General features: G+C 31.9%; 6 protein-coding genes and 1 long non-coding RNA gene across 11 annotated transcripts; 4 read left to right on the top strand and 3 right to left on the bottom strand.

Moving 5' to 3' along the window:
* Positions 1 to 13,170: 13,170 nt before the first annotated feature.
* LOC142227448 (uncharacterized) lies at positions 13,171 to 20,992 on the top strand. The gene is made up of 3 exons (XM_075298017.1): positions 13,171 to 13,755; positions 13,817 to 13,945; positions 17,214 to 20,992. The coding sequence occupies exon 3, from the start codon at positions 17,498 to 17,500 to the stop codon at positions 20,705 to 20,707; it is 3,210 nt and encodes a 1,069-aa protein (XP_075154132.1). The 5' UTR covers positions 13,171 to 13,755; positions 13,817 to 13,945; positions 17,214 to 17,497; the 3' UTR covers positions 20,708 to 20,992.
* A 10,829-nt stretch (positions 20,993 to 31,821) lies between these two features.
* On the top strand, positions 31,822 to 69,113 carry LOC142227447 (DNA-binding protein D-ETS-6-like). Its single transcript, XM_075298016.1, has 3 exons — positions 31,822 to 33,156; positions 63,498 to 63,735; positions 67,896 to 69,113. Exons 1-3 carry the CDS (start codon positions 32,415 to 32,417, stop codon positions 68,410 to 68,412), a joined length of 1,497 nt encoding a protein of 498 aa, XP_075154131.1. The 5' UTR covers positions 31,822 to 32,414; the 3' UTR covers positions 68,413 to 69,113.
* Positions 69,114 to 69,623: 510 nt separating this feature from the next.
* Positions 69,624 to 81,225, bottom strand: LOC142227446 (neuronal acetylcholine receptor subunit alpha-2-like). The gene is made up of 4 exons (XM_075298015.1): positions 81,016 to 81,225; positions 80,088 to 80,284; positions 79,382 to 80,000; positions 69,624 to 70,104 (listed from the first exon to the last, which is right to left on the bottom strand). The coding sequence occupies exons 1-4, from the start codon at positions 81,098 to 81,100 to the stop codon at positions 69,701 to 69,703; spliced, it is 1,305 nt and encodes a 434-aa protein (XP_075154130.1). The 5' UTR covers positions 81,101 to 81,225; the 3' UTR covers positions 69,624 to 69,700.
* A 10,933-nt stretch (positions 81,226 to 92,158) lies between these two features.
* Positions 92,159 to 106,288, top strand: LOC142227445 (acetylcholine receptor subunit alpha-L1-like). Of its 2 annotated transcripts, none has more exons than XM_075298014.1 (4): positions 92,159 to 92,318; positions 92,401 to 92,585; positions 102,973 to 103,627; positions 105,851 to 106,288. In XM_075298014.1, exons 1-4 carry the CDS (start codon positions 92,246 to 92,248, stop codon positions 106,213 to 106,215), a joined length of 1,278 nt encoding a protein of 425 aa, XP_075154129.1. In that variant the 5' UTR covers positions 92,159 to 92,245; the 3' UTR covers positions 106,216 to 106,288. The 2 variants fall into 2 exon arrangements, with proteins under 2 accessions (XP_075154129.1, XP_075154128.1); XM_075298013.1 differs by having other exon boundaries at positions 92,170 to 92,318; positions 92,398 to 92,585.
* An 8,575-nt stretch (positions 106,289 to 114,863) lies between these two features.
* LOC142227444 (cytochrome c) lies at positions 114,864 to 117,761 on the bottom strand. 2 transcript variants are annotated; one of them, XM_075298011.1, is made up of 2 exons: positions 117,616 to 117,761; positions 114,864 to 115,520 (listed from the first exon to the last, which is right to left on the bottom strand). In XM_075298011.1, the coding sequence occupies exon 2, from the start codon at positions 115,487 to 115,489 to the stop codon at positions 115,163 to 115,165; it is 327 nt and encodes a 108-aa protein (XP_075154126.1). In that variant the 5' UTR covers positions 115,490 to 115,520; positions 117,616 to 117,761; the 3' UTR covers positions 114,864 to 115,162. The 2 variants fall into 2 exon arrangements, with proteins under 2 accessions (XP_075154126.1, XP_075154127.1); XM_075298012.1 differs by having other exon boundaries at positions 114,864 to 115,517; positions 117,616 to 117,727.
* Positions 117,762 to 120,489: 2,728 nt separating this feature from the next.
* Positions 120,490 to 121,907, bottom strand: LOC142227443 (uncharacterized). Its single transcript, XR_012719836.1, has 2 exons — positions 121,287 to 121,907; positions 120,490 to 121,223 (listed from the first exon to the last, which is right to left on the bottom strand). It is a non-coding gene; the product is annotated as an uncharacterized LOC142227443 (long non-coding RNA).
* A 1,836-nt stretch (positions 121,908 to 123,743) lies between these two features.
* LOC142227442 (uncharacterized) lies at positions 123,744 to 126,439 on the top strand. 3 transcript variants are annotated; one of them, XM_075298009.1, is made up of 2 exons: positions 123,744 to 123,995; positions 125,999 to 126,439. In XM_075298009.1, the coding sequence occupies exon 2, from the start codon at positions 126,061 to 126,063 to the stop codon at positions 126,229 to 126,231; it is 171 nt and encodes a 56-aa protein (XP_075154124.1). In that variant the 5' UTR covers positions 123,744 to 123,995; positions 125,999 to 126,060; the 3' UTR covers positions 126,232 to 126,439. The 3 variants fall into 3 exon arrangements, with proteins under 3 accessions (XP_075154124.1, XP_075154125.1, XP_075154123.1); XM_075298010.1 differs by lacking the exon at positions 123,744 to 123,995 and adding an exon at positions 125,656 to 125,674; XM_075298008.1 differs by lacking the exon at positions 123,744 to 123,995 and adding an exon at positions 125,727 to 125,754.
* The last annotated feature ends 803 nt before the right edge of the window (positions 126,440 to 127,242 follow it).

Here is a 127,242-nt window from a genome sequence, read left to right as displayed (position 1 = left end):
AACTACATCATTTGGGACAGTTTTTGATTTGTATTCCGACATTAATTTTCCCCATAAAATATTGGGCGTTTTGACCGCCTATTTTTTGAGACATATGACCGCGATAAGGGAGGATATAAATCCCAAACCAAAGGAGGTCATAACGCCCAAAAATCATTTTGGGCGATATGTCCGTTAGGAGATGTGCCCGGTCGCCACAGCGCGTGATTTTGATTTTTTTTTTTAATTCATTTTATTTCATATTTTAAATTTACAATATGTACATTTTGAGGTCTCAGCGCCTTAAGGCTTTAAAGAGGCCAAACCATGGCAACTATAACTAATATTCAACGATTTAATAAAAATAAATTCTATATAATTTACATAATATTTGAATTACAATAGCATTGTCAAATTATCTAATAAATATGACTTTAGTTCATTTTTAAATGAAGATATAATATAAATGTTTTTTAATCTGCCTGGCAAGTTATTGTATTCAGTAGGACCGGCAAATGATATTCTTTGCTTGGTTAGATCTATCCGACAACATGCTACATTCAAATTACTGGATTGTCTAGTTACTCTCCCTGTTCTGGTAAAATTTTGATTAAATTGTAACGATCTTGTGTTTAATTTATGTACAGATTTGAACATATATAACAATAACTGCCCAATAAACACAAACGTTTGAAAAATGCTAAATTTCAACAATTTTTCAAACATTTTTCAAAGGATTAGGGTAATATTCAAGTTGAGAAATTGTTGAGAAAATCGCGTTCTCAACAAAAAAAAAAAAAAACAGAAATTCAACACATTAGCAATAATATCTCAAGTGTTATCCTCGAATTGAAATGCATCGCTACTCAATAATTTGTCAAACAATTTTCGATGCGAGTAAAATTCAAAATTAACATCGTTGCAAATACTTTTCAACCTAAATTTGTATGAATGATATCCAATGCCAAAATTCTATGAATTTTGTATAATTTATTCATTTTCATCAAAATAAAATATATAATAATACACTACACTACATAATACACTACAATACCAATTGATAAATAATAATCTTATTACACATATCAACAAATAAGAACAAAAAAAAAAACAAACAAAAAAACACTTTTGCATTGATAATTCGATTTCTTTTCTTTTGGTGTCATAAAACAGCATTAAAATTTATTAACATGCGGGCAATTTGAAATTAGGAACGTACTGGACCGCGTGTTAGAATTGATTTCCAGCAGAAGGAATTCACAAAATATCCGTTTTAAACTGATAATAGCATATGAATTAAACTGACGATGTGATGCACATTTTCATCCAGAAGTTGTTGATTTCAACAATTTGTTGTTTTTAACAATTTTAATTGGTTGCACTTGTAATGTTTCTGGAAACTTTTTCTTGTCGATAAGCCACTCATTTTTCATTGGTCAGCTTCTTAATGTTTGCAAGAATGTAGCATCCACAGATTTTAGTTTTCTGCAAAGAGATTTAAATTTAGTGACTTCTCTAAAGTGTTGATTAATGTAGTGTAGTGTATTATTATATATTTTATTTTGATGAAAATGAATAAATTATACAAAATTCATAGAATTTTGGCATTGGATATCATTCATAGAAATTTAGGTTGAAAAGTATTTGCAACGATGTTAATTTTGAATTTTACTCGCATCGAAAATTGTTTGACAAATTATTGAGTAGCGATGCATTTCAATTTGAGGATAACACTTGAGATATTATTGCTAATGTGTTGAATTTCACTTTTATGATTTTTCAGCACGTCTGGATATTTCCTATTTTCTATCATTTCATTGAAGATTTTTGCCAATATTTCACCAACCAATTCCTTTCTCATACAAATCATTCTCACTGTTATGTTGTCATAACCGGAACTTTTGTTCATGTTTAGAGCTTCGATAAATGCAAAAAAAAATTTTGAAATTTGTGAATTTTTTACAAGAAAAGAAAACGCCATAAGTCCCACGTAGTAAACTGCTGTACTAATGTACCAAACATATTTACGTCATCATCTTGGTAATATTGAATGCCATTTTTTAGATCATGAATCGATTTAACAAAATATTCACTTAAGGTTATAGCTTCCTCTACATCATCACTAATTGATCTTCCATTTTCATTAAAAAGTTCCAACGTTTGAGTTTTCTGTCTCCCCAACTCATTATTTAAAAACCGCCATGATCGTCTTGCATCTGTGCCACAAAATCCTAAAGTTTGCTGGTAGTAATCATCCATCAGTTGTTTATTACATAACATGATTATTTTGCTTATTCTTTTCAGTTGCTCATTCAAACTATAATCAGTTCTTTTTCTTCTTCTCTTTTTTAATAAATTTTGCTTAAGACATATCAAGTTATATAAAGCTTCATTAATCCAAGGGCCATTTTCATTCATATTTATTCGTTTCGTGGATGTTTCGGTACTGCGACTTGCAGCAGTTGATAGTAACTGAACAAGTTCTTGACATATATCAGGAGAAGGAGTCCGATTAAGTAATGAAGATAAAGTAGGATCTATAAGTTGACCAAATTTCGTATAATTTATTTTCGCTTGATATTCCGTAAGATATTCATTCTTATCCGAATGTAATGTCACATCACATCACAAAAAACAAAATTATGATCAGAGAGTGTGTTTTCAACACTGCAAACCAAAAATTTCGAAGGGTTGTTGCTGAAAACCCAATCTATACATGTTCCACTGAATGGTCTGGTTACACGTTCATGACAAGAGTGCAAGTTATAATCGCACAAAAAAAGTGTATCGTAAATTTAAGAAAATTTTTACAATAATTTAGTACAAGAATTTTCCAGAATTTTAGTTCATTTTTCGTATCTTCAACGAAAATTAACTACTCGAAAGGAAATTTTACGAATTCTAAGTAGCAATCGTTTAGTTCATGGCCTACAAAATACTATGGAAATTTCCTTAAAAATTTCTTAACTGGTAGTTAAAAATTCGTTTGTCATGCTATAGAACTACTTGTGAAATGTAAAGGTGGGTATTAAGTTCGAGATTAGCCGCTAAAATCGTAATTTTTTCACTAAAGTGACAACAAAATCAGTAAAAAATGTCATTAAATTATACATATTTGTTGCAGATTTCATTATAACTTGAATATTTGGAATAGCCCAAAGCAAATTTTCACAAAGTTTGTATTCCTTAAAACGGATTACTAAAGAAAAGTAATCGTGAACAAATGATTTTAGCAGCAAAACTCGAACTTAATACCCACCTTAAAGTACTTTCTAAATAATAAGTGCAATTTACTATAAGTTTTTTTGTACACCAAGAAAAAAGTGCCTTCAAAACTAAAGGAAAAAATGTTCATCAATTTAATTTAGCCAATTTATTTCCATTAAGTTAAATTTTTGTTTAAAATGATAAAATTTACTTGCTTCAGTAAAAAATCCTAAACTTCAAGCAGTTAGGAATAGTTCATTAACTGGAATAAGGCATGAAATTTTACTAATACTGTTTTCTTCGCTGGGTATAAGAATTTACTACTGAACAAGAAAATTTTATTCACTGACAACAAAGCATTCGTAAAAATAAACAAAATATGAACTAAAACCAAGTTTCCTCAAATTTAGTAAAATTTCTTACAAAATGATAATTCTGACTTCCTTTATTATAGAAAGCTTATCATACATATGAATAACACTAGGCATAGAAAAATATTTTAGTTCATTCGTACTAAGAAGTATTCAATCCTTTCAAAACTTAAGGAAACGTACTTGTTAGAATATAGGAAATTTTCCTATATCTCTTTTGTCTACCTTTAATCGATACCTGTAATCGATATGTTTGCGCGTGGGTTGTTTTTTAGTAGGAATCGCGTTGTTATGGCGTACGGAGGGATTGTTAAAAAATAATATAGTAAAATAATATAATAAATAACAAATAAAATATATAAAATATTTGTTATTTTAAATTAGTGAGAAAAATGTTCGTTTTTTGAAAATTGGTTTATAAAAAAAGAAAACACCAGCAGTATAACAACCCCTTCATTCGAGTTCATTTTGGAATCTTCAATTATCAGGTAATATTCAGTGACGCTAACCTTTTGTGAAAAAATTGGTTTAGGAATTTTTGTTTATATTTGTAGGTATTGAAATTGTAAAAGGTGGACAAACTTGCTAGGCAGCAACTTTTTCAAAGTGAAAGGTACTAGAAGAAGAAAAAAAATGTGTTTTAATATTTCAAGGTCAGTCGATGCTGTTGGTTCTAAATAAATATATTTAATATATTAATAAAGCATGTCTTTTATTTAAGAAAAAACTGCACCCAAAGAAATTTGTTGGTAGGGACAGCAGAAAAGTCTACTAAAACAGCAGAAAGTCTGCTGAAAAAGGGACAGCAGTCATTGTTTGCTGAAATAGCAAACATTTCCTGCTATTTTTGAAGCTCGATTACACTAAAACATGTTTTATTTTGGCTAAAACAAATAAAAATGTCAACTTAGGAGCTATCCCAACATAATTAACACCATATTTTATGAATATCTATAGTATTTGACCAAAAATCTGAACATTTATCGAATTGAGGCATAACAGCAAACAAAATGTTTGCTGATCGTATTTAGGAGCTTGTAAGTATATTACAGTGCAAAAATATACAAAAAAACTTTTGGTTCTTAAATAGGCTTTGGGGAAAATTGTATAACCTAAAAATATTATAAATTGTTGTTCATTTCGCCCTGAAGTACAAAAACATAACAGCAGACATCGACTGCTGTTTTTAGCAGACTTTTTTCTATGAGTGTGCCTATATAAATAAATAAAACTGTATTTAAAAACGAAGGTAAGCAGTTCTAAATTTGAAGTAAAATGTTTACCACAAATATGTAAGATTTGTCCAAATGAATGAAAAAAGTTCAATAAAATAATTCCACACACAGAAAACAGTTTGGTTGGAATTCCATTATAGCAGTAAAAAGTTCGTTCTTCCAACCCATTTTCATTTGGGTCACCAAAAAATCAGTATTTGCAATAAGTATACTTTTCCCTAGAACGATTGAAAGTGCTTCGGACGGAAAGATAGTTTCTAGTCAGAGTACATGGTTGTGTCAACCAACACTATTGGTCTACAATAAAAAAATACTCCAATGATTATCACAACTGGCATGAAGTAGTTAATCAAACCATTATTCAGTAATGAACACCAACTGTTTTGGCTAAAACAAATAAAAATGTCAACTTAGGAGCTATCCCAACATAATTAACACAATATTTTATGAATATCTATAGTATTTGACCAAAAATCTGAACATTTATCGAATTGAGGCATAACAGCAAACAAAATGTTTGCTGATCGTATTTAGGAGCTTGTAAGTATATTACAGTGCAAAAATATACAAAAAAAACTTTTGGTTCTTAAATAGGCTTTGGGGAAAATTGTGTAACCTAAAAATATTATAAATTGTTGTTCATTTCGCCCTGAAGTACAAAAACATAACAGCAGACATCGACTGCTGTTTTTAACAGACTTTTTTCTATGAGTGTGCCTATATAAATAAATAAAACTGTATTTAAAAACGAAGGTAAGCAGTTCTAAATTTGAAGTAAAATGTTTACCAAAAATATGTAAGATTTGTCCAAATGAATGAAAAAAGTTCAATAAAATCATTCCATATATGAATTCAATTCAGTTAATTTTTTTCATTCTTTAGTATAGTTGTACATAAATATAGGAAAATGTTAACTAATATATGGAATACATTCTAATTAATTTCTAAGAAAATCACATCGTTCAGACAAATAAAAATGTCTTTGGCGCTATACGAAGTTCAACTTTCTTCACAATGAGTTCATTTTAACTTAAAGAAGGGGTCACTTTTTTGTGGGTGTATGAGAAAATATTTTTTTTTACGAAAAATGAACTTGAAAGTGGATAGCAATTTCTTTCTGACAATTGCTATAGTTAATAATTGTTGGTAGAAAATTACCCAATGAAATATTTTTAGAGAAGTTCACCACTGTGGTATCACAATGGACTGAATAGTCTAAGTGAGCTTGATACATCGGGCTGCCACATAACCTAACCTAACCTAACCTAATGTAATATTTTTAATGTAAATACAAATATTTAATTTCAGAATAACCCCTTAAAAATTTGGAAAAAAATTTTTGTACTCCTTTGCTTGTAATTTAATAGTGAATTGGCAAGGATTCCTTAATTTCTTTCAACCAGAATATTTGTTTTTTTATGCATATTATTATTTTTTCCATTAGATTTTTTAGAAAGCTATTTAATAATTTTATTTAATGTAAAAAATAAATATTTAATTTCAGAGTAATCCAAATAAATTTTATATTTCCCCTCAGCGTACAATTTAATAGAGAATTGGTAAGTTTTATACACTCATAGAAAAAAGTCTGCTGAAAACAGCAGTCGATGTCTGCTGTTATATTTTTGTACTTCAGGGCCTAATGAACAACAATTTATAAAATTTTTAGGTCATAAATTTTTCCCCAAAGCATATTTAAGAACCAAAAGTAGTTTTTGGTATATTTTTGCAATGTAATATATTTACAAGCTCCTAAATACTATCAGCAAACATTTAGTTTGCTGTTATAGGTCAATTCGATAAATATTCAGATTTTTGGTCAAATACTATAGATATTCATAAAATATTGTTTTAATTATGTTAGGATAGCTCCTAAGTTGACATTTTTATTTGATTCGGCCAAAATAAAACATGTTTTGGTGTAATCGAGCTTAAAAAATAGCAGGAAATGTTTGCTATTTCAGCAAACAGTGTCTGCTGTCCCTTTTTCAGCAGACTTTTCTGCTGTCCCTACACGCTCACAAAAAATCGCTTCTGTAACATATACTCCCAAACATATTTTGCTTCAAGCATATACATTTTTGGGTATTGCCCAAACATTTATATGTTTGATCTCTTCCAATATATAATATGTTTGAAAGCATATTGGTCTAAACAATATATGTTTGGGTAGTCTAAGTTCCAAACATTTTGTATTTTTGCATCCAAATTCAATAATGTTGTCTTCCAAAAAACAATATGTTATTATGTGAACATATAATATGTTTGGAAGCATTTTGCACCCAAAAATATTATATGCTTAAAAAAAATTCTCCAAACAATATTGTGCTCAAAATTTTATTTATTTATTTATATATTTACAATCATAATGAACTATGAAAATAAACAGGTAATATAGCTGCTAACAACATAGGTTTTCGACCTGAATGCTCAAAATTTTGTTTCTGCCAAATTGTATATTGCCCGACATCTTTCTCACTTCCACGAGATTTTTTAGTTCTTAGCACCTTTTTCTGTAATACAAACATTGTAGAAGAAATTATTCAATTTTATGATTTTTTTTTATTTTAATTTTACCTTTTGCCGGACGGGGATTCGAACAGCGGACCACACAGTTTGTAAGGATCAAAGAAGTAGCTGATCAATTGCCCAAGGAAAAATAAAATGTTAATTTTGTAATAACAAGCAACAACCACCAACTTAATTCAATATCGCTCCCTGTTAAATAGCGCTCCAAGCTACTAAACACATATATGTTTATAGGCTATTTCTAAATTAATATATGTTTGCATCCAAGCATATTATATTTACAAACATTTTATGTCCCAAACATAATATGTTCTAACATATTAACATATATGTCCCAAACATGTTATGCTAGTTTATGAACATTATATGCTTGCACTCAAAAATATTGTGTTTAAAAATGTGTGTTCCAAACATATAATGTTTATAGCCAAACATATGAAAAACAGTCTTTTTCATCCGTGTACTAACAAATTTCTTTGGGTGTATTAAAACTTTGGCTTTCTGTCAACTAGAATATTTATTATATCCTTCAAATCGATAACAACACAGTTTTATGAGTTTATATAGAATACTTCATTATTTCTCTAATTGTTTCAGGTACAAATGTTATGAAATACGTTTTCCAAAGAAAAGTTGAATTCCTTACACCATTTGATAAAATTCCCCCAAATATGGTAAGTTACAAGCTAAAATGAAGAATTAAAAAATTATATTTCATTACATGGTGTTAATTTTTTACAATTTTCATTATTGCTTCCATTTTTTCCAGCAATATATGTGAAAAAAGTACCTACGATGAATAAAAAAGGATAAGTCAAAATGTCCAAACAGCGAGTTCAAATGAACTAATCTTCTGTTCCACGTGGTCATAATTTTTATTCACAAAAAACATTGTATTAAGAACTTTCATCATAAGTTTTTATAATAAAGTACTTTTGCTTAAAGAAACGATTTGTTGTTCCTTTAATTATTTAATTTCTCTGTACTGTGGAATGATTGATTTAAAAATAGTTTAGTCATCGACATTTTAAAGAGACTGTTAAGCAATTTTTATTATCGGGTTTGCAAAAAATAAGCAAGTAAACCAAAATAATACTTACTTTTTAACTTGGTAGGGGTATATAAATCTTATGGTGTTGTAAAAAATGAACTAAAAAACAATGTTATAGATGAACTAAAATTTAAGAGAATTATAAACTAGACAAGTTGAAAAAAAATCTTAAGGGCTAAATCATGGTCAATATTACTACACTTTAGTTCATTTTGCAATGGAAAAGGGTTCACTGTTTTTACAGTGCGTACATCAGATTTTCCAACAAAATTAGTGACCGATTAGGTACCAACAAGTCAACGTTAATATCACCAACAACCAAAATATTACTAGATCTAAATTCCTTCAAGGCCGACTCCAACTGAGCAATAAAATTACTGACAACGCATCGTTGTGATCTATATTAGAGGTGTGCACGTGAGTAATATTTTGCTCACGCTCACGCACACTCACGACGGAGAAATCTTATTCACGCATGATATTTTTTGGTAGGACTCACGCTCACGAAAAGAAAATTTGTACTCACGCACACTCAATCTTTTAAATGTCATGACTCACGAATAATGAAAAAAAAATGAATTCAAATCGTACACTGTTAGAAAAATATGTTTTTCATATGTTCCGATATAAACAAAATGTGTTTCGGGCACAATTTTTAAACACAATATATTTAAGTGCAAACATGTAATGTTCCTAAACTAACACTAAATGTTTGGGACACATATGTTAATATGTTACAATATATTATGTTTGGGGCATGAATGTTTTATAAAAATAATGTGTGTGAATGTAAACATATATAAATTTACAAATTTCGAGTAAACATATATATGTTGTGATATTTTATTCAGAGAGCGACAGAGAGAGTATAGAGAAAGAAATAGAGATGGAAACCGGGAGGGATGACGAAATATATCAACATAACACAGCGAGAGAATGAAAAGATAGCAATTTCTGTGAAACCGCTTGTATGTTGTTTCGGAAAACTGTTTTATGATAAGGCCAAAAATTTGATATGCTTAAGTCTAAATATTATTTAATTTGAGTATTAGAATTAGTATTCGGAGTAAAGAGAATAGACATTCGGAACCAAGAGAATGGACATTTGAAAAAAAAAACAACATGTGTTTTCGCCTTGAGAGCAGCATTTTATGTATGTGTGGACATGTGTTTTGTTTATCATTTTGGCATTATGGGTACAATTTTTTTCTTGGTTCGTTAAAAGAAATCGGAACATATGCTAACCACTGCTCCACGTGGCCAACAAATGTATGTTTCTGTTAAATAATGTTATGTTTGCATGGGCTCGTAACATTATAAAACCTACCCTCATAGAAAAAAGTCTGCTAAAAACAGCAGTCGATGTCTGCTGTTATATTTTTGTACTTCAGGGCGTAATGAACAACAATTTATAAAATTTTTAGGTTACAAACTTTTCCCCAAAACCTATTTAAGAACCAAAAGTAGTTTTTGGTATATTTTTGCACTGTAATATACTTAGAAGCTCCTAAATACGATCAGCAAACATTTTGTTTGCTGTTATGCCTTAGTTCGATTCAGATTTTTGGTCAAATGCTATAGATATTCATAAATTATTGTGTTAATTATGTTAGGATAGCTCCTAAGTTGACATTTTTATTAATTTTAGCCAAAATAAAACATGTTTTAGTGTAACCGAGCTTCAAAAATAGCAGGAAATGTTTGCTATTTCAGCAAACAGTGACTGCTGTCCCTTTTTCAGCAGACTTTTCTGCTGTCCCTACTAACAAATTTGTTTGGGTGTACAAAAGCCTACGGCTGCTTTTTTTACCAGCGTACATACATAATTCATTGCGAACGTTGCCACATTTAACAAAAAAACGAGTTTTATTCCGCCACAAGAAAAATACTTTAAAGATATATGTATTTGTTTATATGTTTCGATTAATTTTTAACATAATTTGGGTTGCCACAGCAATTTATTGCAAATAACATACACAAGATGTGTGTGGCAGGCACATTAAAATATATCCTTGACGACAAGACCATTATTTACTTTAGACGGGGCAATAGGGGATATAAGCTCATCCAAAAGCTACAAAAGAGAGCAATATAAAGCTTTGCTATTACTATAGTTGCTGGCATAGTTGCATTATAAGTAGTGAGACAGTTTTATTTATATAAAAAGGGTGAGTTGTAATGAATGATAATTCTATTGGTATTTTTCGCAAGCATAGTGTTTGAATACACATTTTTTATGTTGAGAGTAAAATTGTTAGTAGTTACAAAGAAATTTTTTAGTAGACACAACAAAACAAATGATACCAAAATACCGAAAAATATTTTTTTTTTGTATTCCTGGACTCTAATATCATTGAAAGCAAACATTTTATTTGCTGTTATGGTGTTGCTGTTATGATGTTTACTGACCAGATTTCTCTAAATTCCCAGAAAAAAAACAATTGAGTGAAGTTAGAGTTACATTAACTGACTGGAAAATGAGTGTCCAAATCACTCTAATTTAAGAATAGGAAATTTGTACCTAAAATAATTAGAGTTGATTTTATTATATTTTCGGATTCGGAATAGACTAGAAAATAAGAACATGGTCAGTCATGTTCTTATTGTCTTTTGGTTAAGGAAATGTTTCGTATAAGAATAACGTTTATAAGAAACAAACTGATAAAAGAAAAATTTTAGAATCACGCTAGATGAAAATCCTATTAAAAATATAACTGCTATACGAAAATTTGGTTATGAACGGAAACTATTCAATTTCTACAAACTTTTCGTAACAAGTGAACAAGCAAGAGGAGGACACTACAAGTAAGTCAAGCTTAAATATTCTATATCCTGCTGGTCAATTAACGAATTAGTAGCTTGAACAAGTGAAATTAAGTACTTTTAGAAAAGTTGTACTTTTTTAATTTTTTTTTTGTTATAATAAAACTGCTAAACATATTGATATTTCTAACTCGTTCATTAGACAGAACTATTAATTAGTAAGAAGAATTCCTGGATGTACACTCTCTTCATTTCCTAGAAACATATATCGCAAGATATAGAAAGGATCAAATAATTTACTATGTTCCAGTTTTGCATTAATAGACTTATATATATTAATAATACAGGTCAAAAACCTTTGTTGTTAGCACCTAATAAATAAATATTAATAATACCAAACGGCAAACCATCTGCAATTTTGTAATATCAGGTTTGCTGCTAAAAAGTTTGTAGTTGCTAAAATATATCTGCTGGTGAAATGTGAACATTTAATTACTGTTGTTTCATGCTGGATGACATTTCAAAAAAAAGTATGTATATGCACATTCTTACACAAGTTCACATTTAAGAATTTGTATTTTCTTTGATTAACTAAATATAATAAAATATGCATATATATGCTTTAGTTTTAGTAAATTAATTTGAAAAACAAAGTATTTGTTAATTTTCAAGAAGATTTTTTTAGTCTGGTTTATAAACAACATGTTTAGTTAAAAGACCCAAGGGTATGTAAACTTATCTACACTCATAGAAAAAAGTCTGCTAAAAACAGCAGTCGATGTCTGCTGTTATATTTTTGTAATTCAGGGCCTAATGAACAACAATTTATAAAATTTGTAGGTTATAAATTTTTCACCAAAGCATATTTAAGAACAAAAAGTAGTTTTTGGTATATTTTTGCACAGCTCCTAAATACGATCAGCAAACATTTTGTTTGCTGTTTTGTCTCAATTCGATAAATATTCAGATTTTTGTCAAATAGTATAGATATTCATAAAATATTGTTTTAATTATGTTAGGATAGCTCCTAAGTTGACATGTTTATTTGTTTTAGCCAAAATAAAACAAGTTATAGTGTAATCGAGCTTAAAAACTTGAAGGAAATGTTTGCTATTTCAGCAGACTTTATGCTGTCATGGCAGGATTATTTTCCACATATCCAGATATTTGGAAAATGGTTCTGGAAAATCGTTTGACACTCATTTTGGTCAAATATTTGCCTAGTGTGACCATAGCCTTATGCTATGGTCACACTGGGCAAATATTTGACAGAAATCGAAAAAGAATCCGTCGCCACAGCCAAACCAGCAAACATTTTGGGCTCATATTGGATATATAACATCATGGTAGGGATATTTTACAAAAACCGTATCCAGATATTTGGAAAATGGTTCTGGAAAAATGTTTGACACTCATTTTGGTCAAATATTTGCATAGTGTGACCCTAGCCTTAGACTGGTATCATCTAAAAATTCGCAAAATATTGTAGTTGGATATTCATGAACAATCCTCTACTTCATCTGTTAAGTTTACTGAATAAAACTTTCCCTGTTCTTTTGGTCGAAACATCAATAGAAAACTTGTAATAGAACGGCTTTCTTGCTCCTGAAACAACTAACTTTTCTGTTTTTATTACCACATTTTTCTATTGAGTGTATCAAGAATTAAGCATTTCGCTTTCCAGAACAATAAATCCCTAACCTAAAGCAGAATTTTGCAATAATTGTTTATTCACGCTAAAAGTAGTAAACTTTTCGTTTAAAGACGAAAAAGTAATGAAGTTTGAAAACGTTGTATTGTTTTCTTGCGTATGACTTATGCTCCACACTACAACTATTCGCCGGTTAGCATACATCCCAAAATTTAACACCCTTCACATTTGGTGTATGCTGTATACATCAATGAATGCCAAAAGCACCACTAAAATGTTCGTCGAAAGAGAGAATTTCTCCTCTGCTCCCACTCCCTTTACTGCAACTACGTAAAAAATCATCCACCTTTTGTGAAAGCCATAACAAAACTTTACTGAACACTTGAAAATCGTCGCACTGGACTCGTACGCCTTCAACTACGTGCTCGCGTGTTGTAGAAGAAGAAAAAAACCAAAAATAATAATACATAGAAAAAAGATATTTTAAAAGCATGATAAAATTAATTGTAAATCATGCCACTTAAAGGAGAAATCAAAAAATAAAACTAAGTTTCAATCAACTACTGACTTCTGCAGAAGTTGAACGGCATCATATTTTTGCAAGGAAAGTGCTCGGTTCTAATGCAGCAGTGTGATAAAAATTCAACAAATATATTTTATTACAACTACTATATAAATGAAATAATATCAACATACAAACTTGCCCATATACATTCTACTAGACATGGACAAATAGTACATACACTACGAACATTGGAAAAAGTTTCCTAGTTGCCGCAATGTCTGTTCTGGAGGACAACTGAAAATAAGTAAACTTTAAACTCGAATGTTACATAAATGAGTTCCATTCCTCTATTGCTGATGCCTTTATCGGAGGTGTGACATATTTTTTTGAGTTTGTGCGAAGGAATAAAACGAAAAATAATACATCCGTAACTATAGCACACAAATAGTTCTACCAATCCAAATGTATGCATACATGCATCCCTTTTAACGAACCCAATAACATTATTTTCTCGTTTATTAACAGAAGACAAAATATTGATTTTTATTCGCACACAGTACGGGAACTGAATTTGGAAACAAACTCCTAGCTGTTGCATATTCGTCATTTGTCCATTCGGGATTTGGAATAGCTTTATGCACCGTTCATATTAAGGTAATCTATTCTTAAGTGCATGTTCATAGTATTATAGTGTTTGTGTCAAAATGTACAGTGGTTAGCAAAAATGTTGGACAAGGCTCGACTGATTGTAATGGGTCTGTACTCAAAAATATTACACAATTATACATAAAATACGACAAATTATAAAAACATATCTCAGAAAAATTAACAAAATGGTCTATGTACAGTGAAACCTTTCAGTAGTGAACACTCATAATCGCCTTAATTCAACTCAACATTTGAGAGGAGAAAGGTTTCACTGTAATGAATTTTATTGTATCTGCACGCAGAAAAGGAATATGATAACTAGAACAAAGTTTTATGTTTGGCGAGAAAACTATACTTTTGCCGCAAAAATTGAAGTTTTTTTTCGCCATACAAACCAAACATGTATGGCGAAAAAAATCCATTTTTGCGGCAAAAGTACAGTTTTCTCGCCAAACATAAAATGGTTGTCGAAAACAGATACATCATGTCCGAGAAAGTAAAAAGTTACATGTTCACGGTCCAAATATAACGTTTTACTATAGGATGTGCTTATACTCCTACGGGTGTAGGAAATATAGAGTTATATTTAGCATAGATATGAATTTCAAGACTGTATTTACATCCAGAGAAGGAAAATGATAGCCCCAAATATGTTGCGAGTGTAAACAGTTATCTTTGGAGGGTGAACGTGGAAAATGTTTGTCGCAAACATGTTATTTTCTCGTTGTTATTTACTACCATGTTATTTACTACCAATTATATTCATGCCTTTATTCGCAAGTGCATGCTCGTAGTATTATAGTGTTTGTGATAAAATGTACAGTGTTCAGCAAACAATTTTGGACAGCGCTCGACTGATTATAATAGGTCTGTTCTCGAAGAGTATTACAAAATTATACATAAAATACGACAAATTATAAATACATATTTCAGAAAAATTAACAATTGATTGTCGCAGCCATGTTATTTGGTTGGAAATTATGTATATGATTTCGGTAAGCATGTTTGTGTCAGTTTGCTCTTGAAACATGTTTGGGGTGATCATATCCTCTACGTATATGTTCTCAATACTACCATGGATATTCATGCCGTTATCTTGAAGAAATTTGGACTTGTAATGCCCAATGGAGTGGTAGTTTTCGGTAAATATTGTACAGAAAGTGTCCACATTTCGAACATAATTGACTCGTATTTTTTAATTTTTTATAAAAATTGGAGCTGAGTGTTTTGGATTAATACGTTGATTTATATTTTGGGAATTTTCTCTAATTCTCGTCCAAAAATAACATTATGCTCTAGAAACATGTTTGAGATGATCATGTTCCTTCTCTGCGCGCGTACTTAAACGATGAAAAATCCTTATCACAAAATGATATATATATATATATATATACACACAGAGAACAATTTGGTTGGAAATCGGTTCTGATATTGAAAATTCTACATTTAGAATTATATATTAGGTGTGTCAACCTATTTTCTTTAATGTAATCATCTTTTCATGCTTACTATCATTTGGCAATCATTTCAATAGAATTTCGTTTGTGATACAAGACAAATGGTTGAAGCAACAAAATCTATATACACACAGAAAACAAATTTGTTGTGTCAACCAATTCTTTTGCCAACCAAATTATTCGGTCCCATCTACTACCAGAATATAACTGACAAAATTTGTCAAAGCAACCAACTGTTGTCTCGCACAACAGTATCTCAAATTGTTTCGATAACTAAAATTTGGGCACATTATAAGTCTAATTGGTAATCCCAACCAATAAGATTTTATTCGTTTGTTGAAACAACTATTTATTATTTTCGGACAACCAATGCTTGAGAAATTAAAGAAACCATTTGGTGAATTAATTTTAGTCTGTATTTAATTAAATTATTAATTAATAATTAAAAACTGAATGGAAATGATGCAGATGCTGCTGATGCTCCACTCACAATTACCCGATCGTGACTCACGCATAGACCTTGACATGTTGTTATGTCTTTGCACCAGAATCTTTCTTCAGTTCTGATCGATTTTAGGTTCGATGGCGAGGTAGCCAATCTATATATTTACCATTCACATCCTCGGAAATCGTCACATTTGTTAAAATATCTCTAGTTGGGAAGAACGTAAGTGAGTGAGTGGTATTAATTTCATTTGATGATTATGTTACTCACTAATTAAGAATGCAGCTACCGAATTAATAAGAATATATACCTAATTCACAGCAAGTCTTTATGGCCAGAATTTCTCTAATATTGGGTACTCGACATGAAAAATTTGAATTGTATTGAAATTTTGAGAATTTAGAGTTTATAATTAATGAAATCAAACAACAACTTATTTGTTGTCATATTTATGTAGTCCATAGTAACAAATTCCTTTATAACTATAAAATTTGTTAACACAACCAACTTATTGGCTAGGCGGACTTTCAATTCGGTTTTGTGACACATTGGCAAAACAAATCAGTTATCACAACAGGGTGGAATAAATTGAAATGGTTAGTTACTTCAATGTATAAATAACGACCAATATTTGGTCGTGTGTACCAACTTTTGGTCACACCACCGTTATATTGATTATATAAACTATCAAACAAGAGAAATAACTAACAATTATTCCACACAATTAAAAATTGTGGGTCTCGACTATCAAACTGTTGTCGTAATCGAATTCCAACCAATCATTTCTCTGGGTGTATTTTGAAGCATTTGTTTCGAATTCTGTTGGCAGAATTCTGTTCGAATTCTGTTCGGTTATCACAACCAATCTGTATTCTCTGTATATATATATATATATATATATATATATATATATATATATATATATATATATATATATATATATATATATATATATATATATATATATATATATATATATATATATATATATATATATATATATATATATATATATATATATATATCATTTCTCTGGGTGTATTTTCTCTGGGTGTATTTTGAAGCATTTGTTTCGAATTCTGTTGGCAGAATTCTGTTCGAATTCTGTTCGGTTATCACAACCAATCTGTATTCTCTGTATATATATATATATATATATATATATATATATATATATATATATATATATATATATATATATATATATATATATATATATATATATATATATATATATATATATATATATATATATATATATATATATATATATATATATATATATATATATATATATATATATATAGAAAAAACGTTATATAAATTTATAAACATATAAATATCAATTAACTTATTCAACGTGTCATTCTAGGAAAACGCTAGCTGAGCTGTGCTGGGTAACTAATGACATTGCCCACTACCACCATTTGGACAAATTTCTACTACGGAGCCTGCGACATACAACTTGTGTAATACAATAACAAATCTATAAATTTGTTATGATTGCCCCATGCATGAATCCGAACTTCAACGATATTCCCTTCTCACCATACGATGCATGGCACATACTATTACCCCGTTTGGAAACATTTTTATTTAGTTTTTTAATGCCTTGTTTATTCGCAACATCAAAGCAAATGATTAACTATAAGCAACATGCTCCCGGACCGCTATCGACGTATAGAAACTGAAGCAGCTGTGAATGAATGCGAGACAAAATTTTTGCAAGAAATTTCTGCAAAGCCACCAATTTCAGCGACGACTGAAGTCTTTAACGATAACAATGAGACTAATGGTTCGCCCCAACACTCCAGCGATGGAGACAACATTATTACAATCACAACAACGAGTATAAATAACTACGTTAAAAATCCAGATTTGCATAGAGAGCTGACGAAAACTCCAAGCCAGAGGACGAACCAAATTACATCAGCACATACAACGCCACTCAATTTATTTAATAAAAAGATTGCTGCAAATAGTGAACACGGAGATCCGTCCTCGTTGGATAAAATAAGTAGTAGAGCAAACGGCGAAGTGTTGACTACAGCACCTGCAGGGAATAGATGGAATATTTCACACTTGATATCGTTCCAGGATAATGTAGCAGTTGTCCACCACCGTAAAGGACGTAGGTTGCATGGACTACAGACTCCATTACATCCACTGCAGTTGTTTGGATGGTCGGTACTTTTACTGTTTGGCTTAGCCGCTTACTGGATCCTAGTTCCGTCCTTTGCCGCAGAGATACAAGGTCCATTGTATGGTTTGTTTACTGGATTGTATATTGTGCATGTTGTATCACATTTGACAGCGTTACTAATAGATCCAGCGGACCGCGAACTTCGTCGCATACATCGAACAGACCGTATAGTTCCGGAATTTGATCGTTCTAAACACGCACACGTTATTGAAAACGGCCGATGCCATTTATGCAATATCAAGACATCCTCCGCGCGTACTAAACACTGCTCGGTTTGCAATAAATGTATTGGTAAATTCGATCATCACTGTAAGTGGTTAAATCATTGTATTGGGTCTCGAAATTATGTAGCCTTCCTGATGTGCGTCGTAAGTGCTGTTTGTGCGGCCCTTGTTATTTTGGTAGCGGTGATAGCGCAAATTTCTTTTTATTTTTTGCGACCAGAATGGCTTAGCTACTGGTATGAGAGAGATCCGAAATCGAGTGATAAAGATAGGGGAATTGATGCTTTCGATGCCAATTTCACACATGCAGCTGGCAGTCAGACTGATATATCGACAAATATTACTGATATAATCTTTGATGAAATAGGGTCTTTGAACAAATCTATTCTAAGTCCTGCATTACAAAACCTGACAACATTTGTGGGTGATCAATATAATGAAACTCTTAGCAAGGGTAATGTATCAATGGGCCCATTGGATAGCGATGACGAGGGAATAAATTCTCTCTTGGGAACAAATTCAACTGGATCCCTGGAATCGTCGGTGGTATCATTTGCTGGTATAGCAGTAAGTCAGCAAATATTTTTGGTTTTGCTTGGATGCCTGGGATTATTAGCAGCAATAACTGCTGGACTACTACTACACTTGTGTTTCTTTCACATCTACATTTCATTTTTAGGCTTGACCACATATGAATATATACGAAACCATCGACTTGCGCAGGAAGCGAAAGCTAAACATGCGGTCAAGTTAGGCGAGGAATCGCAAACTAACAACCCCGTTGAAACTCCGTCCAAAAAGACTAAAGATTGTGGCAAATTTTACTTGTGTTCCACGCTGGTGCATCCAAATGATCTGGGATCTGAAGGATCTAAGCAGAACATGTCCCGCACATTAGAAGATAACACAAATTTTAGTTTACATTGCTGTGCCAATTCAAGGGAGTACCATCAGACTGCGTTAAATACATACTATATGTGCTCCTTGTTAGAAGAAAAAAATATAAGACCCCCTCTCACAATTGCACACATCTCTTCGGACGTTTCTGGCGAAACAGGGGCGTCTGATCGTAGCAACATTTCCAGATCATTCCACTGTTGCTCTTCATTTAAGGCTTCCACATCGCAGAGGCGGGTAAGTGCTGCGACTTCGAAAGCCACTCTTGTGACAAATCTTGAGAATCTGGCAGCAATGAACAATCGTGGTCGTGGATATGTCCAATACACCGAGCAGTGTACCTTCTGTACATTTCAGTTGCGCAGTCCTATAGCCGTTAAAAGAGACGTTAAGCTTACTACCAACAAAAGTTTATCGTTGAATTTTCATAGAACTATTAATCCGAACCAATTTTCTCGAAATGGATCCGCAAAGTCGCAGACATCAACTAACCAGAAAAGATGTTGTATGCAAACCATTTCGAAACATCAACGTTGGCGACGAAAATGGAATTGCTGTTCTGCAGTTCCTGATAGTCCAGATATTCCTAATGATATTGCAGCAGATTTGACAATGGGGCTTAATCGGGAAATTGCTACTAAACTTGATTGCAAAACTCCTGAGTTGAGTGGAAAGCCTACAAGAGAAGATCTGACAAATTGGAAAAAGAAGTTTGGATCGGCGAAAGTAGAGGAAAAACATTCACAAAGGCATTTGCATATCGCGAGAACATGGCCGGTTTTGCGATTTCGTCACGTGATGAGAGCTCTAAACCGCTACAGGCGGCCACGATGCAGGCAAGCTCATTCAAATGATATTCACGAATTGCATTTGAAGCAAAATCAAGTGAGGCCAATATCCATACATATGGACACAAATAGTTCCAGTATTAGCGATTCCGATAGTAGCTCCACTTATCCACCACCATCTGAGACTACTTCGTCATCCACCATTTCCGCGAATCAAACTAGCTACAATGATTGTTTGTACAGTGGTCCAGCAACGTACAAAACATCCTTGCTGCCCACATCTATAATACGAGATGACTCTTCTTTGACCTATAGCACAACACCTGTCGGGCTGATACTGCCACCAGCATTACCTCCTCCTACTAGAAGAAAGATACCGAATAATCCCGATCTGGAGGAGCTGGTAGAAACTCTAACGTTTGCTTCGTACAGTACAGCCACCACGCCAAATTCCTCATACTCACCCGTCCAACGATTACCTTCAACTAACGGAGTCTATCGACGTCACAGACGTAAACACTTTCTTCTTACCAGATCACCCACTCTTTCACCCATACATGAGTCCGGACTTTCGAATCCAACATCACCTCAACCTTGCCGACATGCAATAACGCAATGCTCAGCTGCAACTCTCGTGGCAAACAACATTTGCGGAGTTGGAGCATCAAGGGGAACGATGGGAAACAATTCATCGAACAGTTCTGCTAACAGTGACAATGCATCAGGAACATCCAGCAGCAGTAATTCGGGATAGAATTAGTATTTAACCAAATAAATAAGCTGCAACTCTCGTGACAGGCAACATTTACAAAGTGAAGCATCAAGAGGAATGATAGGAAACAATGCATACAGCATTTCTGCAATGCATCAAGAACATCCAGCAGCAGTAATTCAGGCTAGATTTAGTATTTAACCAAATAAATAAGTAGTTTAACATATTTTGCAGTTTTTTCTGCAATTATGTGTACATAGATACGTAATTTCTTTTCATTATAGTCCTGAAATTCAAATAAAATTTATTTTTGTCAATCGACCATAATTTTGTTACATACAATCTTAATAGTTGATGTAAAGAGTTTTTTGTGGTATAGATGTTTTGTTTTACTCAATGGAAAATAGTATCAAAACTATTAAGCAATTGATATGAGCACTGATGTGCTCATGTGAGGTACCTCACTGTGAGTCAAAAGTACTTATATTTAATTTATATCATTCGAAGATATGAGCAATTACTTTTTTGAACGTATGTAATTAAATAAAAACACCACTTTTCACTTTCTTCTAAAGTTTGCTTGAAAAACTTGAAAATAATTAATCAAAAATTTTCATAAAGAAAAAAAGAATGAACTCTTCAAATTTACCAGAGGTTTGGAATTTAAAAAATCTATTTTTTATTCTTTAAAATCCGTTGAGTTACACTTTGAAACCTAGCAATTTTACGATTTGTTACTCACTATATCATTAATTACAATTTATACAGACTATTTCCTATGCACAAACACAGTAGCGTGCAAAACCAAGCACATGGTCTGTACTTCTTAGCTGAAATACCTGTAAAAATATAACCACCCAACCAAATTCAATTTTTTTTTTTGGGTAGTTGTAATACTTCTGGACATACTTCTAATAAGATTTTGTATAAAATTAAATGTTGTTGCCTTATTTCGGGCAAATTTACCGCAACCTTTGGTGGGTAGCCGTCTTTTCAGAATTGATCACGAATTTTCGATATAATTGAGGTAGAGGGATTGTGCTAACTAGGGAATATTGCTGGCATAACAATTCTGTAATATTTTTATTTGCGCTAGAATTTGCCGGAACCTTTGGTGGGTAGCCGTCTTTTCAGAATTGATCTCGAATTTTCGATGTAATTGAGGTAGGGGGATTGTGCTAACTAGGGAATATTGCTGGCATAGCAATTCTATAATATTATAAATTTGCCAATTATGTTAACTTTCATTATTATTTGTATACCCTGTGCATATGTTTGCAACACCCGGAAGGAGACAATATAGAAACATAGTGTCTTTGGCAATTATCCTCAGGGCGGCCACTTGAGTCGATCTAGCCATGCCCGTCTGTCTGTGAACAAATTTGTGTTCACACTTGAAATTTTGCACAGAGAGTAGAATTAACATTCTTACTATACATGATAAATTTGGTTGAAATCGGTTTAGAGTTAGATATAGCTTCCAATTTACATTCATATGTCCACAGAAGTCAAAATTGTATTCTGATTTACTTGAAACTTTGCAGAGGGAGTAGAATTAACATCCTAGATATCCAATTCCAATTTTGATTGAAATCGGTTCATTCGTATGACCGATTTACATTCATATGACAACAAAGACCAAATTTCAACTTCGGTTTTCGTAATACTTTGCACAGGAATATTTAGATATAGCTCACATATATATGTTTTTCCGATTTGGGCAAAAATACCCACATTTTTCTAGTAAAATTACCACTTCTAAGTCGAAAACTTGAAATAATGTCTTTTCCTATACTTCTAAAACATACACTGAAAAAACAGTGAACCCACCAGGAAGATGTGCATATGTTTGCAACACCCGCACGGATGAAAAATACTGTTTTCATATGTTTGGCTATAAACATTATATGTTTGGAACACAAATTTTTAAACACAATATTTTTGAGTGCAAGCATATAATGTTCATAAACTAGCATAACATGTTTGGGACATATATGTTAATATGTTAGAACATATTATGTTTGGGACATAAAATATTTGTAAATATAATATGCTTGGATGCAAACATATATTAGTTTAGAAATAGCCTATAAACATATATGTGTTTAGTAGCTTGGAGCGCTATTTAATAGGGAGCGATATTGAATTAAGTTGATGGTTGTTGCTTGTTATTACAAAATTCACATTTTATTTTTCCTTGGGCAATTGATCAGCTACTTCTTTGATCCTTACAAACTGTGTGGTCCGCTGTTCGAATCCCCGTCCGGCAAAAGGTAAAATTAAAATAAAAAAAATCATAAAATTGAATAATTTCTTCTACAATGTTTGTATTACACACCCTCACAAAAAATCGCTTCTGTAACATATACTCCCAAACATATTTTGCTTCAAGCATATACATTTTTGGGTATTGCCCAAACATTTATATGTTTGATCTCTACCAATATATAATATGTTTGAAAGCATATTGGTCTAAACAATATATGTTTGGGTAGTCTAAGCTCCAAACATTTTGTATTTTTGCATCCAAATTCAATAATGTTGTCTTCCAAAAAACAATATGTTATTATGTGACCATATAATATGTTTGGAAGCATTTTGCACCCAAAAATATTATATGCTTAAAAAAAATTCTCCCAAACAATATTGTGCTCAAAATTTTATATATTTATTTATATATCTACAATCATAATGAATTATGAAAATAAACATGTAATATAGGTGCTAACAACATAGGTTTTCGACCTGAATGCTCAAAATTTTGTTTCTGCCCAAGTGTATATTCCCCGACATCTTTCTCACTTCCACGAGATTTTTTAGTTCTTAGCACTTTTTTCTGTAATACAAACATTGTAGAAGAAATTATTCAATTTTATGATTTTTTTATTTTAATTTTACCATTTTCCGGACGGGGATTCGAACAGCGGACCACACAGTTTGTAAGGATCAAAGAAGTAGCTGATCAATTGCCCAAGGAAAAATAAAATGTTAATTTTGTAATAACAAGCAACAACCACCAACTTAATTCAATATCGCTCCCTGTTAAATAGCGCTCCAAGCTAATAAACACATATATGTTTATAGGCTATTTCTAAATTAATATATGTTTGCATCCAAGCATATTATATTTACAAACATTTTATGTCCCAAACATAATATGTTCTAACATATTAACATATATGTCCCAAACATGTTATGCTAGTTTATGAACATTATATGCTTGCACTCAAAAATATTGTGTTTAAAAATGTGTGTTCCAAACATATAATGTTTATAGCCAAACATATGAAAAACAGTCTTTTTCATCCGTGCAGAAAAAGGTGCTAAGAACTAAAAAATCTCGTGGAAGTGAGAAAGATGTCGGGGGATATACAATTTGGCAGAAACAAAATTTTGAGCATTCAGGTCGAAAACCTATGTTGTTAGCACCTATATTACCTGTTTATTTTCATAATTCATTATGATTGTAAATATATAAATAAATAAATAAAATTTTGAGCACAATATTGTTTGGGAGAATTTTTTTAAGCATATAATATTTTTGGGTGCAAAATGCTTCCAAACATATTATATGGTCACATAATAACATATTGTTTTTTGGAAGACAACATTATTGAATTTGGATGCAAAAATACAAAATGTTTGGAACTTAGACTACCCAAGCATATATTGTTTAGACCAATATGCTTTCAAACATATTATATATTGGTAGAGATCAAACATATAAATGTTTAGGCAATACCCAAAAATGTATATGCTTGAAGCAAAATATGTTTGGGAGTATATGTTACAGAAGCGATTTTTTGTAAGGGTGCGGAAGGAGACGATATAGACACATAGTGTCTTTGGCATTAATCCTCAGGGCGGGCACTTGAGTCGATCTAGCCATGCCCGTCTGTCTGTGAACACATTTGTGTTCACACTTGAAATTTTGCACAGAGAGTAGAATTAACATTCTTACTATAAAAGGTGATACGGACAAAATTTGGTCAAGGGAAAACGCGTGTAAATCGGTGAAATCGTTTATTTAAAAAATCAAATTAAATTTCTTTTTCAAGTTCAATTAGTATAAAATTCAGGAAAAATATTCAGTTAGGCTTTCGCTTTTCTAAATCCGAATTGCCGGGCCTCATGCTTGACACCTGCCATCAGATTTTGTACAGCCACCTTGTCCACCTTCTTCGCCGCAGAAAGCCAGTTTGCCTTGAACTGCTGCTCGTCCTTAGCAGTTTTTTGGTCTTCTTTAGGTTCCGCTTGACAATAGCCCAGTATTTCTCAATTGGGCGGGGCTCTGGCGTGTTGGGAGGGTTCTTGTCCTTGGGAACCACCTGCACGTTGTTGGCGGCGTACTACTCCATGGCCTTTTTACCGTAATGGCAAGATGCCAAATCCGGCCAAAACAGTACGGAACAACCGTGTTTCTTCAGGAAAGGCAGCAGACGTTTATTCAAACACTCTTTCACGTAAAATTCTTGGTTGACAGTCCCGGAAGCTATGAAAATGCTGCTTTTCAAGCCACAGGTACAGATGGCTTGTCAAACCAGATATTTCTTTGCGAACTTTGACAGTTTTATGTGCTTGAAAATATCTGCTACCTTTCTCCTTCCTTTTGCCGTATAAAACTCCTGTCCCGGAACCTGCTTGTAGTCGGCTTTGACGTAGGTTCCGTCGTCCATTACCACGCAGTCAAACTTCGTCAGCATCGCCGTGTACAGCCTCCGGGATCGCGCTTTGGCCGTCGTATTTTGTTTATCATCGCGATTTGGAGTCACTACCTTCTTGTAAGTCGATAGTCCGGCCCGTTTTTTGGCTCGATGCACGGTTGTAGACGATACACTCAACTTATTTGCGGCATCTCGGAGAGAGAGGTTAGGGTTTCGCTTGAAACTACCGGCAACTCCCTTTGTCGTCTCAGCGGCTTCCGGTTTTCGATTTCCCCCCGATCCAGACTTCCTGGCTGTCGACCAGCGTTGCCAGAATTGTTTCACCAAAAACCGCTAGATTTGCCCAAAAAAATAGCTAAAAAAAGCTAAAAATGCTAAAAAAAAAAATAGCTAGAAAAAAAGCTAAATTTTTTTGTATCAAAAGTCACATTTTTGATTGAAATTTAACAAACTTAAAGGCTTTATTTCACTTACAATGCATATTATTTTCATTTTAATTCCACTTCTGTGAGACTGTAACAATATCTAAGGCATATTAGCTCTGTTTGCGTATTCGATACATTTTGATTACTATCACAAAGTCCTTCGTTTTGTGGGAGCTACCTTCCCAACACCTCTATTTTATTTACTTGTTATTTTAATATATTAAATGATCTAAGCATGCTTTGGATTTGGTAAAAAAATGATTTGTCATTTTTTTAAATAAAATTTTAGTTTGGTTTTGAAATTGTGAAAAATTCGAAATACATTACTTTTATTTAAATTGTAGAAAATACCTATAGTTTACATTTCCCAGTAAAAACATTTTCCTTTTCTTCATGAGCTATCAAAGTTCTTTAAAAACGTGCTAACGCCAACTTAAATTTCCAAATTCAGACACGACTTCAAGTAGAAATTATTGTATATATACGTTTTTAAAATAAAGTGTTGAAAAACATCTTCTATTTTTGAACGCTATTTTGGTTTGTGGTTAAGATGCAAAAACTCCTCACATTTAAAGACTATTTCATTAATTCTACCTTCTTTCATGAAAACATACCCATTTTTAAGTTGAATCACTTAATTATAAGGACAAAACGACTTTATCGTCTTTTGGACAAGGAAAACAGTTTATATAAAAGAAATTCACAAGTGCTATTATAACCAAAATTTGCGTTCGTATTTTAAGGAGACGACACTATTTTTTCAGTGCACAAAGCTATTCACATCTACTATTTTAATTTAGTAATATCGTAATAACTTTAGAATATTATAATAACATAAAAAGGATAAACGAATCAAATGATAATATTCCCAATAATTTACTGGCAGTTTATCTAACAAATTTGTATGGTAATAGTAGATTTTTGTAGCAAATACAAGGTGTATTTGCTACAAAAATGCCCGCATAATGGCTGGACTCATTATTAATGCTTCAACTGAGCTTTGAAATGTGTGGAAACCCTTATACTTGCAGCAAGGCTTATGGTGTTTTCTTTTCTGAAAAAAGTGCTTTGCCGTCATTTTGTCTGTACAGAATGCGCATTTTTAAAATGTTACCAGCAACCTAAAAAAATGCTATCATTTCAGCGGGCAGAAAAGAATTCAAAGAAGGAAACAGGGCAATCGCAGCACTCTCGTTTGTTGGCAGTGCTGAAAATGCCCGTAATTTGCCTCTATGCGTGGCACTATTTTCACAACAGAATTCGAAGCCTTTTCGCACTTTTGCCTGTTTTTTTTTTTTAAAGAACCTAAAAAGTACATTTTCCGGCCAAAATGCAAAAAAGTGCGCATTTTTCATAAGAAAAGAAAACGCCATTAGATAAAAACGCCGATTTATCCATATTTCAATAGAAGCATGTCGAAAATAAAAAAGCCAAAAATAGCTAAAAGGGTCATGAAAAAAAGCCAGAAAAAAAGCTAAAAGCTAACTGCATTTTTTTCCCGCTAAACGTCTTCAAAAAAAGCCAAATCTAGCGGGAAAAAAGCTAAATTGGCAACGCTGCTGTCGACAAACGTTCCCCAAACACTTTAATTACATTTGTAACGATTGATTTGGCAACTTTTAGCGATTTTGCCAGCTTTGCTTGCGATTAGCTCGGATTTTCGCGATGCGCGAGCAAAATTTTGATACGCTGCTCTTCTTGCTTGGACGGCATTTTGACAACTGAAGAGTGAATTCCAAAATCAAAATAGGAGCAACATTCTACACACACACACCTTCAAAATGAGGGGTGTTCGGGTTGTTTAAATGTATCGCCCTTTACATGATAAATTTGGTTGAAATCGGTTCAGAGTTAGATATAGCTTCCATACATATATTTTGACCAATTTACATTCATATGTCCACAGAAGTCAAAATTGTTTTCTGATTTACTTGAAACTTTGCAGAGCGAGTAGAATTAACATCCTGGATATCCAATGCCAATTTTGATTGAAATCGGTTCATTCATATGACCGATTTACATTCATATGACAACAGAGACCAAATTTCAACTTAGATTTTCGTAATTTTTTTAATTCGTAATTTTTCAACTTCGATTTTCGTAATTTTAACTATACAGTATTACAAACGCTGGCATCACGCCGATGTCATTAAAATAAGTAAATATTTTTCGACAAATTCAAGAAAATTTATTAGACATAATTAAGTTTTTTCACTTGCTAAAGAAAAATTTGTAGTTTGAAGGAAAAAATTGCAGTTCAAAATTGCAAGAATGTCTTTAGTGACATACGAAGTTCATGATGAACGCATTTGTAGTAAAATTTGCAAATGTAAAAAAATACAGAACTATTTTGTGGAAGACACGAAGTTAGTTAATCTTTATGCTTCATTTGTGTATATTTTTTTCCTCGGTTTTAGTTAATTTAACTAACGTACGCAAAAAATTATTAGAGTAAAGGAAAAATTCTCCAAACATAATAATTCCATGAACTAAAATAAAGATAAATTGGCTTTAGTGAAATAGAGAGTTCGCCTTTTTTTGAGTGTATCTATTGACCGATAAATCATAAATCCACTTTTGCGCTGTGTTTTTAACCCCAGGTAATTAGCCGACTTAAATTTAAAGTCTAGAGATTTTGTAGAGGTCTAACAAAATTTTGTCCAAATCGGCTCCGATTTAAATATATGTATGTATATTGGAACATAACCCTTCAACAAATTTGATAAATGGAGATGGTATCGAAAATATATATCTACAAAGTGGTGCAGGGTATATTATAGTCGGGCCCGCTCGACTTTAGACTTTCCTTACTTGTTTTTTAATGAATTCGCACAGCAGTTTTGTTAGAATTTCGTAACGAGTATAATGCAAAAAGAAAAATTGAGTTTAGTTGGTATTATTTTTGTAGGCACATCAACTCAAAAGTAGAAAACATGTGCTCGGCAAACGGATGAACAACCAGGTCTTGATTCACTGATTCTAGAAAACCAATGTTAATTTTTAATTTTTCAGCTTTTTTTCTTCATATGTTATCAAATTCTTTTAAAAACGTGATAACGACAACTTAAATTTCCAAATTCAGACTCGACTTCCAGTAGAAATTATGCCATGTTTCAAGTAAAAATATCTTTAAAATAGTGTTGAAAAATATGTCCTATTTTTGAACACTCTTTTGCTTTGTAGTCAAGATGCAAAAAGACAACAAATTTAAATATAATTTCATTAATTTTAAAGTATTTTTCTGAATTATTAAAGTCAAGTTGACCTTAGTCCAAACAAATTTTCTTTCATGTTATGATACCCATAAACGATGAGTCTCAGACTGGTCCTTCTTGACGTTACATACAAATGCACAAATTTATTTTACCCTGTACCAGAGTAGTGGAAAAGAATATACAATGGTTCGATTCAGTTCATCTTCTAGAAAACAACGAATAATCTCCATAATGTTGAGTTTTTTTATCCTGCACTACAGTAGTAAAAGAGAATATACAATGGTTCGATTCAGTTCATCTTCTAGAAAACAACGAATAATCTCCATCAATGGAAGTTTCAATCATACCGTTTATTGATCGATTTAAGAAGTCAATTGATTTTTTACGTAATTTTTTTTGTTTCAAGAATATGAAATTTTTGAGTTTACTCTTGGGAAAAAAATTTATTTTCGACCTTTCAAAATGTTGAGTTTTGAACTTTTTATTATTAGACTTTGCACAAAATTTCGAAAGGTTAACAAATCACTTTTTCAAAATTTAAAATAGTCGAGAATTGGCTTTTTTTCAAATCTAAAACGCACGGCGTTTTTATTTAGATAATAACTTTGGATCTTGTCTGCTTTACGCATCGGGTTATGCTCATAAATCACCCTAATAAAATAGCAATATAATTTGATGGCAAATTTAGTTAAAATTTACTTTGTTTCTAAAACTCATCCCTTTCTCAATTAAAAGTTGACTTACCGATCTCTTCGTTGAAAAGAGTTTAAAACGAAGAAAGTTGGTACTAAATGGTGTGTACAGGTGAGCAGACAAAAACGAAATTTAACATGGAAATATGTGATTTATTTTCACAGTGACCTTTCCCTAATAATTCATTTGAAAGAAAATAGACTTTTTTAATGATTGGACCATTCCCAATCAATTTATAATAAAATTTGGCAAACAACGTTATAATTTCGTTCTGCTTTTACAAATTTAGTTTCGATGTTAGCGGCTAAACTCGAACTTAAACCCACCTTTAAAATCTTAAATACAGTTGAACGTAAGCCTCAATTGATTAAAATAATCTGCTTTAAAATTATTTTTAAAATATAATATAAAGCAATTTCCATTTCGAAAATCGAGCATTTAAAAATATCAAAGAAATAAAAAAAATATTTTTGTTGTCTCATGTTTCGCGGAGTAGAGAATACGAATCACAAACGTATACCATTGCCATAGCAAAGTTTACCAAACAATCGTGCATGGGTGAAATCGAGAAGAAAACGTTAAATTCTCATTTTAAAAAGATTTAAAACCACTCACGCTCATTTCTATGAATAAACAAAACAAACATTTAGTTAAAATAGTGGGGAATCCACGATGAGTCATAATGCATCTACATCACGTCATAAAGTCATAACCGAATTTGTCTGTCTTGACGTATTCAACTGTATTGCCAGTCTCTCTTATTTTTACCTATATATACCGAGAGAATAAAAACACAAGAGGACGTAAATTTCTCTTCTACAAAAACAACAAATGTCAACCGTATAGATGTCGCACAATGCCTGCAGCGTTGGTATTACCGACGTTGCGGTCGAAGCGCTGTTCTGATAAATTGTTTATAAAGGCATCGGCAGTTATAATTTCAAATTGTCTACCAAAAAAATTTAATAGAATGAGAAGATTTATATAAAAGAACATTTGTTATTACAAAGTAGGTTCTAAATCCCATTTTCCTTACGTTTCGTAAAGCCGGCAGAGAACTGAGCTTGGTGACGCCGACGCCAACTGTATGATATTTGAGAGAAGCGCCGACAAAAACTTCATGCTATTAGAGAAGTTTTCCTCATGCCGCAGTTTCGCTTCACAGTTTCGTCCTCTTGTATTTTTATTCTCTGATATATATTTGAGCTCTGACCAATGTTGCCAATGAACTATTTCACAATCAAAGAAGATTTTAGCAATTTTACCTTCGAATACAATGGTCGATTTGAATCGACTTTGTTCGGGATTTTCTAAATATTGTAAGTAATAAAAACCTACAGCACAAAAAACCTATAGTACATATTGATGTATGAAGTCTGCAAATTGTATGGAAACTTTTATAAAATTCTGGTTTTAATAAATCGGAACGCTTCATTATGCTGGTGGTTAGCTCCACAATTTTATGAAACATAAAACTAAATTGATCGGCATTGGTTATTGTAACCAATTGAATGGTTATGGGAATTCCTATTTGATTTTGTGAACTTTTTACAGTTGTGTTGGATATAAAATGTAAGAAATAATCAAAACATTGTTCTTGTAACAAAAAGTATGTTACTGTCGTTATCTCCTTATTTTAATGATCGAATTGCAACCAACCATTCCTCCGGGTGAACCTTTAGGCAGGTGCCATTTTTGGTTTTCACAGAATAAAACATTTTTGAACAATTAATTTAAAAATCTGAATTATTTAATTGAGGTGTATATTCTTTTCCTTACAGCTAATAAGATTTTTGGTTCTGGAGCGAAAACCTTATTTCGTCTTTTTGGATCAATTAATTTCAATGTGATAGAACTTTTCCGTCCAAGTTTCGTCACGTTTTTATAAAAATGGAATTTATGTATACTTTTCCACTTTTAACTTAACGTTTTGGGGTACAAACGAACAATTGGGGTACAAACCCCAATGGAAATATAACGATAAAAAATTAAAACATGGCAGCCCTCAAATAGCTTTTTGGCGCACTCTCTGTCTTTGTCATTATTTTTTACGTAGTCTCTGCATTAGAGAGCAAGCGATCATTGTAAACACAATCCCATCAATTCATTCATAAATCGGCTACTCACCATTCATTCTTTGTTCATTCATGGTTTCCGACAAGGTGGTGGAATTTCGAGATTATTTACTCATTGATCGTTTGGGTGAGCAGTTGGACGCGTTGTTGATCGCTATACTCGAGATTTTCACATATTTTCAAATTGATAGACAACAGTTTAAATGGAAATTATTAAATATCAATAAATTAACAATTAATAATATTATTAAATTAAATTAATGAAATAGTGAACAAAGAAAAACATATCTTGCTCACACGTACACTTAGCCGAACAACGCGATTGGCCGGCCGGTTCCGCGAGACCAATGATTCATACAAGCCTGATGAAGATATAAGTGTACGTAGTAAATCAGTTCGTGGAATCCCCATATACGTTTACGTGAATCATAATTCCGTGGTGCATTAGCAGTCGGTGCCTTTCGAATTAAAATGAAAATTGTGTGTTTTTGAATGTGTGCGTCCTAGCGATCTAAAGAAGTGTCGTATATTTCAAAGATATTTGGCGCCATAATCAGTGACGTTAATTTTGATATTTTTGTGGTTTTTCCTAGAAAAGGTCCCCTAAATTCCAATAACTCGACCGGTATAAAGAAGGACAAAGATTGGGCCGTTGTGTTTCCTTTTGATTTGTATAAATGGCTATCATTTGTTATCCTTATGCAAATGAAACAGTTATTTTAACGAAATTCTCACAAGAGCTTTTGCATAGACCATTCGTTAAACTAATTGGTGAAAGACCGATGCATGAGAACTCGCATGATCTGCATGCGGAAGAAAGTGTTAAAAATGAAGATAAGTGTAGTTTAGGTGCTGGCGCTTGTGAATTAGAAGAACGGCGGTCAAAACTAAGTTTCGTGGAAAAGAGTAGAAGTGTAAGCCGCAGATCCACAATCAACGAATATGATGATTGCAGTTCATCGTCGAATAACAATAGTACCTACACCGACAGAACGGATAGCTCCACAGCCAGCAGTGATAACTGTAGTAATTCCAGTTTGAACCAATTCCCCAGAAAACAGAATGGAAATAAGGAAACCCCGACCCTATCGATCGTTTCAACGAAGGAGACTAAAATTAGGGGAAATACACCTAACCCCCCATCACCGGTGGAGGTCCCAGTTGATCCCCGTGTTTGGAACTCGGATCATATAGCTGGTTGGGTAAGGTGGATGACAAAGCAGTTTAGAATCGAACCTGAACCGGACATCTCCAGATTCCCTACAAGTGGTGCGGAGCTATGTACAATGAGCAGAGCAGAATTTTGGGTTTGTGCTGGCTCCCGTGAAGGCGGAAAACTTTTTGCTAAACATTTTGCTTTGACGCTGCACCATGCGACCGGAAGGGAAACTAGTCCAATGTTAACTGATAATGAGCCAAGTGAGTTATTACAATAAAATATCACAAACAATCGTAATGCAAATCTGTTGTAGGAAAAACTAACACTAAAAAACACTACACTCAAAAAAAGTTTACTGGAATCTAAAGATTTTGACCTTCCCTTAAGGATTTCGGTATTGATTCCGATCCAAAGATGCGGCTTCTTTAAAATAAAGAAATTTTTAGCGACCTATCTGGTTTAAATATAGGGCCAATAAAATTAAAATTAGGATACAGATCTCATTTATCAAATTTTCATTATCTTTTATTTAAAGATTTAAAGCTATGTAGCTCTCCAGTAATGTTGGTAACATTTCTGACATTTCATTGGGAAGTTGTTCTAAAGGCACAACTTTACATTCTATAATGTCCTTCCAAAGATGTTCTTTCTTTTAAATACACAGGTAGTTGTTTTAATTAAATTTTTTATAAGTCGCTTTTCTCATATTCTTAATGGATAATTTTAACTTCATTTGTTTCAAATAGGTTAAAAACGGAGTAAGAATAAATTACTAATTGAAAATATCCAAACATTTCAGTCAAGGGTTAGAATGCATTAAAAATTATAAAAAATATTTATTTGACAGTTTTTTTAAACACTGAATTCGGAACACATCTTAAAAAGTGATGTAAATTCAGTGCAATAACTCTTCAAATGGTGGACATCCGTCCTATGACAAGCCCATGTTAAATTCATCGCTTCTGCGCCAATTTTGCACCTTTTCCGGATCCAAAAAGAACATTTTATCTATTTTTGGCAACGCTTACTGGGTGTCTTTAAAACACATATGCTATTTTTGCTTTGCATATAAGACGCATTTCTCTGATATAAAGTCGTTTGTCTTGTCCAAAACTCTATAAACTTTTCAATGAAGTGGTCCTGTCCTTATAATTAAGTGATTCGAATTCAAAAATGGTATATTTATATGAAAGAAGATTTTGTTTAAATAAGGTCAAATAGGCTTTAGTAACTCTGAACTGTTTTTCACAATTAATAAAATTTTCTTTAACTTTATTGTCTTTTGGCATCTTGACTACAAAGCAACAGAAAGCTTTTTCAGTGTCAAGTTTTTTCTCAGGAGTATAAGAGAATACGAGGGCAGTTCGGAAACTTCTTAGCCTAGCACAAAAAGCGCGGTATAAACAGAAAAAAGTTAAGTGTTTTGGAAACTTCCATCTCTGTTATGAACACATGTCAAATTTTGTTTCAACTCCTTCACATAGAAACAGGTGTTCAAAAAGGACGCATCCGCAATTTTTTTACAATGGAAAAATTAGAAATGCGTGCTGTCATTAAATATTCACATAAAAAAGGTTTATCGGGACAAGAAATTCATAATGATATGGTGAATGTGTTAGGTGGAAGTGCTCCTTCATATGCAACTGTAAAAAATTGGGTTGCTGAATTTAAACGTGGTCGTACAAGCATTGGAGATGAACCACGTAGTGGACGTCCAAAAACAGCAACAACAACAGAAATTGTAGCTAAAGTGCATGATATGGTATTAAATGATTGACGAATAAAAGTGCGTGAAATTGCTAATATTATGGGCGTCTCAAATGATCGAGTCCATTTAATTTTGCATGAAGAACTACAGATGAAAAAGCTTTCTGCAAGCTTTTTTTGTTAACAGTCGATCAAAAACGTATAAGAATGAACATTTCTTAAGCTTGTTTGGATCGTTTTAAGCGAAATAAAATTGATTTTAAGCGTCGTTTCATAACTGTTGATGAGGCATGGATCCACCACTATACTCCAGAGACAAAAGAACAATCCAAACAATGGACTGAAGCTGGAGGAAGTGTCCCAAAGAAGGCAAAATCAATTCAATCGGCTGGTCAGGTTATGGCAACTGTTTTTTTTTTTGAGATTTCAAAGGTATTTTATTGATTGACTATCTGCAAAAGGGCAAAACAATAAATTCAGAGTACTATTGCAACCTTTTGGATCAATTAAATGTACAAATTCGAGAAAAACGTCCTGGTTTACAACACAAAAAAATCATTTTTCATCAAGACAACGCACCAGCGCACAAGAGTGTTTTAACAATGGCTAAAATCAACGAATTAAAGTACGAGTTGCTTGACCACCCACCTTATTCTCCTGATTTAGCTCCCAGTGACTTTTACTTGTTCTCAAATCTAAAAAAATTCCTTGGCAAGAGTTTTACCTCAAATGAAGATGCAATTACAGTTGTAAACCACTATTTTGAAGACCTTGAGGAAAACTATTTTAATCAAGGGATAGAATTGCTAATTGAAAAATAAAAATATTTTTGAAAAACTAACTATTCTCTTTCATTGATAGGCTAAGAAGTTTCCGAATCGCCCTCGTACTTGTCTTTATTAGGATATAGTAGATTATATGCGTGGAATATGTATGTATGTAAACCACCTTAAAAAATCGCCTCAAACATATTTTCAGAACGCACGTAAATTTTTGGATACTGACATTGTTTCGTCAGTGGTATTTGGTATTTGTTTTATGTTAATATATAATATTTTTGGGAGTGCTTTGGGACTAACATATGTTTGTCGACATCCAGAAGAAACATGGTTGTCACGATCATATTCGAAGAAATAATATGATAGAAGCTAATTTTGCGGCAACTATGTAACATTTTCACCTGCTACTATGTTGGTTCTGTGAACATAGTTCTTAGAAAAATGTAATTGTCCTCATCTAAAATCTTTTTATATTGGTATTCGTTACAAATGTTTTTCTCCCAGTTAAAATAACATGATCACAACCCCAAAAAAAAAAAAATATCTTTATGAAAATACGTACACCCAGAAAAAAGTGTCTTCGAAACTAAAGGAAAAAATGTTCATCAATTTAGTTTAGCCATTTTATTTTCATTCAGTTAAATTTTTGTGTGAAATAATAAAATTTACTTGTTTCAGTAAAAAATCTTAAACTGAAAGCAGTTAGGAATAGTTCATTAACTAGAACAAGGCATGGAATTTTACTAATACTGTTTTCTTCGCTGGGTATAAGAATTTTCTACTGAAGAAGAAAAGTTTGTTCACTGATAACAAAGCATTCGTTAAAATAAACAAAAACCGAACTAAAACCAAGTTTCCTCAAATTTAGTAAAATTTCTTATAAAATGATAATTCTGACTTCCTTTATTATAGAATGCTTATCATACATACGAATAACACTTGGCATAGAAAAATATTTTAGTTCATTCGTACTAAGAAGTATTCAATCCTTTCAAAACTTCAGGAAACGCACTTGTTAGAATATAGGAAAATTTCCTACATTTCTTTTATCTACCTGTAATCGATACCTGTCATCGATGTAATCGATATGTTTCCGCGTGGGTTGTTTTTTTAGTTGGAATCGCGTTGTTATACGGAGAGATAATTACAAAATAATATAGAAAAAAAAAATATCAGTGATGCTAACCTTTTGTGAAAAAATTGGTTTAGGATTTTTTTGTTAATATTTGTAGGTATTGAAATTGTAAAATGTGGACAAAATTGCTAGGCAGCAACTTATTCAAAGTGAAAGGTACTAGAAGAAGAAAAAAATGTGTTTTAAAATTTCAAGGCCAGTCGATGCTGTTGATTCTAAATAAATATATTAATAAAATATGTCTTTTATTAAAGAAAAAATTTCTTATATAAATACATAAAATTGTATTTAAAAACGAATGTAAGCAGTTCTAATTTTGAAGCAAAAGGTTTACCACAAATATGTAAGATTTGTCCAAATGAATGAAAAAAGTTCAATAAAATCATTCCATATATGACTTCAATTCAGTTAAATTTTTTCATTCTCTCGTATAGTGGTACATAAATATAGGAAAATGTTAACTAATGTATGGAATGCATTCTACCTAATTTCTACGAAAATCATATCGTTCAAAAAACTAAAAATGTCTTTGGCGCTATACGAAGTTCAACTTTCTTTACAATGAGTTCATTTTAACTTAAAGAAGGGGTCACTTTTTTCTGGGTGTAGCCGATAAAAAAAATTTTCCCTGCAAAAAATTGAAGGGTTAGGTAAATGATTTTCCTGACCATGTAATGGTCTCAAATTCTGTGTTTTAAATGATAGAATATGTGTGCGTCATTTGACAACAACCCAGCAAAAAAATTTGGAAGTTCTTCCAAAGGCACAACTTTAAAAGCCCTTCGGGAAGATGCACTCCCAATGATGTTCTTTATTTTAACTCCCCAGGAAGTTCTTTTAATTCAATTTTTTATAACTTGGTTTTTTCATACTTTTAATGGGTAATTTTAACTTTTTTGTTTCAAATAGGTTAAAAACAGAGTAAGAATTCATAAAATGGTACAAATCATTTAAATTTTGTCGAAAAAAAATGCTAAATCCAATCTGAAAAAATTGTGATTTTTTGAAAATATTTGAGTTCAAACCTTTCTCAAATTCTATGATTTAAATGATAGAATATGTGTGCGTCATTTGACAACAACCCAGCAAAAAAATTTGGAAGTTCTTACAAAGGCACAACTTTAAAAGCACTTCGGGAAGATGCACTCCCAATGATGTTCTTTATTTTAACTCCCCAGGAAGTTCTTTTAATTCAATTTTTTATAACTTGGTTTTTTCATACTTTTAATGGGTAATTTTAACTTTTTTGTTTCAAATAGGTTAAAAACAGAGTAAGAATTCATAAAATGGTACAAATCATTTAAATTTTGTCGAAAAAAAATGCTAAATCCAATCTGAAAAAATTGTGATTTTTTGAAAATATCAGAGTTCAAACCTTTCCGACAAGCGTTAGAATCCATTAAAAATTATATAAAATTATAAAAATTATTTATTTGACAAAATATCGCAGAATTTTTTAATTTACATCCAAAACATTGAATTCGGATAACACCTAAAGAAGTGATGCAAATTCAGTGCAACGGCTGTTGAACTGGAGGACTTCCGTCCTATGACAAGCCCATGTTAAATTCATCGCTTCTGCGTCAATTTTGCACCACTTCCGGATCCAAAAAGAACATTTTCATTACTTTTTTGGCGACGCTTTTTTGCTGGGCATTTAAATGGTTTTTTGCCAGCATACATTTTGCTCGGGTAGAAAATTCTTTTAATAAGGACACAATACACGTTTTTCTACTTCCCTGTCAACATTTCAAAGTTCCATTTCATCCTCATCGCTACCATAGACTCGTAAATGACACTGCTACAATCGGCAACTGTGATGAGGAAGCGAATCAACAGGCACAAAATTTATATGATGGTATTTTGCCATCACTATTCTTACAAGAGCCGTTTTATATTTTGTGAAAGGCCAAGCGCAACTAGCTTATTATAATTTATTTAAATAAAAAGGAAAATGAAGGGCTGAAAATATAGTTATTACGCCTAAAATTGTGAAAGGTATATTTGGTGAACAATTTGCGAATTTCAAAATAGAGTTAAGTGATAGTTTTTCAAATATTTTCCAGACACGCTGCCTCAAGAATAATCACTGATAGATACTGGAGCATCAGCCGAGTACAACAGCATTGCAACTTCTAAATCAACATAAATCCCTTTTAAGGCATTATATTCAATGTGTTTTTATTCGTATAACCCCCATTTTCTTGAAGCTCCGTTAGAGTCCCGTTAACTAACGAACTTTTATACCGCATTATGAACATAGCTGTCATCTTGCCTATATATTCCATATGCCAGTTAGGAACATAACTTCCGAAATTTTTAAAAGTTAACCGAAGAGAAGATATTTGCAATTTAGTTTTTGCTAACTGGGAGTTAAAGCCTAACGAACCTACAAGAAATGGCCGTAAATGTTACATCTGAAATAATTTATAAATTTTTATTCAAAGTAATAAACATCTAAACAATCGTATTCTACTTGACCACAATTATTCTTTTACAACTATCTCAAAATTCACTTTTTCCAATAGATTGAAGGGGCTCTTATTCGGGTCATTCTAAATTTATCTAAAAGGGCACCTAAAAATTGCACTCATGCCCTGCTTTTTTGTAATAACTTGGAGTGGTACAACATCTCAATAGTGACGGCACTTTTCCGACGAGTTTTGGATATCGTATAAGACTGTTTTCGACGTGGTGGGGATTCTCAGAAGCGCCGTGAAATACAAAAAATGTTGGCAGGGTTATAGTGTTTTGTCTCAATGAATCCTGATCGTATACTGACTAAAAAACAACACAACTGAAGTTAAATATTATTTTTCTTCCGTCTCGATTTGCTCTGACGCCACAATAAGAAAAAAATGCATGCCTTCATAAACATGAAATTCTGCTCTCAAGCCGTCGTGTACACTCATTGCCTATACCTTTATCTATCTAGCTCATAGATGGTCTGTATCAAACTTTTTTAGGTTTGTGACTGTCAACGTCGGAAAAAGTCGTAACTGTAGAATAAGTAACAAAAGTCGTAAACTCAAAATACATCAGTTTTTATATGAAAAATCTGTAAACACAGAAAGACGCTCCTTCGAAAACTTCACACAATATAAAATTTTTTATAAATTGTCCTTTGGGGTCTTAAGCAGGGCTGTGGAGCCGGAGTCGGAGTCTTGGAGTCGGAGTCTGAAGATTTTGCTGGAGTCGGAGTCGGAGTCGTAAAAATTTTGCTCGACTCCGACTCCGGCTAAACCAAATTTTTTAAAACACTTCACATTTTTGTAACTAAGCAAGTTTTTACGCAAATTAGATTCCATTGCGTTATTCATTCGATCAATGTACAGCATGATTAAAGCCAATTACGGCTATCTTTTTATGTTTCCTAGAATGTTAGACTAGCAGATGGGCTGTATCGATCCATTTTAATGCTCATATCAATCGAACAATCGAAATTATTTTTTTTTTATTTTATTTTAAGGCCATATACATATGTGGAATATTGAAGGGGCTCTTATTCGGGTCATTCTAAATTTATCTAAAAGGGCACCTAAAAATTGCACTCATGCCCTGCTTTTTTGTAATAACTTGGAGTGGTACAACATCTCAGTAGTGACGGCACTTTTCCGACGAGTTTTGGATATCGTATAAGACTGTTTTCGACGTGGTGGGGATTCTCAGAAGCGCCGTGAAATACAAAAAATGTTGGCAGGGTTATAGTGTTTTGTCTCAATGAATCCTGATCGTATACTGACTAAAAAACAACACAACTGAAGTTAAATATTATTTTTCTTCCGTCTCGATTTGCTCTGACGCCACAATAAGAAAAAAATGCATGCCTACATAAACATGAAATTCTGCTCTCAAGCCGTCGTGTACACTCATTGCCTATACCTTTATCTATCTAGCTCATAGATGGTCTGTATCAAACTTTTTTAGGTTTGTGACTGTCAACGTCGGAAAAAGTCGTAACTGTAGAATAAGTAACAAAAGTCGTAAACTCAAAATACATCAGTTTTTATATGAAAAATCTGTAAACACAGAAAGACGCTCCTTCAAAAACTTCACACAATATAAAATTTTTTATAAATTGTCCTTTGGGGTCTTAAGCAGGGCTGTGGAGCCGGAGTCTTGGAGTCGGAGTCTGAAGATTTTGCTGGAGTCGGAGTCGTAAAAATTTTGCTCGACTCCGACTCCGGCTAAACCAAATTTTTTAAAACACTTCACATTTTTGTAACTAAGCAAGTTTTTACGCAAATTAGATTCCATTGCGTTATTCATTCGATCAATGTACAGCATGATTAAAGCCAATTACGGCTATCTTTTTATGTTTCCTAGAATGTTAGACTAGCAGATGGGCTGTATCGATCCATTTTAATGCTCATATCAAATCGAACAATAAAATAAAAAAAAATTATTTTTTTTTTATTTTATTTTAAGGCCATATACATATGTGGAATATTTACAGAAAAAATTTTCAAAGTTTTTTTTATAGAAAATTTTGTCAAAATGTTATTTCTATAAAAAGTTTTGTCAAAATTTTATTTCTATAGCAAAATTTTGTCAAAATTTTATTTCTATAAAAAATTTATTCAAAATTTTATTACTATAGAAATATTTTTTCCAATAGAAATTTAGTTAAAATTTTATTTCTATAGAAAATTGAGTCAAAATTTTGTTTCTATAGAATATTTTGCAAAATTTTATTTCTATAGAAAATTTTGGAAAATTTTGTTTGTTACACAAACATTTTTTCAAAATTTTATTTCTATTGATAATTTTATTTCTATAAAAATTTAAGTCAAAATTTTATTTCTATAGAAAATTTTGCCAAAATTTTATAGTAATAGATTTTTGTATTAAAAAATTTGGTCAAAATTTTATTTCTATATCAAATTTAGTCAAAATTTTATTTCTATAGAAAATTTAGTCATCATTTTGTTTCTATAGAATATTTTGCAAAATTTTATTTCTATAGAAAATTTTGCAAAATTTTCTTTGCTACACAATTTTTTTTAATTGTATTTCTATTGATAATTTTTTCAAACTTGTATTTCTATAAAAAATTTGCCAAATTTTATTTCTATAAAAATTTTATTCAAAATTTTATTTCTATATATTTGGTCAAAATTTGATTTCTATAGAAAATTTTACCAAAATTTTATTTCTATAGAAAATTTAGTCAAAATTTTGTTTCTGCAGAAAATAAAATTTTGCAACATTTTTTCCAAAATTGTATGCTCACAGATACTCACTGCTAAGTCGAAAGAAATGACTCAAATTTTCAAATTTTTCAATGAATGAATCATAAATGAATTTTTGCGAAATTGTCTAAACAATTATAAATATTTCCCAAATATTGCCCGAGATTTTGTAGAAGTCTGATTTGAGATTTTATCAAAATGTAGATCTAAATACAAAGTTGTGCAGAGTATATTATAATCGGCCCGCCTGACTTTAGACTTTCCTTGCATTTTTTGTTAAAATTGTGTTACGTCCTATAACGTTAGATTTAAATGTTAAGTACATAGATTTTGTGGAAGTATATACAATTTTGTCTAACTCGATTCAGATTCAAATTCATGCATATGGGAATATAAACCTTTATATAGCTCGCAACAAATTTAAAGGATTTGAGATAGTATCAATAATTTTGGTCCACAAATACATATACTGTTGGTATCTTCTCATATTATGATGGGTTTTATATCATTATTTTATTTATTAAACATTGCCCTAAATTTGAAATATAGAGTTCAATTGGCATCTAATGTGCAATTAAGACCTTTTTTGCACACATAAATAAATACGATACTTTATATCGATCCACTTACGGTACCCCCACAATAGAACTACAAATTAGTGGTATTAAAATTAGATTTAGTTATATTACTCGGAGTCGACTCCGGAGTCGGAGTCGAGCTGATGAAAAATGCTGGAGTCGGAGTCGAGCAAAATTGGCTCGACTCCACAGCCCTGGTCTTAAGTCCACAGAAATGTTCAAATACTTTAACTTATTTTTCTTCCGTCTCGATTTGCTCTGACGCCACAATAAGAAAAAAATGCATGCCTACATAAACACGAAATTCTGCTCTCAAGCCGTCGTGTACACATATTGCCTATACCTTTATCTACACTGTTAGAAAAATATGTTTTTCATATGTTTCGATATAAACAAAATGTGTTTCGGGCACAATTTTTAAACACAATATATTTAAGTGCAAACATGTAATGTTCTCAAACTAACACTAAATGTTTGGAACACATATGTTTATATGTTAGAATATATTATGTTTGGGGCATGCATGTTTCATAAAAATTATATGTGTGAATGTAAACATATATAAATTTACAAATTTCGAGTAAACATATATATGTTGTGATATTTTATTCAGAGATCGACAGAGAGAGAGAGAGAGAGAGTATAGAGAAAGAAATAGAGATAAAAACCGGGAGGGTTGACGAGAGATATCAAATTAACACAGCGAGAGAATCGAAAGAGAGCAATTTCTGTGAAACCGCTTATATGTTGTTTCGGAAACTGCTTTATGATAAGGCCAAAAATGTTATACGCTTAAGTCTAAATATTATTTAATTTAAGTCTAAATATTATTTAATTTGTGTATATTATAAAATTATTTATGTATGTTTATACTCGACCCCACGTTCTTCCTTTGTTAGAGTTTTTGAATTCCTTCCAAAATATCAAACTTTTATACCAAAATCAGTTTTTTATTACAAAATTGTTATTTTTGCAATAAAAAAATAATATTTTATCCAAAAGCTCAGTCCATTTCGTTTATATCAAGCATTGTTTCTGACTGTAAATCTTTAATAACCCACATTTCGAAGTTTCATTATAAAAATTTAATATAGTATAAATATAAATGTGTAAATTAAAAAAAAAAAACAATTGGTGTTTGGTCGGAGCAGGGATTGAACCCACGACCCTTTGCATGTACGGCAGACATGCTAACCACTGCTCCACGTTGCCAACACATGTATGTTTCTGTTAAATAATGTTATGTTTGCATGGGCTCGTGGGCGCTGCAAACTATGCTATATAAATGTAACTTATAACGATAATTGTCTTCTGGTGACTATAACAGCTACGTAGCTCAGTGGTAGTGTGTTGGCTTACAAACTGTATGGTCCTCGGTTCGATTTTCCGTCCAGGCGAAAGGTAAAATTTAAAAAAATTATAAAATTGAATAATTTCTTCAACATTATTTGTATTACAGAAAAAGGTGCCAAGAACTAAAAAATTTCGTGGAAGTGAAAATTATGTTAGGGAATGAGCACAATCTTCTTTGTGGAAAATTCTTCCAAGCATATAATATTTTTGGGCTCAAAATGCTTCCTAACATATAATATTTTCTCATATAACAAACATATTAATGTTTCGGCAGTATCCAATAATATATGTGCTTCCTGCAAACTATGTTTGGAACATATGTTAGAGAGGCGATTTTTTTTGAGGGTGTATCTACCTCAGAGATGGTCTGTATCAAACTTTTTTAGGTTTGTGACTGTCACAAAGTTGTAAACGCCGGAAAAAGTCGTAACTGTAGAAAAAGTAACAAAAGTCGTAAACTCAAAATACATCAGTCGCTCCAGCGAATTCGATGATATCCAAGATGATGATATGCGCGAAGAAGTGTCAATCCTCAGGAATGTTCATAATTTTCGGTTTTAGTCCCCACATTTTTCCTACAAAGCTACTGTAGATTTTTTCGCTCTTTCTTCAATATTAAGCTTAAAGTTCGGCCTCCTGTCCAATATAACCCCAAGGTATATTGCACACTCAACAACGGGAATATAAAAACCACCTAAGGGAATGGGCTGGTTTAACCATTGGACACTTTTCACAAATTTCTGCAAAAACTGACAGCGAAGGAAAACTTCTACTTCAGTCCTTCATAAGTAAACTGCTGTTTAGAGGAAATTTTATACAAACGCTTTTTGACTTATTAGAGCCAATTTCCATAGTAATTGCAAATTGTCATTCGCTGATGCAACACAAGCTCGGGGAACCAAAGTAAATTAAACAAGTAAGGAAAGTCTAAAGTCGGGCGGGCCGACTATATTATACCCTGCACCACTTTGTAGATCTAAATTTTCGATACCATATCACATCCGTCAAATGTGTTGGGTGTTATATATAAAGGTTTGTCCCAAATACATACATTTAAATATCACTCGATTTGGACAGAATTTGATAGACTTTTACAAAATCTATAGACTCAAAATTTAAGTTGGTTAATGCACTAGGGTGGAACACAATTTTAGTAAAAAATATGGGAAACATTTAAATCTGAAGCAATTTTAAGGAAACTTCGCAAAAGTTTATTTATGATTTATCGCTCGATATATATGTATTAGAAGTTTAGGAAAATTAGAGTCATTTTTACAACTTTTCGACTAAGCAGTGGCGATTTAACAAGGAAAATTTTGGTATTTTGACCATTTTTGTCGAAATCAGAAAAACAGATATATGGGAGCTATATCTAAATCTGAACCGATATCAACCAAATTTTGCACGCATAGTTACAATGCTAATTCTACTCCCTATGCAAAATTTCAACTAAATCTGAGCAAAAAATTGGCCTCTGTGGGCAAATGAGTGTAAATCGGGCGAAAGCTATATATGGGAGCTATATCTAAATCTGAACCGATTTGGCTGATATTTTGCAAGTTTTTCGAGTCTCATAAAATATTCGGATGTACACCCTCACAAAAAATCGCTTCTGTAACATATACTCCCAAACATATTTTGCTTCAAGCATATACATTTTTGGGTATTGCCCAAACATTTATATATTTGATCTCTTCCAATATATAATATGTTTGAAAGCATATTGGTCTAAACAATATATGTTTGGGTAGTCTAAGTTCCAAACATTTTATATTTTTGCATCCAAATTCAATAATGTTGTCTTCCAAAAAGCAATATGTTATTATGTGAACATATAATATGTTTGGAAGCATTTTGCACCCAAAAATATTATATGCTTAAAAAAAATTCTCCCAAACAATATTGTGCTCAAAATTTTATTTATTTATTTATATATTTACAATCATAATGAATTATGAAAATAAACAGGTAATATAGGTGCTAACAACATAGGTTTTCGACCTGAATGCTCAAAATTTTGTTTCTGCCTAATTGTATATTCCCCCACATCTTTCTCACTTCCACGAGATTTTTTAGTTCTTAGCACCTCTTTCTGTAATACAAACATTGTAGAAGAAATTATTCAATTTTATGATTTTTATTTTATTTTAATTTTACCTTTTGCCGGACGGGGATTCGAACAGCGGACCACACAGTTTGTAAGGATCAAAGAAGTAGCTGATCAATTGCCCAAGGAAAAATAAAATGTTAATTTTGTAATAAAAAGCAACAACCACCAACTTAATTCACTCAAAATATTGTGTTTAAAAATTTGTGTTCCAAACATATAATGTTTATAGCCAAACATATGAAAAATAGTCTTTTTCATCCGTGTACGGAATTTGAGGAAGATCGGTTGATATACACGTCAATTATGACCAGATCGGTGAAAAATATATATGGCAGCTATATCTAAATCTGAACCGATTTTTTCCAAAATCAATAAGGATCGTCTTTGAACCGAAACAGGACCCTATACCAAATTTTAGGACAATCGGACTAAAACTGCGATCTGTACTTTGTACACAAAAATACATCAACAGACAGACGGACAGACAGACAGACGGACAGACAGACAGACGGACAGACGGACATCGCTAAATCGACTCAGAATTTAATTCTAAGCCGATCCATATACTAAAAGGTTGGTCTATGATTACTCCTTCTTGGCGTTACATACAAATGCACAAATTTATTATACACTGTACCACAGTTGTGGTGAAGGGTATAAAAAATGTTCATCATTTTAGGGTTTCGTCAGTAGGTTTACGAATTTTGACATACGTATTATACCGTCGCAAATGTATGTGGCAAAAGTCACAGTTTTGACGGGCAATCCCTGATCTAGCTCTCTCTCTCTCTGTCTACGTAACATATCACAACAAAAGTAAAATTATATTTTTACATATTTTTTTTTACCGTAACATATGAAAAACATACATTTCTATCCGTGTGACAATAGTGGTAACCATATGTTTGATCGAAGCTGTTGTTAATTAATTTACTTATGTGTTAGACCCACTCTTTGATCACTACACACATCAAAATAATTATTTCCGTCAAAACGAAATTTTAGAACGATTTGTTTTTCGCTGTAAGGAAGTTTGTTTGGAAGAACACAATTTTGGTGAAAGGACTAACTAACTAAGTAATAAAAACGATACTATGTAGGATTTATTCCTATAGAGTAAGAATTAAACAATGGTACAAATTATTAAATTTTTGTCAAAAAACAAATGCAATTTGCATTGTACAAACATTGCGAATTTAAAAAAAAATTTAAAGTCAAACGTTTCCGACAAGCGTTAGAATGCATAAAAATTATTTACTTAGCAAAATATAAAAATGTTGTTGTTTTTATTGCAGCGTAAAACCATACATTGACTAAACTACAAGTGTAGCTTAACCAACAGAGGAAAAGAATGTTTGTCAAATTTATTTGGGCAAAGCCCTATAGACTGCAAGATGGTTGGATGGACGCACGTTTCGGAATTACCACATTCCTCATCAGCATCCTCTACTTGCAGCAAAACTATCAACCAATTATCAGAATAAATTCAGGCAGTTCATTAAACCCAACAATGAACCACACTTGAACCTCCCGAAAAAAGGTTTTGTATGATAGCCGGCTTATGCCGAAATAAATTCAAAACAAACATATCTCTTTTCCTATGCCACTGTCAAATCATTGATTTGAATTCAGTTGGCTGTGTTTATTTTGAGCGTACTTCCTCTTCTTTTTCAATTCTTTTTGTTTTGTTATTGTTGTTAAGCTGCAATAAAAACAACAACAATGCTTAAAGAACAAAACCAACAATAACAAAACAAAAAGAATGGAAAAATATAAAAATTTAATAAAATTTTTACAATGAAATTAATTTTTTGTTTACGTTTTGCTTTTATGTATATCAATAGAAACGTTTTAATAAAACTATTTAATAAAAATGTTAAACGTAAAAAAAATGCATATGATTTCAAGAAATCAAAAAACGAATACTTTTGTGAGTCACCGTAAATTATTTATTTAGCAAAATATCACAAAAATTATTTATTTAGCAAAATATCAAAAAATTATTAAAATTAATACAATGAAATTAATTTCTTGTTTACGTTTTGTTTTTATGTATGTTCATAGAAACGTTTTAATAAAATTATTTAATAAAAATGTTAAACGTTTTACAAAAAAATGCATTGATTTCAATAAATCAAAAAACGAATACTTTTGTGAGTCACCGTAAATTATTTATTTAGCAAAATATCACAAAAATTTTTAATTCACAAAAAATGCATTGATTTCAAAAAATCAAAAAACGAATACTTTTGTGAGTCACCGTAAATTATTTATTTAGCAAAATATCACAAAAATTTTTAATTCACATCCAAAGCACTGAATTCGAATTACATCTTAAGAAGTGATGCAAACTCAGTGCAACGGCTGTAGAAATGGTGGACATCCGTCCTATGACAATCCCATGTCAAATTCATCGCTTTCGCCCCAATTTTACACCACTTCCGGATCCAAAAAGAACATTTTCCTTGCTTTTTGGCGACGCTTTTTTTTGCAGGAAAAGGCTTTGGAGAATATAGGGATGTGAAAATAACTTGAGTTTTTTTTCCTTGGCGGTCGCGGTATTTATTTGGACAAACGTTTGATATATTTGAATTTAGAGTAAATGGGAATTTCTAGTTTCCATTGTAACTGTCAAACTAAAACATCTAAAATCGGTGTGAACGGTGAAATATTTTGGAAAAACGAGGCAGTTTCATAATAAAATGTAATGTAGTAGTATATATATATATATATATATATATATATATATATATATATATATATATATATATATATATATATATATATATATATATATATATATATATATATATATATATATATATATATATATATATATATATATATATATATATATATATATATATATATATATATATATATATATATATATATATATATATATATATAAAACTTTCGGTCGAAGCAGGGATTAAACCTACGACCCTTGGTATGCAAGGCGGGCATGCTAACCATTGAAAGATAAAATTTGAAAAAATTATGAAATAGAATAATTTTGTGATAGTCTTCCTCAATTTGTAAAAGACATCAACATCCTAAGTCAATGTTAAGAAACTTTACTTAAAGAAAACAATCCAGAAATGGACCGAGTTACCATTTCTTATAAACGAAGCACCAAAGACAACTTTTGGAAACGGAAATAGTAGAATTTTACTTATATTTAAAAATTTTCTCAAAAGTTCGAAAGGATGTCCTATATTACATACTACTATTACTAAATAAAATAGCAGAAAAGAACAGCGCTTGATATGTGTGTTTAATAAAATTTTTTTCTTTTATTGCTAAACTAAAAATTTTGTAATTATGTTTTTGGGTTAAAGGTTTGGACTTTTCGAAGAAATTCGGAGGATATCTGGAAAAAACTGTAACAAAAGATCAACGTTTACGACTTCCGTTTCCCATCGTTAAATTTTTTAGCTTTAACAGTTTACGTTTTTAATAAAACTTCAAATTAATTTGAAACCATAGTATGAACTATATGAAAAATTTTTTGGTTATTTTTAGATCTGTTCTAAAATGGGCTTTCAAGGTCTCTCAATATGCAAATAAAAAGACTTTATTTCATATTTACATCCGACGTTTCGTTGGTGATTTCCAACTTCTTCTGGGATGAATTTTTTATTGAAATATTTAGTTTTTTGTCATATTTTTTAAAATTAATTTTAAATTGTAAAAAGTAACGGCACAGGAACACCACGACATTAAACAAATATTTAAAATAATTTCAAAAATAATTACAAAACTAAATTAAAATATCACAGATGTTTTTCCTTATGACTACGATCATAGAAGATTGGACGTAAAATACTTAGTTATTGGAAGTTATAAGTTTATTTCTGCAAAATAGTATCATTCACAAACTTTTGTTGCAACATAGCTCTTTGCGATTCTATCGGAATGTTCAACACGCCCTCGCCATTACATACCACTCTCAGAACTTCCCACTCTTTCTACATACCTTTGAGGAGACGAAACAAGAGATAAATGCGCAGAGTCATTGTATGACGTGCTTAGTGACCCCTGCTGATTGCTAGTGATTTCATTGTTTGCCAACAGAATTCAATGATTCCAATGTGTCCTCGGAAAGAAGCTGTAGCAGACGTCAGAGGATTATTGTGATTTTTATTAGATGCCACATCCTGTGAGAAATTATCATATTTACATCGTTTATTACAGTTCATCACTTGAGCCATCTCGTGGCCCCACCCTGCTCCTTGTCGCCCATTGCTTCAATGAATTGTGCCTCATTGTGACCTTCCTTGCAGAGAGGTGAGTTGTCGTCACCGCGCAGTCATTTGCTGGAATTCGTTGTTTACGTTTCGGCTTACTTGTGTGTGGATGAATCCATTTTTAATGTTATTAACTTGAACACCTCTCAAATTATATTGCCCTGAAGTCATTGTTTTTCTCTATTTATTTTTTGTGGATCATAGAGAGATTAGCTTTAAGCACACATTATCTTCCTATCCATGCTGATAAACGGTATTTCGACACTCGAAACTGCATTGTTTCCTTTTTGAGCGTTAGTATTCATCCATCCGAATGTACCAAAGTAAAAGGAAAGTTTCCCTTTCTTATCATTTAATGAGTTGTGGGTTGAAAGGAAAAGGGTGCCGAAATGAAGAGTAAGATGTGATATATTTCACCTTTATCGGAATTCGGAAATCAATGAAAACATTTACAGAGGCTTTAGGAGGCAGTAGTACTTGACCACATAGTTCGTATTGTTTGCAAGTGGATTCACTTACCAATTCCCAAAAGTCCTATTTATATCAAAGGGGCATTCGAAGATTTCAATCGACGTTATAAATATAAAGATACAATCAAACAGGTCAATTTAGTATGACTGTGTGTGTGCGTTCGTTCGTTCATACATGTGATTACAATAAGTCTGTTCAGTTGAATGATTCAGTGGTGGGAGAGACTATTTTTATTTTCGATAGCTCATTTTGCGCTACCACCAGTCTAATTAATAACTTTATATAAAGTTTATACAAAGAAATCAAGTAATAAAAGTGACATAAAGCTTATTTTTGAATGTACTAAAAAATTGGGTAGCCCAACAAGTCTTTTTGTATTTCTAATTAAAGATCAACAGACTTTTTATATACATATATAATGGCCTCTATTGAGTCAAATATGTACCATTTTGGTCCACCAGTTTTTGACATTTTTCCGCTAAAGGCGTTATTCCATCAGTGTAAAACTTTATTTAGGGGAGTTCTGCATTGACCAAAAAATGGTAATGTTACAGTGCCAGGTCAGGGCTATATACTGGATGTATCAAAATTTCACAGCCAAACTCTGCCACACAAAATGTTGTTTTTCTGATTCAATCACGAAATTAATATATTAAGCCAAATTACCCCAATCTATTACAGAATTAATAGCATTAAGAAATATGTTTATTAAAAAATGAATTAATTTCTTCGGCACTTTAAAATAATTTTTTATTGATTCAATTAAACATTTATTTGATTTTGATCGCAAAAATCAATTATGTTATTTCAATAATTGAGGCAAGAGTTCATATGATTTAGCACATGTATTTTCAAATTATAATTATAGTTTTCTTTGGATTTGAGAAAAAAATTAATTTTAACTAACGAATAGTATATCTACTCTGAAAAAAAGCATGATCGGTTCCAAAGTTTTTGTCTTTACACTAATAATTATAGTATTGATTCCGAGCCAAAGAAGGTGAGAATTCAAGTAAGGATACTTTTAAGACACAATTCTCTTTTAAATTAGGGTTTTGTATAATTAGCGTTTTGATGAAAAAATACTGCAGATTTGTAGACAATTTCATTAATTTAAAATTAAATTTTTCTGAATTATTAAAGTCAAGTTGGCTTTAGCCCAAAAAAAATTATTTCACATTTTTAAGTTGAATCGATCAATTATAAGGACAATACGACTTCATTGAAAAATGTATCGACTTTTGGACAAGGAAAATACTTAATATTAGAGAAATGTGTCTTCTATGCAAAGTCAAGTTGGCTTTAGCCCAAAAAAAATTATTTCACATTTTTAAGTTGAATCGATCAATTATAAGGACAATACGACTTCATTGAAAAATGTATCGACTTTTGGACAAGGAAAATACGTAATATTAGAGAAATGTGTCTTCTATGCAAAGAAAATTCGCATTCGTATTTTAATGACAAGAAATCTTTGGCCTCACGACAATATTTTTTCAGTGTATATAAAACACTAATAATTGTAGTATTGATTCCGAGCCAAAGAAGGTGAGAATTCAAGTAAGGATACTTTTAAGACACAATTCTCTTTTAAATTAGGGTTTCGTATAATTAGCGTTTTGATAAAAAATACTACAAATTTGTAGACAATTTCATTAATTTAAAATTAAAATTTTCTGAATTATTAAAGTCAAGTGGCTTTAGCCCAAAAAAAATTATTTCACATTTTTAAGTTGAATCGATCAATTATAAGGACAATACGACTTCATTAAAAAATGTATCGACTTTTGGACAAGGAAAATACTTAATATTAGAGAAATGTGTCTTCTATGCAAAGTCAAGTTGGCTTTAGCCCAAAAAAAAATTATTTCACATTTTTAAGTTGAATCGATCAATTATAAGGACAATACGACTTCATTGAAAAATGTATCGACTTTTGGACAAGGAAAATACGTAATATTAGAGAAATGTGTCTTCTATGCAAAGAAAATTCGCATTCGTATTTTAATGACAAGAAATCTTTGGCCTCACGACAATATTTTTTCAGTGTATATAAAACACTAATAATTGTAGTATTGATTCCGAGCCAAAGAAGGTGAGAATTCAAGTAAGGATACTTTTAAGACACAATTCTCTTTTAAATTAGGGTTTCGTATAATTAGCGTTTTGATAAAAAATACTACAAATTTGTAGACAATTTCATTAATTTAAAATTAAAATTTTCTGAATTATTAAAGTCAAGTGGCTTTAGCCCAAAAAAAATTATTTCACATTTTTAAGTCGAATCGATCAATTATAAGGACAATACGACTTCATTGAAGAATGTATCGACTTTTGGACAAGGAAAATACTTAATATTAGAGAAATGTGTCTTCTATGCAAAGAAAATTCGCATTCGTATTTTAATGACAAGAAATCTTTGGCCTCACGACAATATTTTTTCAGTGTATATAAAACTAATTATTTCCGAGTAAAATTAGGCTTAATTAAAAACTAATTGATTTTTCGGCACTTTAAAATAATATGTTCATTGATTCAATTAACAATTTATTTGAGTTTGATCGTACAACTCAATCATTTCAATAATTGAGGCCAGAGTTCAGATGATTTAAAACATATATTTTCCAATTATAATTAAAGTTGGGATCTTCTTTGGATTTGAGAAAAAAATTTAATGAAACAATGAATAGTGTATCTTTATAAAAACTTGAACAGTGTATCTTTAACGGCAGTTTCAACATGAAGGCAAGACAGATATTTTGATTTTATGTCTAAATATGAAGAAAATGGAATGGACCATATCATGCACATTGGCTACAATTTCTGTTATTGTTGCTGTTTTTGACTTCCACTACGTGGTTCATCTTCAATGCTTGTACGACCACGTTTAAATTCAGCAACCCAATTTTTTTCTGTTGCATATGAAGGAGCACTTTCACCTAACACATTCACCATACCATTATGAATTTCTTGTTCCGATAAACCTTTTTTATGTAAATATTTAATGACAGCACGCATTTCTAATTTTTTCATTGTAAAAAAAATTCAGATGCGTCTTTTTTGAACACCTGTTTCCAAAGATAATTGAGTATAACAAGATTAAGCATTGTGCTCTTATAAAGAAAAAACAAATGTCAAGGTGTAGAGGGCTATGAGAAAAAATTGTTTTATTTGTCAATTTTTTCCAAAGCAGCTCTGCCCAGGAATAAATTCAAAACGCCAATATTCACATAAAACCATAATGAATATTCGCTTTAAAATACACATACGTTTTATTTTAATTTTCTACAATCGTTTTGGTATTGCTTTTGTGGGTTTTTATTCAGAAATTTATGAAAAACACAAATGTTATGATATTTTCCGACGCAAACGGCAGTACATTTGAGAGACACGTCGACGCAAACTTTATGATATTTTGTTGGCAGAGTCCTCTGGTGCTTCAGTTTTGCTATGACATGACTGCATCTTCTTCTCAATTATCTTTGTGTTTCTATATGGAGGAGTTGCCAGATCGAAACAAAATTTAACATGTGTTCATAACAGAGATGGATTTTTCCAAAACACTTAACTTTTTTCTGTTTACACGGCGCTTTTTGTGCTAGGCTAAGAAGTTTCCGAACAGTCCTCGTAGTAGTTCATTCTTACTACGTTTGGGAATCGTACGAAAATGGTGATTTGTTTTAGTTCATATTGAATTTATGTGTACGGTTATTGAACTTTATACTCACGTTTAGTTCATGAAAATTTGAGACATACTTAAAAAAAGTAAGATTTCATTAAGCTGTAGAAAATTTCGATAAAAATAATAAAATTTAACTACAAGTAAATAATTTTTTTCCAATAAAAATAAGTTAAATTTAGCGTTAGTTTAACTACGGAAAATTTTTTTGTGAACAAATTTAATGATACAAAACCTGCTCAACCAGAAATGACGCTGCGCCTCCTCGTGGTGCCCCCCCATTTGGGAAGCTCTGGTCTATGTAGTATATTTTTATAAGAGCAATGATGATTGTTATAAAATATTTAGTTGAGGGTGTAGTGGTAAATAAATGAGAAATAGGTTCTGTGCATTTTACTAAATCGGCATTTAAAAAAACCTCGTGGATTTGAGAAAGATGTGAGGGAAAATGGAATTAGCAAGAAAACAATGGTTTATATATATATATATATATATATATATATATATATATATATATATATATATATATATATATATATATATATATATATATATATATATATATATATATATATATATATAAACCATTGTTTTCTTGCTAATTCCATTTTCCCTCACATCTTTCTCAAATCCACGAGGTTTTTTAAAATGCAAAAAAATTAGCAAGAAAACAATGGTTTATATATATATATATATATATATATATATATATATATATATATATATATATATATATATATATATATATATATATATATATATATATATATATATATATATATATATATATATATATATATATATATATATATATATATATATATATATATATATATATATATATATATATATATATATATATATATATATATATATAAACCATTGTTTTCTTGCTAATTCCATTTTCCCTCACATCTTTCTCAAATCCACGAGGTTTTTTAAAATGCCGATTTAGTAAAATGCACAGAACCTATTTCTCATTTATATATATATATATATATATATATATATATATATATATATAAATCTATTGAACCGTTCAGAGTACTTTTAACCTTTAGTTTAAACTTGAGGTAACAAAATTAATTAGTGCTTCCAATATCTAAAATATTTGTTTCTTAGGTTTGCTGGTCTCTTACATTAGTTCAACATAAAAAAGCAAAAACTTATTGATACAGTGGCATTTTATACATTAATTTTATTTGCCATTGATTCGTTGTCCTTCCGTTGTGGCACTGTGTGGGTTGTGGGAGGTATTTTGATATTCTTTGTGTGTTTTCTCTTTGCGACAAGAAAAGGTTGATAAAGGTTGGCACGGATTAGTGTCTTGGTTGCTTCCATTCATTTATTTACCACCCATTGATTTCAGCTGGAATATACTCTGGAGTTTTGTCTACGCATCAGCATTCAGGCCCAGAAATTGTGGTGCACGCTTTAGTTGCGATAAGGCACTCAAAAGTGACGGACGTAGAAAAATAAATAATAACCCGGAAACGGAAAACATCTCAACTTAAATCGTTAGCTCTAGTGATTTTATTAATAATATAGTTATTATATATAAAGAATACTTTGATCGAAATTTGATTTGTGAAGTTTTCATACGTTTATATCATGAGCGTGAGTGTTGACGTGGGCGTTATGTGGCGCCTTTCTGAAGATTTTAATAGACGTTTCGGAGTTCGAATGCAGCCTCCGCATCCACCACATCATCACCATACCCACTACCATGGGCATGGAACACATCATCACCATCCAACAGCATCGACAAGATCAGTTTTATTTAATGGTTGGTTGCATCCAATATTTGGTGTGCAGTGATGTCATTTTTTTATCAAATTTCCTTTGGTTGTAATTGAACAATAATGGTAATGGGTTATTTATACCCACTTAAAACAAAAGTTAACCCACTGTGAAATAAAATTTAGGTTTATTTTAGAAAATGTATAATGTATAAAAATAGACTTAAGATCTGTTAAAATATCTTAGCGCTATACGAAGTTCAAGGTTAATACAGTTTTGGGTGAAACGTACTCATTTTAGACATTTATAAAAAACTCGAATTTGCTAAAATAGTGTGTTTTGTTCTTACTTCACATCATAATATTAAACAAAAATAATTAAAGTAAGAATTCCTCGAAGAGGGGAAAATGTAACTAGAATCAATTAATTCCCTTAAGTAAAGAAAAATTGGCCTTAGCATTTTTTGAGAAATAATAGTATGTGTATCCTGTTTCCGTGTTCAAGTATACAAAACACTGAACTTATTTCGTAGAAGGTTTAGAGTTAATATTACTAACGGTGAAAACGCAAAATAAAAATTCTTCTTTAAAATAAGTAGCTACAGCGGGATATTTAGGCGCGACCGGCCATTTTATACATTGGTCCTTCACCATTCTCCATGCCAATGTTTACTTTGTTATCACGAAATCTATTACCATAAGGTGAGTACTATGTTCGTTTTCCACGCCGAAACCCAGCTTATTTCCACGGTTACTTTTCCAAACCGCCTTCAAATATATTTTCGCACTTCTTTTGGCATTTTTGTGTGTTTGATGAAAAAACCAAACATGGCATATTGTTTAGATAATTGTGGCTCCACCCAAATAAAAGTAAACCCCTCATGAATGAAGATGTAAGAAGTACAATTCTGGTATCGGTCGGTATGGGTGATATATACAAAATTTACCGTTATCAACAAAAACACAAACAAACGTCTACATGAACGAAAAATACTGTTTTACATATGTTTCGGTGTAAAAATTATATGGTTTGAAATAAATTTTTTAGCACATTATTGTAAGTGCAAGCATATGATGTTCATAAACTAGTATAATATGTTGTGCTCAAAAATAATTAAAAAGGTAAGGGAAAAGTATTAGTTCTTTGAACTTAATATAAAGAATTTTTAAACAAAGTTATACGTGTCCTCCTCTGAGCTGCAAAGAGCACATTAATAATAAAGTTAAGGGAATAATGTATATAGCAGAGTACTATCTTTGAGATGAAAAATTTTCCCGACCAATTTGGTGACTATAACCCTCCCGTTTGAAAATGGGCTATTAACCACAAAAGGACTACATTTATTGAAAAAAATGCGTATTAACTACCTTAACTTAATATTAATAAATGCTAGAGAAAAAATAGGATTGAATTGAATGGGTTAAAAATTTTGATATTAAGTTTAATTTTAATAAAAACATAAAAATTGTTTTCACACTGAAAAAACAGAAAACCACCCATGAAAAAAAATTGTTAATTTTAGAAAATTTTAGCTAATCGGTATTACAAACGCTGAAATCACAAAAATAAGTACATATTTTTCACTTGTTAAAGAAATTTTTTTAGTTTGAAGGAAAAACTTGGAGTTCAAAATCGTCTTTAGTGTCATACGAAGTTCAAGATGGGCGCATTTGTAATAAATGTACAAATTTGAAGAAATAATGAACTATTTTGTGAGAAGTACGAATTTATTAAATTTGTATGCTTCATTTGTGCATAATATTTTCCGGTTTTTAGTTAATTTAACTAACGTACACAAAAGATTATTAGAGTTGTGGTGACCGTTAGCTACTGGAGAATAATTCACTTTTCAAATGTTTCTATTTTTCACATCTAGTTGCCATAGTTTTTCATATTTAATTTTTAATTTAAATTTTTTAATTTTTAATTTTTTCATTTTTTACTTGCAGTAGGTATGGAAATTTTTTTTGCATTATATCGATTTTTTGAATTTCACTGGAAAGAAAATAATTTTTGTTTAATCAAGTTAGCTTTGATTTCTGTATTCTTTTACATATTAGTATGTGTAAACTAGAAAATTTTTCATTCGTGTTCTTATACTGAAAATAAACATTTAACTTTGAGTTTTTTTTATAAAAAAATTAATTGTCATGTGTTTTAATTGAAATATTTTCTACTAACCACTACAGACATATAGGTTCGGTTAAAGTGACAGCCCGATTAAGTTTCAGGCTCACTTAGACTATTCAGTCCATTGTGATACCATAAAAATAAAACACTTTTGTTATGGTATATAAAAAACATTTTGTCTTCCGTGTATGGTCATTGTTTCTATGGATGTAAAATGGTGAAAAATCGCTTTTATTTACATCAGAGGCCATATATTTAACGAATTTTACTTTTCCATAACGAATTTTACTTTTCCATGCTACATTTACGCAGAGAAGAAACATGACTTTCACAATCATATTCGAAGAACAAAATAATATGATAGGAGCTATTTTTGCGACGACCATGTAACATTTTCACCAGCAACCATGTTGGCTCAGTGAACATGGTTCTAAAAAAAATAAAATTGTCCTCATCTAAAATGTTATTATATTGATTGAATTTTGTTTCCATTAAAAGACAATGGTCACGATCTAACATGTTATGGTATTCGTCAAAATGTTTTTCTTCCAGTTAAAAGAACATGGTCACAACCTAAAATGTTTTGATCTTTGTGAACAAATTTTGTTCGTCGTCCAAAAAAGGACGCCACTTGAGAAAAGAAAACACAAAATTAACTTTATTTATTTGTTTTTATTTATTTATAAACTAATTCATTGTGTATTTGTATTTATAATGTCGTGCAAGAAAACATCAGATATTTTTACACACTCTATTTTGGTTCAATTTCAACAATAAGTAATCATTCCATATTTACTTCGTGCCCATCAAATGTACCAACGCAGACATCATGTAACTGCAAATAAAAATAAATTATACCATATATCAAAATGAAGAACAAAGAACAGGTACATTTTTTTCAATTACACTTTCCTTTTTTGTGTTCACATAAAACCACGTGCCACTTCTGAATAAATCAATTAACACAAAACCCAGTAATTCCGTATTCTCCGTCCATTCCAAGAAACGATCAACACTGACGCGCAAAATTAAAATCGTGCACGAAAAGAAAAAAAAGTTTGGAAAACGTATACCGAAAACGTTTTTCTTTTGTTAGAGTTTTTTGAATTGCTTCGAAAAGTGTACACTTTTATCAACAAAAAAATTCGTTTGTTACAAAATTTTTATTTTTTCAATAAAAAAAGTTATTTTTGAACCATCAACACAGTCCATTTCGTTTATATCAAACACTGTTCTTTCTGACTTTAGGTCTTTAATAAGACACGTTTTACAGTTCATAGTAAACATTTAATATAGTAGAATGTAATGTTGAACAGTTTTCGGAATCTTCCGACCATATCTGGAATATATGTAAAAAAAACAACAACTTTGGTCGAAGCAGGGATCGGGCCCACAACCCTTGGCATGCAAGTCGGACGTAGCAACCACTGCTCTACGGTGCCCAACTAAATGTATTTTTATGTTAAATAAACTTTGTTTAATCGGCTCGTGGGCGCCGCAAGCTATGCTATATAAAAATTACTTATATGGGTAATTGTCTATTGATGACAATTGGCTTACAAATTGCATGGTCCGCGGTTCGATTCTCCGTCCAGGCGAAAGGTAAAAAATATAAATTTATTAAATCGTATAATTTCTTCTACATTGTTTGTATTACAGAAAAAGGTGCTAAGAACTAAAAAACTTCGTTGAAGTGTGAAAAATGTGAGGGAAAATGCAATTAGCCAGAAAAATTTTGTTTGAGTTAGTCTTTATGAAATTGTTTTTACATCTTGGAAAAGAATAAACGTTTATCACAAAAAGTACATACTTTTCTTCTAAATACACTTCCTTTCAACGACAAGCAAATGAGAAACGAACTTTGTTTGTCTAAAATTTCGTTTGGGAGAAAAGAATTATTTTTTTGCGTGTGTGTACCTGCTCAATGTTTTTATAAAATTCTTTTCGCTGCAAAAAAATAAAAAATTAAATGGTCACAAAAACAATGTACATGGTCTTTATGGCCATATAAGGGTTCTAGCCATGTATATATTTTTTTCTCTGCAAAAAAGTAAAAAAATTGAATGATCAGGTACATGATTTTCCCGACCATGTAATGGTCTCAAATTCTATAATTTAAATAATAGAACATGTTTGCGGCATTTGAGAACCATTTAAATGCTTATTGCCAACATATGTTTTTCTCCGCTCGAAAAATACATGGTTTTCGCGACATGCTCTAGATAAGCATTAAATGGACGCGGCAACCATGCCCAAACATGTTTTTTCTGTGCGTGTTAGGTTCTATAAAACCTTTCTTTAATAGCATAAGTTTTCAAGCACATCGGGGGTATAATGGGGGTAATTAGATTAGATGCATAGCTACACCCTCAAAAAAATCGCTTCTGTAACATATTCCCCAAACACATTCTGCTTCAAGAATATATATTTTCAGGATTGATTGTACAAATAATAAGAAAAATAAGAAAAAAAGATAAAGATGGCGATATAGATACATAACGAAAGACATGTATATATACATGTTTAATAACAACAAATAAAAGTGTAGATTTCTGAGTAAACGTTCGTGATTGCTTAACGACTTACATAGTTTGTATATAAATAAATATTTTGTATATAAACTCTGTAATATTCAAATTCTGTAGTCTTTGATGCCCGCCAGCTGTTTGTATGATAGTGGTTTCAGGTTCTTTCTATGTGAAATTCGATTTAAAGAAGCAAAAAAATACTAACTAACGAAAAAAATTTACCGTCCAATTTGAATATCAATATATCACTTAACATCAGCAATCTCAAACAAATCAATTTAAATACACAGCTCACAAGAAATAAAATCGGGAGATCTGTTTACATTAAAATATGGAACTATGAGAACCGTATTGCGGCATATATCTTTGTTGACTAAAATAACCTTCCAAGATTTCAAATTTACCATTCGCATGGGACCAAATAGTTAAATTCGGACATCGGGCCATATAGAGGCTATAATCGGCAGAGCGTTTTATGTATATTTCTTTATGGATCCCAAATAACTCTAAATTCAAAAACTTACAATGCGTATGAAAATTGAAGGGTGGACATTTTGGCAAAACCAAGCTAAAACCCAAGAAGCCAAATCGGAAGAGCCGTTCGAACTTTACAGGCTTGTCTAAATTTTAGGACGATTGAGAGCGGTAGCGGCAATTCTAAAAAAGCCCAAGAAACCAAATAGGAAGAGCCGTTTATATGTGGTGCTATATCACGAAATTTTCCGGTATGACCCATCTTCGAACTTTACTGCTTTTTCTGTCAATTTGTGTTTTATCAAAGAACAAAGAAAAAAGAAATGAAAACAAAATTAAAGGCAAATGAAAAATCACTCATTTGCAGACGAAAAAGTGCCATTTACGATGTGCAGACAAACTACCGCGTTGTGCAATTGACTTATTTGTAGATTAATTCTCGTTATCCAAAAAGAAATTGAGTCACTAGACTGCGCAATTGAGTGCCGTGACTGCGCACGAAAAAAAAAAACAAAGTGATTGTGACTGGACATGAGACGTCTATACATATCATGGTCTATATTGAGACGTCTATACTACATTTCTTGGTGTATGAAACGATATTGACTGATGTTTTGGCTAAGAACTTACGACAAATCAATAAACCAAGAGTTGTAGGCTTCGCGCAAACGACGCATTACACTCAAATGGTATTCCTTATTGCTGTGTGGATTTTTGTCTAAAATTTTAATTAACCTTTTTATTATTTATATTACCAAAGCTTTTGTAGTTACCATATTATGGATATGACCCACACCCAGAAAAAAGTGCCTTCGAAACTAAAGGAAAAAATGTTTATCAATTTAGTTTAGCCATTTTATTTCAATTAAGTGAAATAATAAAAAAATTTGTGTGAAATAATAAAATTTACTTGTTTCAGTAAAAAAAATCCTAAAAAGCAGATAGGAATAGTTCATTAATTAGAATAAGGCATGGCATTTTACTAATACTGTTTTCTTCGCTGGGTATAAGAATTTACTACTGAACAAGAAAATTTTATTCACTGATAATAATGCATTCGTAAAAATAAACAAAAACCGAACTAAACCCAAGTTTGCTCAAATTTAGTAAAATTTCTAATAAAACGATAATACTGACTTCCTTTGTTATAGAAAGCTTATTATACATACGAATAACACTTGGCATAGAAAAATATTTTAGTTCATTCGTACTAAGAAGTATTCAATCCTTTCAAAAACTTAAGGAAACGCACTTGTTAGAATATAGGAAATGTTCCTATATTTCTTTTATCTACCTGTAATCGATACCTGTCACCGATGTAATCGATATGTTTGCGCGTGGCTTGTTTTTTTTAGTTGGAATCGCGTTGTTATCGTATACGGAGAGACTGTTAAAAAATAATATAATAAATAACAAATAAAATATTTGTTATTTTAAATTAGTGAGAAAATTTTTCGTTTTTTCAAAATTATTGAAGATAAATAACAAACAGTAAGTCTATCAATGTTCGTGATGGTGTATAAAGAAAGAAAACAGCAACAAAATAACAACCCCTTCATTCGTCTTCAGTTTGGAATCTTCAATTATCAGGTAACATTCATACAGTGACGCTAACCTTTTGTGAAAAAATTGGTTTATAATTTTTTATATTTGTAGGTATTGAAATTGTAAAAGGAGGACAAAATCGTTACGCAGCATCTTATTAAAAGTGAAACGAACAAGAAGAAGAAAAGCATTACGTTTTACAGTTGGTAACTTTACATGGAAATTGGAAATAGTGGAATAATAAACTGATATATCAAGGCCAGTCGATGCTGTTAATCCTTATTTAATATATTAATAAAACATGTCTTTTATTGAAGAAAAATGCCTATATAAATAAATAAAACTGTATTTAAAAACGAAGGTAAGCAGTTCTAATTTTTAAGTAAAAAGTTTACCACAAATATGTAAGATTTGTCCAAATGAATGAAAAATGTTCAATAAAATCATATATGAATTCAATTGAGTTAAATTTTTCATTCTGTAGTATAGTGGTACATAAATATAGGAAAATGTTAACTAATATATAGAATGCATTCTACCTAATTTCTACGAAAATCACATCGTTCAAACAAATAAAAATGTCTTTGGCGCTATACGAAGTTCAACTTTCTTCACAATGAGTTCATTTTAACTTAAAGAAGTGGTCACTTTTTTCTGGGTGCATATTTTATTTGTTTATCTAATCATTTATCTAATAATATCATTTATTATTTGTTTATCTAAGAATTGTATTTTGAATTTGCTATAAATATTTAATTCTGAAGTGTGGGTACTTAATATTCGTAAAAATATTTTATTCACTACATATTTTGGATCAAGAATTTCCTTTGCTCTTCGCACATTGACATACAGTGTTGATCAAATTTACCTTTTATTATGAAATGAATTAAAATTTATGCCGGTTTCTTTGTTTGTTTGTCTGCCTTCCAGATCCATATCAACTTTTAAATGCTGCTTCACACCGATTGGTTGTTCAGGGTTCGGGGCAGATTCAGTTGTGGCAATTTTTGCTTGAATTGCTCGCCGATTCGTCCAAAAGCAACTGCATACTGTGGGAGGGAACCAATGGCGAATTCAAGTTAGTGGACCCCGATATGGTAGCAAAATTGTGGGGAGAGCGAAAGGCAAAGCCAAACATGAACTACGACAAACTGAGCAGAGCTTTACGGTAAGTAGAAAAAAACGCACAAACTTCAATATACCCGCATGGGAATGGAAGCCTTAACATACATGGAAATACAAACATATATAGGTAGGCCATGTAAATGGGAATGGAAAGAAAAAAAAAAACAAGTATATAAATAGCTACACATATCACTGAGTAAAAATAACACTTGCGCAGTGACAGCTAAATAGCTTTTGAATTGTCTCTTCAAGTGTTACCAGATTGGTTCGAACTCACACATAAGATAAAAAGTCACCACCCAAGAAAAAGCGAGGAACATGAAAAAGGGACCAACATTCTTGATTGATTTTTCGATTTTCAAAAAATATAGGATAATCGTATTCTGAGATAAAATATCATTTCTCTATTTTTGACATTGTTAAAGAGTTGTGATTTGCCTACGCGACCTTTGTCTCATTTTCGGATTGTTGCGTTGCTTTGGAAGATATACACTGGAATATCTTTTGAAAGAAGAAAAACTAAAACAAAAATGCTTGTTTCACTAACGGCCATTTTCATGTAGCTCCGTTAGGTTTTAACTGCCAGTTAACAGAAAATAAATTGCAAATATCTTCTGTCCAGTTAACTTTAACTGAAAAATTTTCGTCAGTTAAGATCCTAACTGGCATATGGAATATATATGCAAGATGACAGCTTCGTCCATAATACGGTTTAAAAGTTGGTTAGTAAACGGAACATTAACGGAGCTTTATGAAAATGGGGGTAATTGTACTTTTTATTTTGTCAATATAATTCAATTGTAATTCAATATTTAAATAATAGGAAAATATTAGTGTAATTTTATTATTTAATTTGTGCAATTTGAAAAAATTGTTCGCTCCGACCTGGAGTTGAACTTGGTTATATTGCAACCATAACAGAACGGCATAACACACTCAACCACAGGCTCCATTGAAGAAAATGGCATAACATTCTGTTTTTATACCCTTCACCACTAGTGTGGTACAGTCGGATTAGCGAAGTCCAGCTCACAGTTTAAGTGCGATCGTCCTCAAATTTAGCAGAGGGTCTTTTTTCGGCTCAAAGACGATCCCTATTGATTTTGAACAAATCGGTCCAGATTTAGATATAACTGCCATATATATTTTTAATAGAGGTGTGCACGTGAGTAATATTTTACTCACGCTCACGCTCACGCACTCTCACGACGGAGAAATCTTATTCACGCACACTCACGCACGATATTTTTTGGTAGGACTCACGCTCACGTACGCTCACGAAAAGAAAATTTGTACTCACGCACGAAAATCTTTTAAATGTCGTGACTCACGAAAAACCTAGTGACTCTCGAATAATTTTATGAGTAATTTACCTATAGAACCTGATTGAAAACATGAGTATGATTAAAATAGAGAGCGTTATAAAACTCTTTACACCTAGGGTATCACTAAAATTATAAATGAATTCAACTCCTAAGCATTTTATGTTCGTACGCGGAATTATTGGAATATTGAAAACATGAGTATGATTAAAATCGAGAGCGTTATAAAACTCTTTACACCTAGGGTGTCACTAAAATTATAAATGAATTCAACTCCTAAGCATTTTATGTTCGTACGCGGAATTATTTTCGTGAGTGTGTTTTTCCGAAATTCGTTACTCACGCACACTCACGAAGATATTATTTTCGTGACTCACGCTCACGCACGACATTTGTTTGGTTAATCACGCTCACGCACACTCACGCCGTTGCCGTCAGCGTGAATCACGACTCACGCGTGAGTCACGACAATTTCGTGTCACGTGCACACCTCTAATTTGTAACCGATCTGGTGATAGATGACGTATTGATTAACCGATCTTCTTCCAATTTCGTTTATTCGAATGTTTTGTGAGTCTCGTAAATTTTGCAGAATATCAGTCAAATCGATTCAGATTAAGATAACATATAGATCCCATATATAGCTTTCGTCCGATTTACGCTCTTATGACCCCGAGTTACGTGAAATTTGGCACAGAGAGTAGAAGCAACATTATAAATAAGTGTACCAAATTTGGTTGAAATCGGTTCAGTTTTAGATAAATATATCTTTCGTCCGATTTACATTCATATGACCACTGTAGGTCTAAATTTCACTCCAAAATAGTGCACAGAGAATGTAAGTAACATTTTTACTACGCATGCCAAATTTAGTGGAAATTCCTTCAGATTTAGATATAGCAGTTATATATAACTTTCGTCCGATACGCACTTATATGGCCCTAGAGGCCAAAATTTCAATACAAAAACTCGCCAAAATGATTAAAATTTACCTATACTCTTATTCGTATGTATTGGCCGATAAATCATAAATGCAGATTTACGGAACCTTATGCAATTTAAATATTTCCAATATTTATTTTTTATTAACATTGAGGTCCGTCCGGGTCATTAACCAATTTAAAATTTTAGTCTAGAAATTTTGTGAAAGTTTGTAAAAAATTTATATAGCTTCCAACGAATTTGAATGTGTTAAGATGGCATCAAAAATGTTGGTATATATAGTGGTGAAGGGTATAATACAGTCGGCCCCGCCCGACTTTCCTTACTTGTTTAATATTAGGAATAACAAAAACAAAGAACGCGTGTTCAAATCTCACCACAATATTCTGGGTAATCCACTTTATGAAAATTACATATTCTCCGTTCTGTTCTGTTTTCATTATTAACTTCAATTATACTTTAAAATTAAAAAGTTTACGTGGCTGAAAATAGCATCGTTCTAAACAATTTTTACAATTTGTGAACACAGAAGCATATAATTCTTACAACGAACGTCCAAACACGATATTTTTGGGAAAGCTACTCTAAAAATAGAAATAGTACTTGCCGCGGAAAACTATATTTTTACGACATTTAAAACAAACATTTTATGTATTCATTAAAATTAAACTTCAAAATTGGGTAGTTTTTTAATCTACTCGAATTAGAAATTATTATTTCCAATTTAGTGGTTGTCGTTGTCACCAATACTTTTCATTTAATTGTTTAATTGGCACAGAAAACTATTATTTTTCATTTCGAAGATAATACACTACAATATGCATTATTCACCTATTGTATAATGCAAACTTTATACCAGCCAATAAAAATGAAATTAAGTACAAAATTATTCGTTAATAAAAATTCATATTTATTTGTATTTCTAAATACGATAAATTTTGAATGTAATTAAAATGGTGTTATGTTACATGCTAACAAAAAATTGTTCACTCCTAACTAAATTTTTGTGTTGGTTGTAAAATGATTGTTTAGAATTTAAATAGAATGTGTTTTTGAATGGTTATCGTAAACTTTATGAATCGATGGGAATATATATATATATATATATATATATATATATATATATATATATATATATATATATATATATATATATATATATATATATATATATATATACAAAATTTGTATTGCAATACAAAAAATTATATTTGATCCATAAACTCATATATATATATATATATATATATATATATATATATATATATATATATATATATATATATATATATATATATATATATATATATATATATATATACAAAATTTGTATTGCAATACAAAAAATTATATTTGATCCATAAACTCAGTCCATTTCGTTCATATCAATCACTGTTCTTTTCTGACAGTAAATCTTTAATAACCCACATTTCGAAGTTTCATTGTAAAAATTTTATATAGTAAGATGTAATGTCGAAAAGTGACATTGTCGGAGCACGACCCTCTGCTTGCAAGGTGGTCATGCTACCCATTGCTCCACGTGGCCAACTAATATATGTTTCTGTTAAACAATGTTATGTTTGCATCGGCTCGTGGGCGCCGCAAACTATGCTATATAAATATTACATAACTTATAACGACAACACTAGTTTACACTGAATGTATTTTGATCTGCTGAATTCGAAAAAAAATGTTTACATTTTTTTATGGAACAGTTTTTGAGATATCCCGTTATTTTTAGTTTTTCGCTCTTTTTTCACTAAACAAATTATATCTCGAGTTAGAAGTGTCCGATTATATCGTTGTTGGTACTTAAATGAAAGGTATTAAGATAACGAATAATCGTGTATAATTGAATGTTTGGGCAATACCCAAACATTTACTTTCGATTTTTTTGAGGTTGTTTTAATTAAATAATATTTTTCTCTTTTACTTGCAGTTATTATTATGATAAAAATATTATGACAAAGGTGCATGGAAAACGATATGCTTACAAATTCGACTTCCATGGACTTATGGTTGCATGTCAAACACAAGCACAAGGGTGTGATCCTGCCACAAGTATAAGCATGATAAACCCTTACAAAGTTCCTCATCACCAGCATCATCCCTCCTATCCGCCGCAGCACCACAGTCTAAGCCACTCATCGAGTGCTCTTTCCGAGCACACAAATCCGTCGTCATCGGCATCGAGTTTAGGTTTCCTTACGCCAACAACAGTCTCATCACCTATGGCTGCACCAGAAGCAATACCATCAATCGACGTGCCCACCCAGCTCACTGGGCCTCCTCATGTTGGTACTATGATATCGACAAGCGCCACAACGGAAACCCCAACGACTACAGCTACTTCATCCGCCACAACAACAACATTGCCAAATAGTACTAGAAATTCCTACTGGCCATATAGTGGCCCCAGTTTTGAGACAAGACCCCAACCTGATGCATTCAATTAAAGGATACAACCCCATTCATATGTTATCCCATGTCAACTTCATAACTCAAGATTGGGACGAAAGAAAAGAGAAAACATGAAGCAAACAGGCCATTCATTTGATGTCCGAAATTTCATATCATGTACTCTAAAACCTTTGGTTGCACCACCCGTGGCGCGATGAGATTACCGTTATTATTGGGTTTTTGGGCACTTATTATGTGTGATAAAATTATAATTTATTAATTAATTTTAAGGTATTAGGTCCTTCTGCAATTTGTACCCTCGTTATTAGGACTGCATAAGTTCGTATGTCGGTATGTGTGTGGTTTGAAGTTATTTAAGGGTATGGTCACCTAGGCAAATATTTGCCCAAAAATGAGTGTCAAACTTTTTTTGGAGCACTTTCGAAATATATGGATACCGGTTTTGGAAAATACGCCCATTGTGATGTAATATATCCAATATGAGCTTAAAATATTTACCTGTGGCGACGAATTCTTTTTTTATTTCTATCAAATATTTGCCCAGTGTGACGATACCATAAGTAATTTGAGATGTTATGGAAACTTTGTCATCGAATTAAGTCTAATTAAGAAATAGTAATTTTCCATTGAAATTAAAAGGAATTTACTAACTATGCTGTCGAAGATAAACTGTATTTATAAAAAAAAAAATGACTCCGTTCATACTCCGAAAATAAAGTTTACCTAAATTCACAAATTTTGTTTTGTTATGGGTTTAGTGTGTATGTGTTTTTTTTTTTTGTTTTAAATATTTTTTGGATTCAAATAATACTATGTTCTAAGCAAACCTCAACTTTAAAATTTTCGTCCACAGTTTTCTATTAACATTTTGCCTCATTTAAAAGTTGACTCACCTAACTTCAGGATACATTTCTTGCAAGTATAAAATCTTTATGCTTACTAAAATTTTTTGTTCAGTATTTAAAGATAAAATTTGATATCAATCAATCGTTGGGTGTTCGAACCGACATCTAGTGAAATTATCGTAGACGCTAAATTGTGGTGTAAAACTTCATTTACTTTTGTAAAGTTGATCTTCTTTCTATACCAGCGTCAGTTCAGAGGGCACTTTCATTGTTCAGGGAAATTGAGACATCAGGAGTCCTCCCTGATACCAAAAAGTTCCCGCATAATAAAATACAAACAACGTTTACCCAAATCCATGGCATGTATCGTAATAATAAACTAAGTTGCATTACAAAATATGTTAGTTTTTACAATTGTCATTTATTAGCAAAAATCATCATATAGGTAATTTCAAATAATTATCGTCTGCACCATAGTTTATACGGAATATACGATTGCTAGGATGGAAAACATTAAACAGTAGACTAAAAACCATATTCGATCGAACGCTGTTGCTAAAAGTACCCAGTCGAACTGGAGGGATCTCATTGAGGGCGATGTTGGTGTATTCAGCATTGTGGGATCTGTAAAGGCTTCAACATGCTCCGGATTTTCGTAACCATGTTCACCCAGTTCCTTTGTACCATTGTTTAATAGTGAATGGGGCTCCGCCTCCAAAGCAAATTGACTTAAAAGAAGAAAGTGTCCCACATTACCATTAAGAAGCTTTTTCAGGAATTCGGGCACACGTTGCTTATGTTTTGCTGTTGACAGGTAAAGAACTATAACCGAAATTATGGTGGATAAACTGATTAGTAGCAAGCTGGAGCTGTAAAATAAAACTTAATATTCCAAAGTTAGTTAGTTTAAATCAAGAAATTAATAGGTAATAAAAATAGAAATATGGGGTACATATGCACACTGACGAAAAAGAATGTTTTCCATATGTTTTGGAGTTTGGAATTCGAATATTTAACACATTATTTTAAGAGAAAGCATATAATGCTCATAAACTATTATAAAAAGTTTGGGTGGGGTGGGGAGCCACCGTGGTGCAATGGTTAGCATGCCCGCCTTGCATACACAAGGTCGTGGGTTCGATTCCTGCTACGACCGAACACCAAAAAGTTTTTCGGCGGTGGATTATCCCACCTCAGTAATGCTGGTGACATTTCTGAGGGTTTCAAAGCTTCTCTAAGTGGTTTCGCTGGAATGTGGAACGCCGTTCGGACTCGGCTATAAAAAGGAGGTCCCTTGCCATTGAGCTTAACATGGAATCGGGCAGCACTCAGTGATAAGAGAGAAGTTCACCACTGTGGTATCACAATGGACTGAATAGTCTAAGTGAGCCTGATACATCGGGCTGCCACATAACCTAACCTAACCTTGGGACATATGAACAGACCCGTCTTTCCCACAGGGCACTCTGGGCATGTGTCCAGGGCCCCGCGATAAATAAGGGCCCCCTAGCTCCTGCCAGATTGGTGAATTTTATTATGAAGATATTAATGAGAAAGAGTTAGAAATGGATTGTTTGCATTTAACAGAATACTTGAAAATTGTGGACAGTGAAAATGAGGGAACTAATTCTCTTGAAAGAAAACAACATTGACGACACATTTGCAAATGTAGAAATCGCAAAGAGAATTTTTTTAAGTATTATGGTTACTAACCGCAGTGGGGAGAGTTCCTTCTCCAAACTAAAAAGAATTAAAAATGAATCGAGAAGTACAATGCTTCAAGAGAGATTAAGATTAGGGGGATCGCTTATGTCCATGAAATCCCAGCAAAAACAGCGTCGCCCAAAAAGTAGTGGATCCGGAAGTGATGAAAAATTGGCACATGGGCTTGTCATAGGACTGATGTCCACCATTTCCACAGCCGTTTCACTGCGTTTGCTTCACTTCTTAAGGTGTGATCTGAATTCAGTGTTTTGGATGTAAATTAAAAAATGTGATAATTTGTCAAAAAAAAAACAATTTTTTTATAATTTTTTATGATTTTTAATGCATTCTAACCTTTGTTCGAAACTTTTGACCTCAAATATTTCCAAAAAGAAAGGAGAAAGCTTCGCGATGCCATCAATCCACTTGAGTTGCCTGAGGCTTTGTAACCACATACTTGTACATGAAGCGGTTTTTACTTAGTTAATGCTTTCTTTTTGAAGGTGTCATAAATACTATAGCGTAAATAAGACGGCCTTCAAATATCTGTTGGACGTGTTAGCAGTCCATATTCCTCCTCAACGCAAGACATTTGGGTTATTCCCATTAGTACAATTAGTGCTGCTCTACGCACCTAAGTACCTATATTAATTGCAAAGCTTTTATTTTCAAATTTAAAAGAATTTTTAAAGTATGTACAGATCTGTGACCATCGGTATCCCGATGCATGACACTACTCTTTTCTTTTTATACCCTGCGCCACACTGTGGAACAGGGTATTATAAGTTAGTGCATATGTTTGCAACACCCAAAAGGAGATGAGATAGACACATGGTGTCTTTGGCAAATATGCTCAGGATGGGCTCCTGAGTCGATATAGCCATGTCCGTCTGTCCGTGAACACATTTTTGTAATCAAAGTCTAGGTCGCCGTTTTAGTCCAATCGACTTAAAATTTGGCACAAGTATGTGTTTTGGCTCAGAATAGAACCCTATTGATTTTGGAAGAAATCGGTTCAGATTTAGATATAGCTCCCATATATATATATTTCGCCCAATATGGACTTATATGGCCCCAGAAGCCAGAGTTTTACCTTAATGTGCTTAAAATTTTGCACAAGAAGAACAATTAGTACTATAATCAAGTGTCAAATTTTATTGAAATCGGTTCAGATTTAGATATAGCTCCCATATATATCGTTCGCCCGATTTACACTCACATGACCACAGAGGTCAATTTTTTGCACCGATTTAGTTGAAATTTTGCACAGGGAGTAGAATTAGCATTGTAGCTATGCGTGCCAAATTTGGTTGAAATCGGTTCAGATTTAGATATATCTCCCATATATAGCTTTCGCCCGATTTACACTTATATGACCACAGAGGCCAATTTTTAACTCCGATTTAGTTGAAATTTTGCACAGGGAGTGGAATTAGCATTGTAGCTATGCTTGCCAAATTTGGTTGAAATCGGTTCAGATTTAGATATAGCTCCCATATATATGTTTTTCTGATTTCGACAAAAATGGTCAAAATACCAAAATTTTCCTTGTAAAATCGCCACTGCTTAGTCGAAAAGTTTTAAAAATTACTCTAATTTTCGTAAACTTCTAATACATATATATCGAGCGATAAATCATAAATAAACTTTTGCGAAGTTTCTTTAAAATTGCTTCAGATTTAAATGTTTCCCATATTTATATCCAGCTCCACACTGTGGAACAGAAGCCAGAGTTTTACCTTAATGTGCTTAAAATTTTGCACAAGAAGAACAATTAGTACTATAATCAAGTGTCAAATTTTATTGAAATCGGTTCAGATTTAGATATAGCTCCCATATATATCGTTCGCCCGATTTACACTCACATGACCACAGAGGTCAATTTTTTGCTCCGATTTAGTTGAAATTTTGCACAGGGAGTAGAATTAGCATTGTAGCTATGCGTGCCAAATTTGGTTGAAATCGGTTCAGATTTAGATATATCTCCCATATATAGCTTTCGCCCGATTTACACTTATATGACCACAGAGGCCAATTTTTAACTCCGATTTAGTTGAAATTTTGCACAGGGAGTGGAATTAGCATTGTAGCTATGCTTGCCAAATTTGGTTGAAATCGGTTCAGATTTAGATATAGCTCCCATATATATGTTTTTCTGATTTCGACAAAAATGGTCAAAATACCAAAATTTTCCTTGTAAAATCGCCACTGCTTAGTCGAAAAGTTTTAAAAATTACTCTAATTTTCGTAAACTTCTAATACATATATATCGAGCGATAAATCATAAATAAACTTTTGCGAAGTTTCTTTAAAATTGCTTCAGATTTAAATGTTTCCCATATTTATATCCAGCTCCACACTGTGGAACAGAAGCCAGAGTTTTACCTTAATGTGCTTAAAATTTTGCACAAGAAGAACAATTAGTACTATAATCAAGTGTCAAATTTTATTGAAATCGGTTCAGATTTAGATATAGCTCCCATATATATCGTTCGCCCGATTTACACTCACATGACCACAGAGGTCAATTTTTTGCTCCGATTTAGTTGAAATTTTGCACAGGGAGTAGAATTAGCATTGTAGCTATGCGTGCCAAATTTGGTTGAAATCGGTTCAGATTTAGATATATCTCCCATATATAGCTTTCGCCCGATTTACACTTATATGACCACAGAGGCCAATTTTTAACTCCGATTTAGTTGAAATTTTGCACAGGGAGTGGAATTAGCATTGTAGCTATGCTTGCCAAATTTGGTTGAAATCGGTTCAGATTTAGATATAGCTCCCATATATATGTTTTTCTGATTTCGACAAAAATGGTCAAAATACCAAAATTTTCCTTGTAAATCGCCACTGCTTAGTCGAAAAGTTTTAAAAATTACTCTAATTTTCGTAAACTTCTAATACATATATATCGAGCGATAAATCATAAATAAACTTTTGCGAAGTTTCTTTAAAATTGCTTCAGATTTAAATGTTTCCCATATTTATATCCAGCTCCACACTGTGGAACAGGGTATTATAAGATAGTGCATATGTTTGCAACACCCAGAAGGAGACGAGATAGACACATGGTGTCTTTGGCAAAAATGCTCAGGGTGGAGTCCTAAATTTTACACAAAAAGAACAATTAGTACTATAGTCAAGTGTGCCAAATTTTATTGAAATCGGTTCAGATTTAGATATCGCTCCCATATATATCTTTCGCCCGATATGGACTAATACGGTCCCAGGAGCCAGAGTTTTATCCCAATTTGATTGAAATTTTGCACAGGGAGTAGAATTAGCATTGTAGCTATGCGTGCCAAATTTGATTGAAATCGGTTCAGATTTAGATATAGCTCCCATATATAGCTTTCGCCCGATTTACACTCATATGACCACAGAGGCCAATTTTTTGCTCCGATTTGATTGAAATTTTGCACAGGGAGTAGAATTAGCATTGTAGCTATGCGTGCTAAATTTGGTTGAAATCGGTTCAGATTTAGATATATCTCCCATATATAGCTTTCGCCCGATTTACACTCATATGACCACAGAGGCCAATTTTTAACTCCGATTTAGTTGAAATTTTGCACATGGTACTCCCTTTAGCATTGTTGCTAGGCGCGCCAAATTTGGTTGAAATCGGTTCAGATTTAGATATAGCTCCCATATATATGTTTTTCTGATTTCAACAAAAAAGTTCAAAATACCAACATTTTCCTTGTGAAATCGCCACTGCTTAGTCGAAAAGTTGTAAAAATGAATCTAATTTTCCTAAACTTCTAATACATATATATCGAGCCATAAATCATAAATAAACTTTTTCGAATTTTCCTTAAAATTGCTTCAGATTTAAACGTTTCCCATATTTTTTACTAACATTGTGGTCCACCCTAGTGCATTAGCCGACTTAAATTTTGAGTCTATAGATTTTGTAGAAGTCTATCAAATTCTGTCCAGATCGAGTGATATTTAAATGTATGTATTTGGGACAAACCTTTATATATAGCCCCCAACACATTTAACGGATGTGATATGGTATCGAAAATTTAGATCTACAAAGTGGTGCAGGGTATAATATAGTCGGCCCCGCCCGACTTTAGACTTTCCTTACTTGTGTTTTACTAACATTGTGTTCCACCCTAGTGGATTAGCCGACTTAAATTTTGAGTCTATAGATTTTGTAGAAGTCTATCAAATTCTGTCCAGATCGAGTGATATTTAAATGTATGTATTTGGGACAAACCTTTATATATAGCCCCCAACACAAATTGAAAATTGTGTTGGTATCGAAAATTTAGATCTACAAAGTGGTGCAGGGTATAATATAGTCGGCCCCGCCCGACTTTAGAGTTTCCTTACTTGTTTTTCTTTTAATTTGTGGGTTTTGATCTGAAATTACAGAGAAATGATGCATTTTGGTTACAACTCCCTTGATTTTTTGGGGGAATTATTTCCAAAAAATGTCAACGTTTTCCCCTTTTTACTGTCATTTGTAATACCATTTTTTCCCCAAGGGAAAAATTTCCCATATTCGAAGTTGGTTTAGAATAAGGGAAAAGGGAAAAGAGAAAACTTCCCCGGGGAGAGTTTGTTTAGAATAGGGGAACAGGAAATAGGGAAAAAATTCCCTGGGAGATGTTATTCAGAATTGGTCTATAAATAATTTGTACCATTTTATTAATCCTTACTCTGTTTTTAACATAATTGAAACAAAAAAAGTTCAAATTACCCTTTAAAAATATGAAAAAAGCGTGTTATAAAAAAATTGAATGAAGAACTTCCTGAGTAGTTGGAATAAAGAACTTCTTTGGAGGACATTTTTTGGAAGTGCTTTAAAAGTTGTGCCCTTAGAAGTACTTCCAATTTTTTTCTGAGATGTGATGTGCTAAAAAGCATAGATTTTCAAGAAGTGATTAACGATTTTGCAAGTTACTCTGTCGCGTATTCTAATCGATTTAGTTTTATCGTTACAGTACCCGGTTTAAAGTACCATCAACCATCGATCGATTATTATTTAAAATGTTTAATTCTATGTTACCTTTGCTCCTAATTTTTCGTATTTTTTACAAAAGAATTAATAAACTAATTTTTTTGAATTCTAATATAACAGGCTGGCTAACACATAGATGGCGTCGCTAGTATTAAATGCATATTATTTTTATATAGTACCAACCTTCAAATGATTCGTGTCAAAATTTGACGTCTGTAAGTCAATTAGTTTGTGAGATAGAGCGTCTTTTTTCTATTTTCTGAAGGGAACAAATACGGTGGAAGCAAAAACTTTGCTTGATAATGAGTTTCCGGACTCTGACCCAAGGAAATAAACAATAATTGATTGGTATGCAAAATTCAAGCGTGGTGAAATGAGCACGGAGAACGGTGAATGCAGTGGACGCCCGAAAGAGGTGGTTACAGACGAAAACATCAAAAAAATCCACAAAATGATTTTGAATGACCATAAAATGAAGATAGCAGAGGCCTTAAAGATATCAAAGGAACGTGTTGGTCATATCAATCATCAATATTTGGATATGCGCTCTGTGCAAAATGGGTGCCGCGCGAGCTCACATTTGACCAAAAACAACAACGTGTGGATGATTCTGAGCGGTGTTTGCAGCTGTTAACTCGTAATACACATATCCGTCGATATGTGACAATGGATGAAACATGGCTCAATCACTACACTCCTGAGTCCAATCGACAGTCGGCTGAGTGGGCAGCGACCGGTGGACCGTCTCCGAAGCGTGGAGAGACTCAAAAGACCGCTGGCAAAGTAATGGCATCTGTTTTTTGGGATGCGCATGGAATAATTTTTATCGATTATCTTGAGAAGGGAAAACCCATCAACAGTGACTATTATATGGCGTTATTGGAGCGAAATCGCGGCAAAACGGCCCCATATGAAGAAGAAAAAAGTGTTGTTCCACCAAGACAACGCACCGTGCGTCATTGAGAACGATGGCAAAAATTCATGAATTGAGAACAAGAAAAAGTCGCTGGGGGCCAGATGTGGAGAATACGGTGGGTGGGGAAGCAATTCGAACTTCCCCACCCACCGTATTCTCCACATCTGGCCCCCAGCGACTTTTTCTTGTTCTCAGACCTCAAAAGGATGGAAGGTCGTTATAATCGTTGTATCGCTCTTGAAGGGAACTATGTTGAATAATAAAAACGAATTTTGTCACAAAAATTTGTTTTTATTATTCAACATATTTTAATTAGGTAAGAACCGTTTCCAGTTTACTTATTATGTAGGCTTTGATACCTACTTTATATTGAGATATCCTGATAATAGACATTAATTCGTCAGATAATTTATTATATTCACTGGCCCCATATGAATTCGATACGTTGTTTCGTGATTTCAAGTCTGCAACGCGACGTTCTCAGGTTATGGCGATTCTTTGTATGAATTAACATCTGATTTGGGAGCCACCGTGGTGCAATGGTTAGCATGCCCGCCTTGCAATTTTGTTTTAGCAATTTTGAACCGATTTCGATGATTTTTTCTTTGCTGTATAGAACTTATAAAGCTCTACAAAAAAATGTCCGATTATATTTTACTGTTCGCAAGATATGGGCCCCACAATTTATGTTTTTGCAAAATTTTGGCAAAGTGGGGTCAGTAGTTTGAACCTAGAAATTCCGCTTTGAATGGATTCGAAATTTTTCTTCTTAACTGCATTCCCTACAAAATTCTACGAATTTTAGAAGAAAAAAAATGTGTACCTATGTTCTTTAGAATAAAAGTTGTATAGTCCACAAGTTAGAATTAAAAAAGAGAAAAAAAATATCGAATCAATTTTTTTTAAAAAGGCACATACATTATTTTTGTCGTAATATTTTTTATAGATTTGTCCCAATCTTTTTTTACTTGTTTCTAATAGAATACCAAAAAGGGGTACTGTTTAAACTTTTATCGGCAATTTTCATTTCAAAACGAAACAATTTTGTTTTCAAAAATTCTCATTCGGCAAAGCACAGATTGCTAAGCCGATCTGTTTTCCAAAAAGCCCTATGTGTTAGTGACGTTTAGTGCAAGCATTTGGCTAAGCACCGGTCTAAATATAATACATCGTTGGAATGGTATTTGAGAGAGATTTATTTCTATGCCATTGAAAAGAACAAAAATACGAATATTTGAAGTTTTTGGGACACCGAACAATTTTTTTCATAAATCAGATTTTTTGGGAATAAAAAATATGAATTGAAACCTATATAGCTTTTGGACTAATTGGGATATCATTATGATTTTTATTGATTTTTGCAGGGAAAATTGTTTTAGGAAATATTGCTGAATATACCATTCCTAATATTGGTATCAAAATCCCCAAAGTGGGGACATACTATGTTGGAAAAACGTTATTTTTTGTAATTTGCATATTTCTCCGCTGTTTATTGGTAGGATGTTGAAACATTTTACAGTTAGTTAGTGTACACATAGGGCTTTTTAGGAAAGAGATCGGCTTAGCAATCGGTGCCGACTTTGGGAGAAGAACTCATATACTATTTGACCAAAATGGCCGATAAAAGCTTAAAGCGCATCCCTTTGTAGTGTTCTATAAGAATCAAGTAAAAAAGGGTTGAGAGAAATCTATAAAAAAATGTTACGACAGAAAGAAATGGGGAAAATTCGATATTTTTGAACTTTGAACACGCGAACTTTTTTGTAGAGCTTTACAAGTTCTATACCGCAAAGAAAAATCGAAATCGGTTCAAAATTGCGGAGTTGACAGCTAAAATAAAATTTCATACCCCCCGTGGTGACCAACTTTCAACGCCTACACCCACTAGGGATCCACAAATTTACAATCTAAGAGGAAAACACCTCAGCTTTCATACAAAGAAAAAATTATGTTGAAATCTTTATTCGTTCAAAAGTTGCAGAACTATTTCCAAAAAAGCGATTTGGAACCACTGTGAGTCGTTGGAGAGTTTTCAGTGCTGTTGTATTTCTGCTTGCAAAAATGATTGCTGCGTACTTCAAATGACTCTGAATTACGCTTGATAAAGAAGAGTCTTTGCCTTCTTGGATAGTTCTTCATTTTGAATAACACTCCAATGATAGGAGCTACCTGTCATTCGAGATTGATTTTTATAAATCCTCGGATTCGGGATTTCAAAATATAGAATCCCGTCATTTTTCAGGATACGAAATTTTCGGGATTCTTTAAATATGATAAGTAATAGTTTAATTCTGTTTTATTAATAATATTTAGCGAACAAGAAGTCCAAATCAACAATATGAAGAAAAAAAAAATTAATAATCAATTTTATATCGCTATCGCGATTTTGATATCATCGGAAATTTTTCATTGAGTGGGATGCTATTTGAAAAAAACCCGATTTGTCGGTAGTGGAAAAAGTCAGAGACGCATGGTTTGGAAATTAAAGAGGTCTTTATACAAAGCTTTCTTATAGAGTCGCTAATGAATGGATGCACAAAGGCGTTTTAGCTTTTACTTACCAATCAATGGAGTATTTTCAGCAAGTATTGGCAACATTTGTGCAAAATACATCAAAAATGCCGAAATGATCACGATTAGAACTGCATTAAGTAATATTTTCTCGCCCATCTGAGGTGGTAGCCAGAAGACGGACAGGCATAGAAGTATGATGCAGGAGGCCGGCGTGAATATAACCGCGGAGAACATAGACGAACATCTTTTGAGGGTAAATGAGAACTCGGCGTAATTATAAAACTCTTCATTACCATAAGTGGTTTCAGTGTTTACAATTGTCCACTCCGTGGAAAGTATAAAATCATCCAAGTACAAACTATTCTTCTCTCTCGGATCGAGTGTGGTTAAAGACCACGTACCGATTTTCAATTTACAAGTCTGGGTGTCGTAGGGCCACATTCTCAAATTCAAATTACAATAGGCCGCGTATACGACAGGTGGAACCCAAAGATAACTGCCATCATGCGATAGAATAACCGCAGTATCACCTACATAATCACCATCATTACCAGCGCTATTGAAGAGCGTTACTGCTGGCTTCCACACTTCCTTGGCGCGTACTTGTAAAGATGTAATGTTATCAAAATATTCAGGTTTCCAGGTGCGTCCTCCATCCATCCATTGCTAATGACATATTAAATAGAAATCGTGAGAAGTTCATTCAAGAATTATTTCATGTAGGCCTTTCCACTGATGACGACATTTACGTACCAATCTAGCCCAGCCATGCAAAGTGAGTTTCCCCTCCAGTTCATTGATATCCAAGTAATGAACTGAGATGCCTACGGTTATATTGGTTCGTTGTGTGGGAGTAACCATAGGGTGCGCGGTCTTATCGTAGTTTGTGAATAGTTGAACGCGCAAACGATCCATTGTGGTAATATTCCATCCATCGTTACTTTCTTCGGCTAAAGAGAGAATTGCATTAATAATTTTTTCTTATCACTTAAAAAGAACACATAATTATGAATGGCGAGTGGATACTTTAAATGGACTTGGCACGACACGAGTTGTTTTTATTTTTAAAAACTCTTCCCTGACCTTGATATTATTCGTTATTGGATAAAGAATTTCCGACTTAATTTTCTTGGAACTTCCAACTTAATTGTCATCAGATTTCTCCATATTACAAATTCGCAAGTGTATTTCTTTGATCCGAAATATGAAATTTAAGATGGTTAATGGGGTTGAAAATGTTTAAGAAATGGAGGTTTAATGAAATGTTTACATTATAAGTCAATATTACCCACTCCGTGATATTTTATTTATTATTTTATTTCTTACAATAAATTGTGGAAACAACACCAAAGCATTACTGAATGATTTTCCATATATTGCCTAAATCGTTAAAAAAAATTAAACTCTTTGATAAAAAAAACAAAGAAGATTGTCCTTCAGACCTGTAATAGTTAACTGATAATAATTGTATAATGAACATTCGTAATATTGAACACAAGGTTGGTTTAAAATTTTAATTGAACTACATTCGAAACCAAGCAAAGGAGAAATTATTTTATCGATTCGAATCTAAAGTATTCACTAGTATTCTGAATAGTTTATCATATATCTGCATTCTTTTGATTTGACACCCAACCATATAAGAGCAACTAAATCACAATTTAAATAAACAGCATCTTACAATACACAGTGCGAATGGAGGAGAACAACAAAAGACCCAATGCGATCAACGGGAACGTGGCACGAATAAGGCAGGAAGTGAACATTTTGGTTTATCACAATGGAATGCTGTGTTTTCTCTCAGATTTTTCTTTTTTTAATTGAATTTGAATGGTGAATGGCTTCTGAAACGACGTACGAGCGGTATGAGATGCAAATGCGAACTAAACTTGGAAAAAGTATTTCCGTGGATAATAACCAAGACCACATGGCTCATGATAATGTATTGAAGCAGGCACATGTACACACATTTACAAGCACAGTTAATACACGATGCATCGCAAAAGTGAGTAATAATAATCGTATATGTTATTATATCTAGTACTATCTGTCTTTGATTTTTGAAATCTATTGCCCTGAAATATAGGCCTTGCCCCTGTTTCGGGTATGGTCAGATTCAAATACATCACACTAGATTATAACATTTTCATAAAGGAATTTTCGAGTATGAGTATGATAAAACACAACTTTTTGTAAAATAATACAAAATTATGGACATCTTCACCTCATTTTTAATGTAAATTTACTGATTTGTACGGTAATTCTCGTACTGCAAAATTTGAAGTGAGTCAAAGCAAAACCTTGGCTTCTGGAGCCAAGTGGATTAACACCTCATTTTGTCAGTAAGTACAATTTTGTCAGGAGTACAATTATCGATATAGTCAAGTGTGCTAAATGTTGTGTTACACATAGCACCCATATAAATCTTCCGCCCGAGACTCATATGATCACACGGACGAAAAAGACTGTTTTTCATATGTTTGGGTGTAAAAATTATATGTTTGGATCCCAAATTTTTTAACACAATATTTTTAAGTGCAATCATACAATGTTCATAAACTAGCATAACATGTCTGGGACATATATGTTAGAACATATGATGTTTGAGACATAAAGTGTTGCTAAATATAATAAGCTGGGATTCAAACATATATTAATTTAGAAATAGCCTATACACATATATGTGTTTAGAAAAAGAGACCTAGAGAGTAAGCTGCATGTAAAATGATGGAAGTAACCAATTGGCGCCTTAAAAATATAGAAAATTTCATTACAATTTTATTCTACGAGTGTATGCCTAAGGTGAAACATAATATGTTTAAACTATACAAACAATATTTTGTTTGGACAAAACCTGAAAATATATATGTGTGAAAAAAAATGTGTTTGGGGTATATGTTACAGAAGCGATTTTTTTTTTAGGGTGCACCTGAGACCTAAAATTTCATATGTTCCGATATAAACAAAATGGGGATCGGGCGCAATTTTCAAACACAATATATTTAAGTGCAAACATGTTATGTTCCTAAACTAACACTAAATGTTTGGGACACATATGTTAATATGTTAGAATATATTATGTTTGGGGCATGAATGTTTCAAAAAAAACATGTGTGAATGTAAGCATATATAAATTTACAAATTTCGAGTAAACATATATATGTTGTGATATTTTATTCAGAGAGGAGGGTTGACGAAAGATATCAACATAACACAGCGAGAGAATCAAAAGAGAGCAATTTCTGTGAAACGGCTTGTATGTTGTTTCGGAAAACTGTTTTATGATAAGGCCAACAATTTGATATGCTTAAGTCGAAATACTCTTTTTAGAGTTGGGACAGTAAAATTAAAAAAGGAGGAAATAGTGAAAAATTAAACAGTAAAATGTGTAAAAAAAGTTTAGTTCCTCTTTATTAATAAGTAGTCCAAGAGGAGTTGACGGACACCTTCAAGGCCGTAGCCAGGATTTTAATTCGGGGGGGGTTCAACTTTAAAAAAATATTCATATAATCTGATGTGTAGAAAATGTTATTTATGCATAGGTATGTATACAATATTTTTATACTATTAAATTGAGCCGACGGGCATTAGCGTAGCTAGACAATTTTCCTAGGGGGGGCTATAGCCCCCCTAGCTAAAACTTTTTAGACTGAACTTATAGGTTCAACTAATGTTTTATTTCATAAAATTGAATAAAAAATAGACATCAAAATAACTCGACAATCAATTTATAATAAAGCAACTAAAAGTACCCTGCGGGAAATTGGTGCAAATTGCCACTGACGGACCTATCACAGAACTAGTACCTGTGCTCCAGTTAGTTGCAATTTTCACATTTACACCCATTTTCATGAAGCTCCGTTAGTGCTACGTTAGCTAACGAACTTTTAAACCGTGATATCTACATATCTGTCATCTTGCATATATATTCGATATGCCAGTTAGAAACTTAACTGCTGAAAATTTTTCAGTTAAAGTTAACCGGAGAAAAGATATTTCCATTTTTCTTTCTGTTAACTGGCAGTTAAAGCCTAACGGAGCTACATGAAAATGAGCGTTAGTGAAATAAAATTATCAGAATAACCTTTTGTTCGAGATATTTCAAAAGTTTTTTTTTCATTTCGGGTTCGATTAGGAGCCCAAATTGGAAGAGATTTCTATGAGTTTGTCCGAGACTGGTTCCTGAGGACCTGTTTATGGGTTGCTCCTGCTAAATTGTCCCAGGACGTGTCCTTTGGGATGAGTCCAAGACGCATCCTAAAATGTAAGTTTACTCCGTCAATGACAAACCCATGTTAAAGTGGACGGTCCCTTCCATACGTTTTGATCAGAACTGGGACTGGCCCATACACACCAGGGACTAGTCCCGTACCAGTTCTGTGGTTGATCCATTTCCCTTAGGGTAGTTCCACACTTTTCGCAGCAAACAATTGGGAGTTGTTCTAAAGGCACAACTTTAAAAGCACTTCCAAAAATGTCCTCACAAAGAAGTTAACTATTTTAACTACACAGGAAGTTTTTTTACTTCATTTTTTTATATTTTTTTCTTTTTTCAAATAGTTTAAAAAAAGTTTAAGAATAAATAAAATGGTACAAATTATTCAAATTTTGCCACAAAAACGCTAAATCCCTTATAGAAAAATCGATAATATTTGAAAAAACGTTTCAAACGAGCGTTAGAATGCATTAAAAATCATAAAAAGTATAAAAATTATTTATTTGGGAAAATATCACAAAATTTTTAATTCACATTCAAAACACTGAATTCAGATCACACCTTAAGAAGTGATGCAAATTCATTGCAATGGTTGTTGAAACGGTGGACATTCGTTCTATGACAAGTTCATATTACATTCATCGCTTCTCCGCCAATTTTGTACCACTTCCAGACCCAAAAAGAACATTTTCACTTCTTTTTTGGCGACGCTTTTTTGCAGTATTATTAAGACATTAATTTATGAAAGAATAGTTTTAATATCAATTACTATTTTTTATTCAACTAAATCATAAGTTCAACCACAGCTTTATTTCATAAATATCAGACCAAAGTAATTCGATTGTGCATGAAAGTCTTGTGAAACTTTGTGCGTTGTACGAGTATATACTTGTTTAATTTTTATAAAAATGTAAAATCGTAAATAGGTTTTCAAATTCTGGGGGGGGGGCTAAAATTTTTCTGGGGGGTCTAAGCCCCCTCCCAAGAGGCCTTCCTACGCTTATGCCGACAGGCTTTTTGGGCAGCAAATAAATCAATGACTTCTTCAGTCGGCACATTTATTCGGCGATGAACCGACATTAATGCCAATCCTTTGAGTCTACTAGTCGAATTTCTAAGATACGTCTTTAATCTCTTCATTGTTGAAAATGAACGTTCGGATGAGCACGTAGTAACTGCAGGGATGGAAAATGCAGTACTATAGTACTTTTTTCAAACCTTTTTCACCCCGGTCATTACCGTAGTAAACCCGCGAATAATTTAGTACCTTTTGTGTAGACATTTTTGAGTCGATATCAGATTTATGGTACAATAGCTTTGACAAAATATTTTAATATTTTGAGCAAGTCTTTATCAACCTTATTTGCTAATAGTCTTTTACAAATATGGCAAAACAGACATGTTCATGTGGGAAGAAAATCTCGATTTTGTAAAAGACATTGTCAAAAACAGGATTTTATTGAACTTCAAGAAAGTTTTAGTCGAAAAAAGAATGCGATTCTATATTATCGATTTTTTATTTCGGCAGAAAATGTTGTCAAAATTTTATTTCTATATAGAATTTTTGCAAAATTTTATTTTTATAGAAAATTTTGTAAAAATTTTATTTCTATAGGAAATTTTTGCAAAATTTTACTTCTATAGAAAATTTTGTCAAAATTTTATTTTCTTTAAAATTCAGTCTCGACAATAATCTTCCAGTGAAATTTTTGTTGAAATTTAGTAAAAAGTACCTTTCCGCTCAAAAAATACCTTTTTTGTACTTTCTTAAAAATTGTATTTTCCATCCCTGAGTAACTGGCAAAGTGACCAAAATTTTTAAAAGAATATGCACGTTTGGAAATATCTCTTTATTGCTTCCATCGCTGAATTAGGCAGGTTCTTTTCGCAGGTTTTGCGCCATTTCATTTACACATGTGTGTTTGGCTGTTTCGTTGTTGTTGCTATGACCAAACAAAGCGAGTCATGTTCACAAAAAGAACAACAAACACAAATAAAAAGCAGAAAGACATTTTCCAAAAATGAAATTTGTGGTGAGAGAACAAAAACAATTTGTTTTTTTCGACCGCCGTTTGACGGGCTTTTCAACTAGTATTCTATGATTTGTGCAGGTTTTATAGGTAACCGTTTTTCAAAATAAAACCTCCAGCTTTTCTTCAACATCTTCGATAAGATTTTTCTATGCAGCTAAAAATATATATTTATTTATATAAAAATATTCATTCATTTCGGGGGGGGGTTTGATCCCCCACATCCCCCCCCTGAATACGGCCTTGGACACCTTCAAATATAAAAGCGGGCATTAAGTTCGAGTTTTGCAGCTAAAACAATTGAAAAAGTAAAAGGCAAAACAGGGTCATTTTAGAGCGATAATGCCAACTTAATACCGGCCTTAAAGGTACAAAAGAAATTAAGTACAAAACTCATTTAAAATTGTGTTAAATGCCAGTAAAAAACTGTTCACCCAAAATAATTTTATGTGTATATTATAAAATTATTTATGTATGTTATGTTTATACTCGACGTTCTTCTTTTGTTAGAGTTTTTGAATTCCTTCCAAAATTTCAAACTTTTATACCAAAAACAGTTTTTTGTTACAAAATTGTTATTTTTGCAATAAAAAAATAATATTTTATCCAAAAGCTCAGTCCATTTCGTTTATATCAAGCACTGTTTCTGACTGACCCACATTTCGAAGTTTCATTATAAAAATTTAATATAGTATACATATAAATGTGTAAATTAAAAAAAAATGGTATTCGGTCGGAACAGGGATTGAACCCACGACCCTTTGTATGCAAGGCAGACATGCTAACCACTGATCCATGTGGCCAACAAATGTATTTTTCTGTTAAATAATGTTATGTTTGCATGGGCTTGTGGGCGCTGCAACTATGCTATATAAATGTAACTTATAACGATAATTGTCTACTGGTGACTATAACAGCTACCTAACCCAGTGGATAATGTGGTGGCTTATAAACTGTGTGGCCCTCGGTTCGATTCTCCGTCCAGGCGAAAGGTACAATTTAAAAAATTTATAAAATTGAATAATTTCTTCAACATTATTTGTATTTTACAGAAAAAGGTGCCAAGAACTAAACAATTTCGTAGAAGTGAAAATTATGTGAGGGAATGAGCACAATCTTCTTTGGGGAAAATTCGTCCAAGCATATAATACTTTTGGGCTCAAAATGCTTCCAAACATATAACAAACATATTAATGTTTCGCCAGTATCCAATAATATATGTGCTTCCTGCAAAATAGAAAATAGAAAGACTATATTTTAACAATGTCACAAAAAATATAAAATGCAAATTCTTCGGTCGAAAGGTTAGTAGAAAGTTAGCTATTATATCAAACGATACTGCTTTTGTTTTATAGGGCACAAAAACAGCAAAACAACTACCTTGCTTTACTTTTTCTTTCGATCGTAGCATGTCCGCCTGTAGTCGTGGATTCTACCACAGAGCAGTTAGATCCAACGAGAACAATAGATATATATTTAAATAACCATCTGCAGAAATAACGAAATATGTAGGCTATCGAATAGACCTTGTATTTATAAAATATCCAATTATTACTGATCTTTCCAATGTTACCAAATTAAAGATTAATTAAAAAATCGAATAGCAAATATACATTTATGTAATGTAGGGTTCGAACCTACATTACATAAAACATTGGCCGAAGCCAATGTTTGGCAAAAAAGAGTAATAAGACGAAGCCAATAATTGAAGAAATTTGCCGTTTTTACGTTCAATATTAGTATATTTTATTTAACAAACGCATGAAAAACAACAATTTAAGGGCGTTTTCGATTCGCAAAAAATATGTTGCCTTGGTGTTACACTACTTTTCCCCTCATTGTATTTTCGCCCAAATGATAGTGTCATTCCAAAGTTATTGTTAATTCATGATATTGTGAGGTGTACAGGATCCAAAATCTATGACAGTGTCCTTCATATTTTGCAATCAATTTCGAGAATGTTGCACTTTTTTCCCAATCGAAATCGCCATAAGATAATTTAGTTCATGTCTTATATTATTATATTATTATTTTTAGTATTAAAAATTAAGTAGTTTGATATTTTAAAGGCAAACACGGGTTTTGACAAATTCAACACTGGAGCAATCGGTCTCTGGACGCCGAAGACCGATTATTAATTTTTGGCCGAATTCTTCGGTCGAGCTCTAATGTTATGTTATGATTTTTTTCAAGACGTAAAAATGGCTTTATATCTTTATTTGGAAATATTTTTATTGTACTATACATTCCATTTAGCACTCTAATTTACAGGGATCGTTCGTACAATGTTGGACGTTATGTCTTATCCATTTGTAAAGAATTTCTTCGTTTATGAGACCTCTTTTAGGTAATAACTAGTGTCCCATCCTCCAGCATTATGTCTATCTAAACTAAACTTAGACAGCAAACAATAATGTGCGATGAGATGCACATATATAAATACAATAAGGCGCCTCTTAAAATAAATATATCTCATATTTCTGTGGTTTTGTATCGAATAAGAGGTAAATATTTAACCTGAATGGATACACTGAAAAAACAGTGAACCCTTTTCCATTGCAAAATGAACTAAACTGTAGTAATATTGACCATGATTTAGCCCTTAAGATTTTTTTCAACTTGTCTAGTTTATAATTCTCTTAAATTTTAGTTCATCTATAACATTGTATTTTAGTTCATTTTTACAACACCATAAGATTTATATACCCCTACCAAGTTAAAAAGTCAGTATTATTTTGGTTTACCTGCTTATTTTTTGGGAAACCCGATAATAACAAGTGGTTAACAGTCTCATTAAAATGTCGACGACTAAACTATTATTAAATCAATCATTCCACAGTACAGAGAAATTAAATAATTAAAGGAACAACAACCCGTTTTAATATTATGAAAATTTTCATACATTAAAATTCAACTTTCTTTAAGCAAAAGTACTTTATTATAAAAACTTATGATGAGAGTTCTTAATACAATGTTTTTGTGAATAAAAACTATGACCACGTGGAACAAGAAAGTAGTTTATTTTAACTCGCTATTTGGACAGTTTGACTTGTCCTTAGTTTTTTATTCATCGTTAGTGTATTCACATATCTTGCTGAAAATGGAAGGAATAATGAAAATTGTTAAAAATTAACATGTAATAAAATATAATTTTTAATCTCTTTAAATTAGCTTGTAACTAACCATATTTGGGGGGCATTTTATTAAATGGTGTAAGGAATTCAACTTTTCTTAGATAAACGTACCTCATAAAGTTTGTACCTGAAACAATTAGAGAAATAATGAATTAAGTAATATATTAACTCATAAAACTGTGTTGTTATCGATGTGAAGGACATAATACAATAAATATTCTTGTCAAAAGAAAGTCAAAGTTTTAATATAAAACTTACCAATTCTCTATTAGATTGTACGCTGAGGTTAAAAAGTTATCGAAATTCATTTGGGAATACTCTGAAATTAAATATTTATTTTTTACGTTAAATAGAAAACATTAAATTGGTTTACAAAAAATCTAATTAAAGAAATAATATGCATAAAAAAACTAAGTATTCTGGTTAAAAGAATGTTAAAGAAAGCTTACCAATTCATAAAAATGTTTCCAAATTGTTATTCTGAAATTAAATATTTGTTTTTTACAATAAAAATATTAAATTTGTTTCCAAAAATATTTGAAAAGAAAGCCAAATTTTAAAAGAAAACTTACCACTTCTCTATTAAATTATACGCTGAGGAGGAATATAAAAATATGCCCGAATCCATCTTGGGGTTGCTCTGAAATTAAATATTTTTTTTACAACAAAGAAAAACATTAAACTAGTTTCAAAAAAAAAAAAAAATAATAATAATTAGCAAATAATTATATAAATAAAAAATATCCTTTTTAAAAGAAACCCACATTTTAAAAAGAATACTTACCAATTTATGATTAAACTATATGCTGAGGTGTAACTAACTTTTTCCAAAAATATTTGATTAAAGTAATACTAAAATAAGGTATTAAAAACCTGTAATTATTGACAATAAAAATGTCATTAAAACGTAAATATTCTAGTGAGAAGAAAGCCAATTTTTAAAAGAAAACTTACCACTTCTCTATTAAATTATACGCTGAGGAGGAATATAAAAATATGCCCGAATCCATCTTGGGGTTGCTCTTAACTTAGATATTTTTTTACAACAAAGAAAAACATGAAACTTGTTAAAAAAAATAATAATAATAATTACAAATAATAATATACATAAAGAATATTATTTTTTAAAAGAAAACCACATTGAAAAAGAACTCTTACCTATTTATCATTAAACTATAAGCTGAGATGTAACAAACAATTTTCCAAATTCATCTGGAGTTACTCTGAAATTGAATATTTTTTTTTTACATTGAATAATAAAAATTAAATTAGATAAAACAATTACAATATACTTTCCATTTCAGCATTTTTTTTCTAAACATTGAACATTCTTAATAACTTTTTTCTAAGCTACCGATCATCACTTCGCCATCGTATATCTCATCGCTAAAATATTAATAACTTTCATTTCAAAGTTTTAATAAACAAACACAAATATATGTCTAAAAAAACCAAAATATTCCATACCTTTATATTCCCTTGTTATATACTTGCTAAAAAGATGCAACAGCCCACGCCAACGCCAACTATACAACTGAAGCATGCCAAACAAAACCAAGCAAAACCAAAACATTCCTACAACAACAAAAACACATGTGCCTTCATTGAAAACAACACCTCATCCAGACAAATAAACCATTCGCCAATAATAAACACACACACAAACCACTGAAAGAACAAAAACAACCCCACGCTCAGATATACACAACATCCCCATCACTCGCTACCATTTCTCATTATTGCATTGCATGCTCTCACTCTCAAAAAAAATTCAAGTAGCATCATCTTTACATTAAACATATTCCAATTTGACGAGAAAGATCTCTTTACTATGCATTAGTTCATCGCATCTATCCACAATTTACTCTAAAAACAATACTCTTAAATGCATATCAGTATAAGAACGCTGAAACGTTTAACTTAAAATTAGCAAAAACTTCATGAAATGATATCTACCCATTTTTGACGAAAATGTCTATAAATTTAATTACATGTGAACTAAAAAAATTTCATTGGGAAATTTTTTACCAACAATTATTAACCATAGGAATTGTCAGTAAGAAATTGCTATCCACTTTCAAGTTCATTTTTTGTAAAAAAATATTTTCTCGTACAAAAAAATCTTATGGTAAATTGCACTTATTATTTAGAAAATACTTTACATTTCACAAGTAGTTTTATAGCATGACAAACGAATTTTTAACTACCAGTTAAGACATTTTTTAAGGAAATTTCCATCGTATTTTGTAGGCCATGAACTAAACGATTGCTACTTAGAATTTGTAAAATTTCCTTTCGAGTAGTTAATTTTCGTTGAAGATACGAAAAATGAACTAAAATTCTGGAAAATTCTTCTAATAAATTATTGTAAAAATCTTCTTAAATTTACGAGACACTTTTTTTTCTGTGTACTATCTAATATACGAGCATTAAGGGTACAGTTTTCAACATTATTTATTCTGCAATTTTATGGAAACATAATTTTTAAAGAGGGCTTCATAAATCTAAAATAGCATCATCTGAGATATTTGAGGTAATGTATTCACTGGAAATGTTATCTGAAAAATATGAACTGAACTAATTTTTATTTTTTAGTGTTAAGGTGAGTATTGAGTTCGCTAAATCGAAAACAAATCAGTAAAAACAGTATAAAATTATAAGTCTTTGATGCAAATTTTATTAAAACTTGATGGGGAATACCCCAAAATAACTTTTCACAAATGGATTATTAGAGAAAAGTAATCGTGAGTAAGTAAAAAAAGCGATTTTAGCGGCTAAACTCGAACTTAATACCCACCTTTAACCGATTTTGAGCAAACTAAAATGCGATAAACACACGCAGAGAAGGAATATGATCACCTCAAACATGTTTCAAGAGCAAAATGTTATTTTTGTATGGTGACCATGTAACATGTTTGTCACTAAAATGTTATTTTCTCGTCAAATATAACCTGCTTGCCGAAATCAGATACATGATTTCCGAGAAAATAACATGGTTGCAAAAACCATGTTACATGGTCACCACCCAAAAATAACATTTTGCTCTTAAAACATGTTTGAGATGATCATATTCCTTCTCTGGGTGCAGTTTTTAAGAAATTTGGATTTTCGGATAAACCGAAAATCAATTAGACCCATATAAAATGCAATACAATGAAACCTCTAAAACTTGGACACTCTGAAAAGGGGACAACTTTCGTGAGACGTTCACTATATTATCACATTAAAATTAACCTCTCGTATTTTCTCTCTCGGCAAATGTGGAAAGAATTTTGGAGGTTTCACTGTTTGGACTGTTTAATTAAGAAGAGTGTTCCTCCATTAGCTTAAAAATGTTGGGAGGCGTCTTAATGTTCTTTTATTTTGTGTTACAATTACTTTAATTGAAATACAGACAAAAGATTCAAACACCACACTTCTATCACTGTTCAAGTAAATAAAATGCAAAATTGAGAAAACTCAGGCGACTATGTCTCAGTCACTTTACGAACTTAAATGAGATAACTCACATACTAAGTCTGCTTGTAAATAATGAAATTCGGACTCCATATAATTGTCACAATGATTATTTCAATTTCATATCCGATTGCTGCGGAAAATAAATGTAAGTACAGAATATTGCAATGAGGCAAAGCAGCAATAAATTGCAGAAAAAAAATTATAAATGATATTTTTCGGATTAGTAGCATCGGTTATGTCCACGGACGAAGCACGAGATCACCTTATGAAAACATTGCTAACGAATTACCACCCATCTTCAAAGCCTGGCTCGAAGAACGAGACTTTAATGGTATTTGTCGATATAGAGCTGCAGCATTTTGACTATCGCGAGAAAGATGGTGCATTTGCTTTAATCGGAATGTTATACGCAGTAAGTTACAATTTATTATAACTATTCGTGTAAAAAGAAACGCCAGTAATAATAGCTAGGGATCCGGAGCGGTCCATTTTTTCGCTCCGCTCCCGCTTCTTCTTAAAGAAAATTATAGTACACACAATGCTTTATATTACGAATTCATTTTTATTTTTCAAAACATGCTATTACAGGTAGCATGTATGGAAAGTTTAAAGTCTGGCGGGGCCGACCTGCACCTCATCTACATTTTCAATACCATCTCTAATCCTTAAACTATTTTGGGTCACATATACATAGGTAAATATATTTGGACACCATTTTTAGACTTCTGCAAAATCTCTAGACATATGGGTGTCCTAGGACGGAGGAAAATAGTTATTTTTACAAGAGTTTGACTTCGCAGTGGCAATTTTACAAGGAAAATGTTGGTATTTTGGCCATTTTTGCCGAAAAAATATATAGGAGCTATATCTAAATCAGAACCGATTTCAACCAAATGTGGTATGCATAGCTACATTGTCATCCTACTCCGTGCGCAAAATTTCACTTAAATCGGATTACAAATTGGACCTCTGTGGTTGTATGAGTCTAAATCGAATCTGAACCGATTTCAATCAACATTGACATGTATATCGAGAACGTTAATTCTACTCCCTGTACAAACTATAAAGCAAATCAGGGTAAAACTCTAGCTTCTCGGACTATATAAATGCATATTGGGCGAAAGATATATATGGGAGCTATCTGAACCGATTTAAAAAAAAAAATAATTGGCACACATTACGTCACTATCAATTGTACTCCTTGTCCAAAATCAAGCTGAAATTCTGGATTCTGGGCCTATTAGTAGATATCGGGCGAAAGGTATATGTATATGGGAGCTAAATTAGAAACGATTTCTTACAAAATCAAAAGGGTTCTATTCTGACCAAAACACGTACTTGTTATGTCGATTGGACCAATATTGCGACCTAGACTTTGATTACAAAAATGTGTTCACTGACAGCAAGGCGGACATGGCTAGATTGACTCAGAGCCGGGCCTGAACATTTTTGCCAAAGACACCGTGTGTATATCTATGCAACATTTCACGTAAATCGGAGTAAAATTTTGGTCACTGTGTTTGGTTATGAAAGAGTAAATCGGAGTAAAACTATGACCTCTGTGGTCATATGAGTGCTATATTTAAATTTAAATCGATTTCAACCAAATTGTGGTAATATCAATTGTACACAGATAAAAAAGTTTGAGAACCAATAACTATTGTTGGAAAACCAATAACAAAATTTGTTAATTTTCCTGCAACAAACTAATTTGTACTTCTAATAAACATTATTACAAAAAAGTTGTTAGCAATCGTTACCATCAGAAGGCAACAAATAATTTGTGTTCTCAATAACATAATTTGTAAGTAATTTGTTAAGCATCCAACAGTACAAAATATTTGTTGTTGAACGTTACGTTTAATCCTCAACAAATATTTTGAATTTGTGGTTTGTTGGAGCTATCAATGACCTGCAACAAATTTATTGGTGTATTGACAAAAAATTAAATTGAAATTAAAATTGACAGAATTATGCTATGAATTGCACCACAATTGCAAAAATGCCGAAAATGTTTTGGAGATATTTTGTTAAGTACACACAGAGAAGGAATATGACCAAAATGTTATTTTTACCCCCATTTTCAGGAAGCTCCGTTAGTGCTACGTTAGCTAACGAACTTCTTAACCGTACTATGGACATGTCTGTCATCTTGTCTATATATTTCATATGCCAGTTAGGAACTTAACTGCTAAAAAATTTTCAGTTAAAGTTAACCGGAGAGAAGATATTTCGATTTTACTTTCTGATAACTGGGAGTTAAAGTCTAACGGAGATACATGAAAAGGGCCGTTAGACGGGGAATATGTAACATTTTTGTGTCGAAAATCCTATACTCAGTTTTGTAAATGTATGACGATTTTAAATTTGAGTAGTCCAGGGTCTAGCAAGCATTTTGACAACTATTTTCCCAGTGCTATATATTCTAGTTAATTAGAATTGTAATAACTCTAATCCCGATATTAATATGGTTTTATTAAATAATTTGTGTTCTCAATAACATAATTTGTAAGTAATTTGTTAAGTATCCAACAGTACAAAATATTTGTTGTTGAACGTTACGTTTAATCCTCAACAAATATTTTGAATTTGTGGTTTGTTGGAGCTATCAATGACCTGCAACAAATTTATTGGTGTATTGACAAAAAATAAATTGAAATTAAAATTGACAGAATTATGCTATGAATTGCACCAAAATTGCAAAAATGCCGAAAATGTTTTGGAGATATTTTGTTAAGTACACACAGAGAAGGAATATGACCAAAATGTTATTTTTGGACGGGGAACATGTAACATTTTTGTGTCGAAAATCCTATACTCAGTTTTGTAAATGTATGACGATTTTAAATTTGAGCAGTCCAGGGTCTAGCAAGCATTTTGACAACTATTTTCCCAGTGCTATATATTCTAGTTAATTAGAATTGTAATAACTCTAATCCCGATATTAATATGGTTTTATTAATTAGCTCATACAACAAACACATTTAACCCTAGCTTTGGCACTATATACAAATGAAAATATTTCATTTGTGACACTCTTGCCACTTCAACAATATTTATCCGATTTTTATGAAATTTGGACTCAGTGGCTAATTTTTCGTGCTCTTTCATAATATGTACAAATTTAACAATATTTTTTACAATATAGCAATTTTTCAATACATTTTTGTATTTATCTTCAAAATCTGCCACTATTTACAAATGTAAATATTGTGGTTTAAGATACTTTTAGTTGATTGGACTGGTTTTTTACATTGCCCACATGTTTGCCTTGTAGGACGCTTCCTTTTTTTCTCACCATGGAAGCACATATAGCAAGCGGTTTTTACTTTTGAATATCCTTTATCACCTTCACCAGGCATACAAGAAATAGCCAACAATTGTACACCCTCAAACAATCGCTTCTTTAACATATGTTCCAAACATATTTTGCAGGAAGCACAAATATTATTGGATACTGCCGAAACATTAATATGTTTGTTTTATGTGAACATATTATATGTTTGGAAGTATTTTGAGCCCAAAAATATTATATGCTTGGCAGAATTTTTCCTAAAGACGATTGTGCTCATTGCCTAACATACTCGTAATTTTCACTTCCACGAAATATTTTAGTTCTTTTTCTGTAATACAAATAATGTTGAATAAATTATTAACTTTTATAATTTTTTTTTAAATTTTACCTTTCGCCTGCACGGAGAATCGAACAGAGGACCATACAGTTTGTAAGCCAAGACACTATCAACTGGGCTACGTAGCTGTTATGGTCACCAGCAGATAATTATCGTTATAAGTTACATTTATATAGCATAGTTTGCAGCGCCCACGAGCCCATGCAAACATAACATTATTTAACAGAAACATACATTTATTTGCCACGTGGAGCAGTTGATAGCATGTCTGCCTTGCATGCAAAGGGTCGTGGGTTCAATCCCTGCTCCGACCGAACACTTTTTTTTTTTAATTTACACATTTATATTTATACTATATTAAATTTCTATAATGAAACTTCGAAATGTGGGTTATTAAAGATTTATAATCAGTAACAATGCTTGATATAAACGAAATTGACTGATTTTTGGATAAAATATTATTTTTTATTGCAAAAATAACAATTTTGTAACAAAAAACTGTTTTTAGTACAAAACTTTAAAATTTGGAAGGAATTTAAAAACTCTAACAAAAGAAGAACGTGGAGTCGAGTATAAACATGCATACATAATTTTATAATATAAACATACATTTATTTAGGCGTGAACAGTTTTTTACCAGCATTTAACACCATCGCTCTAAAATGCCTTTTATTTTTCTTTAATAATTCATTTTAAATAAAATAAACTTTTTAAATTGATTTAGCTGCAAAAATCGAACTTAATGCCCGCTTTTATATTTGAAGGTGTCCGTCAACTCCTCGTGGACTACTTATTAATAAAGAGGAACTAAACTTTGTTTTTATACATTTTACTGTGTAATTTTTCACTATTTCCTCCTTATTTCATTTTACTGTCCCAACTCTAAAAATATTATAGTGTCCTTTCGTTATTTTTATAAAGACCCCTGATTTCTTTTAACGAACCAAGAAAAAAATTGTGCCCATAATGCCAAACTGATAAACAAAACACATGTCCACACATATATAAAATGCTGCTCTCAAGTCGAAAACATATCCTGTTTGTTTTTCAAATGTCTATTTTCTTGGTTCCGAATGTCCATTCTCTTTATTCAAATTAAATAATATTTAGACTTAAGCATACCAAATTTTTGGCCTTATCATAAAACAGTTTTCCGAAACAATATACAAGCGGTTTCTCAGAAATTGTTCTCTTTTGATTCTTTCGCTGTGTTATGTTGATATCTTTTGTCAACTCTCCCGGTTTCCATCTCTATTTCTTTCTCTATACTCTCTCTGTCGCTTTGAATAAAATATCACAACATATGTATGTTTAGTCGAAATTTGTAAATTTATACATGTTTGCATTCACACATATGATTTTTATGAAACATTCATGCCCCAAACATAATATAGTCTAACATATTAACATAGATGTCCCAAACATTTAGTGTTAGTTTAGGAACATTACATGTTAGCACTTAAATATATTGTATTTTAAAACAGTGTCCGAAACACATTTTGTTTATATCGGAACATATGAAAAACATATTTTTCTAAGAGTGTATATGTTCACCGATAATGTATCTACAATGCTCAATTTGTTTTTTTTTTGTGTAATTGGTTTAGAGCCGGTAAAACAAGATTCACGAAAACTTTCATGTTTTCACTCCATTGAAGATTTCTATCCAATTTAAATCGGTTTTTAATAACCAAGAATTTCTACCTGTCTAATTCAGATAGTTCCCCGTCGTTTTCCATATGATACTCCCCCACGTCATTCTCATGTAAATCGGAGTAAAATTTGGCCTCTGTGGTCATATGTGTATAAATCGGACTAAAGATATACATGGGAGCTATATCTAAATCTGAACCGATTTCAACCAACTTTGGCATGCATAGTAAGAATATTAATTCTACTCCCTGTGCAAAATTGCACGTAGATCGGAGCAAAACTTTGACGTCTGTGGTAATATGGGTGTATATGGGGCGAAAGATATATATGGGAGCTATATTTAACTCGGAACCGATTTCAATAATGGAACAGATAATGTTCAAAAACAACAATATTTTTTCTGTAGCGAATATCATAAAGCAAAACAAACATAAAAAAGCGGTTATGAAGTTAAAAATAACAAAGGAAACAAAATATTTACATATGTAAACAGTGGCAGATAATGTAAAAAAACATTGGTGCCTAAGCTAGGGTTAAGAAACTACCAAATTGAAAAAAAATTTACAGACATTTATACATGATTTTCTGTATTCTCTGATGAGTGAGCTCTTTGCTTGCTATCATACACGTGCATGTACTCATACTCATTTTGTTCTAACGGTATTCTTCGCTTACTTCTTTTAGCTTTCGTACATATTCTCAGCGATGGGCGCGTAACCAGTCTTGTAATTTTGTTTTTGTTTTCATATCGATAACAGTCAACTAATTTCGCAACAAAACAATTTGTTGAAAATTCAGAATATTTCTATTATTTCCTCTGTCAAGCATCTACAAACACATTTCAACAATAAATGCCTCATATTCAATAGACAAATTTGTTGAGCATCAGCAGATTTTACATACAAATAAATTTGTTAATATTTATTTGCAGCTATTTTTTGTGTGTACTCCTTGTGCAAAATTTATAGCAGAGCAAACGAAATAAAAAGAAAATATCATCGCATTTGATTAAAACTAATATTTATTTTTCGGACCGAAGCGGTTTTTCTTTTGGAAAACGCTCCCGCTCCAGTTTTGGTTTTAAAAATATCGCTTCCGCTCCGGTCAAAACAGAGTTCGCTCCGAATCCCTGATAATAGCAAACAAGTTCTTTGTTTCAGCAGTTTGACTTTGACTTTTGTTTTCATATCGATAACAGTCAACTAATTTCGTAACAAAACAATTTGTTGAAAATTCAGAATATTTCTATTATTTCCTCTGTCAAGCATCTACACACAAAAAAAAATTTTTCTGAATCAATCACGAAATTAATTGATCCAATTAATTTTTTAATTGAAATGTCTTCAATCACAGAAATGATAGTATCAATTAAAAAATTAATTGACAGTCAATTAAAAAATTAATTGATCCAATTAAAAAATTTATTGATACTATTAATTTGTGTGATTGATTTTTATTTCAATTAAAAAATTTGTTGATTCAATTAAATTTTTAATTGAATATTTTTTTAAACCTCAATTAAGATTTTAATTGGAAAAATTTTCGTGAAATTTTTTCTGTGTACAAACACATTTCAACAATAAATGCCTCATATTCAATAGACAAATTTGTTGAGCATCAGCAGATTTTACATACAAATAAATTTGTTAATATTTATTTGCAGCTATTTTTTGTGTGTACTCCTTGTGCAAAATTTATAGCAGAGCAAACGAAATAAAAAGAAAATATCATCGCATTTGATTAAAACTAATATTTATTTTTCGGACCGAAGCGGTTTTTCTTTTGGAAAACGCTCCCGCTCCAGTTTTGGTTTTAAAAATATCGCTTCCGCTCCGGTCAAAACAGAGTTCGCTCCGAATCCCTGATAGTAGCAAACAAGTTCTTTGTTTCAGCAGTTTGACTTTGAAAATATTTGCTAGTTCAGCAATAAAAAACTACACTGAAAAAACAGTGAACCCTTTTCCATTGCAAAATGAACTAAACTGTAGTAATATTGACCATGATTTAGCCCTTAAGATTTTTTTCAACTTGTCTAGTTTATAATTTTCTTAAATTTTAGTTCATCTATAACATTGTAGTTTAGTTCATTTTTACAACTCCATAAGATTTATATACACCTACAAAGTTAAAAAGTCAGTATTATTTTGGTTTACTTGCTTATTTTGTGGGAAACCCGATAATAAAAATTGGTTAACAGTCTCTTTAAAATGTCGACGATTAAACTATTTTTAAATCAATCATTCCACAGTATAGAGAAATTAAATAATTAAAGGAACAACAAACCGTTTTACTATTATGAGAATTTTCATACATTAAAATTAAACTATCTTTAAGCAGAAGTACTTTATTATAAAAACTTATGATGAAAGTTCTTAATACAATGTTTTTTTGTGAATAAAAATTATGACCACGTGGAACAGAGAGTAGTTCATTTAAACCCGCTGTTTGGACATTTTGACGTATCCTTTTTTTATTCATCGTAGGTAATTTTTTCACATATCTTGCTGGAAAAAATGGAAACAATAATGAAAATTGTTAAAAATTAATACCATGTAATGAAACATAATTTTTAATTCTTCATTTTAGCTTGTAACTTACCATATTTGGGGCATTTTATCAAATGGTGTAAGGAATTCAACTTTTCTTTGGAAAACGTATCTCATAAAATTTGTACCTGAAACAATTAGAGAAATAATGAAGTATTCTAAATAAACTCATAAAACTGTGTTCTTATCGATGTGAAAGATATAATAAAATAAATATTCTAGTTGAAAGAAAGCCAAAGTTTTAATATAAAACTTACCAATTCTCTATTAAATTGTACGCTGAGGGGAAATATAAAAAGTTGTCCAAATTTATTTGGGTTACTCTGAAATTAAATATTAAATAAAATTATTAAATAAGTTTTCAAAAAATCTAATGAAAAAATAATAATATGCATAAAAAACCAAATATTCTTGATATTCCTAGACAGTCATCAAAATGACGACACGTAATTTCATTTTCGATTTAAAATGCATTTTAGTCTATTGGGAAATGGTAAATTTAAGTTATACTAATTCGACCGTTTTATGAATTTTTGTTTTATACTACTTAAAACCAAATTGAATAAGAAAATAAATGCAAGTTTGGTTCACTTTTTCGCTCACGATGAAAATTATATCGTCTTGAAATCAGCCGTAGTCAAAATGACGAAGGATGACGTTAATGTACAAAAAATAAGGATGGCTGTCCAGGGTTAAAAGAAAGTTAAAGAAAACTTACCAATTCACTATTAAATTACAGGCAAAGGAGTACTAAAAATTTGTCCAAATTTTAAGGGGTTATTCTGAAATTAAATATTTATTTTTACATTAAAAATATTACATTAGTTTCCAAAAAAATTAATTAAAGAAATACTAAAATAAGGTATTAAAAACCTGTAATTTTGATGATAAAAAGGTCATAAAAACGTAAATATTCTAGTTGAAAGAAAGCCAATTTTTAAAAGAAAACTTACCAATTCTCTACCTTTTTAAATTTGTTTTAATCCGTCGGGAGTTGCTCTGAAATTAAATATCGCTTTTACAACAAAGAAAAACATTAAACTGGTTTCCAAAAAAAAAAAAAAAATAATTAACAAATAATAATATACATAAAAAATATTCTTTTCAAAAGAAAGCCATATTAAAAAAATACTTACCAATTTATGAATAAACTATACGCTGAGATATTACAAAAATTTTCCAAATTCATCTGGAATTGAATATTAATTTTTTACATTGAATAATGAAAATTTCAATACACTTTCAATTTCAACATATTTTACTAAATATTCTTAATAACTTTTTTCTAAACTACCGATAAAATATTAATAACTTTCATTTAAAAGGTTTAATAAACAAACACCAATATATGACTCAAAAATCCAAAATATTCCATGCCTTTATATTCCCTTGTTGCATACCTACTTAAAAGATGCAACAGCCCACGCCAACGCTAACTATACAACTGAAGCATGCCAAACAAAACCAAGCAAAGCCAAAACATTCCTACAACAACAAACACACATGTGCCTTTATTGAAAACAACACCTCATCCAGCCAAAAACCATCAACGAATAACAAACACACACACAAGCCACTAAATGAACAAAAATAAAAACAACCCCACGCTCATGTATACACAACAAAACTCAAGTAACATCATCTTTACATTAATCACATTCCACTATTCCGATAAAGATCTCTGTACTATGCATTAGTTCATCGCATCTGCTGTCAATTTACTCTAAGAATAATATTCGTAAAGGCACACCAGTTTATGAGCGATGAAACGTTTAACTTAAAATTTGCAAAATTTTCATGAAATTTTATCTACCATTTTTGACGAAAATGTCTATAAATTTAATTACATGTGAACTAAAAATATTTCATTGTGTAATTTTTTACCAACAATTATTAACTATAGGAATTGTCAGTAAGAAATTGCTATCCACTTTCAAGTTCATTTTTCGTAAAAAAATATTTTCTCATACAAAAAAATCTTATAGTAAATTGCACTTATTATTTAGAAAATACTTTACATTTCACAAGTAGTTTTATAGCATGACAAACGAATTTTTAACTACCAGTTAAGAAATTTTTTAAGGAAATTTCCATCGTATTTTGTAGGCCATGAACTAAACGATTGCTACTTAGAATTTGTAAAATTTCCTTTCGAGTAGTTAATTTTCGTTGAAAATACGAAAAATGAACTAAAATTCTGGAAAATTCTTGTAATAAATTATTGTAAAAATCTTCTTAATTTTACGAGACACTTTTTTTTCTGTGTATTAATACAGTAGTCTTAACTGCTGAAGTAAACGATTATATACTAATAAAAAAGTTACGTTCCAAAATCGTGAACGGTTGGTAACAAAATGAAACGGAAACGTCCACGACAAATCAAAACGGAATGTTCACTGTTTCGTCTACGGGCGTTCACGATTTCATGAACGGCATTCTTTTTTCTTTGGCCATGAAAAGTCTTAAAATATTCGTTCTTAAGGCAACTCCGTCTGTGGTGCAATGTACTGAGGCGACTGTTAACGCGTATGGAGCATTGTCAAAAAAAAAAACAGTGTTCATGATCTGAAAACGTGATGGTTAGGAATTTATAAAAAAATCCGCTACCGTGACTCGAACCTGGATTGTTTTCTCCATACGCGTTAACAGTTGCCTTAACATATTGCACCACCGATGGAGTTGACGAATATTTTAAAGAAAAACGAAAGCCTTTCATGAAATCATGAACATTTCCGTTTCATTTTATTACCGTCCGTTCATGGCCACGATAATTCACCGAAAAACAATTAATGTTCAAAAGTTACAGAATTATTTAAAAAGTTTTGGAGCTTTTTTCTATTGTTTTTACTTTGGAGAGAATTACAAAATATTGTTGCATTTTCACAAAAATATGTAAAAATTCAGTTTTAAATATGCTTTTTGTTTATCTGTTTGTATTCTTTTGTCAACAAATATATATTTTTTTCAGAAATGGCGCGATCCAAAGTTGGTTTGGGATCCGCTGCAGTACGGAAATATGAGCCACATTAGCGTAGCACAACGTTACATTTGGGTTCCCGATTTAGAAATTTATAATAATGCTCCGAATAAATACATGCGCATGCATCGTAATGGTTTTGTTACAGTAAAAAACAATGGCGTAGCTCTTTGGAGCGATACAATCGAAGCAAATATCTATTGTACTACAGATATGAGAAATTGGCCCCACGATAAACATGAGTGTAAATTGACACTTGGATCATGGACTTTTGATGGCTTCGAACTGGATATAATGCACATCAACGCCAATGAGAGTTTAAGCTTTGCTGCAACCAAAAACTTGAACATGCAATACAAAGTGACCGAGTACATTGCGACACATGAGAAAACATTCTACGCATGCTGTCCTGAACCCTACGTAAGCATGAGCTACAACATCACATTCGAACGGGAGTCGTCATTTGTCGTCATCTTCCGCATTCCAGCTATGTCAGTTATCGTTTTTACTCTCTTGGGATTAAATTTGGATCCCAGACGTAGTGAATCCTTTTGGCTCAATTCTATAAATTTATGGATGTTAACAGGACAATTACTATACTTTGCCTGCAATAGCTATCGTTTTCCGAAAGAAACGCCCAATATTGGTGAGCAACCTAAAATGAAAGTAACTCAGTGAACGTAAGATCAAACAATATCCAAGCGCTCGAAATCACCTGCACCCATTAGCATAGCTAGACAATTTCCCTAGGAGGGGGCAGGGGTGGTTTGCGGGGGTTTATAGCCCACTTGCACAAAAATTTAAAAGCACTTCCAAAAATGTCCTCACAAAGAAGTTAATTATTTTAACTACACAGGAATTTTTTTAATTCAATTTTTATAACTCGTTTTTTCATGTTTTTAATAATTTGTTGTTGTTTTTTTCAAATAGGTTAAAAAAGTACGAATTAATACAATTGTACAAATTATTCAAATTTTGCAGCAAAAATTCTAAATCCATTCTAGAAAAAATAGATCATTTATGACAATATTCGAGGTCAAAGGTTTCAGACAAGCGTTAGAATGCATTCAAAATCATAATTCAAATTTTGCAGCAAAAATTCTAAATCCATTCTAGAAAAAATAGATCATATAGACAATATTCGAGGTCAAAGGTTTCAGACAAGCGTTAGAATGCATTCAAAATCATAAAAAATTATAAAAAATATTTATTTAAAATATAATAACATTTTTTAATTCACATTCAACACCCTGAATTCAGATCACACCTTAAGAAGTGATGCAAATTCATCGCGACAGCTGTTGAAATGGTGGACATCCGTCCTATGACATGTCCAATTCATCGCCTCTGCGCCAATTTTGCACCACTGCCGGACCCAAAAAGAACATTTTCACTACTCTTTTGCAGCGTTATTTAGATATTCATTTATGAAAGAATTGTTTTAACATTAATTACTATTTTTTAAATTAAATCGACTAAAAATCAGACTAAACAAGATAATAAAGGAGCTTTAGATATTAAACTTAACATAAATATAGGAACTTCAATCATAAGTTCAACTACAGCTTAATTTCATAAATATCAGACTTCAAACATTCACTTAAAATAAAGAAACTAGGTTAGGTCAGTTTAGGTATAGTGGCAGCCCGATATTTCCGGCTCACTTAGACTTCCCAGTCCATTTTAATACCACAGTGGTAAACTTATCACTTATCACTGAGTGCTGCCCGATTCCAAGCTAAGCTCAATGACAAGGTACCTTTAAGAAATGTCACCAGCATTACTGAGGTGGGATAATCCACCGCTGAAAAACTTTTTGAAATTTTAACTCGAATTCAAGTAATGAATGACATGTTGTTAAAATACGAATACTATTTTTACATAGCATCCCAGCAAAAAATTGAAAGTTGTTCTAAAGGTACAACATTAACAACACTTCCAAAAATATCCTCCCAAATATGTTCTATATTTAAACTACACAGAAAGTTCTTTTGAATTCATTTTAACTTTTTTTTGTTTCAAATAAGTTAAAAACAAAGTAAGAATTAATAAAATGGTACAAATTATTTAAATTTTCTCAAAAAAAAAAATGCTTATTCCATTCTAGAAAGATTGAGAATTTTTGAAAATATTTGAGGTCAAACGTTTCAGATAAGAGTTAGAATACATTAAAAGCATAAAAAATTACAAAAATTATTTACTTGGCAAAATATCACAAAATGTTTCAATTCGCTCCCAAAATACTGAATTCGGATTGCACCTTAACATTCGATGCAAATTCAATGAAATGGTGGACATTCGTCCTATGATAAGCCCATGTTAAATTAATCGCTTCTGCACCAATTTTGCACCACATCCGGATCCAAAAAGATCCAACGCGTTTTTGCTGAGATATAATATAAATTTTTCAATACAATGAGGTTTTATTTGACCAAATTTGATAAACTGTTCATTAAAGGCTCCCGTGTCACCAGCTCCATGTACGGGCACGCTAACTTTTTTCTCGGACTACAGCCACGATGAGTTTAGTTTTACATCACAGCACTCTAGTTGGGCTGCACAGCATAGATGGTACTTTTTATTCTGCATAATTATTTTTAATTTTCATTTCTGTGAAAATAGAAGAGCCTAGCTCTAAGGATCAAATGTCTTCGATGAAAAGTTTATAAGCTATTGCTCTAGTAAATAATCTTCATATCACTTTCAGGAGAATAAAACTTTGTGCTCAGTATGACATTATTATACAAACTTATAGGAGTAAATACCTTAAAGTAGATCACGTTAATAAATTGTTGTTCCTAATTTTTTAACATAGATATATTATCTCAAGCCCATAAAGTATAGCATTGTTCCTTTCTTTTGTCTCCAGTTATATTTTACAGCACAAGTTTCATTCTGGTAACGATATCGCAGCTTGTAGCCGTCTTCTCTAAGTATGCAACCTTTTCGCCATTTCTTTTCAAGTATCCATTGCCATATCCGATTGAGTGGATTTTGGGTTCCACATTGGCATTGCGATTAGTTCCGATGGATTGGAAGGAAACTACTGTCAAGTGCGGTGCACGACACTCAAAATTAACTTCGCTTGACGAGATGGACGATTCCTCACATTTAATTGAGCAACGCTACCAACCAGCACACGATTGGGCTCGATTTGCACGATTACTACAACGTCTGACATTTTTTCTAATGTCATTTATTTTTCTTATATTATCAACTGTTTGTTTAATTTAATTCTGATATATAAAACAGCAAGCAATTTGAAATAAATTGAGAGTGTATTACTGGAGGTGAACATTTTGAAGAAGATGAATTTTTTAACTTTGAAACATATCTTAATCTAATATCTAAAATAACAATACCAGGTTGGCTGATAAGTCCCCGGTCTAACAAAGAAAAACACATTTTTTGTCAAAATTCGATTTTATTATTCAACATAGTTCCCTTAAAGAGCGATACAACGACCCAGCAAAAAAAAAATTGGAAGTTGTTCCACAAACATTCCTTTTAAAGCCCATCCCAGAATCCCCCATCGCGTTTTTTTGAACTTCCGATGCAGTCCTTTTGGACAAGTCCACAAACATTTCTTCTAAAGTGCATCGTGGGATCCCCCAATAATTTTTTTCCACTTCCGATGCAGTCCTTTTGGACAAGTGCACAAACATTTCTTTTAAAGCGCATCTTGGGATCCCGCAATGATTTTTTCTACTTCCGATGCAGTCCTTGTGGAAAAGTAATAGAAAGAACGCAATCAGGCTATTTAAAGTGCAAATTTTGTACAATTAAATTTTATAAAAAAATAGAAAACTAATAAAAAAAACTAAAAGAAAAATATAAATTAATAAAAAAAAGTAAAAATAAATGTCATCCCCGCTGGGATTTGAACCTATGCCGTTTGACTTTTTCGCTTCCATGGAAGTTTTTTTGCGAAGGTTTTGCAAATTATGAGAATTTTTTTTTTATGATTTTTAATGGAAAAAATATATTTATACGAAAATATATTCCGAAAATAAAAACGATGCATGATATAAAACAATTTTTTTTAGAAAAATATTTGATAAAAAAATTGCCGCTGGTGAGATTTGAACCTGCGTTTCTTATTGTTTCGTTCATACTAATAAAGAACATCTCGAAAAGCAATTAGAATGTTATTCCTTGGTGTCGTATTACGATCATATCACAAACATTTGAATTGACCTTTCGACGGTTTATGTTCAATGGCGTTTGTGGTTGAGTGTGCTAAGGCGTTCTGTTATGGTGCCAGCAAACCCAGGTTCAACCCCTGGTCGGAGCGAAAAAGTTTTTCAAATTGTAAAAATTTGATAATAGGAAAATAATTGCGTAATAAAACATATAGATGAAAAAAAAAAAGTGAAATTGGTTAAAATTTTTTTTTCGCTTTTTAAATTTCTTCATTCAAATTAACTTCCAGGGCACAACTTCTAAAGCAATGCAAAGGATCCAAAAAGGGAGTACTTCCGTCCTATGACAAGCCCATGTAAAATTCATTGGAGATTATCCAAGTTTGCACTACTTCCGGATCACAGATTGGGGATCCAAACTACTTTTTTGGAAGCTCTTTTTTTGCTGGGGATTATAACGACCTTCCAATTTTTGATACCCTTTTTGGTAGTACTCCTTCGGTTTTGCCTCAAAATAGGCCTCAGTTTCGGCGATCACCACTTCATTGCAGCCAAATTTTTTCCCTGCGAGCATCCTCTTGAGGTCTGAAAAAGTCGCTGGGGGCCAGATCAGGAGAATACGGTGGGTGGGGAAGCAATTCGAAGCCCAATTCATGAATTTTTGCTATCGTTCTCAATGACGCACGGTGCGTTGTCTGGTGGAACAACACTTTTTTCTTTTTTCTTCATATGGGGCCGGTTTGCCGCGATTTCGACCTTCAAACGCTCCAATAACGCCATATAATAGGTTTTCCCTACCACAATCAATTATTGTTGATTTCCATGGGGCAGAGTCCGGAAACTCATTATCAAGCCAAGTTTTTGCTTCCACCGTATTTTTCCCCTTCAGAAAACAAACAAAACACGAAATTCCTTTTTTTTCCATTTTTTCACAATAACAAAAGTTGCTTCACAAAAGACGCTCTATCCCACAAACTAATTTTGACACGAATCATTTGAAGGTTGGTACTATATAAAAATAATATGCATTTAATACTAGCGACGCCATCTCTGTTTCAGACCGGGGACTTATCAGCCAACCTGTTATACGTAAGTTCAAATATGATTTGAATTTAAGAAGCTGAACTATAATCCGGTGTGGAAGATTTCTATTGTAACTTAAAAAGATCTATTATAGGCCTGCTACGACATACATATATGCTTGTATTTTGAAACCCTCGAATAAAAATGACCTCTTTATATTTTAGAGGTAGTGATGCATTTCAGAATATTAATTTTTTATTTTGAATTCAAATGAAATTTTGAACAAACGCAAGAAAATTCACATTAAAATCAAATAAGAAAGAAAAAAAGAGCCAATCGATTAATGGGGTTTATTCAATAAAATAATTTATAACAATGGGGTTTCGTTTGTGTAAAATTTCGTTCTTGACTTTTTTTCTTCAGATATATTATTTTATCAATCCTAGGTTAGGTTAGGTTAGGTGGCAGCCCGATGTATCTGACTCACTTAGACTATTCAGTCCATTGTGATACCACATTGGCGAACTTCTCTCTTTTCACTGAGTGCTGCCTGATTCCATCCCAGCAAACAAAATTGGAAGTTGTTTCACAAACATTTCTTTTAAAGCCCAACCCAGAATTCCCCATCGAGTTTTTTCAACTTCCGATGCAGTCCTTTTGGACAAGTGCACAAACATTTCTTCTAAAGCGCATCTTGGGATCCCCGAATGATTTTTTTCTACTTCCGATGCAGGCCTTGTGGACAAGTATTAGAAAGAACGCAATCAGGCTATTTTAAGTGCAAATTTTGTACAATTAAATTTTACAAAAAAATAGAAAACTAATAAAAAAAAACTAAAAAAAATAGAAATTAATAAAAAAGTAAAAAATAATAAAAAAATAAATTTCCCCGCTGGGATTTGAACCTGTGCCGTTTGACTTTTTCGCTTCCATGGAAGTTCTTTTAAGAAGGTTTTGCAAATTACGAGAATTTTTAATTTTTTTTTTGTTGATTTTTAATAGAAAAAATATATTTATACGAAAATATATGCCGAAAATAAAAAATAAAAACAATGCATGATATAAAAAAATATTTTTTTAGAAAAATATTTGATAAAAAATTGCCGCTGGTGAGATTTGAACCTGCGTTTCTTATTTTTTCGTTCATACTAATAAAGAACATCTCGAGAAGCAATCAGAATGTTATTCCTTGGTGTCGTATTACGATCATATCACAAACATTTGAATTGACCTTTCGACGCTTTATGTTCATTGTAAAAATTAGATAATAGGAAAATAATTGTGTAATAAAACATATGGATAAAAAAAGTGAAATTGGTTGAACACAATTTTTTTTTTCGCTTTTTAAATTTCTTCATTCAAATTAACTTCCAGGGCACAACTTCTAAAGCAATGCAAAGGATCCAAAAAGGGAGTACTTCCGTCCTATGACAAGCCCATGTTAAATTCATTGGAGATGATCCAAGTTTGCACTACTTCCGGATCACAGATTGGGGATCCAAACTACTTTTTTGGAAGCTCTTTTTTTGCTGGGATGTTAAGCTCAATGACAAGGGACCTCCTTTTTATAGCGGAGTCCGAACGGCGTTCCACATTGCAGTGAAACCACTTAGAGAAGCTTTGAAACCCTCAGAAATGTCACCAGCATTACTGAGGTGGGATAATCCACCGCTGAAAAACTTTTTTGGTGTTTGGTCGAAGCAGGAATCGAACTCGCGACCTTGTGTATGCAAGGCGGGCATGCTAACTAAAGGTCTGCACAAGTATGCTTGAAAGCGATTTCAAATGGCTTGAATTTTTATAGAACATTCAAAACATCAGCGCTTCGCAAAACAAACCGAACAAATACATCGTTCGACGGCAGCATGGCTTGAAAACACAAGCACAACAATAGGCAATCGAAACCAAAGCAAGTATAACAAATATCAAATACATGTTGCATAGAACATGTTGCTACTTGGGTTATAAATGTTTTGCTTGGGTTATGCATGTTCTACAGAACCTCAAGCAGCACAGCACATTGGTGTGATTTAATTTTATTTCTAGAGTCGAACTTTTAGGATTAAAAATGAAAATAAAAAATTACAAAATTACATTGACTTTCAATTTTAATTTATTTAATTTATTTTATATATAAACAGGCGGTACTATGCTTCTGTTTCACAAAACCACAAATAAAACTGCAAAAATAATATAAACTTACGAACTTATTTGGAAAATGTAATATAGCTTGAAAGAAAATGGCATCACAAAATAAATGGTAAACTTAGTACCGCCTTTAATGAAAAAAACGTACGTTCGGGAAATCCATGGCTTGCAAAATTTTCCTTGCACACACTCACACACACAGTTCAATGACTACGCACCAACTGTCCCAGCATTTAATTTTTTGCTTTCAGCTCTTTTAGAAGATGTTTCAAGTAGAGGTGTGCACGTGAGTAACATTTTGCACACTCACGACGGAGAAATCTTATTCACGCACACTCACGCACGATATTTTTTGGTAGGACTCACGCACGTTCACGAAAAGAAAATTTATACTCACGCACACTCACTCACGAAAATCTTTTAAATGTCGTGACTCACGAAAAATATCGTGACTCACGAAAAATGTCGTGACTCACGAAAAACCTCGTGACTCACGAATAATTTTATGAGTAATTTACCTATAGAACCTGACTAAAAACATGAGTATGATTAAAATCGAGAGCGTTATAAAACTGGTTAACACCTAGGATGTCACTAAAATTATAAATGAATTCAACTCGTAGGCATTTTATGTTCGTAAGCGCGATTATTTTCGTGAGCGTGTTTTTCCGAAATTCGTTACTCACGCACACTCACGACGATATTATTTTCGTGACTCACGCTCACGCACGACATTTGATTGGTTAATCACGCTCACGCACACTCACGCCGTAGCCGTCATCGTGACTCACGAATCACGCGTGAGTCACGAACTTTTTCGTGAGTCACGACAATTTCGTGTCACGTGCACACCTCTAGTTTCAAGCATAACAAAATGTTGCAAACACTTCAGAACATGCATACAGGTTCTATAATGCTTGCAACTTTGATGCTTGGTTTCGAATAGAACCTTCAAAACATCGTTCGTTTGCAACCAAATATGGGTAGGTTATGTTCTGATATTTGTTTTATGTGATGTTTGAACACTGAAAAAACAGTGAACCCACCAGGAAAGATAACATTCGATTAATTTTAGAAAATTTGGAACTTTTTTAGAAAATTTTAACTAAACGGTATTACAAGCGCTGGCATCACTCCGATATGGCAAAAATAAGTAAATATTTTTCGACAAATTCAAGAAAATTTATTAGACATAACTAAATTTTTTCAGTAGTTAAAGAAAATTTTGTAGTTTTAAGAGAAATCTTGGAGTTCAAAATTTGCAAGAATGTCTTTAGTGACATACGAAATTCATGATGGACACATTTTTGGTAAAATTTACAAATTTAAAGAAATAATGAACTATTTTGTAAGAAATACGAAATTAGGAAATCTTTATGCTTTATTTGTGTATAACTTTTTCCCGTTTTTTAGTTCATTTAACTAACATACGCAAAAAATTATTTGACTAAAATAAACTTTTTCCAAACATAATGATTCTATGAACTAATATAAAGTTAATATGGCTTTAGTGAAATAGAGAGTTCACTTTTTTTTGAGTGAATGTTTTGCTTATAGCTATGTTTTGAAAGTTCTATTCATGTTGCAGAACATTTTGAAATTTGAAAATTCAAATATGCTTGTGCAGACCTTTAATGCTAACCATTGCTCCATTGGTGGCTCCCATCAATCCTATGATTCGATATATATCCTGGCCCACCCGATTATGGATATCACTATTGTAAGTATTTGAAAAATAACGCCACACGTTACCACGAACCAACAACCACTGCGATTATTTCTTTCAAGTCTACCTATCTGAAAGTGAAGGCAAATATACATAAACCTATCTCAAGATGTCCAACAATTCCAAGCCGGACAGCCGTAACGTCAGTCATGTTCGATTGGATGATCTCGGCCCAGGTCCTAGAATTGAATTAATTACTTTATCTACATTAGCTTTAACTTCCCAGTTTTGTTTATTCACGCACTCATACGTGTGGTAGCCACTCACACTCACGCTCATTCCCGAAATTAAAACCAGTACTCACGCACGATTCACGACAATTCACGTGACTCACGATATTTTCCAACCGGGAATGAACAAAGGTAACAAAATTCATGAATAGAATATAGCTCGACAGCTAAATTAATATCAGTTAACATACGAGTAAGAATTACATCTTGGTTTTTTTCGTGAGCGTGACAACAATTTCGTATCACGCGCACACCTCTATTATGTACGTCATAATCATTCCAATTCATATGGTATTGTCATAAGTATTCTCATCATACTGTCGATATCCCTGTACATAATTTCACAATTTCAATCTAATACCATTTGTTTGTCAATTTGCTTTAATCTAAATAAGCTATAAATATTTTTCATATTGGTGAGGTCTAAATTGCATTTTTATAAACTTATTTAGCAATAAACGAAAAATACGAAAATTTGAGACAATTTTTCTACTGTATGTTTCCAGTAAATGGACATTCATACAAAAACTATAGCTGATACTTTTTCCGATTCTTTTTTGTATTTTTTCTCACACTTTGAAGGATATTATACGTCAAATAGCGCTTATTTTCGTAAGGCCATTTGGTCACAGTTCAAGAATCAAGTTTTCAAAACGAGCTCATATAGCTCTCGAAGTAATTGAGGTAGGTTTTCAAAATGACAATTTTTGTTCTACATGCTGTTAGTACAAGTAAAAACAGAAGAAAAATTAAAGTTTTTAACATTAGGTTTATTTCGGTAGTGAAAGGGTTAAATCACTGAATTATACTCGCCTTATCGAGTAAAGCCTTTATTATCCACCTTATTTAAAAATTATCTATACCTTAGTAATCTATTCACGCACATTCACGAGAGTTGCTTGAGATTTCGTTTACGATACACGTGATTCATGCGTGTCACGCGCACACCTCTATTATGTACGTGGGCGGTTCGGAAACTTCTTAGCCTATCAATGAAAGAGAATAGTTAGTTTTTCAAAAACATTTTTATTTTTCAATATAATCTCCTGAAACTTCAATACACTTAGTCCAACGCTTTTCTAGCAATTCTATCTCTTGGTTAAAATAGTTTTCCTCAAGGTCTTCAAAATAGTGGTTTACAACTGTAATTGCATCTTCATTTGAGGTAAAACGTTTGCCAGCAATGATTTTTTTTTAGATTTGGGAACAAGTAAAAGTTACTGGGAGCTAAATCAGGAGAATAAGGTGGGTGGTCAAGCAACTCGTACTTTAACTCGTTCATTTTAGCCATTGTTAAAACACTCTTGTGCGCTTGTGCGTTGTCTTGATGAAAAATTATTTTTTTGTGTTGTAAGCCAGGACGTTTTTCTCGAATTTGTACATTTAATTGATCCAAAAGGTTACAATAGTACTCTGAATTTATTGTTTTACCCTTTTGCAGATAGTCAATCAATAAAATACCTTTGAAGTCCCAAAAACCCGTTTCCATAATCGATTGAATTATTTTTGCCTTCTTTGGGGCAGTTCCTCCAGCTTCAGTCCATTGTTTGGATTGTTCTTTTGTCTCTGCAGTACAGTGGTGGATACATGTCTCATCAACAGTTATGAAACGACGCTTAAAATCCATTTTATTTCGCTTAAAACGATCCAAACAAGCTTGAGAAATGTTCATTCTTATGCGTTTTTGATCGACTGTTAACAAATGTGGCACCCATCTTGCACAAAGCTTTTTCATCTGTAGTTCTTCATGCAAAATTAAGTGGACTCGATCATTTGAGATGACCATAACATTAGCAATTTCACGCACTTTTATTCGTCGATTATTTAATACCATATCATGCACTTTGGCTACAATTTCTGTTGTTGTTGCTGTTTTTGGACGTCCACTCGTGGTTTATCTTCAATGCTTGTACGACCACGTTTAAATTCAGCAACCCAATTTTTTACTGTTGCATATGAAGGAACACTTTCACCTAACACATTCACCGTATTTCTTGTCCCGATAAACCTTTTTTATGTAAATATTTAATGATAGCACGCATTTCTAATTTTCCATTGTAAAAAAATTGTCCATTGTAAAAAATTTGAACACCTGTTTCTACACCCAGAGAAGGAATATGATCACCTCAACCATGTTTCAAAAGCAAAATGTTATTTTTGAATGGTGACCATGTAACATGTTTGTCGCAACCATGTTATTTTCTCGGAGGTTATGTGTCTGATTTCGGCAAGCATATTATTTGGCGAGAAAAGAACATTTTTGCCATAAACATGTTACATGGTTACCATTGCCATCTGTCCGTCGATAAGTACGTATGTCGACAGAATAATCAACTAAAACTAATCAATAGTGTATATCATTACTAATAAAAGTTTCATTTAACCTTTATAAAGAGAATTACGAAAAATATGAGCAGTTTTCAAACTCGACCAATGTTTGGTAAAAATATTCCAATACAACAGCCTACTACACATACCAGGGGCACTGTATCAATTGAAGTGAACTCTTTTTCTGGCACGGGGGACATCGTCTCATACCAACCAGTACAAACCTATTCACTTTTAGTTGCAGGGTCTGTATTTCACCATCATCGATTAAAGTAATGTAGTGAATTTCTGGATTTTCGTTTTTATATTTTTTAATAATTTAGTTATATTTAAATAAATTTAAATTTTAATTTAAATTAAAATTGACCTATAATGAAGGATTTTCTGTGTTCAAGATGAGTACAAATTATAAAAGGTATACCATAGCGAACACATCAAAAAATATTCGTACTTTGACTATCTCCTTCTGCAAACTTAAATATTAAAAAAGTTTGCTGATTTAGTTGAGGTTGGCATGATTTGTAGTATTTGGTGGTAGGGTTGGTAGTGTGGTTTCTACTGTAATGTAGGTGAAGTCGAATAGTTTACTTAGTGGCCGATTTAAGGTAGGCAATGAGATCGCCACGTTCGTTGGGCTTCTTCAAGCCAGCGAAGATCATCTTTGTGCCGGGGATGTATTTCTTTGGATTCTCCAAGTACTCAAAGAGAGTATCCTCATTCCAAGTAATTCCCTTAGCTTTGTTGGCATCTGTGTAGGCAAATCCAGCAGCCTGGCCTGTTTTGCGGCCGAAAATTCCATGCAAGTTGGGGCCAACTTTGTGTTTACCACCAGCCTCTACGGTGTGGCATTGAGCACAACGTTGGACGAAAATCTTTTTGCCCTTTTCAACATCACCAGCAGGTACGCCCATTTTTGATTTTCAAAGATTTGTAGATCGACTTCTGAAACATATAAATTATGAATTAACGCAAATTTCTCCTGCACTGTTTTAAATTCTCCTTATTTTATAAACCTGAGTATTTGTAGTTCAAAAATAAACCAAAACCCAGCGATAATGCAAAAAGTTGTGTCACCTGATTGCTCTAAGCGACTTACTAGAAGACTTACTACATTTAGAAAATAATATTTTTTGTGTTCAATCACGAAATTAATCGATCAAATAAATGTTTAATTGAAATTACTTCAATCATGAAAAGGTTAATATCAATTCTCAATTTTATTGAATTAAAACATTAAATGAATGATGTTTTTTTTCTTTTTTTAATTAAAGTTTTAATCAAAATATCTTAAAACTCTCCATACATTTTATGACAAGCGAACAAATTTATATTGTTCGTATTCATATTTTCTCTTCATCGCTAACCTGAAAGTCAAATAATCTAAATCTGAGTTAAAACTTACACCCAGAAGTCGAATACGATTACCTCAAACTTATTTCAAGCGCGTAATGCAACTTTTCCGTAATTCTTAGCTTCTGAATTTATAAGAAACATTTTTGTTCGAGTTTGGTGTACTGTTAATCTTCTCGTCTAAGCTTCTAAGAAAACCCGATGAAATAATCCTGATTTAAAATCTAAGTTCTGTAGATTATTTGAATGATCGATACTTCGATGTGTTACAAACGCAATGGCAAACTTATCACGGGTATAAAAATAACATCTACCAAAAAATCGTAAACCTTTTACAGGTAATTTTGATAATGTGCATATTGATAAGGCGTTGGATATAGTATTCCTTGCAAAATTTTAAATTTCATTTACTAGAACATTAATTATTTGGTTTAGGATTATGTGAAACCTATAAATTTAGAATTTTTCTTGAATCTTGTTAAGATGAGTTAGCGCTCTTCAAAAAAAGTCCCCATATACCCGAGTTAAGTATTTAATTATTGTGTAAAAAGTCCACACATTCTCCTTCAAATGTGAGAGAAATTTCTCTAAACAAAACAACCTTCGGATATATTTTTATTATTTTCGCTAAAGGCATCACCTAAGACGGAGCGGGGGTGTTTGGAAAAGTGAATCGGAAAGTCAAAAACTAACGATTTGAAATAAATCGCAAACAATAACTGGATCCATGCCAACGAATAATCACTCAAAAAGCATGCATTTCGGCTCATTTATTGAACAGATGATTGCTGTGTAACACTTTCGTGGGAATGTTCCAAATGGCTGAGACACTTGTAACATGAAATATTTCCACACTCGATAACTAAAACATATATTGCAATTTACATAACCCACACGAAAGCAGTCATTTGGTCACTTGACAAATGCCAAGGTTAGATTTTTTCAAATGTACATATTTTAACGCTTTCACTCTCATAAGCAACTAATTCGCTTACAAGACATCTATGCTTCGAAATTTCACAAAAATTCTTTTTCGCGAGAGAGAGAAGCCACTTACTCACAACCATAGAAGAACACATTAATATATGAAAGCACATACTTATATATGTTACGACATTAACATTTCAATTTTTTTATTAATGACATTGATAATGTATTGGAATACAACATTATGATAACAAAAAAAGCAGTTCATCTGGATTCTTGGATGCTACAGCAATGGCAAAACTCTAACACTAATTTCACCGTTGCAAATATTGATTATTATGCAACACCCCAGCTCATTCCAATTTTCGTCTTGCAACAACGACAGTACTACAAATCACGGCCACTCTACCTGGTTTATGATTATTACGAATCCCTTCTGAAGAGAGTTGGAATGTTTATATTTATTAATTTATCTGCATGAGTAACTCCTATAAGTCGATACATTTAACCGTGACATTGAAATTATGTAATTTCAATGCCTTGGTACAATTGGGTTACAATCCTATTTCTGCATGAACACACGTTTAATTAACCTTGGAGCTATTGCATATTTTTTGGAAAATATTTATTTTGCATTAAATTGGCGGATTTTGTTTTATTTTTTTTTTTTTTGTATCTTAACGAGTTCTACTCTCGTAAAAGCTCGTCCATACGTATTTCAAACACTTTTGGTTTTTTTATTTCTTCACCTGATACTTACATAGAACACGAATAACCGAGTGGCACAGAACAACTGACAACGGAAATTTTAACTAAATGGAAAATGGGTAACATTGGGGATGTGCAGTAAAATTGTTTCTCTTGAAGAGAGAAAGAACATTCTCCCAAAATTTAGGTAATTGGTCGAAAGAGCCAGGAATGAGAGTCTCTAGACTGTTAATACAAATGTATCCAATGTTACACGTTACAACTATGTATCTATCATATAGACGAACAATGAACAATGGCATTGAAGATGTAAACTTTATGAAATAATTTATCGGAATATTTCGATATATAAATATTTAAAAAAATAAGCAGAGAAAATTTCTCCCATTTGAAATGGTGACCTAAATTTTGCTCATGGAAGGAACATATAAAACTCTTTTTTAAAAGGCTAATTTCACCATTTGTGGTATCGTAATGGACAGAGTAGTCTAATATTTTACTATTAGAATTTCAAGCTATTTCGTTCAAATAGATTCCATTCCACAGTAGTTAGTTGCACAATGTTAGCAATTTCTTTCTATTAACAGCAAAGAGAACATTTTCAACTTAGATCTGTAAAGAAACATTTTTTTATCAAAGTTAGTTCAAACAGAGAGATTCACTTTGGACGAATTATTTGCCCCTAAAGAAAGCATATCCCATTAAAACGTACATTTTTTACAAGATTTTTGTACGATAAACGTAATACCATGTGTTTAGTTTGCGTGTAGGGAATACTTGCTAAAAGACGGTAGTAAATTCGCGTTTCAAGCTGAAGATCGAAAATGTTCATGGTTAACTTTGCTTTCTATGTTATTTAATATTTAAATTATAAGCATAAGGGGGATAAGGCTATAACATCGTAGGACTTAAGCTTTAGCGATTATATATATCCAACTTATATATATATATATATATATATATATATATATATATATATATATATATATATATATATATATATATATATATATATATATATATATATATATATATATATATATATATATATACTTATATATATATAAGTTGGACAAGTATTGTCATATAATACTGTTTGACAAAAATTCATTAAAAAGATACATATTTGAATTTAAAAAATTATTATAAAATTACAAAAAATAAAAATATCATATGTAAGTATAATTTAGATTATGTGTTATAAGAACATATTAGTATAAGTTCTGGTTTTAATATAAATATTTTAGTATATGAAGTGGTAACCTTTACCTTTTAGGAATTTAATTAAGTCAATTTTTTTTCGAAGAAAGATTCCTTGCAAGAAACAGTCTTTTTTAATAATGCTTAGTACTAAGTTCGTTTCTGCAAAAACCGAATATCTTCATCTATCTCCGTAAATAGGGATGCTAATTTATTTATGCGAAATAATATGCCTGCCTATTTTTTCGTTCGAAAAATTCAGGGCTGTATAAATATTTGTTGGAAAATGTTCAAAACATAAATTTCGCATTTATTCCGCGCTAACGTTTTTATATGGAGTAAAACAGTTTTTCGTGCGAAAACGTGATCTTAATACTAGGCTTAAGACAGAAAAATTGGTTGCATCTGTTTCGATTAATAATTTGTTATTTTGAGCACCGCAATTTCTGATACAGCAAACTTAACTGATGGGGAAAAGATTATATCTAAATTAATCGATGTTTGCAATGTTTTTAGAAAAATACTTAATTTTAAGATTTGATTTTTCCTATTTTTACTTCCAAATCTAATTTTCCGATCAAGAAAAAAATAACATTTTCAGTTAATACATGCGTTCACAGAATTTTTCTTTTTTAATTAATGCAACAATTCACACTTCCGTTATGTTTTTATTAGAATTCCAACACAATTATACAAGATATTTTGCTACAAGCAAACAAATGTTTAGAAAAAATTGAAGTAATTAAATATATATTAAAAATATATGCTTAGGGTTAAACATGACATGTTTGTACAATACAAAAAATTTGATTGAAAAAATTCAAAAAATATATATGCTTGAAGCAGAATATGTTTGGAATAGAAAAAGATTATATCTAAATTAATCGATGTTTGCAATGTTTTTAGAAAAATATTTAGTTTTAAGATTTAATTTTTCCTATTTTTACTTCCAAATCTAATTTTTCGATCAAGAGAAAAAAATAACATTTTCAGTGAATACATTTATTCACAGGATTTTTCTTTTTCAATTAATGGAACATTTCACACTTCCGTTATGTTTTTATTTGAATTCCAACACAATTATACAAGGTATTTTGCTACAAGCAAACAAATGTTTAGAAAAAATGTAAGTAATTAAGCATATCTTAAAAATATATGCTTATGGTGAAACATGACATGTTTGTACAATACAATCAACTTTTTTTCTTGAAAATATTCTAAAAATATGTATGCTTGAAGCAGAATATGTTTGGAAGTATATTGTTAAAATTCCATATTTGTGCGGAATCATACAAGTGGTAAGCCGCTTTGCTCCTAATAAAACCTGTACACTGAAAATTAAAACCTTGCCTTTTTTCTGTTTCTGTTTTTCATCGTTATACTGTTCTGGGAGTATAATCAAATACCATTCCAGCTATCTTCACCCGGAAATGTACGTGGTGCTTAGGGAGAAACATAACATGTTGGGACAATACAAACAATTTTTGAAAGCTCTATAACATGAACATTTTTTTGATGAAGTGTTAGGCAACGCTGAAATACATGACATTTGAAGTTAAAGGCAGATTCACAATGCCAAATACAGAAATCTATGGATCTTTGGTACTTTTTTAAGCCTCAAAAGTCATCCATATTTTTTGTACACTAAGTTCATTCTTCGTCATTTTGACTACGGCCTATTTCATGGCTCTATAAATTGCACCGTAAACAAAAATGATAGCCAACATTTTGTTTACTATGTTACTCAGTTCAATTTTTATTAACTCAAAAATTCATATATTAGTATAACTTAAATTTGTCATTTTCCAAACGACCAAAAAACAATTAAAATTAATCGTCGTCATCAAAGCATATTCAGGAAGGTAGTTTCTTGCTATCAGGTGATTACAATTGGTTCATTTGAGCAGAACTTTGTCGGTGTTTGCTTAATAGCATAGGCCAGTTAAAGGGGTTTTATGGGTTTGTCATCTCCCCGTACCAAATATCATGCAGTATTTTTTCAAACGATGATTATATATCATTGAATTAAATATTCTGGTTTCTTCAAATCTACAGGAATTTATTTTTTATCTTCTTGAGGTATCCTCACAATGAGCACACATTTTAGCTTTTACCCCTTACGGCAATTGTGACAAATAAACAAAATCAAAATAAAATTCTTTTATACCAAACATTTAGAAATATTGAATTTGTTTTAAATTTATCCTCATGGTAGGAATTACTTCAATTTTTCTTACCAACAATAACTCATTTCCTCACATTTCGAAGCATAATCGATACATTTCCAGATTTTCTCTATTTTAAATTTCAATTTGAACAATATGTTCAACAAGTGGGAAATCTAATTCAATTTGACTGGTACTCAAAGTTTTAATATGGCGACTGGCATTTTTGTTTTTGTAGTACTAAAACTACCTTACTAAATCTGCGTTGGTCGTCATTTTGAAGAAGGATGACTGTCTAGGGTTAAATAAATTGAGAATTAATAAATATATTGTTATGTTTATAAAATCTTATATTTACGGTGACGGTGTTTTTCCGACGAGACTTACTGCCTGTTCGTGGAATTTTCGTTTGCCTCGAGATGAACGAATCGTCAAAAGTCCCAAATTGATATCCCGAAAATCAGAGTCTGTAGAATCCCAATTGTTTCATTGTTTGATAGTAAATCATATATAATGAGTTCATGACAAATTTCAGGATTTTCTAGCAAATATATCAAAAGTTATTTTAGTTTCAATCTAGACGAACGATTCGTGTCGAGTCGATTTTGTGTTTCATGAACAGGCAGTTAGATATGGTAACGACGTGGTGGGAATTCTAGAAAGTTCCATCAGATTCAATAATGTTGGCAGGGCTTTACAAAAAAACAGTGCTTGTTTGCTATTGTTAGCAAAGCTTTCTTCGGCGTGTGTATTTTTTTTTACGGAAAGATGAACACCAACCACATGTTGTTTTTAATGGTTCTATTTGTCTATACAACATTCCTGGTGAAATCCCGCTTTTACGATCTGGTATCACTATGTGAGAATCTAAGTTAGAAATGTAAAACTTTGGCCTATATACACTGGTTGTGTTGCAAACAAATGTGAAAAGTACAACAATTTGTGAGAGCGTGTAGATATGCAAACGCTTTCGTTGATATCAAAGCCCAACATCGGAACTCTCTCTCAATCTATGACATTGCCCTCTTTTTAACAGAAAAGTTTGTATATGCATTTGATTGTATACATACGTTGCGGCCAGCCGAAGAATAAACATAAGAAATAAAAAAACAAAACGAATAAAAAATGAATGTATAAGAAATAGGTTCATAATAAGTATAATAATAAATAATAAATATATAATAAATTGTGGTGTTTTCTTAATACTTAATTTTCAGCAGATTTGGCTTGTTAATGGAAATTTTATTCGCCTAGAGATGAACGAATAACAAAATCTCCTTAATTTATCCGGTACATTCAGAATGGAATGGTCTAGATATAAAACGGTCTTATGCTTTGATAAGGAAGGGTAAATTTTTTTTACAACCGGTTGACGAATTCGTTTTGATTTCTGTCGAACATGTGTTCAGAGTAACTAACGTGAATGTACAATATCTTCTTTTAAAACACAATTAAGACAATATCTTCTTCAAAATATTGAAATTCTTCTAATGTAAATTTACAATTGGAAAATAAATGAACTGTAATATATGAAAATCTATAAATTGTATAATACATATTTATTGTTTTAAACATACATTGCCAACTCGCCCCTAAAATGTCTATAAGGCGCTGGGGCACTACGAAATTTGATATTATGTTCTGAAATAAAATGAATTAAAAAAATAAGACAATTTGCATACTGAGTACGAACATAGTACATACCCTGCCAACATTTGATCGAATTTGACGTCACTTCTTAAAATCCCCACCAACTCGAAAACAGTCTTATACGATATGTAAATCTCATCGAAAAAGCGACGTGATTACCAAGTTACTATATTAAAGAGTTGTAAATGCAAATGCCACAGATATCTTCGAATGTCCCCATTGGTACAAAAATCCACTTTTCTGGCTTATTCGGTTTACCTTTTGCTAGTTTAAAACAATTTTCTTTTTATAGCCAATGAATTTAAAGGAAACTTCCATAATTCAACTATCCACAACATCTTCATTGTCGGGCATTAATGTAAAAAGTAGACTATGTCTAATTTTTCCAATGTTGAAGCTGAAGATTTCAGTCATATCCTTCTGTATCAGTTCTATCCAATCATTTTCCAGCCCATGTTGCATCGATTTCAGTCACGGCCTTCTGTATCAGTTCTAGCAACTCATGTTCATTCAAACCCGTCCAACCGAATTTTCCAGTTGTCGTAGTTACGATCCTCAAACAAATTAACCGAGCAACATCTTTTCTATCATATCTGGGCCCATATTCAGATAATATTCAGCAATTAAAATGTTAAGGGTAAAGACAAACTAAGTTTATTGAAGAACAATTTAAAAAACTCAGTACACAGAAAACCTGATGAATAAAGAAATATAGAAACAATGCGTTACTACCATAGTATATATTTTAACATCTTTAACAGCAGTAGTATGTTGCTGTTCTACTTAACAAGACTACATTCCCCTTTTAGCAGACAGAACCTCTGAAAAAACTATATGTATGTATCGTCTTGAATTTTAAATGATTGCCCCGGAGTAACACCAGATAAAACTATTCGGTTGGCCCCTAATCTATATGTGCCTGTATCGACTTCTAAACACACACATGCATGCATATCTAACATTGTAATAACATGGGTCAGAGAATCTTCGTATTTCGAATTCGGTTGAGATGTATTCGTTTGTAATGTTGTTTATTATTGAAAAAGTTGTCAGCTTTTGGAAAAAGCTTTCGGTCTGTATATTTTGTTATTGTTTTGCATGGCTGTTGTCATTTTTCCCTCTGAGCGCCTCTGTATTCGTTCGTTATGAAATGTTATGTTTAATAACTTGAAATTCATTCAGTTAGCTGGCACGTTGCAACTCGGTTTAACGCTCGTACGAACGATTTCGTTTCATCGTCGTTTACTTCCATTTCCCCAATTACAACACCACAAAAGTTCTTGAACTAAATTAACAAAATTCTCATCATTCAGTTTCATTTGAAAACCATATTATCAACTGGTAAACCAGAGTTGACGCAATTCGAGGTGTATTAATCGTTGCAAACGAAACTCGCGTATTTATCTAAAACAAAAAGGTTTGTAGACTTCTATACATATGCAACTCAATTTACTCCAATAGAAGTGGAAATAAAAACTATCTTCAAGTCAGAGATTGATTTCTTGCATGTCCTTGGAGTGTTATTTGTATACATTTTCCAGATGAGTTTTATGCTATAAATTGTTGAATTTTCAAAATCTTTGATACGTATCTTATGTAAAGCTGGTGTCAAGTATGTACACATGTTGGTATGTATACACAACATAAACATTTGGATACATACAAACATATATACATCTGACTACATACCTATGTATATACACTTGATAAGTGCATTTGGATGTGTAGCCTCCTAACTCGGTGACACTGAAACCATACACAAATTAACACATAGTGATATCGACTATGCTGTAGCGTTAAAATTGATTGCCAAGTGAGTCGAAACCTTAAAGACCAATCAAGATTTCCTAGCTTTGAATTATTTAGTTTATTACCGTGTAGTGGGTTTCTAACGGACAAAAATAAATAAATTAAAATAATTAAAGTTTTTTAAAATAAATTAAATTTTGCTCGCTTATATCTCAGTGGAAACCAATTCATATTTAAAACCGCAAGTCTTTAAAGTTGTTTTTAAAAGTTTTGAACCAAAAAACGGATTCACATTTTATAGGTATAGAGGACGGAACCCTATGTTGTTAGCACCTATATTACCTGTTTATTTTCATAATTCATTATGATTGTAAATATATAAATAAGGAAAGTTTTCACATATACGAAAAGTAAATACTAAAAAAAAAAGGCCTTATAAAAAAGGATTTCGAGCCTAAAGCTGAGTACATACTATGTTCAGTTTTCAAGCTGAAAACCAGCTTGTATTCACGGTTACTTTTTTAAATTAATTAATCTATAAATATTAAATTGTTCACAATCAATTCCTTAGATCTTTTCCTTTCATTATTTCACAAGACTTTATAAAAATATAATCGTCTTCATATAGATTTTTATACTTTTAATTTAGTGTTTTGGTGAAAAATACGAACATAGTACACACCTTAATGTGAATGAGCTATAAGAATTAAATTTAAAAACCACATACAAAAACTTATATATTTATACTAATTCTACAAGCTTTCTTGGTTTAAAACGAATTATTAAAGTTAACCTGTAGTAAGAAATATGGCTCTTTCAGTAGGCATAGAAATGGATATGTAAATTATCCGGTTTTATCGCATCTCAAACATTTTAAATGTCGATTTCATTTTCAAAACGTGAAAAAGGTTCAAAACTCCACTTTTCCAAATTTCCAAAAAGTCGACTGTTTGATTCCGATAACAATCTAAAGGCACATTAAGAAAGGTAGTTCCAGTATTACAATGTACCTCGCCATATTGCAACTTTGATTGTCAGATAAATTGAAACATTGTTTAACAAGTGGGAATTTTAAAATATAGAAAATCTGGAAATGAATCGATGTATGATTCGAAATATGAAGAAATGTGTTGAGGTTCGTAAGAATAATTGAAGTAATTTTTACCATCAATTATAAGGACTATTTTGATACTTTTCTGTCATAAATTTAAAGCAAATTGAATATTTCAACATTTTGTGTATAAAATAATTTTATTTTGAATTTTTATTTATCACAATTGACAGTTAAGTATTGCCGTAGCTAGCAACGTTTTCCTAATGGATGAAAGCTACAATGTGTGCTCATTGGTAAGATACGTCAAAAAGAGAAAAAAATAATTCGTGCTGATGGGAAGAAACCAGGATATTTAATTCAATGACATATAATGGTAGGGAATATGACAAACTCATAAAACCCCTTTAGCTAAGCCTATGTCCTTAAGCAAATTTAGAAAATCTATGTTCTTCTTATGTTAACCGAAAAAATTGTAATCACCTGATAGCACTCATCTCTCAACTCAATCTCATTTAAAGTCTGTTTTTAATACGAAGCATAATATGTTAGTTTCTTTCTTATTTGACTGTGATCGTTTTGTGGCTAAGTGATTCTATCGTTTTCTTTTCTATTTCTAGATATTTGTTGGTTATCTGGTTGTCTGAAATTCATCAAAATTACGTTCACACAAATATCAAAAATGGCTTCCCCAGCCCTCAAGCAAGGTAATAGATGCAGTCAATTATCCAATTCATCAACGTCAAAAGTCAGTATGACGACTTCTCAAGCAGATGAAAATTTTGTGGAATCGAAGATATTTAGCTGGATGCGCTTATTCCGATTCGCCTCTCTTTTATGCCGTGCCGAATAAACCCAACGCTTTTAGAATATTATGCTATCCTGAACTGTGGAGGGTCAATGTAACAATAATGTATTAGAATGCAATTAAGTCGCAAAAAAAACCTGTACTTGAAATTAGAATGACGTAGTAAATGTCGTTAGTGTTAAATATGTTTAGTAACGTTAATTGAAAAAAAAAATCTCGTTGTTTGCTTCCAATGTTATAATTACGTAAATAATCCTGTAGTTTTACTCAAAGGTTTAAAATAATTTAAAGGAGGATTTCTAGGTTCTCAATGGAATTTGTTTTGAAAATTTAGTATGTTATTGAAGACCAACACGCAGTGGTGCCAACTGTTTTGGGCTTAATATCGTCAATTTTTAAAATATTTTTCGTCAAAATCGTCACATAAGGGCTGTTTTCTTTTAACACTGGGTGCAGCATTTGTATGGGCTATCCAGAACATCGCTGCACTGGTGTTCTATCCAGAACATCTCATCAGTGCAAGTCGAGTCGGTGTTACCAGATTGCATTTTGATAAGGTGCCGCTTTTTAGATTCACAATAGCAGTTTATTGTGACTAATTTATCGAATATCATGAAATTCAAAGTGATACAGTGTCATGAATAATCGCAGCAGTACATATTTATAACTATTTGAGCATTTCATACATTAAAAATTTAAGATTCCACTTGTTTTCTGTGATTGTTTTTAAACAGCTGATGACAGTGTTGCATATTTTTTGAGATGTCCTGGATAAACGAGTACCCTCCCAATAAACACAGGATGAGCGTTTTTCAAATGCAACAACTTTTCAGTTTGAGGGTAAATATAATTTTCAACATAAATTAAACTTGACTTGAAATAACTCATCTTCAATACATTTTCAAATTGTTTGCGAATTACTTCCAATTTGCCAAAATGTTGACGAAATCTTTGAAAAGGTGTTGAATATAATATGAGAAAACTTTGACAAAACACTACCCTAAAATGCAACGAAAAAACCATGTGGTTTTCAATACTTATTTGTGCAACGAAGTT

This window comes from Haematobia irritans, chromosome 2 (assembly GCF_050003625.1).
Source record: "Haematobia irritans isolate KBUSLIRL chromosome 2, ASM5000362v1, whole genome shotgun sequence".
Taxonomy (NCBI): Eukaryota; Metazoa; Arthropoda; class Insecta; order Diptera; family Muscidae; genus Haematobia; species Haematobia irritans.
This window is presented reverse-complemented; position numbering and strand designations above follow the sequence as displayed.

Excerpts from the sequence above, each read along its gene's own strand:
- LOC142227448 (XM_075298017.1), top strand. The coding sequence starts at position 17,498 with ATGCTCCCGGACCGCTATCGACGTATAGAAACTGAAGCAGCTGTGAAT.
- LOC142227447 (XM_075298016.1), top strand. The coding sequence starts at position 32,415 with ATGGCTATCATTTGTTATCCTTATGCAAATGAAACAGTTATTTTAACG. Across the intron at positions 33,157-63,497 it reads GTTAACTGATAATGAGCCAA|ATCCATATCAACTTTTAAAT; the intron begins GTGAGTTATTAC and ends TCTGCCTTCCAG. Across the intron at positions 63,736-67,895 it reads AAACTGAGCAGAGCTTTACG|TTATTATTATGATAAAAATA; the intron begins GTAAGTAGAAAA and ends TTTTACTTGCAG.
- LOC142227446 (XM_075298015.1), bottom strand. The coding sequence starts at position 81,100 with ATGTTCACTTCCTGCCTTATTCGTGCCACGTTCCCGTTGATCGCATTG. Across the intron at positions 80,001-80,087 it reads TGCATGGCTGGGCTAGATTG|CAATGGATGGATGGAGGACG; the intron begins GTACGTAAATGT and ends ATATGTCATTAG. Across the intron at positions 70,105-79,381 it reads TGAAAATACTCCATTGATTG|TTTTATTTTACAGCTCCAGC; the intron begins GTAAGTAAAAGC and ends TGGAATATTAAG.
- LOC142227445 (XM_075298013.1), top strand. The coding sequence starts at position 92,246 with ATGAAATTCGGACTCCATATAATTGTCACAATGATTATTTCAATTTCA. Across the intron at positions 92,319-92,397 it reads GATTGCTGCGGAAAATAAAT|TAGCATCGGTTATGTCCACG; the intron begins GTAAGTACAGAA and ends TTTTCGGATTAG. Across the intron at positions 103,628-105,850 it reads GAAAGAAACGCCCAATATTG|TTATATTTTACAGCACAAGT; the intron begins GTGAGCAACCTA and ends TTTTGTCTCCAG.
- LOC142227444 (XM_075298011.1), bottom strand. The coding sequence starts at position 115,489 with ATGGGCGTACCTGCTGGTGATGTTGAAAAGGGCAAAAAGATTTTCGTC.